The following is a 134,302-nucleotide window of genomic DNA, read 5'->3' as shown; positions in this document are numbered from 1 at the left end:
ATCGCACACTCGCGCTGGATCGTGCACTATAAAGGCTGAAAGTATATTTTTGAACCTAAAATATCCTAAGGAGCTAAATGACTCGATCATTGCCATCAGTCTCCGTTACGATCACACCAGACTGCGTAAAGTTTGTTTAGCAGATTTTTCTGTCGAAATCACCAGCCTGTTTTGGTTGGGTGAAGTGAAACTGTTTCGCAGGCTAATTCTAAACTTTCTTTCTGCAGTGGATCGATAATAACTTAATCCTTTCCTCTGCCTGCTCACTGAAGTACATGAACCCCTCGATTTACGTTTTATGAAAAACGGAACCAACCTTTACATCAGCTTTGGAGCCAAACAGCCAAAAAGATCTGCTAGTAGTCATTTTACCCATTGTGTAGGATCAAAAAAAAATTCCATTCCGGACACCATTGTAGAGACAGTGACTGTTCATTCAAAGTAAACCTTCTCTTTTGGCTCAGCCTAAAAACCATGTTCCCTGAAATTTTATTTTTTTCAATTTTGTCATTTTCAAAATATGGTGCAAAATAAAATAAAAACCTCCTTTAAAATATTTGGTTGCCTTATGCCACTCCAGGTATGTAAAAGAAAAAAATAATTATCGTATTAAGTACTAATAGGAGATACTTATGTGAATATTTCAAGGCTTAGTTATGTAGATAAAGATAATGAAAAAGTTATATAATGATTACGAAAACTTTGAAATAGTTCTTAGACAACTACTAATACCCCATTCACAACATCAACCGGGTTGAACTAAAACAGATATGTGAATCACTGACATAGGTTTCAAGTAAACACCAATCTTATTTTCATTCTACAAAATTTGAAGTTGAAAAACATCGGTATATGTAGCTGCTAAGAAGATAATTTTTGATCATTTTTAACGTAACAGCTTTAAAACATGTTTAAGCATTGATGTAAACTGGGTATAGCAAAATCATACCTTGTCCTTCTGGTATTAGGGAAACTAAAGCGGTGAGAACGAAACAGTAAAACACAAATGTTCATTATAATTCCAGCGAACAGCTACAGTAAGTTTTTCCTCCTTAAGGGAAACATTGGGCGAAATGAAAAAACAGTTGCAGTTTAATTTTTGTTAAAATATGTCACCTCCTTTGTCTGATTATGAAGTTCTCAGTGATTATACTTAATGCATGTCGACTTGAGCGTTAAATAAAGACGACCGTTTTACCAAAACACGTTGATGTTCCGAAATTTTGGGTTTTGGCTCTGACGGGGAATTTGTTTCTTATTCTCATATTTATTTCTTCATTCTTTGATTGTGAGGTGAAGCTGGTTTTTCATGCAATTAAGTGTCATTCGTACATGTTCGTACATGAATGACTTGCACCCTCCTCCCTGACATTTGCACTTATCATTTCCCCTCTGCTGAAAATAGTCTCTATAACAACTGACCCTGGTCAATACCACTTCCAGCTCTTATTCGAGGAGTGTTGTAAACAGAAAGATGAGAAGGGGGGAGGGGGGGATGGAGACACTAGCTCATCAGAACATTATGTTACAAAAAAATACGGAGCCCGAAAATGCAAGATCGACTGATTGTTTTATCACTGACTAGTCTTTTCGTATTTCAAGTGACCTCATGCGACCGGCAGTCTTTCAAAGGATTTATGTTCTCTTTGGGCGAATGTACGACTTGATATTAAAACACTGGTCTCAAATAAGTTCGATAAACGGTGAAATGAGAGCGTATCTTGCGCTGTAATAAAGGAATAACACACTTTTCCACGAAAAGTTATTTTTCTAGTTGTGAAGATACAAAGGCCTGTCAGTAGTCATTTCATCCGTAATGATTGCGTGGATCGAAAAGTTGTAAACGTGCACGGACAACATTGCTGAGAGAAAGACGTGATTATCGATTATAAAGTACACTTTCGCTTCTGATTTGTTCGCCATCTTGTCGCTTCGAAATAATGATCATAAGGTGCAGAATGAATTCAACCGATATATGAACTCCTCGTAAATATGCAAGTTATTTCATGTTATCCAAGGGAGAACTATTTGACTGAAGTAATTTATTATATCTAACAGTTGCAGGAGTAGTTTGTATGAATATTTCAAGGTTTAGTTAGATTAATATACAAGGCTACCAAAAATGAAACATAATGGTTTAGTAAACTTTCAAATAGTACTCAGACATGAGCAAGAAGATAACTGTAGGAAAGTCTCACCTCGTCCTTTTGGTATTAAGAAAGCCAAAACGGCGAGAACGAAGCAGTAAGATGCAAAGAACATATCCTCAGAAATCGCCTGTTATAATTTCAGCGAACAGCGTTTGTGAACTTTTTCGACTTAAAGGGAACATAGAGCAATTTGAGACAGCTGCAGTTTAATGTGCGTTCAAATGGGCCACCTTCTTTGTTTATTTATGAGGTTGTCAGTGGTTGTCACGACTGAATACATTTCCCTAAGATGTTGCTGGTTGGCGATTATACATAATGTGTATTAATAGCCTTCAATTTTTTATTATTAGGGGAAGATGTCCTTAATGTGTTTTTCTATTCTGGCTTTATGCATGTCTGTATGAATACAATGAAATAACGCTGTTCATATATATATATATATATATATATATATATATATATATTTTCTTAAGGGACCCACGAAAGGCTTTCGTACAATTTTATCATCATCATCATCATCATCACCATTTATTAGCCACTTAAGATATAATATTTAAACGGGTTTAACAGTATGGTAGGGCGAGGAGACTTTCCGGAAACCACCAGACTTATATGGAAGGCCACCTTGGTTATCAATACCTTTGTAATTAAGTTGTAGATGTGCGGCCTGGCCAATTCGGATTCATTTCATTAAAAAATCAACCATCTTTCTCTTTTTGATTCTGTTAACAATAATTCTTTTTTTGAGAAATGCTTCGGCAGGCACAGCGGAAAGAAACATCGATGGTAGTAGCACAGTTAGAATTAGTCCTCCATTCAAAGACAAAGTGGCCGCTAATGTGGTTCGGAAGTAGTTGCGCGATCTTAGCCATAAGATTCTCCCAACACTGCAGCCTGTTTTGGGGAGCAAGAAATTGGAGCAAGATCTTAAACCCAAAGCGTTGTTTATCGTTTCTCATGTGATCTTGTGCGTTGATGAAGGTGTCGGGTACACAAATATTCGGCAATCGGTCGACATTTCGTGGAAGCTTACGGTAGCAACCACCTCTTGAAAGAAAACCAATTTAGAGTTTTAAGAAAGTGACAGAGAAAATATGATTGTTTAGTCTTTGAAATACTGTTCATCAAGAATTTAGAGCCTAATTTAAATAAATTTTCTTACGATATAGGTTTTTATCACCCGTTGTTATTTTGGTATATATATAGACCGCAAATTACAAATATTTTTTTGACTTGATAATGACGTTTAGCCAAGGTCGAAACGTCGTCGACTTTTTAGCAATCTTAAATATTTTTAAGAAGTGTCATATCGCAATTTTTAATGGTTAAACATCTTTCTTTTAAAAGTAAAAAAGCTACTTAAACCAGTGATCGATATTGGAAGAGAATTTCAAATTTGAGGACCTTGGTAAAGTGTTGCAAATTGTTTAAGATTAGTACGACAGTTATGTGGTTGATAGAAATTGGCTATTCTTGTATCATAACTGTGTACCAGTCTATTTGCAGGGAACAAGCTGAGAAACATCGGGGGCAATAGTTGATTATGATAATAAAAGATGAATTTAGCTATTTGCAATGCGTTGACTTAGAAAAAAACTAAGATGTTTAATTTAGCACATACGGGGGCAGTGTGTTCTCGATAGTCTGAGTTGGTAATAGCTCGCACAACACGTTTTTGGCAATAAAAAATTATATTTAAGTTGGTCATATATGTGGACGACCAGGTTGAATAACAGTAAGTGCAAACTAGTTTCAAACAAATTTTCTTTTGGGTGCCTCTTCAAGTTTCCGCTCCTTAATAAATTCAACCAACCAAAAGAGAAAAACGGTAGTGGTCACATCGTTTAAGTAAACGTGGGGAATTTTCATGTGGGGAATCTTCATGATTGCACACTCGTGCTGGATCGTGCACTATAAAGGCTGAAATGACTCGATCATTACCATCAGTCTCGGTTATGACACACGAGACTGCGTAAAGTTTGTTTAGCAGATTTTTCTACCGATTTTTCTTTTGGTTGGGTGAAGTGAAATTGTTTCGCAGGTTAATTTTAAACTTTCTTTCTGCGGGGGATCGGTAATAACTTATTCCTTTCTTCTGCCCGCTCACTGAAGTACATGAACCCCTCGATTTACGTTTTATGAAAAATGGAACCAGCCTTTATATGAACTTTGAAGCCAAACAGCCAAACAAGTCTGTCAGTGGTCATTTTATCCATCGTGTAGGAGCAAAAAGTCCAAAATTAAACACGGTTCACGGACATCATTGTATAAACAGTGACTGTTTATTCGAAGTAAACCTTCCCTTTTGGCTCAGCCCTAAAACAATGTTCCCTGAAATTTATTTTTTTCAATTTTGTCATTTTTCAAAATATGGTGCAAAATAAAATGAAAACTTCCTTTAAAATATTTGGTTGTCTTATGCCACTCCGGGTATTAGATGAAAATAATAATTGTTGTTTTGAGTACCAGTACGAGATGCTTATGTGAATATTTCAAGGCTTAGTTATGTAGATAAAGATAATGAAAAAGTTAAATGATTATTAAGAAAACTTTGAAATAGTTCTTAGACAACATCTACAAATAATACCCCATTCACAACATCAACCGGGTTGAATTAAAACAGAGATGTGAATAACTGAATTTTCTACAGGTTTCAAGTAATCACTTATTCTTATTTTCATTTTGCTAAATTTGAAGTTAAAAAACATCGGTTTAAGCAGATGCTAAGAAAACAATTTATACCCATGTTTAACCAAACAGCCTTTAAGCATTGGTGTGAATTGGGTATAGGAAAAAATTGGGTGTAGGAAAAAATTGGGTGTTGGAAAATCTTACCTTGTCCTTCTGTTATTAGGGAAGCTAAAACGGTGAGAACAAAACAGTAGAATACAGACAGCATTTCCACAGAAAAAACGCCCGTTACAATTCCAGCGAACAGCTACAGTAAGTTTTTCCTACTTAAGGGAAACACTGGGCGAAATGAGACAGCTGCAGTTTAATATTTGTTAAAATACATCACCTGTCACAATTGAATTAGTTTCCCCTGGAACTAGTTGGTTGGTGAAACTCAATGTCAATGTCAATGTCAACGTCAATGGCCGATGGTTTGAATAACTAGAGAAGATTTCTTACATGTGTTTTTTTTTAATTCTTGCTTAATTATGTTCGTATGAGTGCGAATTATGAGGCTGCCAATACACTGTCTACACGCGTTCCTCGTTTGCCCACACTTAAGCACAAAATAAAGACGACCGTTTTACCAAAACACGTTGATATTCCGAAATTTTGGGGTTGGCTCTGATGGAAAATTTGTTTCTTATTCTTATATTTATTTCTCATTCTTTGATTGTGAGGTGAAACCAGTTTTTCATGTAATCAAGTGTCATTCGTACATGTTCGTACATGCATGACTTACGCCCTTTGACCTCAACTCAACAAGGTGGTTGACAGAAATTAAACAAAGAGACTACAGCACGAGCAAGACTTGATGGAACATGTATGGGAAAAAAACGTAGCATTTGAACTTTGACGAACAATTCGCTCACGAATTATTTATGAAAGCCTCTTACCACTGCTCCGAAAATATTTATCGTAAATCATTCCAAACTGTATTAACAGCCAGTTTTTAATCCTGTTCTCTGTAGTAAAAACCAAACATGATTAAGCAGTGCTTAAGTTCGATAAAGTAGACACTTGTTCCCCGAGAAAGCGAAAGGGGAAACGTAAATATTTTCCGCTTGCACAGTATCAGTCACCAGATCAGCGTATCATACTGCTTATCATTCGAAGTGAAAAATCGTGTCCGAACAGAAGTAATTTTCGTCGAAACACGGATCATATAGTGATGGCCAGTTTTATCATTTCATTTTGAAGTGGAGCTTAGTGGACCAAACCTTGACCAGGCTGGTCAATACAACTTCCGGCTCTTATTCGAGGAGTGCTGTAAACAGGAAGTTGAGAAGGAAGCGGGGGGGGGGGAGGGGGGGGGGAGGGGGGAAGGTGTGGAGACGCTAGCTCATCAGAACATTATGCTACAAAGAAATACGGAGCCCGAAAATGCAAGATCGACTAGTTATTTTATCACTGACTGGTCTTTTCGTCTTTCAAGTGACCTCATGCGACCGGCAGTCTTTTAAAGGATTTATATTCTCTTTGGGCGAATATACGACTTGATATTGAAACACTGGTCTCAAATGAGGCTCGATAGACGGTGAATTGAAAGAGTATCTTGAGCGGTGAGAAAGGTGTCTTCGAGAGATAACTGAATAAGGTGAAATTGCTGGGTCAAGTCTAAATATAGTTTTCGGTGTGAAATAGAGTCAGAATGGTGAAGAGGGACGAACACTTCAGCGGAAAATTTTGTGGAGTGTTCCCCCCGTATTGAGTCTAGTGGAATGACAATACAACTTCATCAGTTCATCGACTGATTATTATTTTGAACAGAATGTGTTCAGGCAGCGCTTAACTTCCTGAGAAACTCACGCCACTCAAAAGTGGCACGCTTCCAATTTACATAATCAGTGATGACAAAGCAATTGATATTTAAAGACGCGTCGATCAGTAGTTTTATCAGTTCATCAGGTGAGCAGCGAAGGAGAGAACGTTTTCTTTCGAGGAACTTCCGCATTGATCAGTAAAGGTTTTGGAATCCGCTCTTATTCACAGCGATAGAAATCGTATAACAAGTATGGAAGGTAAGTCCTCAGGATGTTAGATTTTCAGTACGATTCATTGTTTCAGTTCATCACTTCGCATTGAATTTTAAAGATGTCAACTTGATGTACATTCTCCAATGTATTTCGCAACTGTCTTTCCTGGAAATGGAGCGATCTTGTGTTCTAAGAATTTGACATGATTTCGGGAATGTTTGTGATGTATTTGAACACAAATCTAAAGTTATGTAACATTGGGCCGGAAAAAAAATTAAACAGATTTTAAGTGTTTTTTTTAGAGTATTTCACTATAAAAAATTGCGATAAAACATTTCTTAAAATCATTTCAAGATTAAAAAAAATTGCTAAAAAGCGACGACGTTTCGACGTTAGCTGAACGTCATTATCAAGTCAAAATAAGTTAGTGATTTTTGCTCTATTGTAAACAACGAATTACGGTTAGATCGCACCATGGTTAGATCGCTCCCAGTTAGATCGCTCCAATCAAAGGTTAGATCGCTCCACTCGAAAGTTAGATCGCTCCATCAGTATAAGTTACTTCGCTCCTAACATGAGTCACTTCGCTCCATGTAGAAAACTAAGGTAAAGGTAGCAAAACTAAGCTATCTAAATTTACAATTCATCAAATGACGTGTATATCTTACTTAACAATCGATTAATATCGCTCGCGCGCCCTTGAAATAAATCTGAGTTACGCAGAGAGAACAAATGAAGCCTCATGTAACGGACTCACGAAGTGTAACCACGATCATTTATTCCATCATCGCTATACTTCTAGTCACCTCTATATATATATAAATATATAGGTGGTTAATCTGATAGACAGAGTGAATACGATGTACTCGAATCGTCACAAGACACATCATCACCTATGAACTTTAAAGATCATTGCTAAGCAATACTTCACATTACAACATGAAACGAAGTACCTTGTTGGTAGCGAAGTAACTTATTTGATGGAGCGATCTAACTTTCGAGTGGAGCGATCTAACTTTTGGTTGGAGCGATCTAACTTTTGGTTGGAGCGATCTAACTGGGAGCGATCTAACCATGGTGCGATCTAACCGGATACCGTAAACAACACACTGCTTATTAACAATTGACGGCTTGATTTCTATATTTAGTCACCTTGAATATCCAATGAGTGTTATTGATTCTGCTATCAAAAAGTTTCTTTTTCTAAATTCCTCAGCGAACAAAGCAGAAAGAAACAATGATGATAGTAGCACAGTAAGAATTAGTCTTCCTTTTAAAGATCAAGTGGCCGCTAATGCGGTTCGTAAGCGGTTACGCGATCTTAGCCATAAGATTGGCCCTACTTTGCAACCAGTTTTCGTGAGCAAGAAATTGGGGCAAGACCTCAGACCCAAAGAAATCAAGCCGTCAATTGTTAATAAGCAGTGTGTTGTTTACAATTTTTCATGTGATCTGTGCGATGCAGATTATGTCGGGTATACAGCCCGACACCTTCATCAACGCATTGCTGAGCACAAAAATTCGGCAATCGGTAGACATTTCTTAGAAGCTCATGGTAACAACAACCTTTTGAGAGAAAGCCAATTCACGGTTTTAAGAAAGTGCCAGAGCAAATTTGATTGCTTAGTATTTGAAATGCTCTTCATTAAGAAACTTAAGCCCAATTTAAATATTCAGACGGACTCCATACGTGCGAAACTCTTTGTTTGATATTTTCTCACGTTACAATTTTTCTTAATCAGCTATTGTTGTTTTTTTTTTTTTAGTATTTATAGAGCAAAAATCACAAACTTATTTTGACTTGATAATGACGTTCAGCTAACGTCGAAACGTCGTCGCTTTTTAGCAATTTTTTTTAATCTTGAAATGATTTTAAGAAATGTTTTATCGCAATTTTTTTATAGTAAAATGCTTTTCAAAATCACTTCTTGTTTTTTAGAGGAGAGCAATAAATTTTCTTGGGCTTGACGCATCCCAGTGTCTTGATAAGAATCTTGGATTATCCGAGCGTATTCGCAAATGTTTAGCCATGCTTAGGTGGAGGCAAATAATTTTTTTTTGGTATAAAAAACAGGAGAATACAAGGTGACTTTAGTGGTGTACAGTGGTGTTCCTGATCCTGTTTGGTCGGTTCGCCCTCTTCATGGAAAATTTAAGGAAATGAAACATCTTCTCGACGACGCAAGGACCAAAGGTGTCGCCTACCGTCACCAGAATCTCCCTGCTATTCTTGGATACAAAGGTTTTCTGGTATATGAACCAGGAGCTGAGCATGCAGAATTGATGTTAGGCAGGGAGACAACCGCCCTTCAAAAGCTTCTGCTTAGCACCATGCCAGAAGGATTGATAAATAATGACTTGCACCACAGGATTCAGCAGGCCATCGATTCAGGAGCTATCTCTCCTAACTTGAACGTGCCTTCTTCGCACGCTCCCAGCACTGGAGACGTTAAAAAAGACGTCGATGTGATAGAGCATTATGCACCTAAATATAACCCAGAAAGGTGGAACAAATCCGATCTAATCCGTACGTATAACAACTGCTACAACTACGCAAACCAAAAAATCACCAACAGCTTTGCCCAGCCTGGTTATGCAAGCGGCCATGCCATTACAGATATTACTCCAGCCGAGGCCACCAAGGCCTGTGAAAGCGATGGTTTGGTGAAGATGGATGTGGATCCTAGTGCGCCTGTGCCTGAAGCACCACCACAGCCCAACTGCCTAATTGCATTGATGGTCCAAGAAGGTAGGGAACAAACCCTGATTTGTTGAGTTCCCAAAAACATTGATATTTTGGGTAAATCACCCAACCAGTCATACTAAAACACAACAGCATGGGGATCGTATAATCTCCCCAAGATAAACTAAGAAACGGACATTTAATACAGGTAACCACCTCTAGCAAAATCAAGCCCATTTTGGCACATTAAGTGGACGCGGAAATTTCATTGCAAATTTTACATGCTTCATAAACATTAAAAAGTACATTAGTATTGATGACGCTCAGACCTCTATCTTCTTTTCGCCATTTTTTCTATATTTTTCAGGCGTAGATTTTCATTGTTACCGCTTGGATCAGGGTGGATTATGGTCCCAGAAGCCTGGACAAACTGCTGTGACTAACAAGGATGGAAAGGGAAACACGATCACTGATCCAAGGAAAGCGGTCCCCCTGCCTTACGGTCCACAGTACAAATTTGTCACTTTTATGAAGATCTTTACCAACATTATTGATGGTCCAATTACACCACCTTAGTCAGATTAATTTTTCAACTACACATTTGCCGCACCTAAACTTCTGCATTACAAGAAGTTATTTTCTTTCTTGCTATTTAGTCAATTAGTGAATCATATTTTGGTGAATTACTCTCAAATTTAGCAAGTTTTTTTTAACTTTACGTGATTTTAGAGACAAAAATAGTGTGTGTGTTGAATTATTTTTCATAGATTGGGCTGCCCTAGCATATGTTTGCCATGCACAGCGAATGGTGACGTCAATTTTTTTATAGTTTTATTTCTCGGGTTTTATCCATTTTCTTGCAAGTTTTAAAAAGAAAAGTAACACGTTGACTTTTCTTGATTCATTTCAGATGAACTTAACAATCATTTTCGATTCCAGTATAAGTTAAGTTGATTCCAGTCCATGGGTTCATTATCATTGTGGGACTAATGAACTCAAAAGGAGAAGTATCGAGCTAAAAGGTTCTTAGATAAAGGCTCTTAGCCTCCAAGGAAAGAGAGATATTGTGTAATGATTTAGTCAAATAAACTGTTCCTGACTGTCACAATTTTTTTTCTTCTTCTTTGTTTGTCCTAAAAGATAATAGACATCGTCACTCGAGGGCACAAAGGGGGGGGGGGATTGGTTGCGCTTTAAAATATTCTTTCGTTATGAATCGTTATGAGGAATTCATTTCTATTTGCCTTCTTAGATTAGATATTTATAATTCGATTTATAATGTTTGAAAATTAAGCTTTGCGAACCTATAATCACAAAACGAAGGCGAGAAACGAGAGTAAATTTCATACAGCAATAGAGAGGAGTTTGACCTCTCAAGAAAATCTAATGACCAGGCTTAGTTTTGTAATTAGTTGAATCAACAGATTATAAACTTGCTAGTTTATAATCCTTTGCTTCTGTACGTGTTAGGACTCTAATTAATGTTCATATGTAACAAGTTGAATCTTGAAAGTTCTCAAGTTTGTCGATTGAAGAACCAACAAAGTGACAGTCAGCTTTATTGTCACGTTCTTTATAACATCTAAATATCGCTCTTTGCGTGATCACAAGGTTCATGCTCTTTTGATACTCAGTTAGTCTACTCGTTATTACCAATCTTACCGTTTTTTGTTCGGATTCATTCATTGTTTATTTTTCGCTAAACAACTTGATTCACAAAGCTAATGAGCTACTTGTAGATCTTTAGAGTAACGCAACAAAGAGTCATGAGGAATATGAAGTGTACACTTCAAGTGATTTGTGCAAGCTTGTCGAGCACTTGTTTTTAATCATCTTCAGGCCGGAGCTAGCCAGCGAATCACTGGAACTCAATGTCAGCAGAAACTCAACTGATGTGGCCTGATGAAGAAAATATTTTTAATCCTGATCATTTATTGCTGATTTTATCATTTTACCAAAAAGGGGAATATCATACGCTCGGCCTTATCCTGATATTGCAATGTTACGCAATCGATTATAATGGCGCATTTTGTCTTAACATTGTTCAAAACATTTCAAGAAATATATCTTAGATGGGTTAGATCAACTCACCGATAAAAGCAAGATAATTTGTAGGTCTTCTCTTTATACTCATATACCTATTTGGTGTTTTCTTTGACTTGATTTGCGGTACCAAAGCCTTACGGGGGTCGTTATTCCCTCTACTAATATAAACGTGTAATTTTGTCACAGGGATGTCGCGCGAGAAATTAATTCGAGTATTAGGCACGCTACGGATTGCCAAATCTAATTTGGCAAGAGGAGATTGTAGATGTGGTGCTTTATTAGGAGTGATATCTCTAATAGAAAATCAGACTGCATTGGAAATGTTTATCCCATGAAAGACCGGTTTTGCCAATCTTACGACAAAAAAAACAATGCTGTATTGACGCATTTGTAATCGAGTGTTTTCTGTCGCCTCTGAGATAAAACCAACATTGATTAGTGCTAAATTCGGAAGTACTCACCACAGATAAATGATCAAATTTTGCCTTTGGAATTTTTCTTTGGGATAAAACGAAAACAAAGAATATTAAGTATTTCGCAGAATGACGAAAATATTCAGCTTGCCATGAATTTTATGAGATGAATGTGAAGGGTAAGTTTAATTATGCATGTTCCGTTTCATTTGTTCGTTGCCGAACTTACGCACCTTGAGTTTCAAAAATATAGTTCCACCAGCCCATATTAATCGGATTTAAAATATTGAGTATTCTTTTTCTGTAGGAAATAAATTCATACGAAAGAATGTACAATGCAAACTTCTGCGATTTTATTTGATAGAACATCATGGCTAATTTTAGCAGGTTTTGTTATGTACAGTATGTACACTTTTTTCGCCACAAAAAAATATTTTCCCCTCTTCAAGGGTACAAAACATTAGCAAAAAAGATGGTAAGTCAAAATTATATACATAGAAAGTCACTCTGTATTTGGATTAACATTGTTATAAAGCTAATTAGTCCAGCATCGTCTCTATCATAATAATTTACGTCTCTGAAATAAATAAATTATTCAGCATGATTGGTTCCTCTAGATTTTCTTTTTCTTGTCAACACCTTGTAAATCAGTCTCTTTCTCAGCAGCAAACTTTTTCCTCAACTTGCTCGAAAAGTCAGTTCACTGCATTTTAATTAAGTCGTTCAAAGGTCTTTCTCACAAGATGTCTTGAAACGGTTCTTCTCGATTTCCGCGTCTCACTTCATCCCACAAAACATAAATTTTCTCATACAATGAATGTAGGAGAAGGTAAAATGATAAAAAACCGGCGTTATTCACCTCAGTGCTCCTGGGCTGTTGTGTTTTCTCTTCAACGGAACGGTATCTCTGCGAATATTTTACACCAGTACGAGTAACGTGTGTACGTGTTGACTTCTTGTCAATTCTTATTTCAATTGACAAAACCATTTTTGACGAGAAGAATAAAAATCATTTCTATTTGTCAAAGTGTTCGACAAAAACTAGAAACTCATTTAATAATTTTTCAAGCGTTAGTAACTGGAATTTTATATTATCATTGAAACTCTGTTGTCACGTTTCTTTCTAAGAATCTCGTACCCGGAAGAACCTCCTACTGGTGTAGAAACTAATTATAAACACAAGCAGTGAAACATCTGTCTCGTACTGAAATGAATCGTGTATTGGTATGAGAAAGGACATGTTGACACCTCCTAAATTTGCCAGCTGAAAAACGTGAATAACCGTCTCCGTTTCCTCACTCCTTCGAGCTCGTACTTCTTGATTCAAATTGTCTCCAATGTTAGCAAGCAATCTTCCTACTTCTCTCGTTGGTGTTTGTTCAACTTGCATATCACTTCCAGAGGGTTCGTCCCCAGAGTTGTCTTTGTGTCCTTCTGTGTGCATTTTAGATGTGTTGTAGAATCTGCTTATACCAAGTACTTTTCTGTCGCTTCAGTCCTTTGATAAAAGAAGTGATGAAAAAAGTTATAGTTGTTCGTCTTTGAGCAAGTTAGTTATGAAGTCGTGTCCGAAAGTGAAGCGCAGATGTAATGAAAGGCTTAACAAATTGCGTAGTAAGTTGTGCGTCAATGATAAAATCCATGAAATTTTCATTACAACAGGAAGTTCACGGATTAAAATTCTCTAAATGACCATGACACAGGGTTTCGTTATTTTCAAGATAATATTGCTTTACTGACTTACAACTACTACGCGCTTATTTCAGTCTTGGAAAAAAATCAACCTGTTTGTGTATTCTGTTATTTTTGTATGTTATGTTGTAGGGGTGCTCCTGTTGATGGAAAAATATGTCGTGAACTCTGCCTGTGTGTACGTGAAATAACTTCATTAAAGTTTACTTCGTCGCAGAAACAGGTTGTAATACAATGATCATAAAATAAAACACGTAGGGAGAGAACACGCCCTTTTGGGCCAAGGTCGTACACGTTCTCTCTTTTAACTTCGCAGTCACGAAGTTTTGTCGCGCAACTTTAATATTTCAAAACAAAGATATATTCTTTTAGATGTTATCTACATTTTTGGAATAGAAATTCGATTTTCAAAAGCAAGAAAAAACAGTAAAGTTAGTTTGGAAAACTGAAACCATTGAGATTCTAATCTTCCAGGAAAGTAAAACTTCGTAATTGTAAAGCTCTTCATCCAATTTGCGAGTTTTTACATAGGAAACAAATTGAAGAAGCTAACAATCAAATTTTGGGCTGTCATGTCTAAATTTTTTACTGTCTTAGTGTAGTTACCGTACATAGGTAAAAAACAGTATTTTTGAAAAGATTCGATATAAATATTTTCTTCGACACACCTGTTGAAATTCTCTGCGTGTTACTGCTACCTGCCTCCAGGCTAGTTTGAAGCAATTTGTTTTCTGAGCAAGCTCGTAGTGACACTTGTTACAATATCAGTGACCTTCACGTGAGAGTCAAGCTTTTCAGCTTTTTGTATTGTAAACCAATGTTACCGGACTATTGTTTCTCGGCGAAAGCTTGGCGCCAAAACCGCTGGGAGAAAACCGAAGCAGTCAACTTTGCATACAATTCTATTGTGACAAAATAAATGCTGAGCGCCACAAAGTCGCAAACATTTTGTAAACACTCCATGTCACCCTCTTCAGGAATAAAAACACTCACGTAAATTCGTAATCCCTCTAGATTTGTCATGGCTTGTCTTATTAATTTACATGTTATTTAACATTTTCGCGGGTAAATAAATAGTTTCTTAACCTCAGTTCCACACTTTTCCAAAAACACCTCGCTTTAAAAAAATTGCTTGCATTTGATTACGAAAATTGTTTTGATTCGTAACTGACCTTAATTAGTATGCTTTCAGTTTCGGGTGTAAAACTATCGTAGTCCTGTGGCTACATTCCTCCGGCGACATGATTTCATTTTGTCCCGTGCAATGTAGTTTATCCATACAACAGCTTTACAAATTGTTGAGTCACATCACGTGCCAACTCGTGCTTCTCACTACTAATGTGAAATGTTTTTCGAGACGATCAATCAGCTGTGTATATCAACATAGAAAGCTTTGGTGTTGTTTCTTTTTTCCGGTTCTACCTGGCACAATCACAATTTTACAGGCTTTACCGCTGATGAGGCATCTGCTTTCTGTCTGCTATTGTTTCGAAAATATGATGACCAAGCACACTATAACCATAATTAAAGTTCAAGATTTCTTTTTGTTTTATTTTAAATCTATTTCCTCCTCTCTGTTCAAAATTCAAATAACTAAACAACTCACAAGATTAGCTTTATTTATTGACAATTAAATTAATTTCCTGGAGCCTTTCAGTTTGGACACGAAATTGATTCATTTATTATCAAGGACGAACTTCCAATTGATTAGAGTTTTAGAAGTAAGTTTAGTAAAGTAGACAGTCCTGATAGAGAATTCCTTTTCCAAATTTTTTTTATAGAGGATAATTTTTTACGACATTTTAATCGCAAGTTAAATCATGGCTCGCCTAAAATACATGTTTCCACTAATCTGCCAGTTGTTAAATTATTTATGCAAAAAAAAAAAATCGTGACTCATCATTAGTAGGTTTACCTCTAGTTTCGACTGGAACGCCGGAAAGGGTACGTCATGTGTATTTATATCGATGGCGACAAAATGTCGTGTCATTTCGAATAGGAAATGTGCCGATCGTCGAGAAAATACTTCACAATAAGAAAAATGATTAAAATACACCGAGTTCGAATGTAAATAAACCCGAACTGAATAATGTGACTCCTTACTAGTCATTTTTGCAGTTGGATCTCCAGTACGTGCCTTTCAGGAATGAGATCATCTCTTTTGCCTCAGGAAATAAGTAACATGCACCTTGAAAACAAAATAAATCACTGTTTGAGAGCCAACAATTTTCGTCAGTTGGCCTACATTTAATAATCGACACAGTACAGCTCACCAATTGTGCGAAATCGTGAATAAGGATATTTGACTGTAAGCCTTGTTGTGATGAAGCTGCGTTTCCATCTTGACTAAACGAGTTACCTTCTCTCAAATATTTAAAGCTAGGCGATTGTTTGCCTGTATCTTCTTAAAATTCATATAATGAAGTTCAAATACATGTTAGGCTCTCGGAGAGAATTTTCCGCAATGAAGCTATATAGGGTTGCCAACCTCGAAATAATCATTACATCGGAAGTAATTGCGTGAAAGTGATCATCAAAATTTAATTAAAGCGGGACCGAATTATACTTTGTATCAGCGAAAAAAAAATCACATCGAAGGTGGTTTCCTTTCGGCTATTTTTCTTTGTCGTCCGGTAGTTGGATCCAGTACACAGCCCCTGTAAACATCTGACTGCATGTTTTAATACAGTTCTGCTTTTGTAGGGAATCAGATCAGTCTTAAATGGACCTTACCACAGTTGAATGCGAACCTTCATTTTCAGCTACGCAATGTCGAAAAATATATTCCCTCCAAATAAATGAATTGTAAAACGAATGATGGTAAATTATAAAACCAAAAACATACAAGGAAGTCACTCGCGGGTCTTTCTTGTTGGGGTCCAGTGTTCTTCCTTTGAGTGCGAGTTGTCACATGAGTCATCACGTGATGTAGCGTCTTGCATAAATTTGTCATCTTTTCCTATCTCACGCACGAGGTAGCACTTTGGCGATTGTTCAGTCTTTTCTCTCAAAATGACTCGTGTTTTCATCGGGAGATTGGCAATGAATGCCCGAGAAAGCGATGTGGAAAAATTTCTTCGAGGATACGGTAAATTAAAAGACATAAGCTTGAAAAGAGGATACGGATTTGTGGTAAGAGAGAGGGCGAATTTGTTTATTCTTGTAGGAGAAAGCTAAGTACGAGCATGTGAATACTCTGCACTTCTAGACTTTATGATTTTTCAATGTAGGAATTTGATGATCATCGAGATGCTGATGATGCGATTGCAGATTTGAATGGCAAGGAACTGCTGGGAGAATAGTGAGTGAAGTAACGAAAGTTTTTCAGCTAAATATAAATTCAGAAATTAGGCTAAATAATTCATAAGCAACGAAATCAACCTTGTCAGATATTACATAGTACCTCGTAGATGTAACGACTTTATTACTGCAGTTCTCTTTTGTTTTACGGTAGAGAACATATAATCCTGTCTAATTTAAAGATGGGTTACAGTCTTAAAGTACACCACGAAAGTCATTTTCTTTGATTTGGCTTTTATCCAGCCACCTGCAAATAGGCATATATCACGAAGCTGAATTTTCGCCAAAATACGTAGGCTCCCATGGCCTATTCTTGAAAGAAACCGATCAATAATGAAACGAAACACAACGATACCGATGAACTCTTTGTGTTGCTTCAAGACTTGTGTGTTATTAGGTATCACTTTGCCCACACACCACTTTCACTTTGGCAGGGGCCATATTTCTGCTTCTTATGATCCAATTAAGATTACCTCTTAGAATCTAAAGCTGAAGTAACTTTTATGTGTTTTTATTTTTTTTCAGTGTTGCATTAGAGTTGGCCAGAGGAAAGAGGAGTGGTGGTGGTGGTGGGCGTGGTGGAGGAAGAGGTGGAGGGGGCTATGGTGGTCGCAGACCTGTTTGGCTGGACAAGTATTGCGAATATTTTTAAGACACTTTTTTATCCCAAATATAATTACTGTATTTATTTTCTTAGTTTTGTTTAAAACTGGTGAGACTTTGAATTTATACAAATTTCTTTTATTTTGTCCCTACTGGGGGTCAAGGTATGGGCCTCCAGTAAGAACACAGTACCGTGTTATCGTGGAAAACATGTCAAGTCGCACAAGTTGGCAGGTACTTGTTATTACCTAGGTGCATTGTATGTTTTATGAGTATAGAGTTGCATTGAAATCAAATCTGAGTAAATGGGAAATTGGAATTAACATCTGGAGATTCTTGTCACAATGTTGGGAAAGGATCCTCTCCAATTATTCCTCCATGGTGAAAATTTTGCTTTCCCTTTTCAATCACTATAATATATTTTACTTGACTTTAATTGTTTATGTAATTGTGTAATTTGCTATGCTATTGTTGTATTTTCATTGTATAATAATATACCTTATGAATTTTAAGAATGTACAAATGAAGGGTTTGATATAAAATGCCAGGTATTTGTTTAAAGGACCTGTTGATTTGATATAGATGGTTTGTTTTTCCTACAAAAGTTTTGTCAGGGATTGACAGCAGGCAATTAGTTTATGGAGAAGAGATTCCCAATTTAGTATTTTTTCATTTGTTTGTTGACAGGGCGTTAAGGATTAAGCGCTTGATATTCACTAAGCAAAGGTTACAAATGATGTTGGATCTTTTCCTAAACTGAGGGAGGTTCCCTTTGCGTGTCACTGCCTTGCGATGGTTGTGAAAGCTTGCAAATTAACGATGTGAAGTGACTTAATGTGATATGGGTACAGTGATTGATGAGAAGTCTGCTTGTCATCTCTGAAGATACTAAACTAAATCTGTGATATGTGAGAATTTGAAGAGAGATGTATTGTATTGTACACTCAGGTAAGATGGAGGGAAGGCCACTGTCTTCCCTTTCTGGGTTTCAATCCAAAAGAGTTAGCCAATCATTCTCGGCTGTTTAAGACTGAAAGGTGATTGGTAACTTTGATCGCTGTAAAAGAGTCAGGATGAGTGACAGTTTTTTGTTATTAAATTATGACAAATTAATATTTGTTTCTGATTTCTTGAGAACGTCATCAGAATTCTTGCAAACAATTAAACAGTGTGTTCACCAGTATAAGGAAATTATTGGTTACCCTTTGAGCAGAGTCTTCCTTCACCTCCTCCAAAGAAATGGAAGGTTCTTTTTGGAGGAGGTAGAAGACAACTCTGCTAGCAAGATGGTTATATGTGTAACCTTATTTAATTGTTCAAGGAAAAGAGTAGTTTAACACAATACTTTTATTTGTTAGTCATGGTTGCCACAAATCATAAAATGGCTGGTGAGAAATTCTTCATTGAGGAATAATCTTGAATATTACATGTTGGATCTTTGGAAACTTTTCTCATTGGGGAGATCACAAAGTCTTTGAATATTAGAGAAAATGATTTGTGTGGCAAACATGTTAGACCTTGTATTTGTTTCTTTCGAGCTAGACTGTCATTGAATCACTAACATTCTCGTCTGATTATCTGTTAGGATCTGAAAGACCACCTTCGCCAGGTCAGCAATGCAAGACTAACTTATGCTGATGCACATAAAAAGAGAGTTGGAGAAGGGTGAGGATTTTTAAAATAAATTTTATAGTATTTTTTTGGTTATAGGGTGTAGCACTTTTTCAAAGAAATTTTGCCTGATCACCCTTGAACTGTCTCAGATTTGGGTGCATCTTATAGCTAAGTATTTTCATGCAATGAAATTTGAGAATGTCCTATTTTCTAATTTAAAAAACAAAAGATAAATAAGTAAAAGGCTAGGAATATTGGTTATTAACTTTACTTGACTTGGTGGTTCTGAAAAGAATCATTTATTCATACTTAAAGAAACAAATTCAAAAAATCAAGGTGTGTCTTATAACTGTGAGTGTATAACCAGAAAAAAAATACGGTATTCAACAAAATATTTGAGGATTAATAGCAACGTAGCAAAGTTTGCATAAAATTTACCAAAGTTGTTTATTCATTAAAACATTAGTGAACGTGTGTACTGAAACTTTTGAATGTTTTCATAGATGTGTAGAATTTGAGAGTCGTGAGGACATGCTGGATTGCCTTAGGAAAGCTGATGATACAGAACTTGGAGGCAAAAGGATTCGCCTTGTTGAAGTGAGTGTGCGAGTCTTTTCAAGAGGATGTTCATTATATTCCTTCATCATTTTTGATTAGAATTCGTTGGCATTAAATACACAAGGTGAACACTTTATGCATGCATTGTATGAGTTTGTCACCTGGCCAGCATCCCTTGTGGCCTGAACTAACAATTTTTTTTAATCTTGAGAAATTTTTGCTCACTATAATGTCAATAACATGTATAGTGTTAATAACATGTATAATTCTTACTTGATCAATTTCAGTGCATGCTCTTTTCAAATTAGTTGATGAACTACTTCTAGATTTGTGCAACCATTATATGTTTGAAATGAAAATAGAAGGTAAAACATTGTTTCTCTTTCACAGGATAAAGGCCATCATAGCTCCCCTCCGAGACGCAGTAGTTACAGAAAGAGCTCTCACTCAAGGTCTCGCTCAAGGTCCCGTTCACGATCTCGATCTCGTTCTCGCTCTCGATCACCGAAGAAGCGTTCAAGGTAACTTGTGTTGTATTGTCTAACACAAGTTGAATGTACATGTAGGAAGAGTGGGTCAAGAAAAGGGGTGACTTGTGCTCATTACAATCTTTGTGTTTTATGTAGCTGAACAATTGTAGTTAGTGTTATATGAAAAATAATGTTATCAGAAATGCACTGTTTTTTTATTGTTCATTTAACTGTTTGATCCATAGGTCTTACTCTCGCTCCAGAAGTCGCTCTGCATCAAGGTCCCCAGCCCGTGCAACAAAGCATTCACGAACACCTTCAAGGTCTCCTGAGCCAGCAAGGGCTGCATCACCTGACGAAAGACGCGACGAAAGACGCGATGAAAGACGTGAAGAAAGTGACGATTGATTGTCATCATTGGTTTAAGTTTACATAGGCTACATTTCAACCAGTGTTCGTTCCAAATACATCTCATAGAAAACTGTCCATTGAACAATTTTTTGAAGTTTTTAGTGATTGCAAATGTACCACATTTGTTAGAGATTTTTTCTTGTGTGTGGACTTGAATGTCTGAACCAAACACAGAATTGAAGTTCATAGTGGAAGAGTTTATGTAAAGTTCTCTCTACTCTAATCAATGTCAGTATCTAATAGAGATTTTCAGTCGAATACAGTTTTGATGATCAAAATTGTGTTATATTTAGAAATTTTGTACTGTTTGCATTTGATTTAATTGTGTTGTCGAGTATATTAAAGGAAACACTCTTCATGTAAAACGAGTTGTTAGAGGTCATTTGAGTGACCACTCTGATTAATTAATTCTGTTGTTTTAAAATAAAATCTTAACCAGATTTGATCCTATCTTGAAGGATTATGGCTTAATGTCATACATGTACCTTGCATGTCTGTTTGTCCCAGTTTTACTTGGCATCACTTCTCAGAATGCCACCTCCTAAGTACATCTACATGAATATGACAAGTGCACAGCAATATCATTCCACAATTGGCATCCTGCTAAGTCTACAAGCTATCATCCTTTTCACCATTCCCAGGGAGGTAGAAATCTTGTAAAAATAATATTTACTACACTACATTCTTCTGCTTTAAAACCCAAAGCATTGGCAGGCACTTTTTAATGAAGTACTGGAGTATTCATTTGCAAACAATACTGCAGGCCCAGTTTAATAAATCATGGACTTTCAAATTTACTATTTGGGTAAATAGTTGCTGAATATAACAGAGAAGAACAAAACACTTAATACTGTCAAAGAGTTTTATTCAAAGTCTGCATTCTCTGGCTTGATGCTTAACTTAGATTTACTCTCAGTAAGAGCAGCAAAAATTACATGTAATGATCTAGAGAATCTCATTTAAAGTGGTATTAAATACTAACAGTGACTCATCACCTGATAAGCACACTTCTCTGTAAAGTATTTAGGAAAAAGTTGTTGATGTTTCCAACATTATCAAAGTCCCATCATTAACTTATATCTTAGATGTTTTGACAACTCAACTCTACATTTTCATGTTTTGTGTTTTATTAACCTCAGATTTCAAACTTAATTTATTTTAAAAATAGTAGAGTATCAATGCATCTGGTTGTGCCTTCACAAATTCTAATTATCGGCCTCAGTTGTGAATTCCAACATAAAACTCCCTGTCTAACTACTCAAAATCCAATTTTAAATTCTCCTTTTCGATTGCTATACATTCCTTAGTTTCAGTTGCCAGAATTGGGTTTACATCAATTAAGACCTTGTGCTTGTTCACTGGAAATGTCTTTCAAGGGTCCATCAAACATTTTAGCTCACAGTAAGTACAATTGGCTAAAGTGTGCCAGGTGTCTAAACATGCCCCTACTAAAACTGGGAAATGTCTATTAATATTTGTCAATATTCAACAATTAATAAGGCAAAAAAGTCCTCTGCAAATAGTTGACTGAGCACATTTCATTTAAGGTGGTTTGAAAAGTATTTGAAGGATAATAAGCACAATGGCTTTCTCTGGGCTTGACATGTTGCATGTATATTTGCCCTTGGACATTTGCACCTTGAAGCTCACAGTTTCCTCAAGCTCTGCTTTCATAAAATTGTTCACTTCTTGGAACAGACAATGTCCATGACCAAATATCACAAAAAATGTTCACACCAAATGGAGGTTAATATTTAGATATTTTAAAGAGATGATAGATTGCTTATTGAACACATCTGAAACTCAACCTCTCAGCTTAAGAAGAGGATTGACACAAATCTAAATACTGGGAGCACAAGGTAAAGTGAGAGTCAATGATTCCTTGCAAATCACTTCGGTTGTGTTAATTGGTTTTATTAACTGAGGGCTGTGTATGGGTAAATTGATTAATTAATCATCTTGTCATGACGTGGCAACTTGTTTCAGTGGTTGCTCGAGGTATTCAGCTAATGCTTCTGCCTGTTCAAACACAAAATAAACTTTACTGTAAAAAACTTAAGTTAAATTTAAACCTGTACTAACTGGTCTATTTCTTTTGTTCACAATTAAATGTAGTGGGCATTTAACAGAAGTAATATTGACAATACCTTTGCTTTGAGCATTCCTAGTCCTACAGATTGTTGTGCATAAAGACAAAGGATTAGATTAGCCACCCTTGTGATGACAACTTTTCCCTCCTTAACAAAAAAGAAAACATCAATTATTACAAACTCAATTAATGAGCATAACCATTCAATTCTAGTCTTGAAGTAAGACATTCAGTATTAAAGGAATCTCCTAAACCTGTCATAGTTCTACCATAGAACTACTGAATCAACAGATGTGCAACATTTATCTTAACATGATGGCACGTATACAGAAAAACAGGAGTTGATGTGTGAAGTTCTTTGGTAGAATTGCCTTATTTTATTAAATCATGGACTTGCAAATTTATTATTTGGTAGATAGCGCCTGGAGAAAATAACAGAAAAGAACAAAACTCTCAATACTATCTCAGAGTTTTATTCAAAGTCTGCAGACTCTGACTTGACACTTACTTTGCATTGCTTTCAGTAAGAACAGCAAAAATTACACTTGCAATGATCTGGAGATTCTCACTTTGAGTACTGATATGACTCACATCACCTGAGAGGCACATCTCTATGTAAAGTATTGATTCTCTAAGAAAAAGTTGTTGATGTTTCCCTTAGATTTGGTGTAGTTAACATGAGGTGCAATCAGGAAAATGCAAAGTATTCTTTCAAATCCAGTGGCCCATATCACTAGAAAAGTGTTCTCTTGAAACTTTTTAGTAGCCAGGCATAAAAAAACAACACCAGATAAAATGCATTTCAGATCAAAACAGGTAATTTATTGTTATGTAAACTAGCAGGTGCCTCAGAAACCAAAGGCTGGTGCATCTCCCATGAGCTAAATGTTAGCTGATAAAAAAAATTGTGAATGTCTATATTGACATGTGTATACTTGCAACCACTACTAAGCACTTTTAAACATATTTGCACCTGACTCTAAGTAAGAGGCCAAACAGCCAAAAGTTAGAAAGTATTCATGAACAGACTAGTTGGTATAAGATAAAGTGAACAGATACAAACCTCGCAATCCATGAAGATCATTTTAAGCTCATCACTATGGAAGGCCATTTTTCCATTCTTTTCATATGCTGCCCATATACTAGATGCAATGGCTGCTGTCACTTTAGCATCCTTATCACCTGATCCAGCATATGATAACAGTGAGCCCTCTTGGTTGATAAGTCTAAGGGGGATATTTTTACAATAAAGTAAGCAACATACACAATTGTCTACTTGTGAATAGTTAGGTAAATAAATAAACAAACAAATAAATTGGATAAATCGTATTTGGTAAAATTTTCCATTTAAAAATTTGTTGTAAACCAGTAGGGTGTAGTATGGTTTATACATTTTCGTTTGACTTGTTTAAAGTAATTTAGTTAAAAGATACATCCAGGCACTGACACCAGAGTATAGATAAGCACAAGTAACAGTCATCTCATGTTGCCAAGCATTATTGGGATGTACACTGTTTTGACCCAAAAGATTTGCCCATCACGTGAATAATTAATTAGAAAATGAAATCAGTCCTAATGTTCAATGAGACTGATTTAGAGTAAAACTAACAGTGCCATATACATTGTAGCAACTATCTCTGACAGTTTTTCGTATCATTGTAAACTAAACTGAAAAAAAAAGGATAATGGTGCTGCCAAATTTTTATTTTTGGTTCAGTTTTAATTACTAATGTAACATTTGGTCCTTTGGAAATTCTGTTGAAGGTTGTCTGTGGAAGAACTAGCAAAGATTAATTAATAGAAACTGTTTATTTAGTAACACTCAGGATAAACATATATGTGGTAACTGCTAAGTTCGAAGCAAACTCGCTTTATTTTACTTTCATACCTCGTGTGATCATCAAATCGTTACCTTCCATGACACGTGATTTCTGAACCATTCTCTGAGTTTAATGGTCATGAATAGGTCGCTTTTTCATTACACTGATGTGCATGCAAGCCTTCGCATGTGATTTATAGCATGTAACGTTTAACGATGAGTAAGTGTTATAGCAATCGAGTTTAATAACCAGCATTATATTCGTCCATCATCCTTAGAGTGTTCTTTACCATTCATGAAGAATCTTCATTACCTTTAGCGGTTGAACTCAGTGTTTAGGGGTCAATCTTTAGGTGAGAAAAGCTTTATCTGGAAGACTTACAGTGAGCTGATGACTCCTCCACTGATTGCCTGGCCCAAGATTTCAGTGAGAACTTTCGGCTTTAGCATCCTTACGGTTTGAGATTACGGTAACTCTACTCCACGTTTATCACTGAGCACATAAACATGTGACATTTACCGGCTCAAATATTCATTTAACTATCTGTAACCCACTGATCTGCGAAGGAAATCTCTACACATCACGTGCCTTTCCGACTTTTCCGAGCATTGCTTCACGTATCCGTCAGTTAGTGTGGCATTCAATTAGAACCAGTGTCCAGGCCTTCACTGATATCCACACGAAGTACAACAACTGGGACTGCTGAAAACTGATTTGGAAATATTAGAAAAGTTTGATTTACCAACAGTTAACATTCAATCGCAAAGCTTTCTAAACGATTTAATACTAAAGTGACTTAAAGATAAATCGACCTAATGGAGAAGAAAGCCCACGCAAAACAATAAAATGCTCGCAACAGCATTAAAATGACTTAATTGAGGAAGACCTTAGCATGCTGTACAATTTAGTATCGAGAAAAACTAACCATCGATGACATCCTATTTTTAACAGTACATATGTATTTTCAAACTCTGTATAGAGAAGATTCATTACACTAAACTTAATGGAAATCTGCATTCATTTCAGAGACAGGGTACACAAGTCAGGTCATTTTGAGTCAGCTAAAATTTCAAGCAGGATTTTGTAAGTGTCCAGAAGAGAATCGATTGCATGATGAAAGTTATCGTTGCCGTGATGGTTTCTCGGGAACTGATCTGTTGTGGCAGAGGCATTTTCTCTACCAATGATTCAGTAAATAGTTTAAAGCCGGAAATGTTTTTCGGGCGGAGTGACCGTTCGCGGTCTTCGCGTTCAAATAGTCCTGAGGGACAGTTCTCTTAATTACCCTTAGCTGAGGCTCCATATCCGCCTTTATCTCGTATCTTGTTCTCGAAACTTCCTTCGGCCATGGAGTGCAGACTTATTTCCTGCACAGCGGCTGCCTACCTTTTGAACAGACCGATAATACCTCTTTCATGTTGAAGGGTAGCCTGCGCTGCTGGCGGTCTGCGATTTTGGGGGCGGAGAGAACAAAAAATTCATTTTTCTCTCCGCCTCCCAAATCGCAGACCGCCAGCAACGCAGGCTAGGTGGAGGGCATTAATGTTATTCTTTTTATGTGCACGTAAATCACTCTCTTGGCTTCGCTTTAGAGTAGAATTGCAATATTTATTACACATGCATGTCGTCGAGGTCAGGAAGGCTAATTTGCATGAATTTGAAAGCATAACAATTTAGCCTTCCATTTATGAAAGAGGTTCATCCATCCCAAGATTTAGCTTTTCTTATACATTTCATTCAATTGGTATTACTTTTCTTTAAGAAAAGTTAGTCTCTCCAGCCCGAGAGATCGGGTATCAACTCCCACTGTATTTAATGGTAAATAAATGGAGATAAATAAAGTTAGAATTGTAACTAATGCTACGCTCAGAGAAAATAATGACACAGGAAATCAAAGGCACCATAAGATATTTTAAGTTTATTTAAAAATGCAATATCTTAATATGTCACTTTTGGGAGAATTACATGTCACCAATAAAAATTTCTTCTAGTTCAAACGTAACAAAGTAGTTCTTGGTTAAAACATAGGATGAGTAGCGAGCCTATTCCAAATATACAAACGTTACTTCCTTGATTTATAAAATTTGACTTGTATTAATATTTATCTTATCACAAACTAGCTGTACTCTATTATTTAACCAAGATGATTTGTTGATTGATTTAATAAAAATCATCACCAAATCACTATACTCAAAAGTATAGAGCATATATCTCTCATAGAACATGAAACAGTCACTCCTGCTCGAAACAATCTCGAGAAAAGCATATGTGTAAAGATGAGCGTTTTTTTCAACGTTACAAAAATTTCAAATTGAGAAAATTGAATCGGAAGTGAGGACTGCTAACAGTGTCAGTTTGTTAGGGTACGCTAACACAACAGTTGTCACATCTGACCAATCACAATTATGGCAACCTGCTTACCAGTTGGCCATTTCAACTTCAAGCGAGGCCCACTGTGCCTAAGCGGAAGAAAACAAGATCATTCCGAGCAAAAGGCAATCTTGATTTTTTTTCTCCTGGGAACAGCGACCTTGTCTTCCTTAGTCGCGAGAGGATGCATGACGTTTCATTTTTAAAATATGTTTAAAAGTTCAATAAACACGATTTCATAGCTCAAAAAGCGAACTAAATCAGCGATAATAACCTCTAATTTGGCACATCATTTGATTAACCCTCGTCTCGTAAATTATATCAATTCACTAAAAACTTCTTAGACTATATACCATGACATCGTCTAGAAAGTTGCACCAACCTAGAGCCTTGTAATACAAATAAAAATATCAACTTCCTGAAAGAAATGCCAACGTAAATAAAACCAACTCAACGGACGAATAATCTGCCTGTATCTTGCGTTATGAACAACCGAGCCTAACTCAGATGAAAATTCTTGAAACTTGACTCATCCTGCTCATGTTGTCCACTTGCGAGAGCCTCCCCCCCTCCCCTCCCCCACACACAGACTGCCCTCTCGTCTTCGCAGGATGGAGGTGGACGGCTATCTCTATGTCTTTATGAATCATTTTCGAAACGGCCACTAATCTTAATAATGGTAATAATCAAATAATAGCCAATTTAACTGTACAGAAGCCTACTATTAGCTTTTTCAGTCATTGGCATTATTGCTTAAATGTTATTTCCTTAGATGGCCACGTTTACTTGCTTTCTCTCTTAAGTGGTTTGGACGGAGGTGGTGGAGGGGCGTTCGTTGGTCTTGGTGGTCCAACTGAAGTTGCGATGGGCTTGGGACCGGCTAGAGGAGGAGCAGAAGTGCTAGGGCCTGGACTCGAAGAGCCCATGAATTTGACCAAGGCTGGAGGGGTGCCTTTTTTCTTAGGTGGAGGGGTGTTAGTTTGTTCCACATCAATAACCGCTGGCTTGGCTGTTTCTGATTCTTGGGAACTGAAATAAGTATCACACAAGGGAAAGACCACACTAAGTTGTCACTGAAATCAGGTAATGAATTAAAAAAAAAAACCATTTATGATACAGATGGAAACGTTATGCCTGCCAGCTGTACGAGTTAACCAGGCTCAGCCAGCGATAAGTCGGGCAGTATTCTGACAAAAGAACTAGAGAAAGCCAGATCAGAAAAAAAAAGCAGTTAAATGCCTCCACCTGTATTTCAACCAGTTAATCGTGAGGATAAAGTTGCAATCTTGCATCCACCCAGCTGTTTCGCTGCCAGCTTGGACGCCCGCCACTGAATCAGATGGTGCCTCAGATGGTCCGTTCATTTACACGAAATACTTTCCTAGTTTTAATATCTTGTCATACTCTCTTTATGCAATGATAAAAAACAACAAAACCAAAAGGAACTTACTTTTGGGCGTGAGTGCCAGAGTCATCGACGCATTTCATATTCACAAGACTCACCACCTCTTCTAAGAAGTCGCCTGTAACACTCTTATAATCTCCTGGGCCTTTCTTGCACTTCTCAGGAAAACCCTGGTTCACGCCATTTGTCGCTGAGGCGGTTTTACGAGAGAAGTCGATTTCTGCAGGGAAAGAACCATTCAACCTTCCTTTAAATAAGAACCATTCAACCTTCCGTGAATAAGTGAGAAGTACAAGATAATTAAGCCGTAACTATGTACTGTGCTAAAGTCATTGCTTCAATGGTAACAGGGACCGCGCAGCAAGTTTTCGAGTGGGGGGGCCAAAGAAGAATGCGTGAAGGAAAATTTTTTTTGTTAAATTATTTTTTTGTTTAATTTATTTTTATTCTTGCAAAAAAGTGGGGGGGGGGGCTAAAGCCCCCCAGCCCCTCCCTCTGCGCGGTCCCTGGGTAAGCAATCTCTTCGCCGACATGAAAACTCCCTGACTTGACCAAAGATGTCGGCGAGTTGGTTGATGGCGAGTTAACCTATCGGCGACGTGACCGGGTACCGCTTTCCGTTTCAGTTCTGAACAATCGATACAAAACTCAACAAAATCAGTTTGGAATTTCGTGGCTTGAATGAAACATAGCATGTCGACTGATGAGGGAAAATTAACTAGACACCGACAAATATGCAGAAACAGGTTTATCTTAACGTAAGATAAACTTTACTTACCCCCCGGAAAGAACCAGCTGTAATGTTGAATTAACGCCTCTACAATGGATGACTGGACACCAGTGTGTTGGACGTTTACACCACTAAAATTAAACGGAACAAACTTAATTTTAAACAGTCATGGACACTGCACGAAAAAGTTGTGTTTTCCACGAGTATCTAGTTTAACTGTTACAGTAAATGTTCTTCGTATGGGTGTTGCTGAGTGGCTGACAGGACATCAACAGGGGAAAAAGAATCTGGACTAACAGATCAAGCGAAAGTACTTTGAGGCATGCGCGTATTGAAAATTAAGGCACCATTTCTTCACTATTGCAAAGATAAGGAGATCAAATACATAAAAATAACATTTTAAACAGACAACTTTACTTTGGAAACAGTTCGACGGCGTACATTTACAAAATTCGAATTAAATGATAATTAAACAATCAGTTGCCGGTAAGTTTCTTGAATTAGTTCGGTTGACTCGTTAATTCTTACCCATCGTCCTCTGGAGACCAGATGAGGTTGGGGGCTATGACAATAGCAATATTACTAGCACTCATTTTATTTACATCACTGTTTTCGGACAGCTTCCCAAGGAAAGTTATCAGGTACCTGTGAACACATCAAACACAAACCTCTCAGTTATTAAAGAACACTGACAGACAAAGTTTACACTAATTGATTTACTGCTTTATAAATAATTAATAAAAGAGTATTCCTCACAAGTGAACTGAATATTTATGAAGTTTACATTTTGCTGGAGACATCCTGGTCCACCATTTAAGCAGAAATTTAACACATGTACCTATACATTCGTTTCTTCCATGGTGAAACGTGCATCTCCCGAATTATACAGAGGCACGACCATAATGTATCACTGTAAGTCAAATTAAATTAGCTGCCTCCACAGTGAGGTTTCACCTGTCAATTTTCCAAAAAAACAGGTATACATCACTGTTTAGCACCCGCAAATATTCTCACCTTAAGTTGGCTTTATACAGAGATGGCATTTTTTCTACAATAGTCCAATATGCTTGTAACCTTGTACCATTATCTTGAATCCTGTAATCAAAAAAAAGTATACAGTCACCTCATAGGAGGTAAATCACTGCCAAGCAAAGTACTGAGGAACTGTCTAAAAATGTGTCTGCCTTACGTAAAAGAAATGGCTGAAGAAGCTGAACAACAGGTTCTAGCCCCAACCACCTGTTTAAAAGTTATTGGTTGGAAAGAATTGAGTTTTTGTACAACACAAAGTGTTATTCTGAAAAGGTGTGTTCAGAGAAAGAGATCTAAACGAGGCAAGACTTTTTCCACCTGTCACGCCCTTTAGTGTACACAAATGTGGGTCACACTTGTGCTATCTCTAAGGCTTAGCAAGTCACAACAACCATAACCTTGCACAACATGCATTTTCAATAGTTTACATTAAGGAACCATGGTATTTCCTTACGTTGAAGCCTGTATCCATTCACTGTATAGCTTAGAAGTCATTAAGGGCTCAGGAAGCTCTCTAAGATACTGCTTAAGCGCTCCTGTAAAGAAAGAAGTAGATTAGTGTTAAAAACTAAAAGGACATTATTCTTTTTTACTAGGACAAAAGATGTATGTGGTGTAGTTTGATTGCAATTGTTCATTTCAGTTTTGGTGCTGTTTAGCAAGTATCACTGATGTTACAGTGATTATAATTAATGATATGATACCTGTGACAACATGAACATCGCCTTCAAACTCTGATAAGTCTACCAAGCCAGCATCAAATTCAGCCTGAAATTTTGTAACAAACACAATGATGCACAAGGTAATATTTAAATTGATGCCACATTTATTTACTATTACTGATAAAATAAAAGTAAAAACAATCAAGGAATAAATGAATGAACAAGTAAACCAATGAGTGAACAGGTAAACTGGAATCATGTTACAAATCATAAAATTTATTTCAAACACTAGCTCTTTCGCTTTTCTCAAATAACTGAGAGCCATGAAAAAAACTTACTGTAAGTTTTCTGATTTTGGCAGTACTACCTGCAAGTCTGAATAGTCCCTGAAAAGAAGAAAAGAAAATCAATAAAAACAATTATTAATTACTCCCTACAACAATATTAGCCACCAAGTCAACATGGGTGAAAATCAGATTTAAAGCTGTGTTTATACCAGTGACATAGTAGGATAAATTGCAGGAAGGGCACAGCCTTACTTGTTCATCAAGGGCTTCTCTGTACAGGAATGTGGCACATTCTTCAATCACAAAGGCTATTTCTCTTTCCTGTATTCTAAGATGGTCCTCCAGTGGACAGCCATACACTGGTTGAAGTTCTGATTCATCTAAATGCATCAGAAAATGACGTAAAAAAATACAGTTAGGAACATATGCCCAATCCCCCTAACTCACCTATTTATTTTACTTCTCTGAGGTCAAATCAGAGAAATATGTATCACTATGTCATACCTTGTTGCAAAAACCAAAACCAATATTAGAAAGAGCCAAGTTTACCTAGGAGAGACTTGAGACCAGGCAAGATTTTATCAAGTACTGACGTGGCTCTTTGATGATAATCCAGCTGGGCTTCAATGTACTGAAACATGAAAGAAGCATGTAAAATAGTTCACCTTGAAATAAGTGTCTGGCTCTACGATGAAATTAACTTTATTACAAAGAAACTAGCATTTAGCTCTTAGATAGTTATAAACAACACCTTTATTATCCAGTTGGCATATTCTCCTTCCCTTGAAACAAATTTTAAAAGTTCTGTGGTGAGAGTGTCCTGGAAAAAGATAATTCAAGGTACTTGTTATATGAACAAAAACTATAACCACATATTAAATTTCATAATTTTAACTACCCTGTAATTATTTCAATAAGCTATTGTGGGTTTAAAAGAAGCCCAATTCAGAACAAACTAGGTAATACTATTTAGTTAGGATGCAAAAGTTTGGCTGACATCCTGCCAACAATCTGCTGACAGTTGGTTGGGGGAGCTCTCCTTCAAAATCATAAAGTCTGATAAAAAAAAAGAGTTGTACAGAAGATCAGGACTGTTCTTGGTTCTTGTTGTTCTGACATGTCAATTCAAGTGAATGCAAGAAACAACCAATGCACAGATTTCTTTTAAGTTATGTAACTATCAAACAAGGTCACATGTTTATTGATAGTTTCATCTGTAACATATAACTAATTCAAAGCAGGAACACTCACTTGACAGGCTTCAAATTTGGCAGTTTCTTCCTCATACTCATCCTTCAGTGCATCTGCCTTTGATGCGGCAGCTAACATGTCCTTATTTGCTCCATGGGAGACTTTGACAGCAGCTGTCCATCTTAAAGTGTAACATTCCAAATTTCAGGAAACAAAAGGAAGGTTATAATACCAAGATCAAATTGCACTGAATATAGGCCTACAGCTACTATGGGAGTTATCAAATTTAGTCCAGACCTGATCTGGTGGATTCCCACACAAGGGTTAGTCACTGCATGCCACCCTTACTGAGAAAAAGTATTACAAATGTAAACTTTTTTAATGATATTAATCATGATAACAACATAAAGAGCAATAATTGCTGGTTTCAGAATTAAACCTTGACACTCATTAACAGTAGTTTCCCAAACAGCTCTAGGGACCTCATTCAACTGTGCATGTAGCTTGATCTCACATGAAGTATAAGTGTTCATACTATAGATCAATATCTTGATTATTGCATCACAGAATCTTACAAAGGTGAGCAATACTTTTGACTGCTTTAATCATTTGTATGAAAATAAGATGTCTTACCTTGATTTAACGGTATCCATATCCAGCCTGGTCTTTGTCAATTTCTTCTTTATTTGTGTGATATTTGGGATATCATTCTGTTAAAATTAAAAACATATACAGTTTTGCAAAATAGGATTATGTGCATGTTATGTACAATGTAGATCTCCAAAGGGTTAGAGTGCATGCAGAGGAAAGGATAAAAACAATAACACCACAAAAATAAATTTCTTTTTTTTCTAAGAATTTTTCAAAGAGATTTTGTTCCTTCACTTCACTAGGGCACATAGTATATTTACTATAGATGACCATACAATGTGTGCACATAGAACACCACATATGATTCAGAAGTTATATATTGTTGAAACACTTGTTCACCTCAAGAAGTGATGTCATGGGTGCTAAGACATCCCGTTCTACTTGCATTTCATACTCTGCAAGTTCTCTTGCCAGTGAAGTCTGTACATCCCCTGATTTCTGCATCACTTTACTGAAAGAAACAGTTTATGCTGTTATCTGTTGGTACATAACCAGTTACACCTTTCACTTCCTTAAATAATCAAATAGGAGTTTATTGAAATGATCACTAGATTTTTGAGCAAAAGGTGATAAGAAGAATGGTAACAAAACAGGAGGGTAATGTTGGATCTAACACCAAATTCTCTGCAGTAAGAAAAAGGGAGAATACCTGGCATGACCAGGTGCAGATTGTTTACCCTGTCCTAATAACATTTAGTATTCATGAGTAGATATTAATTATAATTTATTCAAACTTGGTAATTGCAAATCAATAAGAGAACACTCAAGTGCAAAGATGATGAATAAGAACCATTCACATAACAAGAAATAAGAGATCTAGCTCTCACCCTAAAAGAGAATCTTCACCTAACTGCTGTCCTGATTCTAACATGGTTTGTGCCAAAGCTGTTTGGTGAAGTTTTCTCTGAAAAAAAGAGAAGAGAGACAAAAATTAATAAAAGAAAACAAATCCCAACCAGGAGAAGGCAAAACACAAGGCAGCTGCTTACAAATACTTTAGACAACATACACCAGCATAGAGCTAAAAGAGTAACTAAAAAAGACAAAAGAAATAAGTTTTTCAACTGTTGCTTTGGATTGGTTGATGGCTTCAGCCTCAAGTTTTTACCATGATTATTTTTTTCTTGTTGACAATGTGCATCATAATAACTGCATTATCATCATGCATTAGGCTAGGTGTTATTTTTATGATAAAATAAAAAACATTTGACCTCATTGCTATGCTGTGAGCAACAGATGGATGATGACAAATACTTGTAAGACATTAACGTGTTAGAGCCATTTTGCATTTTCCTATGGTTGGACTGTGAATTCATGCAAGATTAATCCTTAGAAAAATACTGATTTTTTTTTTCTGTCAAATTGTTACCTGAAATGAAAGAAATGTAATTCAAGATTTACAGTTGTAAACCATGACTTTGATGACCATGTAGTTAAACTCGAATTCAAAGACATGAAGCACGGCATAAAAGTTAGTTAGTAAGTCCTTTTCATGCATCTTTGCACGTAAGGCCTCTGCCAGAGAATGCCTTTGATTTCTGTTGGTTTTACTGAAGGTCAAATTACATGAAACAATTATGTAAGGGGGTAATGTATGCATTTAATGTGATGGATATGGTAGATGATTACCATAAGTTCAGATCTCATTTGAGGCCACAGCATAGCAAGATCATCCGAACCACGTAATGACTTGAGGAATAGTACTGCCTACAACAGATAGTAATACCCTCTGAGTGATAGCTTCTAGTGACATTAAAGTGCTTAAAAGATGTCTTTTTCTGCTTTAAGGCAAGCACAAGAGGCAAATCACTCCAGGGAAGGTCTTTCTTTTGAGCTCCTCCCCTCACATGTGACTGGCCATTAGCAGTGTACTTGTGCTTGCCTCTTCAGCTACCTGTAGGCTTGGTGTCCAATTCTTTGGTTCATGAGACATCACATATTTATAAACCTATTTATAAGAAAATGTATTAACTTGATGACTGAATTAATCTGGGGATTTTCTGTTCTTACCAATCTTTTCTCTAAATCCATTCCAGTGCCTTGCATTGAGGCAGCTAGCCTCTTATTTGTTGTTTGACATGCATGTTTGATTTTGTCAACAGTCTTCTCAACCTTTTAAAAAAATTCATAGTAAATCAAATTAACAAAGTGATTTCATGAGTTCTTCTTGCAGTTACTGAATAATGTACATTAAACACAACCAAAGACTTTTAGGAATAATGAAGTATTTATCACGACTGTGGTGCAAAGAAGATGTCAGAGTTCCACATGAGGATTGTAACCTCAGACCTATATCAATTTAACCTTATGATACGTAATCAAGTGTACTTCAGGAAACTCAGTGACAACATGGGTTATGTATTAGGATTAAATTTGACAGGGATCCAATGTATTGTATACAGTCTGTGCTCCATTTTTTAGTCAAACAGCTCTAATATGGCTCCTTATGATTGACTGATCAGTGAAAATCAGGTGCAGTTGAATAGAAATGCTTTTGAAGAATGTCTACATAAGGAGGCCTAAGGCTGTAAATGTTATGACATGCTTAGATTGTTGATACTGTATGTATCCCTAGCGTGAAATTTCTGAATACAATTTAGAATGAGGAAATTTCATTCCATGCACTGCAATTAACTGTATCATCTTCCTTCGCTCAATTATGGACACAATAATTTGCAAATAATTTGGTATTGTATAATAAGTAATTGATACTAAAGAGCCAGTAGTAGAAAACTTATTATTTTTTTTTGTAAATAAGTATGTTGGATAAGGAAGCTACGTTGATTTTGCTTCAAGCTTGCTATATCTAAAACCTCTGAGTTGCTGCTTTCATATAAAATGCATCAAAGATGTTGGAAACCAAAACATTTGATATTATTCTATTTCGATTTGTCTGCATATTTGTTAGATAAGATAAAATCATGCAATCAGTGTTTACTCACATGCTGTAGATCCTCTGTTAAAATTTCAGTCTTCTCCGCTCTAAGAACATATTTATATACACATGAAAAATAAAGAACCAATCAAATCATGCTTTACGTGTCATATCAATGAGTGCTAAGTTAGAAGATGTCAAAGAAACGAGTTCTGAAGGAGTCAACTGAGGTTGACTTCCGTCCACTATGTTAACTAATTCATAAAGAGCAGCCATTACCTTCCGACCCTTTGGTCAGCCAGTTGTTTCACACGATAAAACTGTTTCTTCATCATTAAATAATCATCTGTACTCCGCTTTTAACGAAAAAGAGAGAGGAAAACAGAGTATCGGCCAACATTTAAACGTATCACAGAGTTTCCGCCATGTTGGTATTTGCCAAAGTGGGTGTGCGCTAGCTTGGGTCAGCGGAAAACCAGTGTAGAAAAATAAAAGAAACGCACGATACTCAAGTCTTGAAAGGATTGCCTTAATAAAGTTCACATCACAAATGCAGATGAAGGAAAAGTAATGTCATAAATTCTCAAGTGTTATTTTCAAATTTCAATCTCGTCCCTAGATTTCTCATTGAGGAAATTAGGAGGGATGTTAGGTGAAAAACAACCCCGGAAATACGTCACATTTTTGACATACGAGTCTCCCAAGGCCCAACCTGAGAAAGTTTTCCCTGTTTCCGGTATAAGGATGTAGCTGTGTATTGTTAAGTTATTATCTTGTATGTGCTTTACGACTTATCCCGCGCGAGTGCTTTTAAATGATGGCAATTCTTTTTAGCACAAAGCTGTGGAAAGGATAGAAATCGGGAAGAAACGCGAGGCTCATTTCTGGTAATTATTTACTTGGAGGGCGCTGAAATTTAACCCATACCTCCCCGAAGGGTAACATTTTCATCCTATCTGATCGCCATGAACTCTACAATTTGTTCTTTCTGTTACAGATTTCCCCGATTTCTTCGCTGTCCATCAGTATGGGAAAATAATTTCTGAAGCGATTTTTTTTTATTTTAAAAGGCTTACGGTGAATGGAAAAGGGAAGTTCTGCTTGGGAACAATTGTATCTTCTCTAGCTCAAGGAAGCTGTGGTTTTCTCAAGACTTCGAAAATATTATCGCAGTAAATTATCATGGCGACTCTGTTTCTTCTTGTGGCTATATTTCAGCTGTTAATTCTACGGAAGGCTTTAATTGTCGAAGGTAAGTACTTGGGTACGTGCATTTAGAGCGAAAACAGATCGCAAAGCTTATCAGGTGTTTGCGAGAAAAACAACTTGATTGTAGTCAGAGGGGCCGGTAAAGATTCGGTGGTTGTTTGATATTATTCGGTGACACACTCAACACATTTAGATAGCGTTGGGAAATTTATAGAGTAGAGCTTCTTGTATCATCTGTAACTAGAAAATGACTTCGCTCTCGCAACACTACAAATCCCATTCAGGTACTGTGCCCAATAGAAAGCCTGCCAAACTCGATCTAAAAGCTCGCATTCATTTGTGAACTCAGTCCATTTTTTCCGGTTTGATTGGGTCTTGAGGATTTCCTTTCTCCTGAGGATTGGAAGACACTATTATATATTAGCCCTCAACTAGGAAAATGGGAAGATTTCCGCTATATGAGAAGATTCGTACTTCGAGATAGAAATTACATATTCATTTGAAAAGAACGTTTGTTTACATGAGTTACTGATGTCGTTCAGGACATACGTGTTGCCATTGACGATCTGTTTTTCATCTTGATTTGATATGTATTTGTATGGCAGTTATCGACGCAATTATAGATCAAAACTTCTTCAGATAAAGGGCGGGCTAAGGTTTGACTATTCAAGAAATGAAGTGAAAAACTTTGAGGGTCCCTGGAGTAAATTACTGATTGGCAACATTCCTCTTTGAGCATTGTCTTATCGCAATATTTTTTTTTCAGTCTCCGGGAACCCAAGAAACGAAGAAATCGAATTTTTTATATTGATTTTTAATTTAATGATGCGCGTAATTCTTTCAAATTTTTCTCAGCCGTTCTTATTTTTTTAATGATTCGCTTAGCCAAGCAAAACACTCGTTATATTTAGATATATTGAATGAGTTGTCCACGACTTAACGAAGACATAATATGAGAACCGAAAAGTTGGGAATGTAATTTCTTGATTTAGAGTATGTGTATGAGGTTGAACGTAAAAACATTATTACTATTGTGTGCACATGGGTTTGTTGAAGTTTTGTGAAAATGTAGAACTGAGTGATCTGAGGTTCGATGCTACTTTTGCAAATAATTACATAGTAATGATTAGATTAACAGTTACCCGTTTGTCTGTTTATCCCTAAGTTTATTGGAAGTATTAACTATGTTATTTAGACCACTTGAGCTGTGTGCAGACTGTACTTTACAGTCAGCACTTTGCATTGAAATGAAGGAAATGTTTGTCAGTCTGATTGTCATGACATCTCATTATGGTTCCACTTCAGTGTTAAAATGATACTAACTCATAGCTAAACAATGTTATTATCATTTTGAAACAATTTTGTTGCAGGCAACAATTCATCAGTGTGGTTTAGCAATGCAACAAGTCCTACTTCAAGTAATGGAGTAGATAATAAGCCAATGTCACCAAATACAACCAGCAACTCCACCAGTACAGTTGTGTCAAAATCTACCTCAAAACCAACTACTCATACCTCAATGACCTTAACATCAGGGCCTGGAGTTATTAAAGGAAGTATGAAGTCTGGATTGAGTTCTGCATCATCCACAGAGAATGATGCTGTTCAGATGCCAGAGAAAACTATAAGTACTAAACCAGTTGTTCGTGACCCATCAGCCACCAAAGAAAGTGATGATGAAGGTGATAAATATAGAAATAGAAAATAAAAGATGTATAAATGGCATTTAGAAAAAGGTTAAGTCTATAGTGACAACTTTAAAAGCCTATTCAAGTGAAGTGAGATGCTGATGTGAATTGTCTTAACTTGTCTGTTGTGGCTTCCATTTCAGTAAAGCCCAAATTAAAAGTTACACATCTGGTTAACAGTTATTATGCTTATAACAAAGGTTATCTGTCTGTTGTGGGTACAAACACAATTATCTCATTACATGTAAATTAGTCTTTCAATCATCGTCTTCAATATGCATTAATTTTGGATTTGGACCTCTAATGACTAAGTAAACCTGATGTTGGTGGTCAAGTTATTACATCAAAACATATTTTAAATTAGTTTAATTGTTTAGTTGGTATTTTATAATCTTAATGGGACTCCATGATTTTGTAACAAAATATTGGTATGTTCTATGTGCTCCACCCAGTAATTACATCCTTATACCACCCATGCAATGCTGTTATCTACTTCCTCCATTATCTTTGTTTTTCCTCTTTGGCTGGTCATGTTAGGGTATTGTTACAGCAAATGACCGTGATACTTTTTAAAAGTTCTTAATGTGTTATTCAATTAAATCCTATTCAATTTAAATATCTTGTTACAGGTGGAGTTCCATATTGGGTCTACATTCTCATAGCTTTTGGAGTGATCTTTATCATCACTATTGTAGTGTGTGTCATTTATGCACGGCTGGAAAGGTGGTGAGTGTGGTTGTTACATCCGTATGGCTTTTATTAAAATTAATAATAGTAAGTTGCCTGACTCCATGTCTATTTTGCAGCATTAGGTTAGCTCCTCTTAATGCTTGTTCTATTTTTGTAGGAAAACCCAGGGTTCATACATGGTTTGGGATGACAATGAGCTAGAGTTGAGCCCTGCTTTCACAAGGTAAATATAAACAGTTAGAACAGGAAGTGAGAAAGATGATTCCATTCAAATAATATTATCTTTAGGACACTCGACTTTGGTGAGTGATTGATCAAAAGGAGGGTTTTGCATAGGAAAAGAGCTCAGTTTGATAATGAAAATTGACCATGAGAGGGACAGTTGTGAAAAGTTTGAGCCAATCCTGTCATGCATGAGAATGCCAAGTTGTTCTCATAAGTTAGTTTGAAAAAAGGAATATTTCTAAACAGGAAGGTCCTTCTTAGTGCTAAGTCCTCAAGTTAGTTAGTAGTTGATATCTTGTCAGTATGTGTAAGTTAGATGATATTTTGGTCCAATCAGTGTGTTTTTCAGGAAGGTGAGAATGTAGATGTCATATGTTGTTTGAAGGGCCATATAGACTCAGAATATCTTTTGTTACCTGTTGGATATAGCTGTCAATAAGGATGCATTTCATTATTGTTTGTTGTTCAAATATTGTTTTTATTCATTATGGGTCTAAACTAGTAAATCAACAGTTAACAGGAAAATGCAATTTTGACAATAAAAATATAATACCATGGTATCACTATAACTGATGTGATCATTTGTTACCTCTTTTTATCACAGAGAGTCAGAATTCCTCCTTGATAGTTTGGCAAGTAAGTTTGACAAATTCGTAAAAATTGTACAAAGTTCTCAAGCTGTAAATTTTTTTCTAAGTGCAACCTGTCACTGATAGTACAATGTGTCATTTCTTGTAAGGTCAGCTTGTATAATCTGTCTCATTTAATATGCTTGGCAGTGTATACCAATCCTGATCACTTCAGTGATTTTCAACGATGAAGTTAAATAAGTTTGAATTAGTTTCATTCATTATCTTCTTACTTTTCAACTCTTTTTTTTGTTTAATCTTTTGCAGCTAATCAAGAACCAGGGACTCCTGAACTTCAGATATATGAGATTCCTTTGGACTCACTTGGCCACCAACGAGTATACATAGGAACAAAACGAATTGCGCCCAAAAGTGAAGAACACAGGGAAGCTGTGAAGTTTACTAAAAACAAGAAGTCAAGAAAGAAGGATGCACAGTTTCAAGGAAACACTCTGCCAAGGGCAGGGAAAAGGGATCATATTTACAGCTCAGTGAATGATGAAGTCAGCAGTGCCCTAAGTGACGGTAAAAGAGAATACTTTGCAAGTTATTGAGTTGTAAAATTTGATAGAAACATCATAAAAATGCATCTAAAATATTGACATGTGTTGTGATAGCTTTGTACGTGGTTTCAAAGGAATCCTTAATTGACTTAATGATACTGTATCCATTAATATGTGTATTGTAATGGCATCTCAAACAATTAGACAAAAATGAGGCTCTGTATTATGCCTTGACCATTTAGGGACCTAAAAGGTTGTGTGATTTATCCTCGTTTATCTGCTGAATATGTTAAAACTCCTAAAACTAAAAGTTATCCATTGATTCAGACATCAAACATTAATATAGAATAATATCCCAAAATTCATATTTACATAAGAAGACATTCTCTCGTTGAATTTTTTAAATATAGTTCAGTGTAGCTGACGTTACTGTTTTCACAATTTTTGTTTATTCTTTCAATGAAATTAGGCCTTTAAAAAGCTCGGCAATTTTGAGGGAAATTTTTTAATCATCGTTCTTTTATTTTTATTTAAATGGTGAACATTTCAATATTTCAATAATTTCATTGCAGGAGACCTTTTCGAGGGCAGGAATGTTAATGGGTGCACCACGCCTCCTGTTATATTATCCTGCCAAACCTTGGGTAAAAGCAGCTCACTGAAACCCATGTTCAATGGCCGATCACCCTCTCCAGAGGAGTTAGATCTGAAGATAAGATCGTTCACACTTGGTTCACGAACAAAGAGTGTATCAAACATATTTCAGAATAGGCCATTACCACCTGCTCCTAGTAAACGTTTTTCAAAGAGCCTTGATCGATTGCGGTTTTTTGAAATCTCGCAAAACAGGGGAAAAAGTGGAACGTACCCATCTCATCAGAAGTCACCGCCCATGCGGGCCCATCCAATGTTGGTGAAATCGTCCAGTTTTGGAGGCACATACAACAAAATAATCTGTGGATCACCGTCATTGCCACCTGTGCCACCACCACCAAGAAAGGGCTCGATGGGTTGCATCGACAAATTGGCAGCATATGATATTAGTGATGCCAGGAAAACTAACCTATGCCGCAGGCACTCCAAGTCTTTAGACACTCTTCTACTTTTGAGAGAAATCAACTGGACCGCCTTTGACGTGGACATTTACCACCCTTATGAAAGTGTACCGGGTAACCAGGTGGGTGAGAACAACAATATTGTGGAACCTTCCTATGCAAGTGTTAGCAGTGATGAGAAAGCGTCCCGCAGTGAAAGCAGTGGAAGAGCAAGTTCTCAAAGCAAGGCGAGCACTCGGTCTGCAAGTCCGATAGAGAGTGACACGCCAGAAGATAATGCTGAAGAAGATCACCCATACGCAAGTGTCACCGAGGATAACGAAAGGCGAAAGACCGAAAGCCTAAATGGGTGGGACCAGCGGTATTCAAATCGTGATAGCGATGGAAGAGATAGTGGAGTCTCTTCCGCCATGCTTGAGCCTGACAGTGATCCTGCTTCCCCATATGCTTCGGTGAGAATTAGCCAGATTCCAGGATTGGTCGCGTCACAGTGTCGCTCCTCAACGGGTGAAGAAAGCAACTATGGGGAGGTCTTTGAAAAGGAGGATTCTGGGTCGAGTATAGGTACTTGCAAGGATCTTAAAGAATGTGTTGACTCTAAGCGATCTAGCACTCATACTTACTTGGAGCTCATTCCGGACAGCTGCAGAAACAGTGTGGTATCGGAAACTAGCTCAGGCTATGCACGACCAATAGATATTATTTCAAGTAAACCAGACGCGTCCGATAGTACGGAATTAGATAACAAGAATCGTCAGAGTTTAACTGATCTTCAGATCCCCATTGAGAGATCTGGCACACTGGAAAGTACTTGCAGTGGCCCTGATACTCTTCCCTGTGCTTTCAACAACAAGGGGATTACATTGATAGTGGAGGATAATTTGCAGAATCATGAACGCCGGGACCAAACGGATGAATCGCGTGTTGGTCCATGTGAGAAAGAATCGACAGTGTCAGAATTGTCGTCCCAGGAACCTCAGGCAAGTGACGTGGTTGAAAATGTCGATGGTACTAAAGGAGACCCTGAACAACAGGGTGCATCCTTAAGTCCAAGTGAACACGTTTATGAGGAAGCAGACTACGTTCAAAGTCTAAGGAATCTAGAGAGATGCAAGCGGTCAGACTCAACGAGCAGCGACACTATTGTGAACACTCAAGGAGTTAACTTACGAGGAACTTGTCATACTGATGAGTTTGTGGTGTAAGATCCATTCTGTCCATGACAGTTTCAAGTATTTAACGTTTCATGATGTACGTTGTTGAAGTCAATAGCTCAAAAAGTCGGTGTACAATAGAAATTAATAACAGTTTTTAGACTGTGACACGCAGAAACTCAAAGGCTACAGTTTTTAGGTACTTGTTGAGACGTGGAAACAGTTGGTATCTCAAACGCGAATCATTCTCGCAATGTGTAGGCTGAGTATCTGTACAGTAATTGCAAGGAAAAGGCAAGGAGGTGCTCCACTAAATTAACCTGGGTGAAAAAAGTTTAAACTTGTTTTTGTATAGAAAGTAATATGCGGCTGGTTCGTATATAGGTAAGCTATACATCACTGAGCTGGCCTCATTGCTGAATGTGTATGATGTGGAGTGTTTCCTGGCCTGTATTTGTAATAGCGATTGGGATTGAAGAGGGACTTTTTTTATGCGTAAGTAACGGGTGAGGGGGGAGGGGGCAGGCCCTCTCCTCCAGTCTTCACTCTAAATAACAAGCGTGTTAGATTTTGAGTACGCATCAGATAGTCGGAGAATATAACTGAGTTGGAATTATTTTAACTCGATATGCAGACACGTACAGATGTCAGTCTTGATATTATCACTTGTTCTGAGTCTTTTGCATACATTCCGTATCATATAACCAGAATCGATGGTAAGTCTGTTTTGGCTTTACGGGATATGAATTACATTTGTTACACAAAATTGATGTCAGAGTGCAAATATTATGTGTTATTTAGTTAGCCTCCAAGAGGTGATAGAATCGGTGGACGTTAGTAGCTTTATCAAAAACGCACTCAGATGGTAAAAACTGGTCTTAGCCCTTGAAATGGAGAGACCTTGAGTTTCAAGGTTAGGTAAGGGGAACACATCAAACTAAAAATAATGAATAAAGCTACTTCAGTATGAAGAGAGAACATCGAATTGCTTCGTTGCTTTTCCATCAACCATGTAGTAAAGGCCTGAAGTAAATTGGTTGACGACTAATTTATTCTTGTTTTTTCGTCGCCATATTCCCACCAATCGCGTAACTCCATTTAAACCCACACACACAACCCGCAATTCCTCCAATCGCCCTGACGAAGGGCTAACGCTCGAAACATCAGCCTTTAAACTCTTTACGGTGGCCAATTTACTTTTTCAACTCAGTTGATAACACTAAATTACCCTGTTATACTCTCCCACCGACGCAGCACCACAGTTGCATCAGAAACTTACCTCCTTCGGTAAAACTACAGATGTCTTTCGTTCAAACTGTGGGGAAGTAGACTCGTATTGGAAAGTTAAGGTTTTTCTCCGTCGGTTTATATTTCTGAAAATTTGTCGTTTGGAAAAAGCAAAGATCTTTTGGCAGAGCGAAGTTGTAATCAGCTGCACCTTTGTATACTGCAAGGTTATACCGGCAAAGCCAATCGTCAACAGGTTTCAGGTGATTTTCTTGCCTTCCTCCTCTGGAAAACCGAAGCGGAGTTTGAGGTGTAACAAAGCGCGCCACTCTGAGCTAATGAAATTCGAGTATTTTAGTGCGCATTTCAATTGCGACACGGATGGCAATCCTCCTTAAGCAAAAACAGACTTAATTGAATGAGGCAATTGTATTGTAAGTCAGGTTACTTTTCTAACAGCTAGTTTCGTGACCAGTTTACAGTATTGTTGGTAGTGAAATTTATATATTTTCAAGCTCAAAGAAAGCAGTCGACAACTGGGGGTTATTGGATACCGAAGGAGTTGAAAACTTGCGTTAATTTCAGGTAAGGTTGCACGAAACAAAATTCATTTTCTTTTGTAGTTTTGAAAACTGAACTGTCTTTTCACCCCTAGTAGATATGAGAACCTTTCACCTTCCTCGAAAACCAAAAATAACTAAAACCAACATGTTCACTATCCAAGTTTACCGTGCAGCGAGTGGTCTTAAAGGCTTCGTGAGTTAAGAGTAGTACAAGAAAGATTATTAACTCGGTTCACAGCGCGCTTTCAACTGTTTGAACATTTGGCCCTGTTTAGGTAAGGACACTTTTCTCCACAGTTTTTTTTTCTTGTTCGTAGAATTAACCCCAAAATGCACGTAAGAGATTTCACTGAAAAACCATTTATAGGGTGAAAATTTCCATCCCCGGACAACTTGAAAGGGAAAGAAACTGAAATAAGATTAATGGAAATAAAAAATTAAGAAAAGTAAAATACATTCGCATTTCACATTTATTCTCCAATTTTATGGTTACATCTCCTTTTGATCCATAATTAAAGTACTTCACTTCCATAAGTTACACTGAACTTGTATGAAATAATTTAATTGAATACCTATTTGGTTACCTCGATATGAAAATAAAAATCAACATCAATGCTTTTTTTACTTCTCCCTCATAGTTTCTTGGGTTACTTGATCATCTTTTCATATTTTTTTTTGTTACTCCTACATATTCGATTTTTCATATTATTTAGTTAAACATTTCTGAACTGAGCACTTCATCCTCTAACATGTCCTAACAACATTAAGCGCTACCTACACCTTTTTATCTCTTTCATTCACCTTACTTACTTTAAAAAAAGCTGGAGACTTGAACCATTCAAAGAAAATTAATTTGCCACATGAACTGAAGTGCACTTCAGATTCATTATGTTATGAGATGCAGAAAACATTAGAAAAAAAAAATTACAAGATTTTTTAAATGTGCTGGAGAAGAAAAACCCAACTTTAAGTGGTCAATTTTTTTTGGTGGTCATAATTAACATAGTAAAGTTAAATAATAAATCCATTTCTTCATGTTATCAATGGCTACTTACACATGACACCATACCCCATCTTGCAACTAGTTTTTATGGAAAAGCAACCTCTGAATGGTTATTTAATAAACATTTTTTATGACTGTATCTTTTAATCCAATTTTAATCAATACATGTATATGGCTTTTGGCAAGTCTCAAAACAGTTAAAATAATAGGTAAGAATCTATAATACAACCTAACTAATTTTTCCATAAAAGCCAAATAACCCTCACTGAATTTGTGTATTTAAATTGAAGTAAGAATGATATCAAATGAATATATTAATTAATATGTTCTGAAGTCAGTTACATCACTGCCTGTTTCACAGGAAAGAGCAATCTTAGTTGCTCTAGGAAGATCCAAGTAATAATTGTGTGAGGTGCCAAACGTACCCAAGCTGGGATAAAACCCTATAAATGGAGGGAAAAAAAGCATTAAGGGTTACTAAAACAGAGCACTTTCAACTGGTGAATGATATATCAAAATTTATCATGCAACATTTACGCCATTTTACCATATTAAAAGACTGGAATGAGCAAAATATACCACAGGATTACACTGTAGACAGGGTAAATATACTGGCAGAAAGCAGCAAATTGGCCACACTGAACAATCCAACCTTGAATGATCCAACCTTTGCTTGTAATTTCCTTGCTCAGAAAAATACTACTCACCTCACAAAAATATCCACTTGTATTATATTAATCAAATCATCAAATAGGGTGTATGTATGGTACTGAGAAGTAGCTCAGAAGCCACATCAGAATTTTTCATGGCATTATTACAAGAGCTTCTTCTCTCCTAACAATAGTTACCTTATAAAATCCCATAGGTCCAAGTTTTGCCGTAAAAAGTATACAGTGGGCCACACTCTGTAAGAAAAGGGGAAAATTACACACCATCTATACCAAAGCATCTTTAGAAATGTAAATTAAAGTAACTGAGAGGTTTACTTGTAATAAGAATATTTCTTCTCAAATAGAGTTTACCTTGTACTGCCCAGGTTTTGCTTCCATAAGTCTTGTCTTCATAACATCAACAGGTTGTGTTATGCTTGTAGCAATTGTACCCTACACAGACATTTCAAAAGTTCATAATTCAAAAAGAATTGAAATGGTATCACAGGATTTAGACTACAACAACTAATCTCCCAACAATTAAGTACCTTGACTGTAAATAAATTATAATAAGTTTCAAATTGACACAGCAAGGGATCAACATTGTCATGCAATGACATATATTGCACACTGTCTCCAAACATATACTATTAAATCAATGGATTGTGATAAATGTAAGTCTCTTTGTGGCAAAAATGTTTATTGTTTTTGAATGGAAATGTCTATGGCTTCCTAAAAAAGGTTAATACATCTGTACCTTATGGTCTAAAAAAGTTCTTTGTTTAAATGAGTTATTCCTTTCCTATCTAGTTTCTCTTACCGCTATAAAACTTGCAGTGAAATGTGCAACAATGTTGTCTTTAAAATATCTACAAAAGAAGCAATATATGATCTTTGTTGTACCAGAATTGGTTTGTACACATGTATTAGCAAGGGAAAAACCCCAATATAACTTTGTCACAGATTCTAAAAATGCTGAGAGTAACTCTTAGTATTTCGTAAACATTAATCATTTTGTAACACTTACCCTGATGCAAGTAACAGCTGTTTTGCTTGATCATAACATGCAACCTACAGAAGACATGGCAATGGAGAGCAGGTGATAAAGAATATCACTTTGTGCTTCTATATCAATTTGGTCTACAAGGCTGGTACTTACTTTTTAGTAACTACATGCAGCTGTAATTTTAACACCATTTAACCTAAATAAATGTACAATTGATTTGCAATTGATCAAATAATGACCATTCTCAGTAAAAGTCGTTAGCTGAAGTCTTGTGCTTATTTGGTCCAAAGAAAATTGTATGACTTATTTGAATATGTACCTGAGCCACAGTCATCAGGAGAGCTCTAGATGAGGTCATTGTAACACCTTTCATCCAAGTTGACACACCCTCTACCAATAATCAATTCAGACACAAAAGTATTACTAAAAAAATTAAACATGTTCAGAAAATTTTTTTCAAAGGAAAGGGTTTCGAACTTTAACCTTTGACCCCCTAGGAGTGACTAGCATCTAACTTCTCCTTACAACATCACCCCTGAATCATACACTGAAGTCACAAGAATAATAAATATGATCACCAACTAAAGAGACTCTTGATTGTTAAACAAATTCTCCTTGTTAGTAGCTTTGGAGTTACATAGATAACAGTATGGACAATATGCATACTAATGCAAGGGTGTGAAGGGTTAAGAGAGATCAAGACCAGCACAGCTCACTGCACTTAAGTGAATTCTTAAAAGAACACAAATAGTTTCAATTATTTCAGCTAGATTACATACCTTCAGTTGCTGTTCTATAGAGGCCATCAAACACATGCTTATAACTACAAAAAAAAAAGAGTAACACCAACTTTTTACTGGCTGAATTAAATATGTAAAACTATTGAACATGTATGTGTACTGAATGGGGAAACTTAAATCTCAAAAAATCAAGTATTATCACATAAATCCACTTGGAAACCTTACTTTCTTCGAAGTGCTTTATCAAGTGTTTTGACATCATTTTGCATTCTGTAAAATGAAAGAAACAAGAAATAATGCATACAGTTGGACAACACAACAGTTATTATCATAGGACAACTAGGAATCACAGATGCATCCTTCCTGTGTAATCAAAAATAATGTGTCATAAACTTACATCCACTAGGGAAAAAAAAGAGAGGCTTATGAACCAGAAAATCCATACTGCCAGAGCTTATCTAAGTTTTATTAGCATGAAGGGAATTCCTACCTCTCCCACTTTGCCCAGATCCCAGTCCATCAAGGGCTTAGCCTACAGTATTTTGTAAGACTTCCCTGAAAGTTTACCAGTATCTATTTACAAATACTCCTCTCCTGAGAGGGAGGGAATGTAAGATGTTCATGCCCAAAAACACAACACAGTGACAAGGTCAGAACTCTACCTCTCATTTTATGCAGAGTCCAGTGTACTAACCACTAGGATACCATTAACTGATTGAATAACACTCAAAATTGAGTTAAATGGCAGATGTTACCCTTATCTGACTTTGGTACATACCTAACATTGACCATATCTGCAGGGTTGCCAACAATTCCGCCCAAGAAACCTAACAGAGATATTTCATATAATTTCAGTTCCAAAGCTCTTTTTCGCTTTCACACTAACAACACAAAAAAAATTGTAACAGCTGATCAGCAATAAAACTATCCACTTTAATTTATAACTACACAACTTACCTGATACTGATCCTATTACAACTTTCTGGTAAAAAGGTAGTGGCTCTAGAAAGAAAAGAAATAGAGCCTCTAGTATTTTAAATTTGTTTGGCCATAAAGGCTAGTAAAAAGGTAATAATAAAAACATGCCAGGGTTTTCCACAAGTTATAAACAACAACTAACAGAAAGTGGACTCTGACAATACTTTGTCTCCCCCCTTCCCCAACTCTATTCATTTTTTAAGGTAATCATTATAATAAGCATTCATCCAAAGTACCTCACTACCGGGAAAAACCTTGTAATACCTGACAATATTACAAGTCTCCAAACTCTTCCAACAAACCCCAGGTGGTGTGCTACACTACATGTAAAGTCATTGATGTAGTTTCAGCTTATACAGCTTATAACAAACTTTGGCAAAATATTTCGACTTATTTAATCAAACACTGTTTATTTCACAATTCTTTCTCAACGAGACACACATAACCTGTTTTGTTTCTTCACTGAAAGTTAAAGATTTTTTCCCAATACCCTTTACCTAAACTAGACAAAAAAATAATTACCATTTCCTTTTCTTAACTCTGCAGAGACCACTTCATACAATCCATAACGTGTTGTGGAATAAGTAAGCTACCAAAAACAAATATAATTATGAGTGTATTCATTAAGTGGCTTATTTAGAACTAACCAATTCAGAATGATTATCATGAAATTACTCCAAATGTATTAAATATTTTCCTGAAAGTGAACTGACCATGAGTTAACTGCTAATTACTAATAACAAGCTCATTCCATTTGTTCCTTTGCTGTGTCTAAGAATTAAGCATTGTGGAGATCAATTAGTTGAGACATTTAAAACTAAGCTTCCATAATACCTCAGTCTAGACAAATTTATTACTTCTTGATGATGCCCTAGTTCTCTCAGACTTTTGAAGAAACATTCAAAAACACCCCATTCTTACATGATGAGCTATGCTGTAAGACATACTCATAGAAATATTTTTTACATCTTTCCGGTGGCGTAACACACATCTTATGCAACTATGTTTTAAGCATAGGTAATAACATAGTTTTAACTGCAATTTGGTGTTAATAAGCTCAAGTAAATTTTTCAAAGACAACTAAATTGCAAGAGCCTGTAGAGCCAGTGCAATTTGTAATAAATTTGTAGTTTATTTGTGTTACAACTTTGCACTCATGTTACATGAGAATGTGCTCATTTTCAGCTAATCAGAAGTGTGTACTTTTTTCCCATACATTATTTCATGAAATAATTTCAATAGTGATATCAACAGTAAAGCTTTCTCCAAAATCGTATTTAAATAGCCATTTTCATGGCCACATCTCACTTCCATACCTGTCTCATGACAGAGGCTGACAGTCCATTGTAAAGTGCAAATACACCCTGTGTTCGAACAACATGAACTGCCATGGACAAAAGTCTTTGTTTAACCTGTTGCTGTGTCTGTAAATGAACCTGACAGACAAGTGAGGAGGCATAAATAAATTTGTTTTAAGAAATAGAATTAAAAATAACATAATCATAATAAGTTGGAGAACAGTAGGATGGCTGCAGAGGAAAGAGCTGAAAAAAAATAGGATTTCTCGTTCTTTCATTTCATTAGGCTGTAAAAAAAAAAACATTTAAATATGATTTATTATAACAAAATAAAAAATTAAATAAAAAATTTGACCTTATTGAACGAATAAAAAAATGAACTCCTGTAAAAAGCGAAATTTTATTTCATAATCATTACAAGGATTGCTGTAAAACTTGGTCTGTATTTACTTCATTTGAGATGTCAGCACTGAACCAAGTTGAAAGAAAACAACTTTATTTTAAATTAATGCAAGCAGTTCGCGCATGAAATCTTCGCCATTTTTCTCGGGATAAAATAAAGCCAGTATTCTCTATCCACTTTGAGACAGAGAAGGGAATACTTTTAACGATTTTTTAAGGACATCGAAGTGTCACGCCAATTTCACTTTTAAAGGACAAATCTCCATTTGGAACAAAAGATAGTTCGTATCAAACATAAATGAGAAAATGCACAACACAAAACGTTTCAATTTATAAAAATACTTGGGCCTTTCGTCAGCAAGAACTGAGGCAGAATAAAGAATACACCACAGTACTACCCAAAAATAATCCTTAAAATAACCGTCCACGCCTTAAGATTGATCACTGTTTTGATGGTGTAAATTACCTTGAGCAAATCCAACGGATGTGTGACACAGGCTGCCATGGCAGAAGCGATTCCTCCAAGATACCATTTGTGTTTTTTAGCCGTTACTTTTACAGCCCCGGATGGCTTGACACCTTCTTTCACTTGAGCTGACATTCTTTCGTCGAAGAACCGAGTGAACTACAAAATTAACAACGTCACTTCGCCTTCGATCACATATCATGTTTTCGCAACGCTGTCTCGTGGTCAAACCCCCCATGCGTGTTCATTCGAAACGACAAAGCCTGGTTACCAATCACTGGGAAAACTCTTGACGTCATGTTTTCCGTTCTGCGTTCACGAAGACTCTGTTTCGAAGTGTATTGTGTCGTTTTTCGTCAATTGTGATCTCCTATTTTTAAAAAAGCGGGTCACATGCATTGATTTTGTATAATTTAAAATGATCACCGTCAAATAGATGTGAAGCAGAGAACTAACAAGTTGTCCGAACGTGTTTACAGTTTCTGTATGGCTGCCAACAGTGACTATAAGTTATGAAAGTGATATTGTTGTTTGTTAATTTTTTTCTACCATCAAATGATCCGCAGTAACGAGACAAATTTGCCGAATGTGTCTCGTGTGTTGTACCTAGGATATATTTGTGTTTTCGGGGAGTGAAGACGGTGTTTCCAGCGAGATTGAAGTTCAAAGCACAAGTTATCGTGATACGGCACGTTCAGCAGGGCATGACGAGATAACCTTCAACGACACGTTAACGACACAAATTAATTCGTCTCCTCGGTTATGTTTTTTTAGGGGGAAGGAAGGGGGGGAGGGGGGTGAAGAATGTGTTTCCAGCAAGATTGAAGTTCAAGATAAGTCATCGTGATACTGCACGTTCAGCAGAGCATGACGTGATAACCTAAGCGCGTGGTTAGAACGTGGGGGATGCTTTTTTTAATACACGTGTCGTTGCGCACTTGGAAATTCCATGAAAAACTGCGAGTTCTTCAACAGGGATCGATTAAAAAGCGCCTTTTTTGTCGTTTTTACCGTCTTTAAAAGCTAGAAATCACATCATGATTCGCTTTATACTGTCAGAAATCATCGATAATTTCTGCAATGGTTAATCCAGGCCGACTATGTTTTCAGGCCATAACCACAGCAAAAATGCTGGATTTGAGTGTCAACGATTGGGAGAGAACGATAGATCGTTTATAAATTAAGCCAAGAAAACTCTTGTATCTACCACAGCTGGCAGGTTTATGTCTTACACAATTGCCCATTGTTCTTGCTGTGAAAGCGAGACAAACAGATCTATTCATAGAAGAAGAATAGATAATGCAGTTCTCAGAGGTTCTAGGTCGAACTCATGCAGGTGACCATACCACTAAACTTTAAGATTCCGGTTGGTAGAAGGCATCGGAATCTTGATACCAAAAGTCAGATACTAAGCAATTCTTGCCTAGTCGCTAGTCCAACTTACGGTCTCTTTTAAATAGCCGTTCAGCTTGACATATTCTATTCTTTCGTAATGTTTCACGCCTATGGCTAAAATTTTATCGTCTCTTTTCATTCCAATTTATCTGTCATGGGTTGTAAATCAAACACTCGAAAACTTATATTGATTTTTAACCCTAATAGCTAAACGGGCGGTTTTTGAAGTTTTTTTTACTTATCTATGCCTGAAAGTTTCTTCTGCGGTAGACTCCATCCATCCAGAGGAATGCTCGATGACTACTACTTATGTTCATTATCGTGTAATACTCTGCCAAAAAAAAAAAAAAAAAGCATAAGGGGATTAGTCAGAGAGACACCCTACATTGTACCCAACTGATTGAAAAAAAAACTATATGCAATTGAATACAAACAGTATTCATTTTTTCGTGGCTCAAACTGAAATTGAAAACCCAGCACTATTTTACTGAGCTGGTTGCCTTTTGCAAGATGTCCGATGCATCTGGTTTGAACATGACGCTTCATCAATTCAGGTTAGTGTAACGAATTTTACCCCAAGACTGGTTTAAAAATTGCTTAGTTTTACACTGGGATGGACGGGATAGTTAATCTTAAGCCTCAGTACACACTAGTGCATTCATCTTTCAAAATTCATCTTTCGAAAACCATGGTTCTGCTCAAGCCTGCTATCCTACTGATCATTAGCAGATGTTGACGATGCCGTTTGATGTTCATATCATACTGTTAGCAATAGAATACCTCTGAAGGTTTTTTTTCAAAGTTACACTGCTCTTTCATTAGATGATATGGCTTTTTTTTTTCTCTGAGTGCACTAATAACTACACGTAAGATGTGCAAAGGTGTGTAAGCCTATTTTGTAAATGCTGGGAAGGCTGGCCTGATCGTGTGTTTTAAATGATAACCAGATCAGTGCGGGGGATATATTAAACTGTCAAGATCTTGCCTCTACAGGTGTCAAACACTTTCCACCCCTGGCTTATGCTATCTCATAGGACTTACGTAGTATATTTTGTCTTAATCATCTTGAAGGTTAATCGGCGTCAAGGTGTGAAAACTTTAACCTTGAAGTTATATAAAAAAAATTACTATGTTTATCAGTAATCCGAAACAGTTGTAATACTAGTGGAACATATAAAAGAATTTTATATACAACAAGATATAGTTTAGGGTTTTACATGGGTGTGATCTATTGATAGTTGAGTTACTCTAGCTGACTCTTTTCATACAATTAGCTGCACCTTCTCCGGAAAAACACGATGTTATCTAGTTTAAAATTTAACGGATGAAGAAAACAAAGAGTAGCTCATTTTCCCCAGATTGAGTCAGGTAAACTGACGAGACTAATTACTTAACAAGTTGAAATATCTCTTCTTATGTCCTTGCTCGTGTCTGCGAGTGAAAGGAAGTATCACCGTCGATCTCTTCACAGCCCTACCGCCGTAGTATAAGTACGATCACGCCCCTAGACGACCCTTCCTCGGTTAAAAAGTAAAGAACAAGTCTCGTGAGTATTAAATCGATATTCGTAGCAATGAACATAACTAAATTCAGGCCTGTGCGGTATTTGAATCTATGACCTCTGCGATACCGGTGCAGTTCTCTACCAACTGAGCTAACAAGCCAGCTGGGAGCTGGTCATTATGTTGGTTCATAATAAGCTCAGTTCACATATATGACTTCCATATAAACACAGTCATTGATTCATCACTTCACGGGTTTATTAAGAACCGGTTAATTTAATTCATTTTTCTTTTTTACTGAGGTATGATGAGTAAAAAATTAAAAAACCCCAAGCTTTCAAGAGATCAAGCTAAGGTGAGATGATCAGTGCGTTTTTTGTTCTTGCAATTGGGTGGGATGAATTAAGGACTGTTTTAATTCCACAGACGTTGACAGTTTGTCCTTTGCTAATAGTGCCATGCATCAACCTCTCTGGTTTTACTTTGAATTCATATTTCGAGCCTGTTCAATTTCCCATGTTATTTGACTCGGAAAAGAAATCTGGTATAAATGCGATTCTAGTTAGATCATGTTTTTGGGAATTTTGCCATCAAATGAAACGTAAGTGACAAGATCAGAGTAGATAATATTAAACAAACTGTTTGTTGAATTTTTATTTAAAATCCGGATTAAGACCAGCTTAAAGGAACTTTTTATGAAGTTCTATTAATAAATCGATTTGAGTCAGATTTTGTTTGCCTCATGTGAAGTTTAACGACTAGATTAAACATGGGCAATTGACTGTTTTTCAAAGACGATCTAATCTCTACATTTGTGTTTCAAGTACGTGTCAGAAAACCTTGTTAACTGTTTAGGGCCTTGAAATTTTTTAGACACTTGAAATTGAAATAGAACTAGCTAATTAGCAGCTCTTTTATGTTCATACTCCAACATCGACAAGCTTTTTTGACTTCGTTCCTCCTGCTTTTAAATTCAGATCTTTTCATCATACTTCGTCGCTTCTCTGGTTATATCTGACACTACTCAAAACTATTAGTTTCAACAGATGTACAGGTAACCTGGAAACAATCTGAAACGAGTTGAGGAGTTCTCTTGTTGAGTAAAGGGACAAAGTGAGGAGATTAAGGACAGAAACACCTTCTGTCACCATTTCAGTTTCAAACTGGGCACAGCAGAATGTTTATGAACCGGACTTTCCGCCAAGTGAGACTGCTTTTATTTCGTAGGTTACGCTTACAAAAAACGATCTGATACATGAACATAAAATCGCACATTGTTGTCTGGAAAAAAAAAAAAAAAAAAAAAAAAGGAAAGAAAGAAATGAAAGTTGGATTTTTTTTCTGTTCCATCCAGGGAGGCGTCTTGATAAATAAGTGGTGACCACCAGGGCGAAAAAAACAACAACTGCCGATGGACAAACCCAAATTTTTCTAAGAGAAAAAAATCCCCCTATCTTTGCTGGCACGTTATCTTGATCGGTCGGAACATTTAAGTCTACAAGGCGATAAGAACTGAGATAGAAATAGCGATAGTCGTATTTAATATATCTTCAGCAGAGAAGAATAATCAACTTAATGAACTAACCTGTAGAAAACCATTGGATTTTTGGCATTTTTACAGAGATAATGCCCCCTAGCCATTCTCCATTTCTAATGAGAATCGGAGGATTATCTCTCTACAGTAAGGTAAGAACTGCTGTCACGCACCGAAGGAGACAAACTCCCATCACAGCGCTTGTTTAGATTGGATTAACAACCTTACAGACAACCTTTAGAGCTGCCCTTATCAGATGGAGATTTAAACACCTTGTTGAAGTAGTCTTAGTTCGCACGAAGGATTCGCAGCACCATTTTCGAGAGAGTTCAACAAGCTGGTTCAAACAGCCACAAGAGCGATGAACGTCCTTTGAGAAATGAAAATACCCTCCGGTTTAAACAAAAGCAACCGGATCAATTACCAAGATTCCGATAACTTTCACATGGAGGAATGTCTAATACGTATTAAAAATAATCCATCCTCCATCCAGGCGAGCTGGGGCGTCTGTGGCATACCATTTTCTCAAATTGTGCCAAAGAAGATCAGTCAGCTCTAGGAAGTGCCTTGTGGGTACATAACCTTCTGAGAAGCCGTAGATTACCCAACACTTCAATCTCGTTCTCAGTGCAGTGCTTCAAGCTTTGTTTAGAAGAAGACGAGACGGAAAAACCACACAGGTAAGCCATAAAACACGTATGTGCACATTAATATCAGTTAATATTTGTGATCTTTTCTACAACAAATGACAGCGTCAGTCCAATTGTGGTAGATTAGGGAAATTGCATTTAATAGAACAAAATGAAAGAAAGGCACTTAAGATGGTAACTATGTTTCAAAACACTTAAAGAAAGTTGTTTGTATCGGAAGACTTTGCTTCTGCGACCAAATTCCTCAAGCTTTGTTCTCTGTATTCGATTTCATCAGGATCATACATGAACTGGTTGTCCCATTTGATATAGGGTGATTTAAAATGCAGTGGTAGGAGATTTTAACAAATGTTGAGCTCTTGACTCTTCTGTAAATAGTAAGTAAATAGTCGAGGTTAAAGTCACTGATAACGCGTAATGAAAATTTCTTAATTTATTTAACAAGAGTTATCGGTTCTGACTGAGTTCTCCAACGTTCTTTACGAACAGCGAATTCATGAAATAGATTTTGTGTTATATTGCTGCTTAAAGAAAACTATATTTTTACCCGTGACACGGGTACATGAGTTTCCAGTATTCTATATACATGTAGAAATGTGAATATATATTTTTTCACAAATCTTGATAATGGAATGAGCATATCAACGTATTAGCAATTGAACAAAATATTCCAAATCCACCTGACGGGTTTGCAGCGCTCTCCATCCATCGGCCTGAGAGTTATCTTCATCTTGGGGTGTTGTTTTATTTCGCGCCAATCACGAAATAATTGAAACCCATACAAATTACTTAGTTATAAGTTGCTTAAAGGGAGTTAGCCTACCTAGCCACATCGGTTTTATTCGATACTCTCTTTTTGCACAACAAATATTCATAGCGAACTTTTCATGATTGCTTACCTCAAAGTAAAAGAAAACATGTGCTGTCCCTAGAGCGTTGTTGCGATAGCCTCTCGCATTGCCGGAATCGTGCTAACTTCGAATTCATATCACACAGAGAAGCTTGTTTTCCCCTACCATGATTGGAAAAAAAGTCACGGTCCGTCTTTCGTGCCAAACCACGCACGCACGTGTATGAACGTCATGTATTTGTCACTGTCTGAGACCTTGCCCACCAGAGAAAATTGTGAGAACTTCACCTCTCCAAATTTCTCATTTTACCCCCAAAATAACCCCAATAGGATAAAAAATGGCGGATAATTAAATATCTTATAGAACCATTATGATGAATGAATATGGTACTAATGATAGTAAAACCAATAATAAAAAGAATAATGATAACAACAGCGACAACAACAACAACAATAATAATAGTAGCCATGATGATCAAATATTTACGCTGCAAAACCCAAACTGATTTGCCAGCTGTTCAGCTGTAGTGGGGTCTCATAGTAAGAGAAATGTTATCATTTTACCTCACCGTTCAACAGATGCAAGCGACCTCTTTTGACAGATGTCGGTACAATTACTTATTCTAAAAGTGCAGTGACGCCTTTGTAGATCATGTAGAACCTGAACCTGCTTCAAAACAGTCTGAATTATGACTCCTATTTTTAGTTAGGGCAGCTCAAAGCGGTTTTAAAAGTCAAATTCGAAGAAAGGTCGATTTGTTCACCGCGAAAACATTTTTCCTTTTGATTCAGGGGCAAATGAACTCGGCAAAGAAAGAACGTTTTGACCTTAACATCACGGGTTTGGTTCAATTTTCTATACAGTTCTGAAAAGCGTTTCTTTGTGATTTTCCTTCATTTATTACAGTTACACAAATTGGTCAGTTAAATGCACAATTGCCAGCCGTTTCTGTTAACTTCTACACACTCACGGGAACTCTTGTGAGATCAAGGGCAACACTGTAGTTAAAAATAGCTTATCAGGTCTTAATTTTGTCGTTTGTAATCCGCTCAGTCGTTTCTTGACTTACGTTCGTGTTTCGTGTTTCGCGACCTCTTTCACTGTCGGTCCACTGACCATATTATTGATGAGATGTGTTAGCGATTTATCTTAGGTCATACACTACATGTCTCAATATCATAGTAATCGCCATCAGAGTGTTAACCTGCAAAATTAACTAATAATAATTAATAAGACAAAGCCTGGATCGGGGTTAGGAAAATGAAAAACATTATCAAATCAAAACAAATTAACAACCAGACTTGTTAGACAACGAACCACGAAGAGAATTGTTGAAGAATTCAAGAACAAAATCCATTTTGAATGTGGTAGATATACCTATCATTCGTTTAGCGAGACCTTTGCTGTACACGTCCCATTTCTTCAAGTCATGATTTATTTAATGATGTTGAAAAAAATCACTCATCATTTGATGCCGCTTTCTGTTGAATCAGGCTTTACGCGTACATGTTACACGGATTACCGTAAACCCTCCTGATTTCTTGAAGTTTACAGTAAGTCTGAGATTTTCGTCCAAGAACTTTTTGAAACTAAGTCGGTGGCGCACAAGTAGGGAACGAATTCAAATTTCATGGACAATTTCATTTGAAGATTCTATTAGAAATGGCGGCTATCCTTTATTAACAGTGGCGAACGACAAGGCCCTAGTGCATTAAGTTTGTTATTCCCAGTCCCTTTCTAGTCTCCTTAGAGAAGTGTCTTCGGTTTAAAGAATGCTTTGCAAGCATTTAGAGGTCAGTTGCTTCCATCCGTTCTCCATCAGATTTTAATAAGTAACAACTCGGGATTTTGTTGTATGTGTTGTAACATTGAAAATGATATCGGTGAAACTTTAAACGCCCTTGGGTGCAGCCTTCTGCGCTTAACTCCAGGATTTTTTTGATCCGTTATTTAAGAATAAAAGAGGATTACAACTCGATATCTGTTGGGAGCATCAGGTTCCCTCAAGTAAACGAGTTTTTCATCTTTTTTAAATTAGAGGGGATTTATCATCGGTATTAATTATGTGGTAGCATCGCAATTATTTTTCTTTTGCTGGAAAGTAAATTAAGGCTAATTAAAAGCAATCGACTGCATGCGTCGATCTTATACCAGTTGACAAAGCCACTTTTATTTTTCGCTCGTAAACAGTAATTAAAACTTGGTGCCATTCATTCAAACATGCTTGGTTTAATTGTGATAACAGAGCCAACCTTAACGACAGCGAGAGAGCGAAGTCTCTTCGGAATGTCAACCGTTTTCCGGAATCAGAGGTGAAATGTTTAGGAGGCCAACATCACTGTTGCTACACTGCTAATGTAAGTGACTTGAGCTTAAACGTCATCCCACGTCAACGCAAAGCTTTAAAAACGCCTCCTGCTGTTAAATCCCCATGAACCAGTAAAAAACCGAGTTGAAATTTGTAAAAGCTTTCTCTCCTTGACAAAGATAACTGAACCAATCGCCTTGCTACAACGAGTAAAAACCTATTGACAACTTGGGAAAACTCTAAAATACAACGTGAGCAACTACGATTGAAGGTGAGTTTAATCCGTTGGATTTCACGCGTAGTAGCCAGCTGTTCCAATTTAGCCAGACACTTTTCTCGAACACTTGTCAAGCTTTTCCTACCGCGGAAAGTCAGCGAATCCAAATTATACGTGCTGCTGCTTAAAATCAATAAAAGCTGTTACCACATGTGTCTATCTCAAACCCTGAGCTTTCCTGGAATCCTCTCCTAAAGGTTTATAGTATTAAAATAAGCTTTAAGAGTTTGCCCTTTTCGAGGATGATACTTTGAGTCAGCTTCTGAACGCTATATAAGCAGCGGCTAAAACGATTTAAAAATCTAATGATGACAGAGACTGTTATGGAGTCGTCAGTGACCACTGATAGCAAACTCTGTATAATTTATTGAAATCTGAATGAATTCGATGAGAACGTAAGATAAAATGGGTGCGGAAAGGAAATACTGTAAAAATAATCAAGTTCGTTGTAGAGATTTTTAACCGACGTCTTGTGAGAAGGAGGTCAAAAACAGAATTTGTCATCTGTGACTAATTAGCCAAAACTTTTAAATCAAATACTTCCTACTAAGAGCTGCTTACGAAAGTGTCGTGCGCTCAATCTACACCAAAGCTCCGCAGAGAAGGCAAAGCAAACACGCTTTAGTAAAAGACATGCAGAGATTTAGTAAGGTAAGCTGTTTTGAGCTTCTCTCTTCGAACTTTTCCCAAAATCTTTAAAGAATTTCGTTCAGAGTTTCTGATAAATTAATTGCGTAAAGAAATCTTGGACTCTACAATACAACATTAAGAATGGAGGTTATCATACCAAAGGTCGTATAATGACAGACGATTTTAAAAAGAGGCGACTTGGGCTTTATTAAACTTATTTGATGAAGTCTATTACTAAACACAACACTATACATTTTCTGCCTTTAGAAAGTTAGAAGGTCTGGCGAGGAAACTAGTTTTTTTATTTACTATTTCACGCCCTTTTCCCTTTGGAGCGTACAGCCAGAAGCTATACCTGTATTTCCCTTAATTGATTAGTTCCAGCTGAGTTTCTCTTCAAGTGACCCTTTGGCTCGATAAAGTTTGGTCAGTTTAGGTTGAGAAGTTTATCCTAGGACTTACGTGTTACGCTCACATACTGCACCCTTTTGCGTTGCCTTTCAACAATATTTTGAAAAACTCTCCGATAGCACTAGTCGGCTGGCTAATCCATCTATGCGCCCGTTAAAGATCTTTCACAGGAATGATATTTTTCCTCTTCGGTTGACTTCTTCATTCTGTCATAATACAAATTAATGGTGTCCTTACTGCAATCTTAGAAGCCTAACAGTTTCTTTTGTAGCAAATGAATGACGTGGACATAGAGTTATCAAGGGTGTATTTTGTCTCCGATCATAAGCTCTTAAGATCCGGAAGAATTAGACATCAGTAAGTCAACTAAGCCATTTATCACTGTGGCAAGCCGCTGTCTTTTTATTTGAATCATGTCACGGAACAGGGCTTGGTCCTAAGCGGGCTCAGGCTTCTTATCGGGGTAAATTAATTCCTGTACCATGCATTTATTCTCATCGGATTTACATTTGGTTTCCTCTGAAAGAAATTCTAGCAAAATTGGACATAGATATTTGTTCTTCATCGGTGTTAGGGGAGTCTCAACCCAGGACTGTAACTGAACAATTAATCCAATTTACTCACTCAGACGAAGTGAATATGGATATATAATTCCTTCAAATTTTCTATTACGCGTGCTTCAAAGTTTCGTGACGATTTTTTAATCAACGTCCTACGCTAAAGCTGTCATGATGGTGTAGCTACCTAAAGATTTTTCACATCATACAGATAGAAGAGCTGAAAATTAGCCCACAAATTCGCGGATCAGCACTGCTTTTAACAATAATTCAACATGATCATCCTGTCTAGCGAACATATGTTGTCCATTCAAATCGAAAACGAAAGTTCAATTTCTTGAGGGCTGACACAACTTTTGCACATCTGTCTATTTGAAATAATTTTATTGTGTCAACAACGCGTGAAGTGTTTTCGTGACACAACTGTTTAAGCCATGAAAAAAAAAGGCCTTGCGGTTTGTATGAAGAAGACAGATTCTGGCAGAATTCCACGCATAGACAGATTAAAATCATCACACAAAAGTGAACCATTGCTGTTAATTGGCGGTTGGGGGCGTGCTCTTTAAGCAGTTTGATTTTCGTCAAGACAGCTTACAGCTGAAAAGGTCAGAGAATAGAAAAGTCATCCGTCTTGAAAGAGTAAATCTAGATAGCACATGCACTAAATGAGAGAGTTAAAATTTTCTGAATTTGTTAATTTGAGGAATAACTATCTTTCTTACTCCATTCCATCATTTCCATTGTTGCCACGAGGCGACTTATTCTGTTGGTATTGGGTTCTGTACAAACAGGATTGAATTTCTGCCGTGACACTTGGGCCCAACTTTGCCGACTTTTCCACTGCCCTATGAAAAATAATTTCGGCACGTTTACCAATCAGGGTTGAAAGAGGTAAATAAAAATATGTATAGAATTCTAAGCGCTACATAAAATTTTATGATCAAAGTAAGTTACTACCGACAGATGACGAAAGTTCAAAATGGCTCATTAAATAAGTTTTACTCAGTTTTAAGTAACATTTGCAACGGCCTGAGCTTGACAGGACCAAGTGAGCGCGAGATTTTTTCTTCTGGCCTTATTAAGGAAATATACAGTCCAGAAATACCAAGATACAAAATATGTCAGTGCCTTTAGTGATACTCTACAGAACAATAACATGTCTACAAAGTAAAGACGAATCAGAATATTTCAGGACAGGTAAATTTGCCAAACTGAAATAGTAGTAAAATGCGATCCTGTTGTTGGAAGAATTTTGGCGTCAGACAAGTAGTAAGAAAAATAGGAACCCTACAGGAGGAATGGGAGGAGGTCTGGCCCTACGGACCTTCCTCCGACTCTTTGAAAGAGAACGGCATACTTTCATACCTCACTTGACACCCAGGTCTCCGAGTTGGGAAAGAAGGTTTCACCAAGAAAGTTCGGATGACGCACGGTAGGTTTTCTGCAACATTTTGTCGTTAGCGAACCTTTATATTACAAGCAAATGGTACAGAATTGAAAGTTCATGACTCCTCTAAATTGCATGATAGTATCAGAGCCGGACTTTCGTGTCCACGAGAATGGTCACACTGCGATTGGAAAGAGGCCAGTATCAGACCTAAAAATGACAATGACTGATTTATACCAAGTTGCAGCTAATAATAGCTACTCGAACACGAGCTGCGTCTTTTCAAGATGAACCATCCATAGGTATAACAAATACTATTCGACCGTTTTATTTTGATTCAATTTGTAACTTTTAGTTGCTATCTTGTCTCCACTCATCGACAAACATTTATCCAAGAGGTTGTTTTCTTTTTTAAATATTTAACATTGTTACCTTGTGCAATATTAAGATAAACGGATTGTGTGGTATTACTTATGAAGGTAGTTGGCTAAATATTTTGTTCCTACTGTTCCGTATTAGGCCTCAATCGTACATCTTCACAGACGCAAAAGGAACACATGCTTCCTTAAGCAAAGAGAGCCGAAAGCTATTTTAAGGTTATGAAAGAGGCCTACAGATCGATTAAGTTTTTATTCTTCTCCCCATTAATAAGACGAAAATTAACATCTTAAAAATTCTGCTATATATGAGAGGAATTTCGACTTTCGTGCAAGCGTATATAATCTTGGCAAACGAAATTTGAGACTGCCACGGTGGGTTCACCAAAAGGGTAAGGTTAGGAAAAGACAATTCTACTTAAGGGAAACGAAAGGATGATCAAAAAGCTTTGCCTTTCTGCTCGCTTTCCCTGAGAAAAGAAAAAACGTGGAGGCTGAGCAAACAATCGCTCACTTCAAGCAACATTCTTTGCGCTTTGCATTAGGACTGTTTGCTTTGAACAGTTCAAAAAGTAGCCGGGAAATGAACGTACAGCCTTTTTCTGGCGGGGAGGGGATTAAGGGAACAGGGTAAGGAAGGAGGTTGTAATAAGGTTAAGAGAAATGCAAAAGGGTGAAGAGGACTTGTATGCTAATTGGATCGGAGGCCCTCTGTGAACATACGTCTATGAAATGTCATTATTGGTTTAGAGTTGAAACGGCGCAGCGTAATTAAAGGAACAATCAAATCTTGAATGTTATCCTCGGAACGCATCGACGATGGACAAATATTTTCAGAAAGTCACCATGCACATCTCGCTACTTAACTCTAATTCTAAGGTGATGTGTCTCAGCTTAAAAATAGTAAGGGTGACACCAATCTAAGATGTGGCAGACTTTCACGATGATCGCCAAACGTAAGTTCAGAATCATAGATCAAAATGTTGATATGGGTACGAAATAATTATGTTTTTTTAACTTAAACCGAGCACTTGTGCACCGACCTGATTACTTCGGAAAACATTAATTTGTGTCATTCCATTGCAAAATTATAAATCATTATAAATCAATGCATCATTCACTCTTTTTATAACCGATTACTTAAGATGATGGCTATTCGTCTGTTAGCCATATGTTCAGAACAGTTCAGTTCCCTCTAAGAGGTTGTTTATATTAATCAAGTTGGGTGTATTATTGAAAAACCTTGAAGCTAAGTGAGGTACTAATGATTATCTAGAATCATAGCCAAACGTTAAGGCCCCTTAACAGTTTGAGCCAATGTGACCATTTAAATTGTTCTTTCGATAAAGAAGTTTTCTCAGACGGTCTGCTATCAGAAATATTATATAAAATCACCCAGACACGGTGTAAGATTTGTAATACAGTACCAAGTAAACAGTATTTTCTTTGACATGGATAGTCAAGTAAATAAATCGCATTTAACTAGCGTGTCGTTTTCCTAAACGCTTGCTATATAAGCGCGAGCAGCTTGTCTGTGGTTTGACTCAAAGCCTTCTCTAAAACGGACCTTTTCCCGTGGAACATAAAATATCCTTGGTCACTAAGAGACATCAGGTAAAGGAAATAGCGTTTGTATTCTACCTTGTTAGCCACGAGCAATAAGTTACTTTCGGCCAACAATATATCAAGGACCCTCACGGGTGTTCACTTGACGTCGAAAAGCCCTTTGCTGCATGTTCCATATGTTCACATTCATTGCTAAAATTGTTATTCTATTGTTTGGAAGATTATTGGTTGTGGAGAACCAGACAGTGAGTAGATTTTGTGGACAAGAATTTTAAGTTAATAACAAACTTTGTAAAATTTTCCACTTTACTGGGTTGACACAAGTCAATGATATTTTCTAGATCTACGGAAGCATCGGAAATAAGTATTTCAATTGTATCTCTTCAAGCTTTGTTGTTAGCAACGATCCAAGTAGAGGAAGTATGCAACAGATCAGTCAAATGAAAAAGAAATATATACTTGCTTTCGTGATTTGTGGATCATTCAAAATATTTCTTATCGTTACAAGAACGGGGGATTTTCAAAATTGTTTCCACAGCAATTTGATTATTTTCCTTTCTTTCTTTCCATTTAAAAATTTGGTTTTAAAGTTTAGTAATTGTAGCTCATGAGCGTGACTATATTCATGAATCCAAGAGGTAAACAACATTTTCTTTTCAAGTCCATGTCTTAATTAAGGCGATTTATTTTTAATCTTTTTCATAGACATCTTGTGACCAATACTCCGCGTATGATAGCATAAATGTACCTTTCTGCAGTTAGTTAGTTTCTCTCTGGTTTACGGGTTAGTTTTTTCGCCTTTCAACATTAATCGTGCCACTGAGGCATGTATATTTATCATCGTGAGATAAAATCAGAAGGTTAAAAATAATAAGAAAATGCTGTTTTGTCAGCGAAATAGCCATTGTACACTCGCACTTGATCACACAAGTAAATTAGCCAATCAAAATTTTGCATTGTTCACAGTTAGCAGATTCATTTTTATGAAATCAGTACCATGAGAATGACAAGACTACGAAGTTGGGCTTCGGCTGGCTTTTGAAATTGTACAATACATTTTTACATATTGTAATTCTAATGATTAGTATTTTGGTCAGTACTCTCGCTCAATGATCCAGTCTTAAAAGCAATAGACAATTTCCATATTGCATGCTCTCTTCTTCTACTATGAATATTGTATCAGGGAAAGAAATTGCTTTAAACAAAGAGAAAAATCTAGACTAAAAATCTACTCTCACTCCTTTCGCTGGACCAGCCACCCAGCTTAACATTGACCTCCAGATGAATGTCTCCAACTTAATTGGAAAAATGTAACGGGCTTCTAGCTTTTTTAAGTCTGATCCCGTAAGTAACTGCATGTATTTACATATCGTCTTAATTGCTGTAGTCGAAGACTTATTTAAGGTCATTACGTCCTCACCTACTTTAGGTTATCACAAATCAAAACGACCGCGTAGGCAAGCAAAACTTTCAGGTTGAAAAATTTCCTGATGTCTGCTAGCCATCTGCTAGAAATTCCGCCAATCGATTGAACTTTTAACTGACAAACCGACACCTGTACAAACTGAAGACCTTCATCACGACCTCGCTCAGATTCCAACACAAACACGAATAAGCTTAGATTTCCGTTCAGTAGTAGCGTTTACATCAATGTTTTTATGTACTTTGTAGTAAAAGAAATACACCTCAATGGGAAACGAGAAAGGCACTCGAAACGCGGTATGATACAAAAACAAGTTGCCAGCATATCATGCGTAACCTTTGTAATAAAGAACCAAATAAACATTGCCTTGATGAGGATGACCAGATCAATAAATCACATTTAGCACGTCCGGAGCGGGCCGAAAGAGAATTTACGGTATACAAACGTTTGACCCTATGCTATCGCTGAACTTGAATCTATACTTGATAACTCCAACTGTTCATCACGAAACCTACCGTTGTACTTCCATCAAACCGCAAGTAAATAACCAAGTACAAGATTTGTACTGCAGATTAATTTGAAAAAGTTTCAAGAATGTGGACTTAAGTGTGATGAGCGCGTCCATTTGCCCATCACAAAACCGGAAATTCTTCAGTTTTTTTAAAACAAAGTTTTGGGTGATCATTAAGCGAGGAAAAGTCGATATTCATTTAATGTTTAGTCAAAAAACAGCATTTAGCTTTCAACTCACTGATAGTGAACAGTTTAAAAGCACATTTTACTATGGTATTGGTAACGCTAATGGGGCGTGAAGATGAATACTATGTGTCGATGAGTCGGCGAAATAACCAAAAGATTAAATTCTCAGTATTTAGAGACACTTTCCCTATTTTAATACTTAAGTGCCTCATATCGTCTTACGAGAGACCATATGGTCCTCATCTGTCGGGTTATGCAACATGGTCCCGAGTTTGCAAGTTCATACCTCTAGTGTTCTTCACGAAAGTCCTCATTCAAGTTTAAGATAAGACAGAAAACGCTTTCAAAATGCGCAACTACAGCTACATGTTTTTACCAAAGAGGATTAGTGCTCTCCGCGTCTTAACTTTATCCCTGTGGGGTAAAGAATCACATTTCTACTAAATCTTTTTAACGTTTAGGTGTTTTTTATTGTAGTAATTATATTACGAAAACATTTAATTCTATTTAAAATGGCTACTCTATCTCTGATTAAACTGAATTTTGGCGACGGAAGAAGAGGTCTGATTCCGTAGCTCTCGAAGCTCATCTTCATTTGTTATTTTTCGCAGTTAGAGGATAGGTCGGAACTTAGATCTCTTTATATTATATTTCATAATTGATTAAACAATATTTTTAAATTAACTCCCCCACTTTTTGGAGTAATTGTCGGCGGACTGCGTTGAACCGGAAAATCCTAATAAGATGTAAATCATGTGATAATTTATTTTAAATCGGCTTGAACGAAGAGCAATGATTAGTGCGGATGTGACAAAGCTGAACTGTCAATGTCTCAATTCTCGCAGTGTTGCCTCTGTTACACAACTTTTCAAGGAAGAACACAGGTTTGTAGTCAGTTTCTACCTAAGTGTGTTAAACTTCTGCTGAAGTGGTTTACAGCTGGCGCTCTGCCATGCACTGAGTTCCATCCCCACTTTGTTCACTCCCTTGTGATGATGAAACGCTATTTTGTAGAGTCTGTAAACTAGAATAAGAAATTTATGAAAAACAACCAACAAATTACGCCTTGGGAAGCACAATGATTTACACTTAAAATGACATACAAACTGGGTATGGCACTTCACTTTTATTTTTGAGAAAAGCTCATTTGATGTAGTTCCTTGCCGGCGAGTTAACCCCAAGATCTAAAAACTCACAATAAATGAACAAATATTTCTGTTGACTGGACCCGAGATTTTGGTGTTATATCCAGATAGCAACCCCTCGTTGATGCTTTTTGTTGTATTTCATCATCTCTTTAATTGACAGCGAAAAAGCTATCAGGAAGACGTTAGGTAAACTGATCACGTCGAGACGCCAAAGGGTTAACCTCGTTTGAAAAAATAAATGTAGTCATTACTAGTAATGTACATCGCTGCTTCCTCGACTAATTCCAGCGCTTTGGTCAGTGATCTGGTGAGCAGCTTTAAACCTATTTACTCAAAATTGATGTCGGTATTAGATCTTTGAAATATTCTATCTTGATCCTTGACCATGGGAGCATATTTCATAGACTTTAAGCACCTCGACGCTATCCCAGAAAGAGCTGGGCATGCTATTTACAAAAGATAAGTCTTTTACTCTTCAGCAACTAAAATGAAATTGAAATTTTTGTTGGATTTGACCTTGAGACAAAGTGATTTTGTCTGTAAAGCTAGAAAACTTACTTAGGTGTGGTTGATTCCACGCATGTTTTACGATAAGTAATACTCCTTTAAAGCTGAGTCGTAAGTCGGTTTTTACTAATCTTTCCTTTGAATGGATCTCTATGTGGCCCGACCATGGCACGTTTAATGTAAAAATATGACTAGTTTCTTGGGCGTTAGTTACTGATTGACAACCAACCAAATGCCTTATATTAACCTCTGGTTGATCTTCGGTTAGAGGAAGGTGATGGTGATTGGGGTTCAGAAGAAGTCAGATTTTCTGTAAATGTACGATGAAAATATGTAATTCAGTTTTAGCAACAACTTGCGGTCTTTGATTAACCACGCCTATTGACCTGGTTAAACTGCATTGCGTTGCGTATTTTTGGAAAGATAATTGTGTCATCCTTACTTAGAATAAACTTGGAAGCATGTCATGACAAGAATTTCGTAATCTTCAGTAAGTTGAATTCATTGATGACTAGTCCTTTCCGTCCATATGTTGTCGAGCAAAAGATACCGAAATCTTGTCCGTCGGTTGGCACGTAAGCTTGTTAGCTTTGCCGGTCTCAACGGATTAGACGGTGACATATCTCTCGCCCAAAGTTCTTAATTAATGTTCATGGAAGAAAAGGTCCCTGAATCACGTCTTTCGATGTTATCTTTTTGTGACACGTATCTCAGCGTCTTAGCAAGGAGAGAACAAATGAAATGCATGAAGAGGCTGGTAGATTATACGAGTCCCAGGAGTTTAGATCAGCTTTCAGCTGAAATGGTTCTGACTTAAGGCAGCCAATGAAAACGAACCGATCTCACTTAATAGCAACATTGCCTGTTCAGTGCTTATGGAGGAAATTGCATAAACCGAAGGAAAATTTGAACATTTCTTAAATTCGTTGATTCTATTTTCTATTGATTCATAGTAAGTAATGCAATTGCTTCGTGTAGGAGCTCAAAAAAAATGTCACAGTCACTGAGAAAACTGAATACACGGATAACAGTACGACTTTTCTTCGTTCGCGGTGAAATTTAATGAATCAGAAGTGATGTGGTTTCACCCTTCTAAACGATTACCACAATAAGCCCTAAGAACTACAGGCAGCTTAATATCTGAAGGAAAGGTACTTTTTCGTTCGGTAAGTCATAGACGCTCCTAGGCGTGATTTCCTCGCTGAAGTACCCATCGAAGCTAACTACTCCCGTTAGCGGAGCGAGGAGATTTCTTATTTTGGACTTAACCCTTGCCATTCTATTGCCCTATTACCATCGCTTTCTAGTATGGAGGATGGACCTTCGATGGACTAAAAAAGGATGAAGTTTGTAAGACTTTATATTTCCTCACACTTCTCAAACATCCAACACAAACCACGTTTTCAACATCTCTTCGGCGGGAAGCTTTCAAAAGCCAACGAAAATTTTCAGTAGCTTAGAATGAAAATAAACACATCTTAATTGGAGTTAAGCGATGCCTGAAGAGCGGTTTAACGTCATAATTGATTTGGGGTGTGTCCACAGAGTGCCACCCACAACGAGGTTAATATGCACACTTTGATTACAACTACAAAGTTCAATAATTGAAACGGAAGGAAAGAACATGGCAGGCGATTTTACTCACGGCATAGAAAGGAGATAATTAAACTGTGACGCACGTAACTGATGGCCTACCGGTGGGGCAGCGAATATTCTCGCGTCACACGTACCGAACACGAAACATAGCTCGGTCCATTTGTATCTCCGTGTTACAACGCTTTACAAGTGGTAATAAGAGGGATTAACTTGATAAGGTCTGTTTTTATTTATCGCAAAAGAAATCCCAAACTGTATCTAGAGAAGAACATATTTGGAACATGCTAATTCATTACAAACTAAAACCTGATCTCTGCTTTGAGCGAGAAATACAATACGTTGATCGCATAACTGCTTCAGAATTTGGGCTGGTTTTTTCTGAACTTCGTGCCATGAAGATTTAGTGTGTTCTCCAATTTCACACGAAATGTCCTTGAAATCTAAATCCTCACCTTGCAAATAGCGCTAATAATGTATAAAATTCATCCAAGGCTTTATGAAAATCAGTCTGTTTGTGTAAAATTAGCATTTTATCGACGAGGCGGATCGCAGTAAAAGGACGTTGACAGCTTATGTCGCTCACTGATGGATAACAGAACGACCTTTAACGATCATGATTTGCTCGGAAAACAGTCAGCCCATCAAATCATTGATATCAGTGGTTGCAAGTTTACCATTAAGCTGTAGGAGGCGCTTCAAACTCATTATCCTCAAGATTAATGGTATAAATTTCATCAAACAATCCGGAATGCAACAACATTTATTCGTGAAGAAAATCACTGCCACTTACAATTTACATCCTGTCCCTGATCGCGGAAGCACACCGAGAACATCTTCTTTAATAAATGTCACAAGTAGCGATAAAAAAGGATTAGAGGTATTAGCGCTTAAATGGATTTTCGAGGAACAATGATCAAGAATATGTGAACGATAAGAGTAGCCATGCATATAAAACAGTTCGTTCGACTGATATGGACCTGTTGGAAGCTGTTTTTCAGATCTCCGCCCACTGTTGTGATCTGATAAACGAAGACCTTGTGTCTTACTGAGCTTGAATATGTTACAAAACTCGAAAAAGCCAGATGCAGCCAGGCCAGAGAGAAATGTTGGTTTGAGCATGTAGCCGGTGCCCCGCAAACACACAGAACAGTGCCGGCCTCGCCAATCATGTTCAGTTGATTATCGAAACATCATTGAATGACTAAACTCAAATTAAACCTCGCCGACATCGGGGCGCTCGCTATTCTAGGTGAACTAAGCCTACTTTAAACAGTGACAAGTATGTTGATCGTATGTATATGCTACAAAACATAATAAAGCGTGGATAATTTTGATTATTTCAAAAACCACGCAATCCGTGGGAAATTTCCGATAGTAGCGCGATTTTTCCTCGAATGGTTGATTGAACTGACGGTGCATTGAAAAAGGTAACGTAAAGAGGAAAGCAGCTGAGTTCAATGCTATCATACTTGTCTAGACATCTCGACTCCTTAAGATAAATAATTGCTTGATAGTAGTCGGATGTGATTTTTAAATGTAGCACTGTGATACTATTTATTTATTTTTTGCCCCTCGATTGTCTTAATCGTAGAGATAACTGGCTTGACATGAATCAACGAAGCATTTGAGGTTGAACCACGTAAGAGTCTAGATCACGATAAGGCAACCCTACGCAAACGAAGAAACGACTTGGACGACGTCTACTCCTTACAGCACCCTTAAGCTGTTTACTGAGATGCATCAATCCAAATTCAAGAGTATATTCGCACTTTTCGTGGTTTGCTGTCTCAGCACTGTTTGGCAGACTTCATCAGAGGCGCTGCCTCCCTGGAAGCATCTCAAGGGTGGTGTGGATCAGCGACCCACAAGAGACAAGCTGAAACTAAAATTTCCACTTGAACCAGCCCGGTATCCTAGCGATCCGATAGAAAGCGACTTTGACTTCGAGTCGCTGAAAAGATTACTTGGCGAGGACTACGTTCCTGAATATATTGCACTAACCAGAGAAGAGGTTTTAGAAAAGAAGGCCAATGACACACTTTCACACGAGGAGGATTTCATGCGTAAAATGTTGGTCAAAAGTATGCCAGAGGAAATTAAAAATCTTGACTTTAAAATGCCAGGTATGAAAAGATATCTTGGACCTAAGGCAAGTAAAAAACTACAGCTTTGGCTATGGCAAGTGTCGCACTGCTCAGTTTCACAGAAGTGGAAAGATTTGGGAGTGCGCTATTGGCCTCATTTCATTAACGTCGGGAGGTGCTCCAAGAAGGCAACGTGCTCCTTCCCTTCAGGAATGAAATGCCGGGTCTCAAGTACAAGGAAAGTCGGAGTTCTTCGCTGGCATTGCTTGGAAAGATTCGCCCAACGAAACGAGACTAACTGCACGTGGTTGAAGTTTGAATACCCTGTGATCACCGAATGCAAATGCGCCTGTCTCTAATGAGACCGATGGGAGTCAGGAGTAGTCCATTTAGGGTTTCACTACCTGACGTAAAGGGTCACACATGCGATCCTAAAATTAGAGATTCGAAGTCTTTTAACTTTTATGGAAGGAAATTAGTCATAAGAAGGCAGAACTAGAACTTGTGCATTTTGGAAAAAAATGTTGTCCAAGCTTTTGTTTGACAGGTAAGTTCCATTATGCGCGGCCTTTTCTTGGATGAACAAAAAGCTTGTCTCGTGCGGGCTTGTTGAATTAGCTGAATACCAAGGTCAGAATAAACAAATTCGCACCTCATTTATAGGCTTAGAATTACAGCATGTCAAGGAACTAATTATATAATCTGGAAAATCATCCTAGATGTAATAAGAACTTTTTAAGAGGTATTACACCCACATTTAGGAACAGCACAGTGGTGCTCTAATACAGATACCTATGATGTTACAATCGTCAGTTTTCTGTTATCCATTAGAGAACACCTGAGTTTACTTTACGCTCTATACCATCAACGCCTTAGAAAACACTTCCTAATGTCTCCGACACGCGTAGATCGGTAGCAAGATAGAGAAAGCCGTTTCCGGCCATTTTTAAGCCACTAAATCTAAAATCAACAATTTAAAAAACCACTATTGTTCTGAACCTGGTTCAGATGCATTGACGACGGTAAAAAATTTTTGGGCGATTGGTCACGAATCAGTAAGAAAGCTGATCTTTCTAAGAGACTGAAATGCCCCAAAGAGAACAATGTACTTATTATGTTGGAAGTACGACGCAAACTGTTGAATCCATTTTTGAAAGCTCATATCGTTACGTTATAGTTTAAAGTATACCTATCGCACTATCGGCATCAGCTGAAATGTTAAAAACCATTATATAGGTGAAGTTCATTAGCACGGTTCTAGAGTGCCCTTGGTCCCGTTTTGTTTACCTCAAAGTTATAAATATAAGTGAATCAATCCAGCTAAACTCGTTTTAAGTTTCAGAGATTGCAGCGATTTTTCTCTTCTTGCAATCCTCTAAGTTAGCCCAATGCTTTCCCCGCGCCGTTTTTGTATGTTTTCCTGAAGCGCTTCTAAAAATAATCCAAAGAAATCTTAATGAACACGAAAACGGAAAACGATAATAAAAGACTTAATAAGGTTTTGCTAAAAACTGATCTTACGGTTTACCTCCCTTTGTTCCAGAATTTTCAGTTGACCGAGTTTTAATTTGAACACTAATAACAACTAGCGGAATAGAACTCATACTCGCCATTGTTCTTTTGTTGGCCATTGTCAACCGTCGGAAGAACTGAGCCAAAAATAAATGACCTGTATACATGCAGCACAACTTCAAAACACACAATCACAGATGCTTCTGTTATGACGCGTTTCTGTCCAATATTCTGATTGTGGGGGTGGAAGATAAATATTTCTGTTTCAGGCCAAGGTTTCATTAACGGAAATCGATGAAATTTGTTCTGTTCTTATACGCAAAGAAGCATTTTATGGCCGAGTGGTAACAACTTACACGACCTTAGTCAACTTCCTGCGGTCTATCAATAACACACTGTACAAATACCATCGCTTAGTATGGTAAGCAAGACAAAAGGCGCAAACACAACATGTAGTTCACTGCATTGAAGAAACAGTTGATAAAGGTTGCTATGCCTTTTGTGCTGCCACTCTGAGAACGGAAACTGGGGGCGGCTCTCGTTTCCGTTTTTCACAGAGTACTGTACTTTTAAGCGCCGCTAACAAGCCGCCTGTTTTTCCGATCAAAAAAGGGTCGTGCGCCGACAATCAATCACTATTGATTGAGCACCGACATTTATGCTTTTTAAAAGGGCTGCAATCCGTCAAATTTATGAAAAACAAAGGTTCCTCGATGACCGTGTTAGCATGTTGTGGGTCAAGATCACGGGCGCACAAGCGCTGAGTTCCTCCTTAGGAGGAAACTGGGAAGGAGTTGAAGAAAGTGTCGTGCTTCCTGATGCCAAGAAGCGTACGGCAAAATGCTTAGAATCTACTGATGCAATGACTTCACTCTTCCAAAACTCTCTTGATCCCTGTAACCGCACAAAATAGAACGACATTTACAGTATTTTAAGTTTGGTGATGTTTTAAATCGCAAATCGTGGCGTCGGTAAGAGAGTACAGTCCAAGGGTTGTGATCGATGACAAGCTGCTGTTGGGGAAGTGAAATCATCCTCCTTTCTCGGAGGTAACATTGCTGACTTTCTCAGATTACCTCTGTCACTTGAAAGGTTTCTACCCATCCTTAAGACAATCCCAAGCCGAAACTTTTATACTCACAAATTTAGCACCCTCGTTTTAATAAGAACTGATCACGTAATGGTTTCGATTAAAAACCAGTGTCCATTGCTTTGAATTATGAAACAGAGTTGAGTCCGTCACAACTCGCGCTGCACCGTAATCACGCGGTTACAATATTTGTCAGAGAACATGAAAGAATAACTGACCTCTATCTCTTTGATCTGTTTTATATCGATTTTTTATAATGTCATAATTAACAATATGATATATGTTTTACATTATGTTACTTAAGTAACATCCCTTGCAAAGTTAAGGAGCTCTTTTGAATGATTCCTTCACTTCTTATTTGTTGTACTTATTACATTACGTCAATATACATTATTCAGCTTATGCATAATGCCTGTTTTGACTATCTCTCATTTAATTTGTATTATTTTATTAACTGTATTTTTAAAAAATTGCCCAGGAGAAATTTGATTATACAATCTCACAATGGTTCAAACTGACGTAAACGTAAAAGCTATTTTAGAAGTCCACCACAAACCAGATATGATTTCAAGAGAGCACTAATACAAAAGACCTCTAGCCTTTCATCATAATTTTTTTTTCTTGCACCAGCAAATTAAATAAGCTAAAGGAAAAGTGATTGACTCCTTTCCTTCACTGTTAGGAAAATGCTTACCTATAATATAATCAAACCAAGTCTTAAACTGACATTTGACTTCATCTGTGCCTCTCTGTATGATTCCTTTTGATACAAAGTACTTGTAACAGCCATCATAACTAAGATGCCAAGAAGTCTTTATACCTGACTCCTTCTCGATCGTGAAGAGCTTCCCAACTTCTTCAAAGACTTTGTCCATGGTTTCTTTTGAAATAGTATACTTGAAGTCTTCTTCCAATGGATGAAAAAATGTCATCATCTCTTTTAGCCAAGGTACTGATTCATCTGGTAATGCCCAGATCATTCCCAAAGTTCCCTGTGGAGTTAACACACGGTATATCTCTTTCACAGCTTCTTCATTTGCAAACCAGTGGAAACAATGGGCTGCCAGGACCACATCTACACTTGAGTCTGGAAAAGCTTTGTGAATGAACAAAAAAAAAGCAAAAATAAATAAAATTGTTATAAAGTAGGAGAGCAAACTTCCAAGTTTCTATATTTCCATACTTTCCAACCTCTAAATCTTACACTTCTATGCATAAAACCTCCAAAAGTTTACACATTTACACTTCCAGACTTCCAACACTTTTTTCCTTCCACAAGTCCATTCCTAAGATACTTCCACAATTTAAGTATTTACAGTTGTACATAACTCCCAGCTCATTTCCATATTTTCTTCAGTTCTACAGCTCAATGTTTCCTTACATCCACCCTTTCAAATGTCCACAATATCAGGGCAATGAGGAATAAAAATGAAAAAATTCAAAACCAAACAATTTACATTAATTTTACATATAACTGTAAGGTTTGATCCATTATTAATAAAGAGAATTCAAAGGAAATTGTTAATGGCAGTTGTACAAGCAAATAGACGTCCACTGGGTCTGTTTTTTATACACCAACACAGCTGAATTTGAATTCATCTTTTGTTTGAACCATTATCATAGAAAAAAAAATTGCCTTATACTTGTGTCAGAAGTTGAAATGGCACTTGATTGAGCTGGCTTCAATTGACGTTGATAAGTACATTCTATGCTCTAACTTTCTCCTTTTCTTTTAAATTCTGATCTTTAATTTTCCAGAAGAAATGTTACAGATTTTAGAGAATAATGGTCGAGTTTCTTCTAGTTTGCTAAGGCTTTATACGCCCTCGCGGCCGAAGTTGTATGACCATCCTCCATAGTGTCCCAGTACTCGATAAAACGCTTATAAGGTAATGTAAAACACAATGAAGTATCCTCAATCCTACGGACAGCAGAGAGATTTGTGCACCAAGAAAATGTAATTATAAAGAAAACCAAACTTACCAATGTTCTCTGCGCTGCTCTGTTCCACTTCGAAGTTTGGGAAAATTTTTCGAAACTCTTTCAGCATATTTTCCAGGGGATCAGTCGCTATCACTCGGGTATCTGTGTCTTTTAAAACCTCCATCAGAATCCTAGTGAATTTCCCTGTACCGCAACCTAATTCAAGAATAGTACGTGGCTGGCTTTTCATTTCCTTTTCTTCTAAGATCCCGACCTTTTCCAAAAGAAATCTTACAGATTCAACAGAATATGTTGGTCGCGCTTCCTCGTAGTTTGCTGAGGCTTTAAACGCCTTCGCGGCCAAATCTAACTGATCGTCCGCCATATTTTCTAAGATTTGGAAGAATTGGTTTGGACTTTGTTTAAACCTCAATGAAGTCTCCTCAGAATCAAACACGAAATTCCGATGTTCAAATACCTTTACTTTCTCTTGCTAGCCTACACGTGGAGGTGTTTACCCTTTGGCGACACATAATCACGACGCTTTAACTAAACGATTTTCTTTTTTCCTTTATTTACCAAACGAAAGCCAACCGTGTACATCTATACACCACTCACCCAACCCTTAGCACAGTAACGTACTGCTTCAGGTTATAATTGGCATTCTTTCGCCTATTCTGTAATACTTAGCTCTAAAGGAAATTGATATAAAGCCTTTAAATCCTTTGTCAAACATAAGAGATTGAACTGTTCTTAGTCTGATTAATCTCCCGAGATGGAGCTTTGAGCGAAAAAAGACTGGGACGAGACAGGGTGTTCCGCTTGAGAAGATAAACATGCAGCCTCTTTCCCGCTCTAACTGCAATTTTAAAAGAATTTTCTTTGCGTCCATGCTCAGGAGAATGTTAAAGAAAAATAGACCACAGGTAGTTTAGCTGCAATTTCCCAAAGAAATTTAATTAATGCGAACAAATAAAAAAGACGCCGGACATCTCTTTCACGACGTACTTGATCGTAAAGCAACAACAGTATAAACTTGGGGTCAAATAATGCCAATTCTAAGCTTATCCCAGTTTATTTGCTTAGCCTACCTGTGAACTTGGCACATAGAATAATACAAGCTGAGCTTATTACCGCCAGGGAATGGCAAACTAATCTGGAAAGGATATATCTACATGATATGTAAAAAAATCACAAAGGAGGCTCTACACATGACTATGACTAGTCATCAATGCTTGTTTCCCTCGTCAATATAATGACAATATATATAATATAATAATATAATGATTATATTATTATAAACAATATCAAACAAGTCCTAACAGGCTTCAATTTGACTACTGGACCCTACTGGAGATATAAGTAAACATCGGCGAACCAATCCTTACGGTAAAGAAGGAAAAAAAGACTAAAGACAACATGCAGTAAACGAAGTGAATTGCGATTCTGAACGCTCGATATGTCGGTTTGCAAAACAAACCTTTTGAGGTTAAAAATAAAACATAAAATGATTACGAATGCAACGTTATTGCTACACAACGAAAGTCCCCTCCCATCCAAAATCGATCGGGTTTCCGTTTTTTTGTTTGTTTTAATTAATATTCTTCATCATCGTCTTTGACATGATTAAGAACTTGACGGTTTTAAACGATCTAAGTTAACGAAGTATCGTATTCGTTGGAACTTTTGTGCACACTTTGTTTGGCCTGCTTTTAAACTTTGATTCAACGGAGCCACGAAAAACTATCCTTAATCAGCTCGAGCAGAATCGCACTTACAATAACAATCATTAATTACAGAACGCTTAAATTTTAACCACCGACACGTTACGTCTGCAGCAGGAGTCCCAGTCTTCTTTCCTTTCCTTCTGTTTCGGTTCGTACGGCAGTTCCATCGCAATAGGTACACGTCGATTGGATCAGACGCCACACACGACATTCCCTGAGGCCATGAACACTGCTTGGCTATGCAGCGACCCATCTGCCAAAGACAATAGCACGATTCTTAAATTTACACTAAAAGCTCTGATATTCCTCCCGTCTAGAACCTCACGTCACGCAAAACTATATTCTGATTGATAAGTCGGAATGAGGATTCAATGGAAAAATTTTTACAAATAATCGTAACTTGAAGACGTCATGAAACAGAATTTCAAAAGGCGTTTTAACGCAGCCCCATGATGGATTTTGCTACACGGTGTGGCATTTTGTGTCTCAAAATTTTTTTGGCGTTTCAGAGGTTTTTTTTATAAATGATCTTCACTTGTTGGCGTCATTGTCTGATAAGATACACAATGTGGCATTTTTTGTTTCAAAGTGGAAAAGTTTTCAGGGGGTCGCGCACCACCCACAATTGTCTTAAACGAACAACGCAGAAGTTAATGGAACTTTCTAACAAGTAATTTTTAAATGTTGACAGTTTTTCTGAAGCAAAAAACAGGGGTCAGCATGGCTAGAATACACCAATGCTGTGACAATAGACAGAAAAGCGGCGAATGGAGAAGACATGAAGAGATGAGGAGGTTTCTCTTTTGCCTCCGTTGCTGGGCTACTCATTCCACCGCTCGCTGCGTGTTGACAGTTCGGGGAATATTCCGAGGATAACTAAAAATAAAACTGACAGAGCTGATCTGCGTTTCTTGTATAGTTCAAGAGGTAGTTTTGACATCCCTAATGCATGTATATTGTTTTATACATGTGTAATAATAATAATAATAAGCACTGCCGATTAAGTTCTCCTCCTGTCCAACACCTTTCCACTTGTTTCTCTCAATTGTGCAAAGTTCCTCACTTATGCAAGAGCATCCTCCGGAACAGATGAGGAAGTCGTGGTATAAGAGACTGAAAAAAAGCACACAAGCACACGCGCCGGCAGAGTACATGTAAACATGTATGGCTTTCCGATGTGTTTGCCCCGGAGGCTAAAACTTTCTGGTTAACAGAATGATCGTGAAATTAGACCGGACACATGTGAACGTGCGAGGCTGCCTTGAGCACATTTCAGTTTTTGTAATCAAATATGCAGAACCTTAAAAATAACAATGGTTAAACTTTCAATAGAAAAGATCTGATATTAACTCTCTTCTCACTTTGACCTTTTCTTCCTACGTCGCTGTTTGCGGTTAGTGGGTTTTCATCTTATTCTCCTGAGGTGAAGGTATTTCATAGTCTAGCCATTTCTCTATTGAAGAACCGCTTTTAAGACATTTTTATTTATGACATCAACTGTTGAACCTTAATAATGAAAATGTACTGCTTTCAAGAAGTGTCCGGCCCTAATCGAGCTTTTTAGTCTTTGCGTTGGAGGCCCAGTTTGCGATTGAGCCATAAAAAGAATAATATTTCAACTGTACTCTCTGATCTCTTCTCATTCTGGAAATATGTTTACTTGACCTGACAATTGTAACCTTATAAGCCAATAAATGACTGATACATGTCGGCTTTCACGCCCAAACACTTTATAAATCGTTGGGTCGCGAAAAAGCAAGTGGACGTAAAAACGCTTCAACACTCACTCTAAATCAACTAAGCGGTTGGTGGTTAATTATTCCGACCCAATCAATTCAGCCAAGACAGACCGAAAGATGAAAGCACTTAATTAAAAGAATTATGACGTTCTGTTTCCTTTTTGTGGCTTCAGGTCAATAATGATTCATTGAAAAAAATTCCTGTTAAATCCATGGCAAAGAATATTTTGCTTTCTTTTTCTACGGAGGCAAGTTCCACTGTGGTATTTTCCTTTACTGATGGAAGAAACAGAACATGGCTTGTGATAATTGGTGTTGTTGTCCACTAACCAGAAAATTTTTTCCTTATTTTGACTGGATTTCACGTGAATCTGGGTTCGTGCAGAATATGAATGACCCTGTGTTCCTCACTAAATTTAAAGCTGATCAGTGTGCCGCAGTGAAAACTTCAGTTTGTCGTGTGATCATCTAAATTAATCCCCCACGACACGCGTATAGCAGCAGGATTCTATCCACGCTAAGATGGTTTTCTTTGGCGCTACGCCTCATACACGCTTGATCTTCCGTTCGTTTTTCCTTCCATATAACACGAGATATTCCTGAAGTTTTTTCTGTAAAATTAGCAATTGAAATAAGAGATGCCTCTAATACAATGAGAAACCAAGTGCGCTCTCCTGCCCTGCACTCGAAATATCCATGTTACAAAATCAAGGTCACAGCAAAGCTTCTAATTTCTATTACTCAGCCTGAATACTTAAGCATTTGCTCTTCTTTGACAGGTGGAAAACTTAAGTAAACTTCGTGACATTGCTACAACATATACAAAGATTATTACTTTAATCAATAGTCACTTAAAAAAAGTCAATGAAAGAATGGACTTTTCTGACATAAGACAGGAGCCAGCTCAGATACCACATTTAGAACCTGGTAGCAAAGTGTTATTACAAAGTACGTGCAAAATTTCACCTGAGGTAAGAGCTACTACCTACCGAGATCCATCTTGGCCAATAACAGATACCCTGGTCTGTCCACGTATGTTCCACTGGACAGTCAGATTTGTGAATTAGCCATTTCATAAGAAACCTTTCCATAAAGATGGACACCTTGCCTCCCATTGAAGGAACAGTCTCGTTTCTGATGACCTGCCTGAGAAAGTCTTTTTCTGAGGTCGTGATGCCTCGCAATGAAACTCGTTCCACTTGCGGACTATCTGACATATGGGCGGGCTTGGAAACTGACAAAAAACGCTCATCGATCGAGCCCCCGAGTTTCTTGCTCAGCCTCCTCTCACTCAAATCACGCCCTGTTGGCTTCACGGGTTCTTCATCACAGTCATCGATATGTTTCGGTTGTATCTTTGATTCGGGGCTCAGAGGACGCCTGGCAATTCCATCAAATATAAAATCTCTTGGCTGTGTCTTCTCCAGTAGTTCCAAAGGCAGACCATGACTGCGCTTTAACTTATGGGAATGTGAACACAAGGTGAAAATAGGTGCGCTGAGTAACAACGTAACTAAAATGATCGATATCGAGCACGAAGTCTTCATGTCGCGACTCAATGAAGGAAATGTCTTAAGTTTAAGCTTGTTCTGCTTTTATAGCCAAGTGTTGTTTACTACGTGCTCTCTGTAAACGAACCGCCAAGACACTGGACACTAATAATGTTTGGCGCGACACACGACTAGAAATGAATATCCGCACTTTCTCTCGTTACACGTCCGTCGGCCAAAACTGTGACCTTCGTAAAGTTTCGCTTCAGATAAAAATTGCGTTGATCCTGCGAAACGACTGAATGGCCGATTTTAAGCTAAATATTTGTATTGTGAAGATTAGCGTTAAAAAAGCTGAGAACCGCGGCATATTTCAGACACCTGGCTAAACCCCGCCATAGTTACGTCCCACCTGTATGCTTTATAAATATTCCTATTCATTTGCAGACGTCGAGTAAACTAAACAAAAATGCGATTATTGTGAGCCCCATGCTACTAAATACCTCCCATCCCCTACAAGAAACATTTGTACGAATCATAGTCCATTATCTAACTACTCTGTGTACAAAGCGATAAGTACTGTTAAATGGAATGTATTCGTGATTCTAAAATGCAACAGTTTCACACTATCATATTAGTGTCGATGCTTCATATTTCGCTCTGCGATGTAACAGTGCTATAACATGTGTTTAATCCTCATGGGTCTGAATGATGAAAGCTGGCATTGTGTCTACCAGGCAGATAAGAATAATCCGTCACTTCTCAAAAAGACAACACAAAAAATGATTCACCCACGCGAAGATAATAATGCGGTCGCCACGTATTCTGACGACTCACATCCACTTAGCGTTGAGGGTGAACAGGAAAGCTGTTAGTTTCGCCAAAAAAATTGGAGATGGTGATCAAGGCCTAGAATCTTAGTGTGTTTATTCTGTCTTAATATTTCAGCACTTTTCGCGATGTCATTAATAGCAAAAACAATAACAAAAATTGAACAGAAAAAAGGAAAACCTTTAAGTACACATTTTGGAATTCCATTGGTAACGACTGACAAAGATATTACAGGTTTGATATCTAATTAAGGGATCAGTGCCACGCATCTCTTCTAGTACTCACTTATTTTCTTATTTTAAGCAGTAGAAATAGCATCGTTTTTATTTCAATTAGCAGAAACAAACGGATTGTTGGAATTGATGATTCTTTTGGTCGAAGAACGACGACGGGGAGTTAAATCCGCTTGGTTTCCCGTCAAATCTAAGCTTTCGGACGGCATACGGTCTAAAAGTTTCCCGCCAAATCGTGAACGAGCGAGGAACCGACACTGTTAGCAAAATACTTTAAAGTGGCTAAAAAAGATTGCTTTTAACCTGACATAATTTCAAAATCGTCTTACCAGCCAGACAGTTAGACAGACGATCATCTTACAAGATATCCGATCATTGCACCGACTAATCAAGCAGTACAAACTATCAAAACCAAACAGCTATTGATAAAGAATGACTTTAAACATCGCAGCGTCAGCTGGAGTTAGATGAACAATCTAGGTCACTCACCGAAAACAAATGATTTGTGTAGTGGTTTTATATGGAGGACTTTCTTGAGTGGACTAACGGTTAGAATAAAAACGATGGAAACAGTGTTTATTCTGGTGTAAATCTTTGTTTGGACTGAAGGCGACTGAGGACTTTTTATTAAAAAAAAACAAAGATTCCCACCAAACAAAAATTATTAAAATTCACAATTTTACTCATTGAAAAACTCTCTTTGCGATTAGTTACTTGATTCAGGAAAAGAGAAAAAAAAGTTCATATAAGAGAGTGAATTGTATACAGCGGAAAACGCCCATAGGTGTCTTTTACTACACCAGACTTTGAGAATTTCTTAAACAGAATTAAATCAAGTTATTTATTATTCTCTTTTATTATCCAGCTCGACTGGCGATACGTTTTTGCGGAGCGATGAAAATCTGGTTACCTGCCCGATTAGAAAGGGCCTGAGAAATGACAGTTAACCATTCTTAAGATATCAACCTCGTTTTACAGCTGAATGTTCCACAAACGGGGACAGGAGGTTCTACCTGTGCTGGCTGTGAGTTAATACTAATCGCGTGAAACAATTTAGTGTAAAACAGCATCTCCCCAAAGATAATCATGATGTCTACATAGACACTTGGGAGAGGTCAAGCAAAGTCCATTAAAGAGTTCAGTTTTTTTTGTGACTGGCCGGAATTCGAACCAGACTAAAGATTTCCGCATCGTAATGAATCACAGATGATTTGTCATACTATTTTGTCTGCATCAGAAAAATTGTTCAGCATATTCAATTAGCTCGTTTGTCTCTTGGTGCCACAAGACACCGAACTTCAGACAAACACTTCAGGAACGTCAAAAGACCTGTCTAAAACGCTCTCCAAAGAAATAAGACTCGTGCACTAGGAATGTCTCCTCACGACATTTCTGAAGAACACCTTAGAGTAGAAGCTAATTCACCCGTCGTGTTTACCCCTAGAGGCCGACTTACGGGGGAAAGGATCGTCAGATGTTTAATTTCTTTTGTTTATTTCTCAATTTAGTCTTTATCAATTTGCGATTAACTTAGAAGGCCTGCAATGTAGTCAACGGTTTCTTAGAAGACAGCTTTAGCAATTCTTTCTCGGAGAGCGAGCGTGTAAGAGGTCCATTGATGTATCGGTTGTTCCTTAGCTTATACTGACCCTAATGATGGGAAAAGTTTTAATCATTTAACTTCACCAATACACAACCTGATTAGAGGGGAAGCGGCGGGAAAAAAAATACAATATCCAATTAAAAAGATACTTCGGCAGTCACGGAATATCGTAAGATGTTTGACACTCGCTAACATCATGGTTCTACCCTTTAGGATATATGATAAATAACAACCGAAAAACAGCAGATCATTCGCAATGATGATCAGCTAAAAAGAATCTTCTTTACCACAAATGAAACATCAATAGCGTAAGGACGGCGAAGAGTCCTAGACGTTCAACCTTTCTCGGTAATACTGGTTAATTACTTCGATAACTGTTTTAGTTAATTACTTGGAGATGCCGAGTAACAGATGTCGTACTCAGACACGAGAGCAACCAGGATGATGGAAGACGATAACAATACGATTGATACGGGTTAAACGAGAAACGGGAAAATTGCGTCAAAACAGAACATTCTCACATTCTAAATTCCAATTCGACGTGGAAACAGTGGACAAGAAAAGCCACCCCGTGGAGTGTCTACTGCTGACTCCCAGTTTTAATACAAAGTTAAAAAGATCAAACTGCCAGTCCTATTTCAGTTACTCGTTATGAGAGTTCCGTCGAGAATTCTTCACTATTAGGCACTTGGTCTGAATTTTTCGAGATCGTTATTAGCAATTCATGTTAGTCATCTCGACCTTTTCCTTTTTTTGTTCCCTCTTGGTTTATAATTACCTTGTTTGTGTTTGTCTATCTTAACGAAAAAAATACATATTTTTCTGATTCAAGTTTAACACAAAATTATTGTTTTTGGTTAACTTCATTACAACAGGTGCAAGCCCTGGCACCACGAACAGTCATAAAACTGGAATTCGCCTCATAAATCAAACTATGTCTGAATGGAAAAGCCGCGATGGCTATAATTGAAGACTTCACAACTACACAAATAAAATTACTCCATAATTTAATTTTTAATTATGTTTAAAAACATAAACGTTTTCTATCATATTTTTTTCTGGAAGAGAATTCCGGTTTTTTCCCCACAAAATATCGATCGCCTTTGTTCCCTAAGAGGCCTAAGCCTTCAACACTTCAGTCCTGATGCTACTCAAGGGAAAGAGACTAACTCCATCATTGCAATCCTAAAATAATTCTCAATGTTAGAAGTATAAAGAAACATCTTGATTTGGATTTAAACTCGCCCCGCCTGCAGCAACGAGTACAGTCCCACAAATTCCTCCGTGAATTTACCGTCGAGTGTCTTGGTGGCTCGCCAGTACAGCTGACCTACATTGTCTGGCTTTCCACCAGGGTGTAGGAGTTCCAGGCGAATATAATCCACCCACAAATCTGAGGAAAATAAGAAACACACGTATGAATTATTGTAACAAGACCAGGTCGAGTCCAATCAAGCCTGTAACGAGTGATTCACAAAATTTCAAGACCGCGAAGCGGTAGTCCGACTTTGTTAATCAAGAGTAATATTACAGACAGATTTGGTCGGCAAAAAGTCTTAATAACAATTAATCACAAACATGACAAATTTGAGACACAAAATACCCATCAGTGAAGCGTAGTCATAAATAAAAACATAACCGTTAACCTCTCTCCACGAAAAAACGAACCTATCAGTCTAAATAAACATGTGGAGAGATAACAAACATAGTCCAGAAGCACTCCGACTCTTAAAATGTCCTATTACAAGTATGACGCCTTCACTGTCCAAGTGCCCACATCAGCCAACTGATAGCCAATCACGTTCGAGAATTCTGATGTATGCGTTGGGCCTCGGCAAGAGGTTCCAGTCCCAGCCAGTTCCGAAAAAGGAACTATGTGGTCACACTTTCAGTCGTTTAATGCGGAAAAAATATTTTGTAATAAAAAAAAAATACACAACAATATGAGCCCAATCTCGAATTAACCATCTTATACTTGCTTCCTGAGTTTCGGTTCATTTTCGAAACTATTATGAGTAGATAATTTTTTGATGGAAAATGAACCAACTGCCTCTGTGCCCACTCGAAGCAAAGTCCTTAAGTCTCTGTTTCCCAAACAGCTTGTCAGCTCCCACTTGACAAAAGATATAAATTTTTTAGCATGCAACGTCATGAATAGCTCCTTTAAGTAATTTTGCGCAATTTCTTTTAGTTGACGTCTGAATCTTTCTCAATCTTGCATAAAAGAAAAACCGGAGTAAGCAACTTGGATTAAATTACCAACCAACGTAAATTTTACGAACACCAACATGATTTCAATCAGTGGATTAAACTTATTATTTTCTCCTATTAAAAAGGACCAAGTCATGCTAAAACAATTTAAGTGTTCAAAGTTAATCTGCTTTGCTGAAAAGGAAATCTATCAGGTTAGTTTGCTCTAAGACTTCTTATCTGATGTTGCTGTGTTCTGTTCACGGTCTTCACATGGAAACTTTTTCGACTTTGCATTGAATATTACATACTGGCTAACTTCCATCCCGATGAGATTTTTTAAAGTCATTTATCTTTATCCACAATGTTTGTTTTTAATTCATTGGTATAGAACTCTAGGAAACCCCACTAGGAGGGAGGTTGATTTAAACGAGTATTTTCATTACTGTTCTTAATTTTAATCCATCACACAGACGGCTAAAAGTCGGAACTGCTGAAATTTTAATTAAATAAAACAGGCTAAGAAAATGCGGATGCAATAAATTGACAACGTAAAAAAGAAACTGACGCCATTGTAACGCTAAATTTAATCAATCTTTAATCAATGAAACGATGTTTGGAGGTTGACACGACGAGGCGCTTTAAAAGATCAGCAGACTTAAAACACTGAGACAATCGGATTTAAACTGAGGATAAAAAGCCGTGGAAAGAGTCAAATACCGCAACGAAAAAAGTTCGAGCACTTGAAACAGTCGTTTGCAGTCTGTTATGGAAATGTATGTCGTATGTTAATAGCTTGCAAAGCCGGGTACCATGGTCTATCCACTACTTTCCGAGTTCACAATTTACATCACAAACCTTATGGAAACCGTTCAATGAAAATAAGATTAAATAATAATAACAATGAACAAAATAAACCAGTCACAACATCCGTAGCAAGGAGACTGAGCTATATACTTATAAGACACGATAAGTAGTATTCGATCTCCCTCTTATGAAGCATTGTGAACTTTAGACTAGGAGACGATGAAACAGTCACAATGCTCTACTTTCTACCAAAACTCTACATTTCACAGCATAAAAACGTGATAAAACCTAGAGATCATAAGATACAGTACCACTGCGTGTAATGAATGCGTGTAATGAGACAAAAGACTGCATTCTGAATTACTCTTAAGATTACTTGGTGGGTTCCTTGCGAATTGATAGTGTGTTTGTTAAGATGAAAAGATTAACTTGCACCGCTTCAGCTCTCAAAACTGCCTTGAAACGTTTCTGCTTTGAATTCGTCTGTAATTTTTCCGCCGCATGAGCGAAACTCTGCTGGGTTCTTGGTGAATTCAAGTTTCAAATAGTTTTTTAACTGCCAAGAGCCAGCTCCAAACGTGAAATGAGTAGTTTGCATCTAATCTATTCAGTGACTTGGAAACAGATTACTATGGATACAACTCTAGTTTCCCTCACATGACAATTGCGAATGAAACTTAACTGAAATCACTTCCCTTTTGACCACTACGGATAATTTTTTTATCACAAAAATGAATGTAATTTTTAGAATTACCGTGGAGGGCCGCGACTGCGTTTCACTCCAATAACTGAATTAAAAAGAGCTTTGAAATTAATGAATAAAAAACAAATAATCCTATTTATGGACTTTAAAATTTAGGGAACATTTTGATCGAATTGTATTTTTAAACGTTCTAAGGTTTTTTCAACATCTACATTTTATTAAAAAGCTGGATGACTGAATGAGAGAACGCTGACCTCGTTTCTACTCTACAAAGATTCTGAAACGTCATATTTTCTTTCACTGAAGCATTTCTGTGGATTAGACATATTGGCGCGTTGCATGCATGCATGCAGAGTAATAATAATTTTATTGACTTCTAAGGCGCAAATTCTATATATATACATTCAAATGCGAAACAGAGACTAGACAGGAAGCCAAGTATGCAACATGCCGGCCGACACATGCACAATATAATTAGACCATATAAATTCCATTCCAAGCTTAAAACGACTAGGTCTAGAATGCCGAATTGCACAAAAAATATATCACGTAGGAGGCTTTGCTGCGTTGATAACCATTAACTTAACAGAGTCAGGAGGGAGATTAACAAAACAGAAAAATTACATCTCTTTCTCTTAGCTAGCATCTCCAGGCACTTGCTACAAACAGCCCCTCTCTACACTGACGAGAAGAAGCAGAGAAAAGCCGAAGCCCTACGCTCGCCTTTAAACAGAAAATGCAAGCTGTGAGCGCCTCACAACTAAACCACAACTACGAACAAAAGAGACAAGTGTCTAGACACCTGAAGGCCGGCGCAAAAGCATAACAAGGGAGTGACGAAAATGTTCGTCAGCAGAGGAAATTTATAGCAGACACAGGCAAATCGATGCTAACTCAAAATAATTAAATCGATAAAAATGTTCGTCGGCAAAGGAAGTCGAAAAACCTTTCGAGAAAATACGACACTAAGTATAACAATATGTTCTTCTCGTCAAGAGAACATCACGTTTTCCTACAGCACACACAAATGAAACTCCAACCTCCCTACCAAAGTCTAACTCTGCTGAGAAAGTATCAGTTACTGCGCATGTTCAATGTATCGCTGTCCTTTTGCTAAGATCTGCCGTACTTACCAGGATAAGAAGAACCAAACTGATCTACGGCTGCTTCATACAAATCACGAATACGCTTCGCACTCGGCTCAACCTGAGCAACCAAGTAAAGTAAGCTTAGTAGACTGCACGACGTTCCGACATGCGCACGAACAAAACATACTCCAGCACCTTGGCAATACATGTTATTTCCTATTAGTATCATATCAACGTTTAACTAACAAAGGTTTATTTAATGAAAATCCTGCCATACGACCGTCCCGTCGACACGGCCAGTTTTACATGCCTTGATCGATAAATGAAAGTGTAGATTCAGTTGTTCATTATTTCAAGACGTTATCAATCAGTCCGATGGTCGTCTTAGCTAGGCAAGGTTCCATTTTTACTTAAACTACGCTTTGCTAAACGTTTGGCTGAACTTCAAACGATTAGAAGGCGGATTTTTCAAACGACGATTAATCTTCGGCCCTTAATGTCAAAACGATTACAAGATGTATAAAAAAATGATGCAGGTTCAAGCTTGAAGAAGCCGGGCGCTTTCGCACAAGTATTCGGTCACATATTTTTTGTGCTTTCACTATTTCAGCATCTTTTGCGTTAGAACTAGTCGAGTATAAAACGTCATCCTCTCCCCAGGATTTTGTCAGGATCACGAAATTGAGGATCATTCAAAACGACGGACCATTCAACAGATGCCATTTTTGTCTGTAACGATTTAACATCGCTTACCTGTGTTAACTCGAGGTCGATACACTTTCGAAAGAAAGAAATTGTATAAGGTCGCTCTTGAATCAGTCTGAAGGGGAAAGGCGAAAAGGCCGGTTACACTTGATTATTAATAATTGTATGACGGTATACAGCTGTTGCCCAGAAGTACTGGTACATATCCATGCTTTGTTATAAGGAGGAACTTAAACAAAATGAGCTTATAGTGAACAAGAAAATTAATTTAGCGAAGTAGCACAGAATTGTTTGTCATCATTGGACACAGTTAATAAGTGTAATTATTTCACCTTTTGTAGAGTTTCCTCGCTTTCTTGATCCCTTTTGTGCTCGAGGTCCACTCGACATATTTGTATTTCGTTTCGATCTGTACGTCAGCACAGGATTGCAATGACAGCTGTAATAAGACATAATAACAAGAGAGGAAACACAAAAAAACCTTAAGTTTCCTTGAAATATATTGATGCAGTTTTAAAACCGAAAAGTTGGCAGAATCCCACCATTTCAGCGTGTTTAGTAATTTTAGTTAACATTATTGTGCAACTATTGAAAGATGAGGGTAACTCACTTCAAAGACAGATTCCACCTCATCCGGATTATTTTCAATACACCACTCAATCAAGAGATTCCAAAGAAATAACGAATCCTGCATCAGGAGAAAACCGTGAAAAAACACTGTGTGAGAATATTCAAGGACACTGCACCATCGATGATCTCGGGAAAAAAAAGACAGTTCAAGCGATACACTGGGATATGCACTTGTGTTGATTCACTATTGCACCTTTGACCAAATGCTTCGCTTAAATGCATTTTGTTCTGAAATAAGCCAACCGGATTTGGATTTGTGGACTCCGTAGTAACACACGTAGTGATGCAGATATCGAGGAATTTCCTAGTTCACTTCAGTTTTCTTACCTTGGAATCTACGCACTGCAGAGCTGTAGAAAATTCATTTTGAATGTCCTTTATTTTGCCTGTGAATAAAAAGTAAAACACCAATTGTGATCATTAACCCTTCCCTTACGTAATGCTGTGGGACAATTAAAAGAAAGTACAGACTTTCTATGAACAGAAGCCAACACCTGCAATATGCTGGTAACACAAAGGAAACTGAATAAACATGTCCACGAGCCAAATACATGAACCTTGTACATCGATAGCCTGCAAGCAAGCTTTCTAAGGGTCCTAGGAGTGGGAGTGATGTATAGGAACGGAATCTCTCCCTGCTCCTCTTCTCCTTCTTTCCAACAAACCACAAGAGAGTTTTCTGGCAGAGCTTGCTTACTTTTGAGTGCTTCACAATGCACTGCATGATTACCTTCCATGGCATTTAAATGTTCATTGTGTAGAAGGAAAACTTACAATTGTATTAAGCAATCGATTCACATAACCTTACCCTTGTTCAGCAGTTTAAGTCTCAAGTACTTGCTCCACAAACTCGCTGATGTTTTAAAATGTTTAGTTGCCTTTTTACAAACCAATAAGGCTTTCTTTGACTGATCTCTTTGAAGCAGGAGGTCAACCTGTATTGTATGCAAGGTACATGTACTGCTTTCAATTTTACAGTTATTTCACCTGGGATCTTGATTAGTATGCAAGGAACTTGTCACCCTTCATTAGCAGGCAAGTAGAATACTAAATACTTAAGTGTTCCTTTAATTGGCTACCATGGCAATTTTGAAAGGCTGACAAGTACAGGTATGTACTAATGTACCATGGGAAAAAATGTCCAGTTCTCGTGGAAAAAAAAAAAGATAAATGAAATGTGAACTGTTCAAATTCCCATAGTAGGGAATTATGTACATGTAGGTATGCCTTTTCAGCTACATGCATAAGTCAACAAAATATACCAACAACAGTGAGTTCTTTTAAAATGATGCTCCTCTAACTTGGGCTAAAGTGAGATTTTTTTTCTTCCAAAAACAATGTACATGTACATTCACAATGGCAGCAAAAAAGAGCACAAAGGTTCTCTTTACATCATTGTAATTAATGTCCACATCTAATTGGACAGTTGGGGGACTCACCCATGTTTTGTAGAGATCCTCACTGACACAATTAGCTTTTTCAGCCTCAGAAAATAAGCACAAAACATTTTGCTCTTGTTGCTACAGAACAAAAAGCAGAACAAAAAATATTTAGAAAGACTATTGGTGTTAGTGCATATACGGTAGGACTGAATAACTTGCCATTTTAACCTACAATTAAATGGAAAGAATCTTATAGTTATGTACTTACCTCTTTAGCTTGCTCGAGAGAAGAATCAGTAAGTAGCTCCGTACAGGTAGTAATATATAACTCCCACATTTTATCTAGTTGAAAAAAAAAAACAACAACAACAACTGCAAAATCAAATAGTTGACAAAAAGTTGATGTGTAAATCAACTAAAACATGGCCATAATATAACTGTAAATCTTAATTCACATCATATTACAAACGCAAAACAAAAACAAAGTGATGAAGAAACAAATAAAAGTGGAAAAGTTAAGGACTGAAGGAACACGCACCTTATGAACAAATAATGGTCAATTACTGCTTTTAAGGAGAAAAATAGTTTACCATAAAACATACAAACTATTGATCATTTATGGATGCTTAGCTCACCAGTTTGAACTTGTCCTACTGCCTGGTGAAACAACTTGTTCATTTCCACCAGAAGCTCTGACCACTGGCTATCTGTAAATGAAGTTCACATACTTATGTACATAGTTTTTTCTTAAATCTACCCTGCCGTAAATGATGATTAAACACAAGAACAAATTTATCCTTGTCATTAAATATGACTATGAAACAGTCCATCAAATTATCCACCAGAATTCCCACCTAGAGTACATTTACAGTACAATTTTAGTTGATTCGTGAAATTACTTAATTAACTTATATTTTCAAACTTGATCAAAACACTGAGTGATAGTCTTAATATCAACACCTGTAATAACAGCTGTTCCTTTCTTTACTTTAGCTTTTGCTTCATCAATGGGTCGACGTGCTACCAAATTCCACACCTCCTCAGATTCAGGAAAATGTTTTATTAAGCTAAAATAATAAAAGGAAGCACTAAGTTAAATTTTAAACCATACTTTAAACATTTTGCTCTGTAACTTCACTGGGAAAACAAAAACATTTTAAAAATAGGAGTATTTTAATTTCCTTTAGCACTGATGCAAAAGGTTCCTTGCAGTTCAGCTCCAAGTGAAGAATTGCCAGCCAAGGAAGGCTCTATCATACAAACATGTATCTGAGACATAACTGACAAGAGTCTTCAAAACCAGTGTAAACTACATATGTTATTTCCAATAATCCATGTTATCACTATCACCTTCATAAACCATGTCAAATCAGGACAGCAAAAGTGATGAGTACATTCTTAACACTGACAATACCTTTCATATATCATATCACAGCCATGTTCCGTGTTTTCAAAGAGGCGATAAATTTCTATAAAGGATATTCGGAACTTTATATCATCTGCAATGTACAAAAAAAAAATGTGGTGTCATCAAGTTGCATATAATTTTTCAGACACAAAACACACATGGTGTACCTAAGAGTGCTGGCAAGTACACGCATTGAAATAAAAGTAACTACATGTACAGTATAAAGCACTGGTTAAGTAACAGTTGGTTATGTTCTAATGTAAAGTGTAAAGACACTGTGGCTTACATTTATTAGCACAACAAACATTACCTGGCACAGCCTCTATTGCCTTTTTGTAGACAATTTCAGGAACTTTTCCAGCAAGAAATTCTGCAGTCACTTCTTCTTCCTGGAAATTAAAAAAATAGGGAAATCAGAGCCAAGAAATATAATGAAACAGAGCATGTACGGTACATCTACAAAACCACTCAAGTTTCTTTTCAAGAATATTGACACTGTTAAGAACATACAAGTTGGTCTACAGAAACAATAGAATTCAGCAGTCTTCCCTTAACTAAGTAGAAGACAAGTTAGTCAATCATGCAAACTTCATCTGAGTCAACATACCTGGGAATCTTCTCCTCCACTCATTCCAAGAACTTTTCTTCTATTATGAATCTGACAAAAACAGAAATGTATGCATGTACTGTACCAATAAAGTGTGACAAAAATGTACTAACTTAACAAAATAAAACTGACCTACTTTAAAGCCAGCCAGGGGAATAATCGAACTTACACTGAAAACTCTTGAAAACATCTTTAAACTAAAAAAAATAATCTTAATTGACTTACTTTTTCCACATGAAGAAGTTCCATTCTGAAATACTGGAAGACAAAATTTCATAATAAGAAATATTGTACCATTGGTTTGTAACTAACTACAAGTGTTACAGTATCTCTGGCTTATCTTACCTCCAGCCATAGTTGCTGAGAAGAAGAGTTTACCCTCAGACCTCTTTGTAATAAAGATCTGCTGTTAGGGATGTTCTTGTTTTCTTCAAACTCCCACTTTGCTGCCATTATCCACAGACCTGAAAGTACATTGTATAATAAATAATGTCTTGTAGCAAAAAGATGGAAATACAGGATTGAGAAGAAAACTGCGCCACAGGTTTTACTGATTCATTACAATTATTACCCAGTAAATAATAAGGAACATGGCATCTTTTCCCATAATGGATGCTGGTCCATCACAGGCTACCCAAAACCTCCTGAGCATTTCATGAGGTCTTGCTGATAGGTCTGTGGTACCTAGCTGATTTATATTCATGGATAGAGAGAAGTGTCTTGTCTAACAATGTATTACAATGATCCAGCTTTGGCTCCTGAGTCAGCTAATGAGCTGCTGTGACTCCCTCAAATTGAGAATGGTCTTTAAACATTGACAACAACTGAACATACCGGTATCACACAATTTAAGTTCAATTTAAATCAATCTCACATAACCAAGCCTTATTATGAAACATATTCAGTAGATCTGAAAGTTTATAACAAATGAGTAGTTAACATACTTGGCTTGTCTGGATGATATTGCAAGAGTTTTGCAAATACTTTTCCAAGAATTTTTAAACTTCCCTGAAAGAAGAAATAGTATTACAAATACATGTACATGTAAATGTAGTGACTATGCAGGCAGTTAAATCCTGACATCTAAAATACTGCTACAAAGGAGACTACAATGGTATGACAAAGCAAACATTCAGTTCTCAGAAGAAGGCCACAGAGCTTAAACAGAGCTGAACATGAGTTTACTGCAGCCATGAAACCCTTTTAACTGTTTAATTCCCACAAGAGATAAGCATGTAACTTCTCCCAATAATATTCATACATCAACCTGCACACAGGTAATAAGAATACTCAAACTAATCAGGGAGAATTTGATCTTGATCCAACACCAAATTCTCATAGCTACTTTTCAAGGAGATGTGTTGCAGCTAGAGGGGAGAATTAACAATCAGATCTTGGGACTTAAAAGGGTTAAACTAAATTGTATAGCAGCCATAAAAATCAATAACAAGTTAAGTCTATTCGTACCATGTGTTTGCAAAATTCAATGTACTGGATCCAGAGCTTGATGTCTCCCTAAAGGATCAGGGCATTATTAAACACTTGATACTATTTTACAACTAAAGAAATTCATAATAATTTTTTTTTGACAGGTGTGGGATGAAAAATGAAAACCTGAGTTTAGCATGAAAACTTCAAGCAAAGACCTTCCAACTTCTGTCAACTCAGCTACAGAGAATTTATCAACAAGGTAAACTACAGGCATGAAAGGATCCTGAGAAATGTACTAACACCTAAATCATTTATATATACAGTTGTATGTAGCTGGTCTTGCTGTGATCAATATTCTAAGATAGGTTAAAAGTTAGAGTGTTAGTAAGTTAGAATCACCTTATTGCGAATATGTTACTTTTATTCACAATGTGCCTTGAAAGACCGGTTGCTCAAATTTACCCCATTACAACTTACCACAAACTTCTTTAAGGCATTCTGAAAAGCAAAACAAGATATGTGTGTTTAATTTTTGTACAAGTGAACTGAATCATGAAATCTAATTTTTAGATAAGAAAAAAACTGGTCAAACTTATTGGGAGGATTAAGACATTGGGTCAAATTCATCTTCTATCTACAGGTGTATGTGTATTATGCAGGCTGTAGTCCTTGTCGACAGAATGAAGCTATTTTTGAAAGGAGGTGCTGAGGGATTAGGAGGCTTAGGAAATAATAATTCAAAACTAATTCTGTAGGTGATTTAACTGAGCTGAACTAACCTCATTTAAAACTGAAATGCATTAATAACTCAAACGGCCTCGCATAAAAAACTAAAAAAATCCTGTTTACAAACATAGAAATTTCTAAGAATAATCATATTATACCTAATAGAGATTGTAGTAAGGATATCAACATTCTTTACCTGAAACAGATTGTGTATTTTTTTCATTGTTGCATATTCTGCTTGTAAATTCCTTTTTATGCCAAGTCTCTGCAAAACAAAAATAAATGAATTTCTACACTTGAAGATTTCAGTAAATTTAATTGAAAAATACTGCACTGCAGATAAATATCTCACCGACTTCCTCTTTTTCTTCAACATATCCAGGTTAATTTCATACTATAAGTAAAAGAAAACAAATTCATTAAATGTTCGAACCAAGAATCTGTAAGCCTTGATCATTAGAATGGGAATCTCATCAGTGGAATATAACAGCTTTTGTTATAGATGTACTACAGTAGGTGATCACGGTTCTGTATGTACCTGCATATATCTTAAGAAGTCTGACTTCTGAACGATTCTTTTTTGCAGACGGTATTCATAGTCTCGCCTCTTACGTACAATGGTCCTGTATCGTGGTAAATGACATTAAATCAGTAATAATTATGACTTTAATAGACCAAAACCATCTTTAATACATGTAAGAAAATTTAGTTGGGTTTTACTCTTGGTCATTTGTTAGACGTTGAGAACGTTTTTTCACAAAATTGCAACTATTGAATCCTGGTTCCCAACTTCTGAGATGACACGGATTATCAAGAAATTAATGTTTCTTAGCTTAGCTACATAAGAGGCATGAAGCTTAAGGACAGAACAACTGTGCATCCACAGTCGACGAATCAAGACTAAGTAACATGAGTAAATGAAAGTTAAGAACGAGTTAAAAACAGTCGATACTATTTATTTTCAATGCAATGCAAGTAAGTAGCAGGTATGAGTTCTACAGTTCAGCTGTTAAAAAAACATGTTCTCCACCAAAAGACGAGTAAACAGCTGTAAACTTTACTCACCTGATTTCATCACTTGAAAACACTCCCATTCGCTCCATTTCCTCAAGTTCTGGCAACATACCCTCGAGATTTTGCTGAACGTACTCTGCCATAGTGAAACTTTTGAGTAACGAGAGAAAAAGCTATAGATTTTCGAAGAAAAGTCTCGACAAAGCAGCACGCTTCTTTCGTCCACCATGTGCAATGTTAGATACCGCTGACAAGTTTGCGATGATCCTGACCTGTTACATGAAGACCCTGTTAGGTCTATTGAGAAATTCTTCTCATCACAGGCAACCCAAGCTTACGTCTTGTGTGACTTAGTGTTAGGTTACGAGAGGAACCGTTGAACACGTTATAAGGAATAGTATGGGGAACGAAATATGGTCGATTTACAACGATAAATATTTAAAAATATGAAAATTTTTGCACGTAAAATCAATAGAACTTACTCACATATTGTGTGTCCGCTGTGGTTTCTGGCGATTTCTGCCGTTTAAAGCTTGCTTTTCCATCACTGTTATTCCTGTTATACTTCGTCTTTTGACAGGAATAACAGTGGTGGAAAAGCAAGCTTAAAACAGCAGAAATCGCCCGAAACTACAATGGACGCACAGGATGTGAGTAATTTTTATTGATTTTACGTGTAAAACGTTCATATTTCGAAATATTTATCGTTCTAAATCGACCATACTTCGTTCCCCATACTATTCCTTATAACGTGTTCAAATTCTCAACGGTTCATCTCGTACCTCAACACTGAGTCACACAACGCGTGACGCTTTCAATTGTTTGCTTTTTCTCGAGACGTGAGCTTGGGCTGCCTGTGCTCTCCTCAAGTTATTACGACAATTACCCGTTCATATTTATGACCCTCCACAGGATTCTAGGGAATAAGGTGAACGCACGCGCACGGTACGCTCGCATGCTGAAACAAAAGAACTAGCTTTTAACACGTTCGCTGCGTGTTTGTTACTTGCCTCATTAACTTCGCAGTTACTGCCTTGCTTCGCACGGTAGAAACAAAGGAATGTGTAAAGATCTTGCTTGCAACTTTGCACAATATAACGCGGTAACACGCCTCTTAAAGTTGAAGTTGCTTTCAACATGAACATGTACGTCCTAAGATGTAAGGCTTTTTGGCTCACCGATACGCCTGGCCGATACGATACCCAATATCCAGTGCAACTTGGGTCGCTAAATCGCCAAACATAAAGGAATATCTCGACTTGTTGTCCATCATTTAAAACTTTCTTTGAGTTTTTTCCTTCATTTTCGAATTCCTCATTTTCTTAAAACAGCTTGCAAAACGCGGGGGCCAAACGAGCAAAGTCCTCTGCTCTTGAAATCGTGATCATCTTCCTCTTCTACTGTCTGGCGCTAAAACAATCTTCTGACAGGGATTCTAAATATTTTTTGCCGGTTAGAATGGATGAGAATTCATGACTTTGTGATAGCATTTTGAAACTTGATGATGAACAGCTACGAAACGTTTGGGTGTTCCTTTGCGCGTGTAAACGTTTTGTAGTGTAAATGACGTAACTATGGAGAATGTACGTACGGGATCCAGAGGAGTTTGAAACTTTAAGTTTGCTCAGTTTGCGAACTAAAATACTCGTTAATACCTTCGAAAATTTTAATTTTAATCGTCCTCGCGTTACAGTTACGTTACGCAAGGTATATACCACAGTGCTAAAGACTAAGAGCTTGTAAGATGCCAAGATCGGCGTACAGTAAATAATACGCGGCTTTGCTCGGGAAAGCTTCATTATGCGCCGGCTAACTAGCGGTTATTTATTTTATAAATTCCGATTTGCATAGGGTGACGAACAGCGACTGCGTCAATCAGGAGACATGGAGCCGGAAATCTGATGCTAAGGATTCACAAAGATTCGGTGCTGGGCTTATAAACTGCGTGAGGCGATAAGGATTTATATTTCACAAGGTAAGAATTAAGAAAAGACAAAAATTAACAAAAACAAGTTTCCTCAAATACTTTCGTTTGCGTGACTTGAGTCATGCGCAAAAAGAAAGACGAACTTCGGTGGGAGGCGATTCAATAAAGTTTGCCAGCCCTATATTACTTCACCAAAGCATTTGACGTTTTCAAATGACTTCTCTTTAATGAAACGTTTCCAAGACTGATGACCCGTTTTTCGTTGTGTACCGCCTTTATGTTCATTACAGGTAAAACTGTATTTTCCGCACAGACTTGGACTTGGCAACCGAGGTTACTAGACATTACTGAAACATCGTGAACCTTTTGCGTGTACGATCTTGCAAACGTTTTAGCTTATAGACTACTTATGACTATTTAGCCACAATTCTGCTTATCCCAAATTGTAATTGCCTTGCTGCAGTAAGTTGATTATTACTTATTAATAAGTCCTTAAGTCCAACAGGGAAAAGTGTCCTTAATTTCACGAGACACGAATATGAATCTGAATTTAAGTAAATGTTGTGTAATTTGTTCTTCTTGATTTCTGTTTTCCATGTTGGCAAATAATTTTTCCCGTGAGCTTCCATAGGAAAAACGTTTAGTCATAAGCGTCTGTGAGTAGATTCGAACAACAATATGAACTACCGTCGGCTAAACTGTTTTCTATAAACATTTCTAAAACTCTCTCAGGACACATCGACGAAGGTAATTTCGTATCGCGTGTCGCTGTCCCTGAAAACATTCCAGGAGTTTCAATTTTTAATTCCCTTTTTAGTTCCCTTAAAAAACAGATGGAAACTTTTTTCTTTGCTTTTGGCACGACTTTCATCATTTAAATTCAGCGTTCGTTTTCTTTTCAATAATCATTGGTTCAAGTGACTCAAGTCAGGATTCATTATTCATATCCCTTTAAGTAATTGGTCTGTTTTGCAGTTGTGACCGCGGTAACGCAAGCTGCTGTGTGATATTTATCACACTAGGTAATTTAAAGATCGATAATATATTCATGAAGGTGAAGGCAAATCATGAATTTTGTTGTCTTTTCGGGTATATAAGCATATCTTTTGATTGCACCGTCCAGCTGATGGTAATAAACCTTATTTACCACACGCCCAGGGAACTGACTAACTGAGTATCACTTTCAACCTCATATATTTAAATAGGTTTCTGTCGTACAGCTACTAATTGTGTATTGTTGGTACCCTGCTTTGCGGTGTCGGTGGAGGAATAGAATGTTTCTTACAACAAGACAGTCTCTAGTGGACGTCAAGGCGTAACAGTAAGTAAAATCAATGTATAGATTAAGATTATTTGTTTGAATCTCCAAAACTAGTAGTTTTGCTTCATACAGTCCAAATCTTCTCGATTGACGGTGTTTAAAAAATGATGCAAGTAAAATAATTAACTTTAACGGAATATTAATTATTTTTTTGGCATAGGCTTTGCGTTTTCACCCTTTCGTGGGTAATTTTTTTAGATTCGGACCAAAAAAGAAATTGAAAAGGCAAAAACCCCATTGATCAAATATTCTTCTTGTAATATCGGTATATAAATTGAAAAAAAAATTGTAATGGGAGAATTTTGTGACGCACCACCGATCCCGTCAGTTTACACGAACCTTATAACGGTTATAGCTTCCAAGATTACAAGCAGCTTGCACTACCAGATCACAAAAGTCGTCCAGTGACATGAACCACCGTGAACTGTAACCACAATGAGGGTTAGTTAGAATTTTGTTAACTTCACACATTGCCCCAACATATATGCGAGAGAAAGTTCATTAAAATCATTTTGTCACAACACTTTAAATATTCAATTCATTGAACTTGTCGTTGTTTGTAGGAGAACTTTTCTTTTTTGCCAGATTTTTCACTTTAAAATGCATGGAAAAAGGTTCGTGAAAAAAAGAGAAAGTTGTCACTTAAGGGAATGGAAGGGTGATATATAAATACTAAGACTGATTGCACGAAAATTATCAGCATGCTAATTAATCAAGGCCATTAGCTAACTTATTGAAATTTCGTGTTTGGGTGGCTCTTACCTCTAATTAGAATTAAAGTTTTAGTACTTCACGAAAACCGTATCGCCACGGCTAAAGGTGTCGACGAGACATATTCAGCATAATTAGAACTGAACTAAATAGAAGGGAGGCAACTTTCCAATTTTAATGTTCTTGATAAAAAGTAAAATTTGATGTAAAATTTACAGGTGATAAAAATTATTGAAAAAATTTGAACGCTAATGTTTTCGTGTTTCACGATACGAGGATCAAAATGAACTTCACTTTGTATCGTGAATTGTTTTTTGGCCGAGGCCCTTTTCCTGTCGTAATGTTTTGTTCCAAATCTTAATGATATCGATTAACTTCAGCCAACAAACTCTTTGTCATTGAAATTTGCCAATGTTTTCATTTCATGTTTTTTTGCGCACTCTTCCAAATTTGCAAACAGTTCCAAACAGAAGTCTCCGATTAATTAATCGAGAGCAGAACACTGATATGAGTATGGTAAGACTGATATTTAGAAGTTTAGGTTTATATGCAACCTGGCAAGTTCAGTACATTTAAATAAACAGCGTATGAGCGGAAAATATGATATATCTTGCCTTCTTTGATAAGGATTATCAGTAAATTTTACATTTCTATCTTACAGTTCAGTTTTGGGTGTTTTTTTTAACATCCACGATCTAAAGTAAAAAATTATTACATTCATTGACGAGACCTTGTAGATTTTTTCATTGTCACGTTATCATGTCAGGTTTTTTTTAATTTACCAGGTTTATTAGTCAAGCTCCCTTCATCGGTAATTTTCATGTCAAGATGATCAAAAACGTAATAACATGTAGATGGCAGATGGTAATGAACATATACAGAAATACAAATCTAGAGGAAAAGTTAGAATCGATGAACTTGCTACAATAGAAATTGTACTTAAATGCAACGGATTGTTTATTATCGTTTGGTGGTTTTGAATCATTTCGAAATCAGTTCCATCGGAGGAAAAAGTTCTGAAAGCATTTTATTCACCATTTGCAAAATTTATGTATTTAAGTTGGACAGGAGCGTTCCTCAGCTGACTCAACAAACTGATGAAGCTTTCTGGGGCTTGTTCAACTGGGACGTCAAAGCAAACAAAAGCGGATGCTCTTTATGAATTTGCTCAAGTATTTTCTATAAATTCTTGCCGCTTTATCTTGTGATTTTAGATTTCGTACTTTCAGTTACTTTCATATCCTTTTCTAAGTATTTATAGCGGCTTGTGTGCAAAGCCTTTTCTTCCATTTTTATGGAACGACACAGTTTGAGACTAGCTACAAAAATCGATACTGAGAAATTCGTTATCCCCTTAAAATAATGTTAACAAAATACTTTTTGACTCCTTCATCTAAAAACAGAATAGAAACATGATAAAAAGGAAAAACTTCGGAATTTTCCAAAGCACCGTAGACACACAGTTAGAAAACTTTATTTTTTATTCTTATGCAAGTAAGCGATCTCAGTGTGTAGTTACCTGACTGTTTCGCTCCTCTTTGAGATTGAGGTGAGTAATGGCAGGTGAAATTTATTCGCTGAGCTGCGCCAGTCAGAGACCTTCCCTTTACGTTAGGTAATTATAACAATATAAACACATTTAAGACTGTTTTTTTTCTCCAACAGCATGAGGTATATTGACACAACAGGCACAACACGTAAAATGTTTTATTGTAATCTTCCTCTCTCTTCCTCTCTCTTGAGGAATACAATCTGTAAAATTATGGCATCACTTGCCAGAAAAAGAAAGCTTGTTAATTCTACAATTTTTTATGAATGTCTAAAACCACCCAAGTTAAGACATCAACTGTTAACAAACTTCCTTGCCTATAATTCTTGTATATTCTCACTTTTTGCGGATGATTTATCGTCAGCGAAAAATTCAAGCCTATCGGACTTTCTCACATCGATGGTGTACTCGTAAACGTGGCGTTGATAATCGAAAAATTAATCTGCACAGTGGCATGTTGTATCGATCCGGCATCATCAGTTTTTTAGGCTTTAATAATGTAAATAGTTGCTTTTTTGCACGCACACATGCTGTTTTGATGAATCTAAGAAAATTAACTGTTTGGGATAGGGGCGCCGCCTAAAGTCAGCTTACTCCACCAACTTAGCAAACAAGTGATAAGACTGACAGTAACGCGGTGTTCATTAATATCATTTCCTTGCAAAACTGTTGTAATGCCTTTTCTCTAAGTAAACGCCAAATAGAATGTCTGTAATTTTACATTTGACCGTCCTTAATTACACGAAGCTGGGCAAATAAAAGCCGGAAAAGTCGACAAAATTAAAAAAAGCATTCATTATGTAACGTGACAACTGCTTCGTGGAGTATTTTTGAAAAATGTCATGATCCTATTTTTTCCTTTCTCGTGTCTTTTAAGACAAACCTCTACATGACTCTATATAGTAAGGCTATTTGAAAACGTTTTCTTTTCTGATGTTATCATGCAGCGAAGTAAAGACGCTGAAATATTAATGAATAGCAAAAACAACTTATTCGATGGTTTTACGCGGAGGGGTTTTGGCGCGTTCCGATGCCCTAATTTGGTAAAACGACACAATGGCGGAATAGTAAAGTGAATTATTGGTTGACACTGCAAACTCGAGGCGAGATCTGCCATTATATTGAATATTTTATCGTCATTATTCAAAATAATTAATGTCCGAAGGCAGTAAGACAAACGGAAGGCTTTTTGTTATTGAAAAGTGGTTTCTTTGAGTCGAGCTGTGTTTTTATAAAGTGTTAGAGCAAGTTTTTACTGATAAGTAAGTTGAATTATTAAGACTAACCACGAAAGGCTTTCTATGTAAACTTGTTGGAGTTTTTGGAAAAAGGTGAGAGCAATGTTACTTGTGGCTCGCGATTCTTCATTGAATTAGCCAGCTTCTGGATTGGACTCAGAACTTTTAAGGACCAATGTAAGTTTTGCTCTCTGAAATTTCATGGAGAGTGAATTAACGTTACCCGAAATTATTACAAAAACCTTTAATTAGTCCTTAAAACGAGAGCAGAAATAATTCATTTGATGAAACTAGTTACAAAGTACGATCATGCCGTGTATTATGCCAAAACTGATCTATCCATGTGTTCCGAAGTCATACGAGACACAGGTAATGACAATTAATTGATGATGCTGACAACACTAGCACATTTTTAAATGTTATTTTGAACTTGGCATTCAATCTAAATGATTCAGCTGACATTTAAGTTGAATAATACTCTGTTTTATTTTTTACATCTAGGAAAAAACTGGAAAAGTTGGATATTATCACTGCAACTGATTGATTAAGAAAGGGTACTCTTAGAATTTATTTCTGCCTTTCTGGATAAAAATTAACCATAACTTAGAATTCACCATATTCAAATCCTTTTTTCATTTTAAATCATCCAGGTATTTCATCATGCATACCTTTCTGGCTAATTACTCTTTGGACTTTTTGATTAATTTCGCGTCGCTGTGTTTACCGATAATTCTGTCATTCACCAGCAGGGTAAATAATACAAAAATTTGCAAGTTCCCTTTTGTCCGTTAATTTGCTACTAACAATGAAAATTTTGGCCGTTTTACGGCTAACGATTAACTCATTGAAATCCTCTAGATAGGGGAGCATCTTCGGGTTTTATGCAGTTTGCAGATTTTTATTTTTCACTAGCACGAATTTTTAAGGTAGAAAAGATGGACTGCATGTGGCGTTTTGAAAAAGGTGAATTAATGCACATTAATTAAGTGTATCTTAGTCTGAGTAGCTTTCTTAAAAAATCAGCTCAGAGGAAAGAGCTCTATGACAGAAAAAAACTTGAGGATGTGCCATCAACTGGTGACTGGCACTCTGTCCTTGATTTGTCTTGCGTGCGAATACGATGGCAGGTAATTTAATTTGTCAAACATCCTCATTTTGTGTATAAGGGCTTATTCACTCTTGCTATAAGACCACATCTTTGAAATAGTCGGGTCATTTTATCAGCTTTACGTTGATATATGCTTTTCAGGGTTATTGAAATACGGAGTGCGTATTATCCATTCTCCGTAACACACCTCTGAAGGTCTACATTAACCTTTACGGCAAATAATTTCAATTCTCATCATTAATTTATAATGTCATTGCGTGAGTATAAAATACATACTTTTTTAACCCTAATTCATCTCACTTATTTTACGTTTCAGAGGGTTCAAGCTCAGTGTAGTGGTTACATTCCACATAAAGAAAAGATGGTTCTTAAGTTCAAATCAGTGCAATATGTTATCATCTTTACAATTTACTTATTGGACGAATTTCGTCAGACTTCCCCTCAGAATGAGACTGAATATAAAACAATCTCGTCGTCTAAATCCACCGAGGAACCAGGAAAATCAACAGCTGTATCAGCAAAGCAGAACAGTTCCGGTCACAACAATGAATCAATATTTTTAACTTTGCTGCCTCAAAACAACTTAAGTGTGCAATCAACACATACAGTGCTTCAAGTGAATTCAACGCCGATACCAACTTTGGATCCACAGACAAATTCAATTGTACAATCGACAACATTACCTCTTCAACACAATTTAACCGTTCAACCCACAGCCACGACTAAAGCGGTACAAAATCCCTCTGAAGAACAAACAAAATCAACCGCAAATGCCACAACTCAAGTGACTTCAACGCCGATACCAACTTCGGATCCGCAGACAAATTCAATTGTACAATCGACAACATTACCTCTTCAACACAATTTAACCGTTCAACCCACAGCCACGACTAAAGCGGTACAAAATCCCTCTGAAGAACAAACAAAATCAACCGCAAACGCAACAACTCAAGTGACTTCAACGCCGATACCAACTTTGGATCCACAGACAAATTCAATTGTACAATCGACAACATTACCTCTTCAACACAATTTAACCGTCCAACCCACAGCCACGACTAAAGCGGTACAAAATCCCTCAGAAGAACAAACAAAATCAACTGCAAATACCACACTAACTCAAGTGACTTCAACGCCGATACCACCATGGGTACCACAACCGATAACTTACTCACCATCAAACACAGGTATCGACCTATGATTTATTTCATTTAACATTTGCTATTCAGTTAGGTATCCGAGTGACTTAAAACTCAATTCATGCTCACAGCTAATAATACTCTCATAATTAAACTGGTTCAAGGTCTAACTACACTGCGGATGATGAAGTCATGATTTTTAACTTGCAGATTCTATCGTACTAAGAAAGTGGTCATAAAGCTTCTACGAGCATCTTTTAATGGCTTTTTAAAACGTCTTAAGACATTTTTTGCGAAGTTGGCACTAGGGCCGTATTGAGAGAGTTATCTAGTAGACGGCGAAGGCTTCCAAAAGGGATAAATGATAACGTTTTAGCGTTTAAAAATTATGAAAAATTACGTGGGGAGAAAGTTTTACGGGTGTGATAAACTGATATCATGATAGGAAGCGGGCACGTTCGCGATTCGAATTTCAATGCGCTGACTTCAACCGTATGTCTTGAGCCATTATCGGTGAAACACGCGCATATGAAGATTGCTGATTTATCTCTGCTCCACAGCGGGTGTGCGATTTGCCTTTCGGAGGAAACAGTACAATTTTGACCTCAATCTCCTGAACAAAGACTCGGAAGTTTATATAAACTTCGAGACGGAGCTCTTTAACGAGGTAAGGCAATCCCTTAACAGTTCATCATGTAACGTGACGTAAAGTAAAAACGTATCAATACAGTTTCACGCTGGGATTCCTCGCTTCACTTTTGTTTTACTATTCCCTCACATATGTCGACCAGCAGTAAACGTAGTCGACAAATCCCAATCAACACTACAACTTATCGTTGTACTTCACCTCTATGAACAACCAAAACCGTAGTATCGATGTAAAGAGTGATTGAAGAGTCTGTTTACGAGAGGACCGGGCAGGCGTGACACATGCCATCTTACCGATTTCTTTCAAACTTTCACAGCTTATGAGGGTCACTAAGTTATTCAAGAATCCAAGCTGGTTCGGACTCCCGGCTCATCCCTGGGGTATAAGAGCCCCCCATCAAATCCCTGGGGTAAAAGGCTAAAATAAGCTCGAAAAAATGCACTTCCAACGAATCTCTCTTACACTAACAGAATGGGATGGATTTTAATCTCATTATGTCCAATGGTTGCTTGAACCTTAGGGAAACAATTCCTTAAAGTTGAGGTAATTTGATATAACTTCTGCCAATTTAGAGCAGTTGATCATTAACTGTGTCACGCAACTATTCCAAAAAAGAAAAAATTAGGATTTTTTAAATTTCAAATATCTCCAATGGGCAATATTGTATGTTGACAAATATACCATCACAGGAAAGACCTATCTTAACACGACGTTTGTGGCTAAAACAATTTTTGGCCTCTGTAAAAGATTAGTGATCACTTCACTCTGAAATACGTGACCTCTGACGTTAATTTATGCAATTTTTGGTCATAAACTGATGTTTATTCACTCAATTTCAATTTGAGAATGGGATCGCCGACGCTAGTTTTCGTGGTACTCATATCTGAAAACGACAGATGTATAGCTGCCGAGCTAAAGAGTCACTTATCATACAAATTCTGTAACGCTGAAACAATCTATTGGAAAAAATTATCTATAAATGTATGTATATATCATACATTGAACATTACAGGATTGAGTAATAGACGTCGTCAGTTCATAGCGACGTTTGACGATGTTTGGTGATAAACATTAGTTTAATAGTCAATTAGTGGTGAAAGTCCTTCGGTATAAAAAAAAGTCTGTAGCTAAAACTTTACTCAGGAGGGCTGACTGTCTATCATCTTCACTTGATTCGAAGGCTGAGGAGAGAAATATGCTTCGGAGGTCTTAAAGCTAAATGGCTATACCATAACATTTCTCCGTAACTGCCACAAACCACTTACAACTAGTAACACTCCGGATGAGAAGGAGCCAGCGACTGGTTTTGCTGTTATTCCTTACATTCAGGGTGTAAATGTTACAAAACCCGTTAAGAGAATTTTGAATAGCCACAACGTTAAAATCGCTCAAAAACCTTTTTAGATTTTAAGGCATATTTTCGCCAAACCTAATCCTGTCACGAAAGAACAACGAACCGACGCTATTTATTCTATTTCATGCAATGACTGTGATCACGAGCATATCGGACAGACCAAACGTCAGTTTGGTACACGTTTGAAAGAGCATCAAAAAGCGGTCTTCTTTTGCAAAAAAGAAAATTCAGCTTTGTCGGAGCACACATGCCCAACTAAACATAAGTTTGGGTGGGATAATCATCACCACTATTCGACGTTACCACCAGCGCGTGACATATCAACTCCGCCCACGCACCTTTAAATCGTGATGATGGTGGCTTACCACCTGACGCCTATTTACACCTTGTAAGAGAAAATGGCAACTAATCAGTGAGCATATAAAAGGACCTCTTGTTGCAGCGATTAGATCACCCCTGATGAAGGCACTAGACAGGAGTGTCGAAACGTTGGGTCTATGAATTGTAACTTCTCGGTTACATTTATTAAATCATTAAACCAGAGTAGCATCAAACCATGTCAGAAATCAGTGAGATGGCATATGTCACGCCTGCCCGGTCCTCTCGTGGACAGACTCGAATTCATTTTTTGTACTGTAGTTTTGGTATGATTGACAGCAGGATAACAACTTTTCGTTCTGCGTTGCAGTTCACTAGGCAACTCAGACAATATGATGTCAAAGATGTAACTCTATTATTTATAAGGTAGGCATCTGCTCCCTTTAACATGGCCAATCTTTTACAGATTATGTGCTCAATTGAATATAACAACATCTTCGCAATATTTTCCCTAAAAATGTTACCAAGAACGGATCTGTGGATGACTTTAAGATACTTTGTGATTATCATGGTGTTACTGTTGACGAGCACCGCACTTATGGAGACACGTATTTTTAACGTGTCGATAAAAATGTCCTTTTTAGGGTTTCTTATAGTTTTTTGTGGATATTGTCATTACCTACCTGAGTCTTACCGTAAACAACTTACTTACCATAGAACTCGGTTTATTTCATTAATTCATTGTTTTTGTCCATTTCCCAGAGTTACTAGTGTCCTTAAGAAATAAAAACACTTCAGTTTTAAAAAACCTTCCAGTGATAAAAATATTTCAAACCATTCCCTGAAAATTTGTATCTTTCAAAATGAAAAGAGTTTTTGAAAGACATCAACCGACACGTTGACAAAACGAGAATTTTTTCTTCTGATCAGTAAAAGTTTTTCCGCTTTCTTTGACAGACCGGGAAGTGTGGAAGTTACCACTGTTTTGACTGTAAACGACAGAAATAACATCACAAATGTCGAAAGAGCATTGCACAACTTTAACCAAACTGGCAGACTCGGAAGCATAAACTTGATTGGAATTTTCTGGAAGGCTGAAGGTGAGAAAAAGGAGCTTTGTTTAATTGTAGGAAAAATGAATACGAGGGTTCAAATTTATAACATCACGAATTGGAATAGAACTCAAAAACCCGGCTTTTCCTCGAAAAAGGAGGCCGGTTGAGGCCTTCGTAACAACTCACTCACCATTCTCAACTACCCTTTTGCACCGACTAATGTATAATTTAATCCTTCAGTTATCACTTCCGATGTCAAAGTAGTTTCAGGCTTGTTCTTGTTTTGGACTTGATGATTGAATCATTGAAAATTTGTTAATGCCGAATATTAAGGTATTACCGATTGGATATCATTATTGCCGCTGTTGTTGTTTTTATCATTGATACTGTAATGAGTTTTATTGTCGATGCCATTACTTTGTTGTCAATGCTTCTTATGCTAAGATGAAACCTGTCAGCCTCCTGATGTTAGTATACTGAATCTTCCAAGATGGAAAGAAAACGAGATGGTTCACATTCTTCGCTCCAAAGATTTCATCGTACAAACATTGGTGAATAAAACAAACTGTAATCGACCACAAAAGCTGCTGTTTGAGTGGCGTTTATCCAAGTATAGTGTGGACCAATCAAATGACACTATCATCGAAACGACAACCACGTTGAACTCAAAAACTACAGAATGGAACTTGCAAAAGCGACAGCTTGATTATGGCCTTTATTTTGTGGATTTTAAAGCAGCCCTTGAAAGTAACCCACCGGTAGTAAACAGTACTTTGGGATTTTTTAACATCACGAAATCTCCAATAATAGCCGATATATTAGGAGGAAACAAAGTCACTCGGGGAAAGGGAAGTGTCATCACTTTGGATGCTTCAGCATCTAGGGACCCAGACGTGGAGCCTGGTAACTACACCTCCATGCAGTTCACGTGGCTATGTAAAAGACGAGAAGAAACTTTTCCCACCGGCCCTCTGGATTCGGTTCCAGTAATTACAGCGTCCTCGGGCCCCGGAGGAGGCGGTTGTTTTGGGACGGGTGTTGGAAAACTAGCTTCTAATTTAACGGTGGTGACGTTAGAAACATCTCTAATGACTGTAGATAGGTCTTATGACGTCAAACTTGTAGTAACCAAGGATGACCGAAAGGACGAATTCGTACAAGAAATCAAGATTGTCAGCGGTAACCCGCCCAACGTAATAATCAGGTAACTAATGGTGATTAAAAGTAATCAGCCTAAAGGAAATTTACAGCACTGAACCATTGGTCTATAGATTACTTGGCTTGATCAGGCAATCCGCTGTTTGGGAAATGTGTCTACGCTCTCTTCCCAAACTCGAGAGAGACATGTGACTGAATTACAGGTCGGCAGGATGATCATGGCGACAGCAGCCACTTAAAGGGATTAGCGCACGATTGTATGTGAGCATCTCTCTCTCCCTCTGTATAGAGCAGATATTATCAGGTTAGCTGTGCCATGCTGATTAGAAGAGGCCTTAACAAGACGAAACCGATATACATGGCTGCTAACTTAATAACTTATTTGACTTATTTTTTTTGACCAAATGTTAGTGCTCTTGTCGCCTGAGCTTTAACATACCGTTCACCTTGTCATCTGTCAGTAACCTTAGTTTATTATAGATCCATTCACCTCATCACGCACAGGGTGCATAATTGAACACCTCGTCTTGTTTCAAGGTAAGGAATTTCAAACTAAGCTTCCGTATCTTTTCTTTCACTGAAGGTGCCTCATCAACTGTGATAAGATTGCAAGTGAGTCGACGCGAATCAGTTTGACCACCGAGTGTAGTGGGGATCCTTGTGAAAGAGCAAAATACCACTGGCAGTTAAACGTTGTTCACTTTAGTGGCGTTGAGGACAATGACAAGGAACTGACTGACAAAGCAGAAACTTATCTCAATTCCACTGGCATCATCATAAAGAAGAACCAACTAAGAGAGTTACCGCTTGGTCACTTTTATCGATTGAAAGTCGAAGTTTCACAACAGGGTGAACCCCCAGGATATGCCACTTACCAGTTCAGAATTAACGCCCCACCTCAACATGGTTCTTGCAGCGTGACACCAACAAAAGGAGAGGCTTTGAAAACGCAGTTTAAATTTGAATGCAGAAATTGGCAGGTGAGAATATTGGAAATAAAGCGAAATGATCAGAACGTCCGAGGAAAAGGAGTCACCTTCCAACAGAAGTAGATGACATTTGCCATCGAGGGCGTAGTTTACGTCTAATTAATTATGTATGCAAGAATTTTACCAATCCAAGTCAAGCTTTGTTTTGCCTAAATCTTAAATCTGTTCCATTTTCAAGGCGAGGAAAGTGAACTTATTATTCTTCTTTCTCCATATCTTTTTCTGTGTAGGACCGAGATGAACCAATTACTTACCAATTCTATTACAAAACCGAGAATGGTGTGTACACAGTAATTTCATATGGCTCAGAAAGTCTTGTCAAGACAGTGCTACCTCCGGGGAAGATACATATTAAAGTAATGGTGTCTGACCGTTTGTCTGCTACAAATACCGCTCCTTTTGAAATAGAGGTAAATGCTCTAATATTTTGGAGAATTTGTTTTTTGGTACGCCACAGACAACGGAGGACAGTCTAAAACAAAGTCAAGAATTGCGTAAATATATCTTAAGCTGTACCATTTTTCACCCATTGTAGAAAATGAGAAATTAGCCTCTGATTAATGTTATCATTTAACTTTTATAGTATCCTGCAAGTGTCTTGAAATTTTAATGCGTCAATGGAATTAGCGCTTTAAGTTCCTACTACTATGCGTCATAAATTTTTACAATTTGACCTTCAAAAAAATTCGAGAAGTATCCAGCGATAGTACTATACATTTTCATTCTTAATCGTCTTTAACGTCACCCAGGTTAAACCTGCACCCGCTAGTGAGAATCTCAGCCAACTAACCGTCGGCAATAGCAGTCTGTTCAACCGACTAGTCCAATTAGGAGATGTCCGTGGCGCCACACAACTGGCAAATGCCGTGCTAGAGAGCGCTGAACAGAGAAAGTCAACTACCATCCAGGAAAAGATTGCTGTAGGTGATAAATTAACACCCACACATTTGTTCAACGACAGTTCATAAATTAAGAGGAGAAGGGGATCACCTCCCTTACGGTGTAATTTAGTGTTATCAACTGAGTTGATAACGTAAATCGGCCACCGTAAAGAGTTCAAAAGCTGAAGTTTTGGCCGTTAGCCTTTCGTCAGAGCGAAGGGCTAACGCTCGAAACGTCAACTTTTAAATCCTTTATGGTGGCCAATTTACATTTTCAACTCAGTTGATAATACTAAATTACCCTGTTATACTCTCCCACCGACGCACCACCGCAGTTTCTTTAGAAACTTACCCTTTTTATTCATTTACCTTCCTTACGAACTAGCCTCATGAGTAATCAATCGCACGGCGACTGTGAAATACTGAAGGATAAAAATATCTTATTTAGAGTTCTAAGTTCTTCTTTGCCCCGAAGATTTGGCTTTCTATGGTTTATCGGAGATTTTCAGAGATTTTCATTCTCTCCGATACGTGTGATCAAGCAAACAAAAAGAGCCATTTGACTTATTCCTACAGATTAAAGATTCTGTTGTGAAGACTGTGTCAGAGATACAAGTTGGCAATTTACAATCTTTGATTCAAGTGACGTCAATTATTGCACGAGCAACACTGGAACCCAGCGAGGTGACATTCGACACTCAGGTATGAATCGTTTGCATGCAGATGACTACGTGTTCAACACGCTATATATTCTCTGGTACATGGATGGAATAACATTTCAATTTATAATTCTAAACACGCGATCCCCTCTCAATGCTATTCGTCTACTAACGATAAAACTTTCAAGGGCATAATTCGAAACTTTTGACAAAAAAATGCATTTTGTTTTCACCAGAAACTTGCACTGAAAACACTCACCTCTATGACGTCACTACTTTCAAGTAAGACGACAGAAGATTATGCTTCAGAATATGTCTTAGTTGAGGAAGGAGGAGAGAACCTGGTACTGGGCCTCGGCAATCTTCTCCATTCCACTGCCCAGAAAGCTGATGTTGTCGGTCAAACAAAAGAGCCAACGGACGTACGATCTAAGGTTAGTTTCGAACTTACCGAATCTGTATTCGTTCCATCCCAGAAAAATGTGACTGACGTCATGATAACAATAACGTTTTCTTGAGAACCTGATCAGAAGGTCAAATATATCTTTTTGGAACAAGTTAAACCATGGCACCTGCAAGCATTTTTTAAATCTAATATTACAGAGTGAAAACATCTCCAGAGACACGGAGAAACTCATTGATGACGTTGCAACAGCTCTGTTGTCAAAGATGATAGTGGATCAAGAACCTCGCCGTATTAATACTAAGTCCATCAACATGGAACTAAGCCGAATGAGCTCCAGATCAAGGGGAACCAGTGCAGACTTCACAGACGATGATAGGGCAGGATTTAAATTTTCTCTCGCTGCCATAACTGATGACAAAGTGACAACTCCTGAATATATAGATAGCGTGGTAAGCCTACATTGGTTTCCTTGAATGTAGTTAGTCCTGTATAAGACAAAAGCGCGGTGTCTCTAGAACCTTAAACTTTACTTTAATATTTTCTCTGGGTTTACACATACTCAGAATGCTTTCATAAACGCCATCTCGCACCAGAACTGCATAGTGTAAATGCTGAATAATATGTATTCACAATAGTCGTGTCTTTTTACAGTTGACGATGAGTGCTTTTAATCCTTTCACTTGGGATAACAGTTCAGCTGTTGTCAGGGATTCTCATGTCCTTAGTTTGAACCTTAAAGATGACGAAGGAGAACCTCTAATAGTCAAAGACAGCAGAGAGGATATAGAGATCAAGATTCCACGGAAAGTGAGATTTACTCCAGAGGAAAGAGTTTCGTTCTTTGTGAAGCCCAGCAGTGAGGGGAAAATGCAATACCATGAAATAAACTCACCAGGTGTAAGAGGGAACGCTCTACGGCTGCGAGTAAGTATTGTTGTCTAACCCGTTTATTCAGAATCTTTCGGACACAGGCTCCTTTGTATCCGTCAATGAGTGGTACGTGGGCCGGTTGAATGGTCGGTTACATGGTTGGTTGGCTGGCTACAGTCCTGGTCTTGCGTGAGCTTTGAACAAATTGATGCACATGACAACTGAACACGCGAATTAGAAATTAATTAAGTGGGATTGAAAGATTAAAAAAAAAAAAACAGCTGGCTCTGAAATGGGAGATGAGCCACGGTGGAAAAGTCTGATAGAACTTTGGAAAAATTTATGAAAGAAGAAATAACACTTAAAACGCAGCAGAGTCTTCTATCCACAAAAAGCACAAAACTGTTCACAAATTTTGACTGATAATGCAACACCCTAACCAGTGAGTTACGTGTAAGTGATGACTGGCATTAAGCTGATCCATCGCTTTGAAATTTCGATAAGAATAACACATAGCAAAATCATTCTGCCAGGGTAATCAGTAGTAAATCTGTTTTCAGATCACACCAGAAAGACCCACCATCTTTAAGGTGTTTGTGCGACAAGGTCAGCGGCCAACTGTCACAGAATACGACCTAACCAAGAGAATCCCCGATGAGTCGTGTTCCATATCTCCTCAGGCTTCTCAGCGTGGTTGCAGCGAAGAAGCTTACGATGTTGTCTTGTACCATGAACTAATCAGTGAGGCGGGTAAATACTACATCGGTATATTATACGAAGGAGGCAGCGTTAGACCTCAGGGACGAAAGAAACGATCATGCTTCGGAAGTGGTCGGCAGAAGAGGTCGTGTGTGGAAATTAAGGATCCTCCAAGGCCCGAGAACAAGACAATAAAGCCTGTTTACAACTCAAGAACAGACATGAATTACTCGATGAACGTTTTGGAGGAGAGCTGCGTCTTTTGGGACAGCAGAGAAGAACACTGGTTGTCGACAGGATGCAGAGTAAGAGTTTTGAAAAAAATTCATCTGCAGACATTTTTTTTTCCTCTCATACGACAATCTTTTTTCCATTTGGTTGACGTTTGGTAATCTCTTAGGAAATTTCGGTACCTAATAACATTTCGTCGAAGGAGCTAAATGAACGTCGAGAAGTTCATTGATTCGTGTTCTTAACTGATCAGATGTCTTTAAAAATACGTTACCACTTTCGTAGATTTGATTAAGTTATCTTCCTAGCTGTGAATAGTAATCTTCTCTACTTGAATAACGGACAAGAGCAGTTGACTTAAATCTTTACGGTTTATTTGTCTTTTATTTAAGGTAGGACCAAAATCTGATTTAGGATCCTTACACTGCCTGTGTAACCACTTAACGTCATTTGGAGGAGGTGTCCTGGTGATGCCTAACACGTTGGATTTTGATGTCGTGTTTACAGAACTCGGACGACTCGACCAAACTGGAAACGTTGCTGTCCTTTGTACGATAATCATTGTGCTGTTGTTGTATTTGCTTGTGGTCATATTCGCAAGGAAAGCCGATAAACGAGATCAAGCTAAGGTAGCTCCGTGTTCTCCTTGGTTTTTGTAAACTGAATTCAAAGTCTCAAATATTAATTCTCACGAAACATTTTCTGTGCTAAATTACGTTTTAAATATTTATTCGATATGCAAGGGTCAATTGATCTGTGAAATAACACCTAGCAATATTATGACGATACGCCTCCTCACCTGTATGAAATCATCTTTTCATACTTCCAACTTACATTTTGTGCTTTCATACCGAAAGGCGAATTTCTCTTTGATTCCATAAAGTCATCTTTTTTTTTATTATCATTATTTTATGTTTTTCCACAGAGAGGCCCGGCGCTCCATTTAACTTTGACCCAGGAGGCTTCTTATGAGTACGATTTGACCGTGGTAACGGGAGTCTGGAGAGAGTCTGGGACGGATGCCAATGTCGCCATCGTCATTCATGGAAGCGAGGCGGAGAGTCAACCCATAGTATTACAAAAGGACATGATCAACTCCAGGAAAATTTTGGCTCGCGGAAACGAAGATAGATTTGTTATTCATTTACCAATGTCACTAGGGATTATGCAATACATCCGCGTTTGGCATGACAACTCAGGAAAGAGTCCTTCTTGGTATTTCAGCCATGCTGTTGTGAAGGACCGCCAAACAGGGAAAAAATGGACATTTATAAACAACAGTTGGCTGGCTTTGGAAAAAGGAGACGGTAAAATTGACAGGATTTTAACACCTCTCTCTAGTCGAGAGATGAAGACTTTTAAACGCTCTCTCAACTCACGAGGCTCAAAGAGTTTTTCTGAGGGACATTTGTGGCTCTCTGTTATAACTAAGCCACCGGGGAACAAATTCACACGCGTCCAACGAGCTACATGTTGCTTGTGTCTTCTTCTGTCTGCGATGCTTGCGAATGCTCTTTTCTACAGGACTGAAAAGACAGGAGATCCTACCATGCAGATTGGTCCATTGAAGTTCAGCTGGAGGCAGATTGTGGTGGGCATTGAGAGCGCTCTGATAGTTACTCCTGTGAACTTACTCATCGCGTCATTGTTCAAAAATAGTGCGAAAAAACCTTTAAATAAAGTTGATGTGACCAAGCTGGAAGATGCACCTGAGCCTGTGCAACGCAACAGTTATTCTTCCTTAGGCTGCGAAGAGGACACAAGCGGCGTAAAAGCTGCATCGAAAAGTAATACTTCCTTCTGGACAAGAACACGAGGACGAATGTGGGGCAAGACCAAAAAGGACTTCATTTGTCCTCATTTCTGTATCTACATTGCTTGGTTTCTAAGCCTTGCTACTGTGTCTGTATCTGCGTGCTTTACTTTTTTCTTCAGCTTAATGTGGGGAAAAGACATTGCAAACCAGTGGTTGTCCTCTATGTTAGTTTCTTTCACTGAGGATCTGTTCGTTCTTCAACCAATCAAAATAGTTCTTCTCATGGTTCTAGCCGCATGTTTCCTTAGCAACCGTAATGACGCTGACTTTCGTCATGTTAAAAACCACGAGACAACTGCACAATTATCTTCTTTGGAAACAGAAGTTGCATGTGACACCCAAGGTAGAACAGCTGAAATCCCGGAGGAAGCTGTGCTTGAACAAGCCAGAGAATACAGAGTAAAGGAGGCAAAGATGTATTCCTTTGGTAGAGAACTTGTGGTGTATCTACTGTTCTTACTGCTACTAACAATCGTTTGTTACGGTAACAGAAGTTACCATGGATATCTCATGACTAAGAATCTAAAAGACACCTTCAGCAATTATTCATTGGTAAGTATTCAACAAAGCTAAAACAAAGAGGAAGAATTTAACGAACTTTGCTTAGTCCTGAGTCTCTGTGCGGGTTTTCTCCTCAGTCCCATAAAAAAAATAACCTAAATTAAGCATAATTATGCTAGGACATCAACATTTCGGTACGAAGATCACCAGAGTAATACCGGTGCTCCTATGCGCGAAGCGCGTAAGTGGAGCTTCATAATTAATGAAGTATAGTAGCCTTTTATGCCTCGGTTGATTGCCACGTGTCAACAATTGGACACTCGGTTTCGTACAAACTGGATCTCACAAATGCAACAAACTGCACCGACGGTCATTCTAATAAAGTGAAAAGAAGTAAATCATTATGTGAGCTCTTTCGGTTCTTCTTCAGGCCAAAGATCCCAGGATCTTTTGGACTTGGCTGAATCGTCAGTTTGTGAATGGCATTTATGCTGGTAAGTGGTACAATGATGAGAGAGTCAAAGAGCAAGAGTACGTTGGTGACAAGATGTCCATTCTCCTGGGAGTGCCCCGTTTAAGGCAGCTGAGAGTACAGAAAGGCAAGTCAGTTAATCTAATCAACTCCAAAACAGCTATTGTAAGGATGTATATCACAAATCGCTCTCTCAGTGAAAAGAAATAGAAATTTGCATTTGCTGGTTTTTATTTCGGTTGTATATTTTAAATTAACTAGTACTGTCCAATAAAGACAATTTTCTCGAAGAAAACGTTTTAGGAGCCATCGTTGAACCACAACCAACGTTGCTAATTTTTCCTGGTGTTGCTGTTATAGATTCTTGCTTGATCCCGGAGCAGTTACAAGAGGTAGTAAAGCACTGTAATGACTTCTACAGCGTCGACGAAGAGGACAGAACTCATTTTCATCTACCTGGATGGATGCCATTTACAGGCTCGGTTTCGTGGGCTAACTTTTCAGATCTTTGCCCGGCCCCATGGCGTTACGTGAAAAAGGAAAAGATCCAGAACTCGCCAAGCTGGGGTTTCTTTCATGTTTATGACGGAGGTGGATACATAGCAGATTTAGGTTATAGTAAACTCACTGCTGACAGAATTATTACTAACTTGAGACAATACGACTGGGTCGACCGCCAGACCCGCGCAGTGTTACTTGAATTCTCCATTTACAATCCAAACACAGGATACATCAGCATATCGACATATCATTACGAAGTACTCCCCACTGGGTACGGTAATCCTTTCGCAAAGATCGACACGCTTCTAGTGACGAGCACGGAAACTGGTTTCCACCGGTTCTACCTGATTTGTCAGTTACTTTTCATCCTCATGGTAATCTTCTTTGTGCTAAAAGAGGTTTATAATATCTTTAAGCAGAAATGTTCTTATTTCCGATATGCATGGAATTGGGTGCAGATTTTGCAAATCATTTTTTCTTTTCTGGTGGTAGTTTTCTATGTTTTAAAATCACAAATGGTTCTGGAAAGTGTCGTAAAAGTAAAGAAAAACCCTTTTGCTTCTGTAAGTTTTGGGGAGGCCGTTGACTGGAACCACGCAGAGAATTCCGTTTTTGCTCTGACGGTTTTCACAACAACTGTGAAACTTCTGCGCATGATCCGTTTTAATCCACACGTCAGCATAATGATGTCATCACTTCGTTTATCAAGAGGATTACTCATGTCATACTCTGTGATATTTGCCATCATTATCTTCTCATATGCTCAGTTTGGTAGACTAGCTTTTGGTGAGTACATGCTGCGTTATTCATCGTTTCAAAGAACGGTGTTTTCCGAATTTGTCATGTGCCTCGGCGGAAAAATGGACTTGGAAGAACTGCGACGAGCGAATCGAGTTCTAGGTCCCCTGTTTGGATTTTCTTTCCTTACTCTTATGTCGTTCATTTTCGTCAACTTTTTTGTTGCCATTCTAAATGATTCTTATGAGGACATCAGAGAAAATACGGACAAACAGTCGAAAGACTTTGAAATGTACGACTTTATATTGGAAAGACTACGTGAACTTTTAGGATTTAATAAAGAAACTGAACGAGAAAATGACAATGATAATAACACTGACCTGCTTGAACATCCAGTACCTCAGGAAAATGTCCCACATGGAAAACTAACATTTACATCTGTAGTCGTCTACTCTCAGAGACTTCGTCATATGGCGAGACGCAAACAACTGCGAATTTCCAAATTAAAAGAGGAGAACGACACTGAAAGAGCGAACGTGGTTCGATTTGAGTGCGAGAGACCGGCAACAATGGCTAATGTAGAGACACGAAAAAGAACAATTCAAAAACTAAAATGTGTTACATCAAGCTTGTTTATCATGAAGTCCTTAGCGCAAGAGAGGATGTTGGAGAGAATGTCTGATTTAATCGAGAAACTTGCAATGGACGAAGTGCAACGAGATGAAGAGCTTCTTTTTATAATCCGGTTTTTACTTCTAATGAATATGAACTACGACGACTGTTCTAGTATACGTGGTCCAGATGACACTTCTTCACTCGATGACATTGCCATTTCTTCATTGACAACACCGTTATCTTCGCCAATATCCGGGATCGACAAGACAAGAGGTGAACCGGTAGATACCTCTGACGATGAAACGTTAGACCTTCTTCGAAGAAGAGAACTTTCGCGTCCGTTGCCGTATCACTTGAGGGGTATGGAGCTTCGTGAACAACTCCGATCAACTTTGGCAACTAAAAGAAGCAAAAGGTTCAGGCTGAGGCCGTCGAACTCTTTGATCTATAAATACTACTCGTTCCTTTGAATGCGGGTTTTCAGAAGACAACGACACTTTCCGAAAATCCGAATTTATCTCTGTTAAGGGCCGGTATCAAACAGAATAAGATCATGTTCCTTAAAGGTTCACTTTCCAGTTATCAAAATTATCCACAAGATCCTGATGATAATCTACAATTTAGTTATCTCTTTAATAAAATAGTATCGTGATAATAGTATCGCGTAATTTAATTATTAAATCTGCCGCACAAAATTAAAATATTAATAAAATTTTAGCTGGTGCAGAATGCGAAGGGAGGGGAGGGAGTGACACGATAGGAACACACCCCCTCTTCCCCCTTTTTCCTCTTTCCCCCTCCTCTGTTTGTCTCTCTCATAAACGTTTTTTGGTGACGTGGTCACGCACGTAAAGAAATAAGAAAACTATGTTTCAAGACAAGACTTAACATTAGCTGCGAAAGAGACTACCTTCTTACGTTAACCATGCAGGCTGAATTTATACACTTAGTCCAACTTTACGAGTGAAGCGGGGTGCGGTCAATTATAGGGTTAAATTCGCAACGACGTGGCTAACCAGTTTCTGGCTAATCAACAAAAGGCAAGATTCGCAGTTAAGCCACCGTGGCACCTTCCTTTGGATGTAATTCACACTTAGCACAGATATCCCACGTTCGTTCTGTTGACAAGAATTCAAGCAAAAAAAAATAATACATTTAAGATAGAGACTGCATCAAGACCAGTTGAAGAATAAAGTAAGTTCTTACACTAAAAAAGATATAAAAAAAAAATAAAGCAAAGTCAAATTATATTACCTTTTCGCGCTTTAAGTTTCTGTTTCTTCAGGATGATGCTTTTTTCATCTCCCGCAGCTTTGCCACCTCTTTGCTTCTTTCCTCCTCTTCTCTCACTTGGTGGAGCGTTCGTTTGACTGAGGTATTTTATCTGAAGTAATGGTACAATTATGAGATAAATGTGTGCGCTCAGTGAGTATCATTTTCTGACTCCATGAAACTGCATGTGAAGTACAATGACCGGATTTTACATTTTTTTTTGAGACTGAAGCACCTTCGACTTCAAGCCTAAGATCGCTCCTATGGAAAACGTCCGCTTGAACCAGGTTCTCACCTGATATATGGTTCAGTGACACCGCCAATAGGGAATCACTGAGTAATCTGGTTCGCCAATGTCTTAATGTCTTCAATGTCTTCTGAATGTAGTGTTAACAAGCATCACTATAACTTTTGTCAATACCAAGCCCATCTAGTCGATGGAGTGTGACTTTTAATAAACTAAAGAAGTTTTATTCGAGATGGATCAAAACAACGGGATATAACGTTTCTTTACAGCAAGCGGAAGATGCTTGTAATGTTAGCTTCTTGAAAAACCAACACAGTGGCGACATTCAATCGATCAGCCATCAATTCATACTATAAAATTTCGCCAAAGGGTATTGGGTTTCTTCAACCTGCATTTCGTCTTTCTTTCCAACTGATTTCAAAACTGCTCGATTAACTAAAAATAGAGTCAAATTTCCGCAGTAACATTGTGAGGTTCGAAAATTGTTGGCAAATAAAAGTACATTTAAAAACCTGTACCCTCTCTTTTAACGTCTGACAAACTTCCTTCATGACCTCAATTGACTTGGCTGTTCCCAGAATGTCGCGCATGCCATGATTTCTATCCAGGCCATTAAAAAAACAACATTTTCACAGCCGTATTGCAAAACACTCCTCCTAAATTTGTCATCAATAATTAATAAACTTTATGTCATGATTAAAATTCATAATTACAGATTTCCTTGACACACTCTTTTTCTCAACAACTTGATTCGAGAATACAGATACCACTCTGTGGCCACAGGGGGTTTAATTTAACAATTAAGAAAAATTTCCCTCTCAGTATCAGGCGTGCAAACATAACGTGACATCCTCGTAAATTTTGGAAATCAGGAAATTAGGAAATCACAAAGAGAGTACCACGTGGAACGTTTACACTTTTCAGGAAGACGTTGATCAAAAGAAAATAATTCCTTTCAAACTTAGTACTTTTTCACACCCACAATAATTGAAAAAAAAAAACCTCCTAAGCTATTATCATGAGATTCAAGTTTACACCGCATTCTTAGTAACAATGAAGGTTCTTGAATAATTACCAAGAGCTATGAATGACCTTACTTAAAAAGCCACGAAAAAACTTCAGATAAAAATAAAATACAATACAATACGATAAAATACAATGTTAAGATACAATAAAAATGAAGAAATGAACTAAAAGGCAAAAAGCCGCGCAAAAATTGTACATCAAAATAAGCAGTGACCAAATGTGACCCACGGGATTTCGGAGAATTAGGTGAACGCACGCACAGGCACGCTCACACGCTAAAACAAAAGCACTGGCCTTTTAACACGTCAGTTGCGTGTTAGTTACTTGCGTCATTAACTTCGCAGCCATTGTCTCCCTTCGCACGGTAGAAATAAAGGAACGTATTATTTCACATTTGGTATTTTTTTTATTAAAAAAAAAATGTTGGCCCTCCCTTGCGTTTTAATAAAAAAAAAGTCCTGACCCCCCACCTTTCGGTGACTGACAAAAGTGCGACCCTCCCCTCACTACTACATGTTATGTTCCATGCCAGATAATTTGTAACGAAACAAATTTTAAGGATGAGAGTGATTTTCGCAGTCATGGACATACCACTGAAGCAGTAGTGAAAACAAAGAAAGAAAAAAGCTAAGGCTTGTTCAGGAGTTGAACCCATGACCTCTGCGATACCGGTGCAGTGCTCTGCCAACTGAGCCAACAAGCCAACTGAGAGCTGGTCATTTTCTGGATCGTAACAAAACCTGGGAAGTGACGAATAAACGATATGACATTCATAAAATGCATTCACAGTCATTGAAATAAATTTTGATATAACAGACAACTTACAAGAGGGAAAAGTGTCCTTAATTTCACGAGACACGAATATGAATCTAAATTAAAGGTACATGTTATGTAATTTCTTTTTCTTAATTTCTGTTTTCCATGTTGACAAATAATTTTTCCTTTGAGCTTCCATAGGAAAAACGTTTTAGTCATAAGCGTCTGTGGGTAGATTTTAACAACAATATGAAGCACCGTCGGCTTAACTTTTTTCTTTAAAAATTTTTAAGATTCCCTCAGTACACATCGATCCAAGGTAATTTCTTATTTCTATGTCGCTATGGAAGCATTTCGGGGGTTTCCATTTTTAATTCCCTATTTTGTTCTCTTCAAAAACAGGTGGAAATTTTGCTTTTGGCACGACTTTCATCATTTAAATTCTCTACAATAATTATTGTTTCAAGTGACTCAAGTCAGAATTCATTATTCGTATCCTATTAAGTAATTGATCTGTTATGTAGTTGTGACCGCGGTGACACAAGCTGCTGTGTGATATTTATCACACTTGGTAATTTAAAGATCGATAAAATTATTCATCAAGGTAAGGCAAATCCATGATTTTATTATCTTTTCGAGTACATAAGCATTGACCGTCCAGCCTCATATATTTAGATGGGATTCCCTCGTACAGCTACTAACTGTATATCGTTGATACCCTGCTTTGCGGTGTCGGTGGAAGAAGAATGTTTCTTACAACAAGACAGTCTCTAGTGAAAGTCAAGGCGTAAAAGTAAGTAAAATAAACGCATAGTTTACCATTATTTGTTTGAATCTCCAAAACTGGCAGTTTTGCTTTATACAGTCCAAATCTTTTTCTTGATGGCGGTGTTTCAAAAATGATGCAAGTAAAATGATTAACTTCAAATCCTTTCTTTTTTACGGAATACTAATTCTTTTTTTGGGATAGGCTTTGCGTTTTTACCCTTTCGTGGGTAACTTTTTTAGATTCGGACCAAAACCCCATCGATCAAATATTCTTCTTTTAATATCGATACATAAATTGAAAAAAAATTTTAATGCGAGAATTTTGTGACGCACCACCGATCCCGTCAGTTTACAAGAACCTTATAACGGTTATGGCTTCCAAGATTACAAGCAGCTTGCACTGCCAGATCACAAAAGTCGTCCAGTGACATGAACCACCGTGAACTGTAATCACAGTAAGGGTCAGTTATAGAATTTTGCTAACTTCACACATTACCCCAGCGAGAGAAAGTTCATTAGAATCACTTTGTCACAACACTTCGAATATTCGATCCATTGAACTTGTCATTGTTTGTAGAAGCACTTTTCTTTTTTTGCCAGAATTTTGACTGTGAAATGGAAAGGAAAAAGGTTCGTGAACGGAGCAAAAAAGAGAAAGTTGTCATTTAAGGGAATGAAATGATGATATATAAATACTAAGATTGATTGCACGAAAATTATCAGCATGCCAATTAATCAAGGCCATTAGCTAACTTATTGAAATTTAATATCTTAAAGTTCACACGGCAACCAGGTGGACAATCAGACATAGTTTGATGCTACACTGGTTTGCAGATTTAATGAATGTAACCGAAGAAGTTACAATTCATAGACCCAACGTTTCGACACTCCTGTCTAGTGCCTTCATCAGGGGTGATCTAAACGCTGCAACAAGAGGTCCTTTTATATGATCACTAAATAGTGGCCTTTTTTCTGACGAGGTGTAAATAGGCGTCAGGAAGCAAACCGCCATCGTCACGATTTAAAGGAGCGTGGGCGGAGTTAATATGCCAAGCCTCCAAACAAAGGCGCTGGTGCTAACGCCGATTAGTGGTGATAATTTTAGAATTATCCCACCCAATTGTATGGTTGGTTAGGCAAGTATGCTCCGATAAAGCTGAATTTTCCTTTTTGCAAAGAAAAACCGCTTTTTGGTGCTCTTTTAACCGTGTACCAAACTGGCGTTTGGTCTGTCCGATGTATTCGTTGTCACAGTCGTTGCAAGAAATAGAATAAATGGCGCCGGTTCGTTGTTCTTTCGTGACAGGATCCTTAGGTTTGGCGAAAATATGCCCCAAAGTCTGAAAAGGTTCTTTTTCAGACTTTGGGGCATATTTTCGCCAAACCTAAGGATCCTGTCATGAAAGAACAACGAACCGACGCCATTTATTCTATTCCTTTCATCACCATTACGTTTTCATTACTTTACGAAAACCTTCTCACCACGGCGAAAGGTGTCGACGAGACATATTCAGCGTAATCAGAACTAAACTAAATATAGGAAAGAGAACTTTACAAATCAACAGTACCAGTTTTAATGTTCTTGATATTTTTAGGATTAAAAGTAAAATTTGATGTAAATTTATAGACGTCTGGTAAATATTATTGAAAAAAAGTTAATCGACTGTTATTATAAATAAAAATATGTTTAAATTTTAACGCTAATGATTACACTTTGTATCGTGAATTGTTTTTTTGCCAAAACACTTCTCCTGTCGTAACGTTTTGTTCCAAATCTTAATGATATCGATTAACAAACTCTTTGTTATTAAAATTTTCCGACGCTTTCATTTTATAATTTTTGTTGTGTACTCTTCAAAATTTGCAAACAGTTCCAAAATAGAAGTCTCTGATTAATTACTCGAGAGCAGAACACTGATATAAGCATAGTAAGACTGCTATTTAGAAGTTTAGGTTTATATGCAACCTGGCAAGTTCAGTACATTGAAATAAACAGCGTATGAGCGGAAAATATGATACATCTTGCCTTCTTTGATAAGGCTTATCAGTAAATTTTACATTTCTATCTTACAGTTCAATTATGGGTGTTTATTAATATCTTCGATCTAAAATAAAAAATTACTACATTTATTGACAAGACCTTGTAGATTTTTTCATACGCGCTTGTCACGTTATTTAGATTTTTGTTATTAATCAGATTTATTAGTTAAGCTCTCTTCATCGGTAATTTTCATGCCAAGATGATCAAAAACGCAATAACATGTAAATGGTAGATGGCAATAAAGATATACACAAACACAAATCTAGAGAAAAAGTTAGAATCCATGTACTTGTTACAATAGAAATTATACGTATCGTTTTGTGGTTTTGAGTCATTTCGAAATCAGTTTTATCGGAGGAAAAAGTTCTGAAAGCTTTTCATTCACCATTCGCAAAATTCATGTATTATATTTGGACGGGAGCGTTCCTCAGCTGACTAAACAAACCGACGAAGCTTTCTGGGGCTTGTTTAATTGGAATATCAAAGCAAGCAAAAGCGGATGCTCTCTGCGAATAAGCTAAAGTATTTTCTATAAATTCTTGCCGCTTTATCTCAGTTGTGATCTAAGGTTTCCCAGTTTCAAGTTACTTCCTTATCCTTTTTTAAGTCTTTATGGCGGTTTGTGTGCAAAGCATTTTGTTCACATTTTTAAGGAACGATACAGTTTGAAACTAACGACAAAAATTGATACTGAGAAATTCGTTATAGCCTCACAATGATGTTAACAAAATACTTTTGGCTTCTTCATCTAAAAACAGAATGGAAACATGATAGAAAGAAATTCAGAGTGTTGTAAAGCACCGCAGACACACGGCTAGAAATCTTCTCTTTTTTAATTCTTATGCAAGTAAGCGATCTCAGTGTGTCTCGTTACCTGACTGTTTCACTCCTCTTTGAAATTGAGGTGAGTAATGGCAGGTGAAATTTATTCGCTGAGATGCGCCAGTCAGCGAACTTTCCATTACCTTAGGTAATTATAACAATACAAACGCATTTCAGACTGTTTTTCCTCCAGCAGCATGAGATGTAGTAACACAACAGGCACAATACGTAACATTTTTTATTGTAATCTACTTCTGTCTCAAGGAATACAATCTTTATAGTCAGTAAAATTATGGCATTATTTGCCAGAAAAAGAAAGCTTGTTGATTCTACAATTTTTCTAAATGTCTTAAACCGCCCAAGTTAAGACATCATCCGTTAGCAAACTTCGTTGCCAATAATTCTAATATGTTCTCACTTTACGCGGATGATTTATCGTCAGCGAAAAATTCAAGTCTATCGGACTTTCTGACATCGACTCCGTTGGTAATCGAAAAATTAAGTTGCACAGTGGTATGTTTTATCAATCCGGCAACATCAGGTTTTTAGGCTTCAATAAAATCGATAATTGCTTTTTTGCGCACACGCATGCTGTTTTGATGAATCAACGAAAATTGACTCTCTTGGAAAAGGGGCGCTGCCTAAAGTCAGTTTACTCCACCAACTTAGCAAACAAGTGATAAGACTGACAGTAAGGCGGTGTTCATTAACATTACTTCCCTTGCAAAACTGTTGTGATGCCTTTCCTCTGAGTAAACGCCAAATAGAATGTCTGTAATTTTCAATTTGACCGTCCTTAATTACACGAAGCTGGGAAAATAAAAGCCGGTAAAACAACAGAATTAGAAAAGTATTCATCATGTAACGTGACAACTGCTTCGTATAGTATTTTGAAAAATGTCATGATCCTATTTCTTCCTTTCTCGTGTCTTTTAAGACAAATCTCTACATGACCCTATATAGTAAGACTGTTTGAAAACGTTTTCTTTTCTGATGTTGTCAAGCAGCGAAGTAAAGACGCTGAAATGTTAATGAATAGCAAATACAACTTATTCGATAGTCTAAGCGGAAGAGTTTTGGCGCGTTGCGATGCCCTAATTTGGTGAAAAGACGTAATAGCGGGTGAGTTATTGGTTGACACTGCAAACTCGGGGCGAGATCTGCCATTAAGTTAGAGATTTTATCGTCATTATTCAAAACAATTAATTGTAGAGGGAAATAAGATAAACGGAAGGCTTTCTGTCTTTGAAAAGTGGTTTCTTTGAACGAGGCGTTCTGTGTTTTTAAAACGTGTCAGAGCAGTTTTTTACAGATAAGTGAGTTAAATTATTAAGCCCATAACTTAGAATTCACATTGTGTTTACCAATAATTCTCTCATTCACCAGCAGGGTAAATAATACAAAAATTTGCAAGTTCCCTTTTGTCCACTAATTTGCTATTAACGATAAAGTATTTGGCCGTTTCACGGTTAACGTGCTTTTCAGGGTTCTATCAAAAGCGGAGTGCGTATTATCCATTCTCCGTAACACACATTTGAAGGTCCACAATAACCTTTAGTGCAAATGCCTTCTATTCTCATTATTTATTTATGATGTCATTGCGTGGGTAATAAAAACTTTCTTTTTAACTCTAATTTACGTATTTTGCGTTTCAGAGAGTTCAAGCTCAGTGTACTGGTCACCTTCAGCATAAAGAAATAATGGTTCCTAAAATCAAATCAGTCGAATATGTTATCATCTTTGTAATTTTCTTATCGAAGGAATTTCATCAGACTTCCCCTCAGAATGAGACTGAATCTAAATCAGTTTCGTCGTCTAAATCCAACCAGGAGCCAATGCTCCAAGTGAATTCAACGCAAATGCCAACTTTGGATCCACAGTCAAATTCATTCGTACAACCAACGACATTACGTCTTCAACACAATTTAACCGTTCAACCCACAGCTTCAACTGAAGTGGTACAAAGTCCCTCAGAAGAGCAAACAAAACTCACTGCAAGTGCAACACCTCAAGTGACTTCATCGTCGATACCAACTTTGGATCCACTAGCAAATTCATTCGTACAACCGACAACATTACGTCTTCAACACAATTTAACCGTTGAACCCACAGCTACAACTCAAGGGGTACAAAAACCCTCAGAAGAACAAACAAAATTAACTGCAAGCGCAACACCTCAAGTGACTTCATCTCCGATACCAACTTTAGATCCACAGGCAAATTCATCCGAACAAGTGACAACACAACGTCTTCAACACAATGTAACCGTTCAACCCACAGCTACAAGTGAAGTGGTTCAAAAACCCTCAGAAGAACAAACAAAACTAACTGCAAACACAACAACTCAAGTGACTTCATGGCCGATACCAACTTTGGACCCACAAGCAAATTTATCTGTACAACCGACGACATTACGTCTTGAACACTATTTAACCGTTGAACCCACAGCTACAAGTGAAGTGGTTCAAGAACCCTCAGAAGAACAAACAAAACTAACTGCAAGCGCAACACCTCAAGTGACTTCATCGCCGATATCAAGTTTGGATCCACAGGCAAATTCATCCGTACAAGTGATAACACAACGTCTTCAACACAATGTAACCTTTATACCCACAGCTACAACTCAAGTGATACAAAAACCCTCAGAAGAACAAACAAAACTAACTGCAAGAGCAACAACTAGAGTGAATTTATCGCCAGTACCAAGTTTGAATCCACAGGCAAATTCATCTGTACAACCGATGACATTACGTCTTGAACACAATTTAACCGTTCAACCCACAGCTACAACTCAAGTGGTTCAAAACCTCTTAGAAGAACAAACAAAACTAAGTGCAAACACAACAACTCAAGTGACTTCATGGCCGATACCAAGTTTGGACCCACAAGCAAATTTATCTGTACAACCGACGACATTACGTCTTCAACACAATTTAACCGTTGAACCCACAGCTACAACTCAAGTGGTACAAAGTCCCTCAGAAGAACAAACAAAACTAACTGCAAGTGCAACACCTCAAGTGACTTCATCTCCGATACCAACTTTAGATCCACAGGCAAATTCATCCGAACAAGTGACAACACAACGTCTTCAACACAATGTAACCGTTCAACCCACAGCTACAAGTGAAGTGGTTCAAAAACCCTCAGAAGAACAAACAAAACTAACTGCAAACACAACAACTCAAGTGACTTCATGGCCGATACCAACTTTGGACCCACAAGCAAATTTATCTGTACAACCGACGACATTACGTCTTCAACACAATTTAACCGTTGAACCCACAGCTACAAGTACGTCTTGAACACTCCGTTCAACCCACAGCTACAAGTGAAGTGGTTCAAAAACCCTCAAAAGAACAAACAAAACTAACTGCAAATGCAACAACTCAAGTGACTTCATCGCCGATACCAAGTTTGGATCCACAGGCAAATTCATCCGTACAAGTGATAACACAACGTCTTCAACACAATGTAACCTTTATACCCACAGCTACACCTCAAGTGATACAAAAACCCTCAGAAGAACAAACAAAACTAACTGCAAGAGCAACAACTAGAGTGAATTTATCGCCAGTACCAAGTTTGAATCCACAGGCAAATTCATCTGTACAACCGATGACATTACGTCTTGAACACAATTTAACCGTTGAACCCACAGCTACAACTCAAGTGGTTCAAAACCTCTTAGAAGAACAAACAAAACTAAGTGAAAACACAACAACTCAAGTGACTTCATGGCCGATACCAAGTTTGGACCCACAAGCAAATTTATCTGTACAACCGACGACATTACGTCTTCAACACAATTTAACCGTTGAACCCACAGCTACAACTCAAGTGGTACAAAAACCCTCAGAAGAACAAACAAATTCAACTGCAAGCGCAACACCTCAAGTGACTTCATCTCCGATACCAACTTTAGATCCACAGGCAAATTCATCCGAACAAGTGACAACACAACGTCTTCAACACAATGTAACCGTTCAACCCACAGCTACAAGTGAAGTGGTTCAAAAACCCTCAGAAGAACAAACAAAACTAAGTGCAAACACAACAACTCAAGTGACTTCATGGCCGATACCAACTTTGGACCCACAAGCAAATTTATCTGTACAACCGACGACATTACGTCTTCAACACAATTTAACCGTTGAACCCACAGCTACAACTCAAGTGGTACAAAGTCCCTCAGAAGAACAAACAAAACTAACTGCAAGTGCAACACCTCAAGTGACTTCATCTCCGATACCAACTTTAGATCCACAGGCAAATTCATCCGAACAAGTGACAACACAACGTCTTCAACACAATGTAACCGTTCAACCCACAGCTACAAGTGAAGTGGTTCAAAAACCCTCAGAAGAACAAACAAAACTAACTGCAAACACAACAACTCAAGTGACTTCATGGCCGATACCAACTTTGGACCCACAAGCAAATTTATCTGTACAACCGACGACATTACGTCTTGAACACAATTTAACCGTTGAACCCACAGCTACAAGTGAAGTGGTTCAAAAACCCTCAAAAGAACAAACAAAACTAACTGCAAATGCAACACCTCAAGTGACTTCATCGCCGATATCAAGTTTGGATCCACAGGCAAATTCATCCGTACAAGTGATAACACAACGTCTTCAACACAATGTAACCTTTATACCCACAGCTACAACTCAAGTGATACAAAAACCCTCAGAAGAACAAACAAAACTAACTGCAAGAGCAACAACTAGAGTGAATTTATCGCCAGTACCAAGTTTGAATCCACAGGCAAATTCATCTGTACAACCGATGACATTACGTCTTGAACACAATTTAACCGTTCAACCCACAGCTACAACTCAAGTGGTTCAAAACCTCTTAGAAGAACAAACAAAACTAAGTGCAAACACAACAACTCAAGTGACTTCATGGCCGATACCAACTTTGGACCCACAAGCAAATTTATCTGTACAACCGACGACATTACGTCTTCAACACAATTTAACCGTTGAACCCACAGCTACAACTCAAGTGGTACAAAAACCCTCAGAAGAACAAACAAAATTAACTGCAAGCGCAACACCTCAAGTGACTTCATCTCCGATACCAACTTTAGATCCACAGGCAAATTCATCCGAACAAGTGACAACACAACGTCTTCAACACAATGTAACCGTTCAACCCACAGCTACAAGTGAAGTGGTTCAAACACCCTCAGAAGAACAAACAAAACTAAGTGCAAACACAACAACTCAAGTGACTTCATGGCCGATACCAACTTTGGACCCACAAGCAAATTTATCTGTACAACCGACGACATTACGTCTTCAACACAATTTAACCGTTGAACCCACAGCTACAACTCAAGTGGTACAAAGTCCCTCAGAAGAACAAACAAAACTAACTGCAAGTGCAACACCTCAAGTGACTTCATCTCCGATACCAACTTTAGATCCACAGGCAAATTCATCCGAACAAGTGACAACACAACGTCTTCAACACAATGTAACCGTTCAACCCACAGCTACAAGTGAAGTGGTTCAAAAACCCTCAGAAGAACAAACAAAACTTACTGCAAGAGCAACAACTAGAGTGAATTTATCGCCGATACCAACTTTGGACCCACAAGCAAATTTATCTGTACAACCGACGACATTACGTCTTGAACACAATTTAACCGTTGAACCCACAGCTACAAGTGAAGTGGTTCAAAAACCCTCAAAAGAACAAACAAAACTAACTACAAATGCAACAACTCAAGTGACTTCATCGCCGATACCAACTTTGAATCCACAGGGTAATTCATCTGTGCAACCGACGACATTACGTCTTCAACAAAATTTAACCGTTCAACCCACAGCTATAACTCAAGTGGTACAAAAACCCTCAGAAGAACAAACAAAACTAATTGCAAGTGCAACACCTCAAGTGACCTCAACGCCGATACCAACTTTGGCACCACAACCGATGACTAACTCTTCTCCATCAGACACAGGTATCGACCTATGATTTGTTTCATATTTATTTGCTATTCAGCTAGGTATCCGAGTGACTTAAAAATCAATTCATTCTCGCAGCCGATAATACTCTCATAATTAAACTGATTCAAGGTCTTACTACACAGCCGATGATGAAGTCATGCTTTTTTACTTGCAGATTCTATCGTGCTGAGACAGTGGTCATTAAGATTTTAGGAGCACCATTAAATAGCTTTGTAAAACGGCTTATGACCTTTTTTGCGAAGTTGGCAACTACTAGGACCGTATTGAGAGAGGTGTCTCCTTCAGAAAGTTATCAGTACTTACGTTTCTGTCCGGTTTTACAGAAAGAAAGATCCAGGGCAAGGGAAACACTTTTCCTAACAAAATGTCGCGCGGAAGTCCCCCTATGGTAACGTTTCTATTTATAAAGTAGACTAGCGAAGGCTTCCAAAAGGGACAAATGATAACATCATAGCATTTAAAACTTAGGAGAAAGTTTCACGGGTGTGATAAACTGATATCATGATAAGAAGCGGGCACGTTCGCGTTTCGAATTTCAATGCACTGATTTCAACCGTATCTCATGAGCCATTATCGGTGAAACACGCGCATATGAAAATTGCTGGTTTATCTCCGCTCCACAGCAGGCGTGCGATTTGCCTTTCGGAGGGAACAGTACAATTTCGACCTCAATCTCCTGAACAAAGACTCGGAAGTGTATAAAAACTTCGAGATGGAGCTTATTACCGAGGTAAGGCAACCCCTCAATGGTTCATCATGTAACGTGATGTAAAGTAAAAACATATCAATAGGGTTTCACGCTGGGATTCCTCGCTTCACTTTTGTTTTATTATTTCCCTCACAGATGTCAAATTGAGTAATGGACGTCGTCAGTTGACAGCGACGTTTGCCAAATGTTTATGACACAAATGAAACGCTTTATGTGCCTTTCATAATTTTACTTAATGCAGCATAATTTTTTTTCTGTGAGAAACTTTGAAAAGGAATCCATCGAATTTTGGGTACATTACAGGACAGTTGTTCCTGTTACATTTAACCGTGAAGGGTAGAGTAGAGAAGTCTATCGTAACTTTCCTCCAAGGAGGCTATTCTAAGTTAGTTAAATCAGTTTGCGAGGGACTTTGGCTGTAATGCGTTGAGGAGTTTGCAATTTTTGGAAGGAAGTGTTGCAAGTACCCCCGATTTCGGGATCAAGGCCAGAACACAACGGCCTTTTACCCCCGGGATTTGATGCAGGGGCTCTTATAACCCAGGGATGGGCCGGGAGCCCGAACCACTCTGAATTCTCGAAAAACTTAGTGACCATCATAAACTGTGAAAGTTTGAAAGAAATCAGTGAGATGGCACGTGTCATGCCTTCCCGGTTCACTTGTGGACAGACTTGAATACATTTATTGTAATGTTTTTGGTATGATTGACAGCAGGATAACCAGCTTTTCTTTCTTCTTTGCAGTTCACTGCGAAACTCGGACAATATAGTGTCACAGATGTAACTCTATTATTTATAAGGTAAGCATCTACTCCCTTTCACATGGCCTATATGCGCTCAA

General features: G+C 37.5%; 13 protein-coding genes and 2 long non-coding RNA genes across 33 annotated transcripts in view; 6 read left to right on the top strand and 9 right to left on the bottom strand.

Moving 5' to 3' along the window:
- The window catches only part of LOC131787943 (ALK tyrosine kinase receptor-like), an 11,337-nt gene extending 9,029 nt beyond the window's left edge, over positions 1-2,308 (bottom strand). Inside the window, exon 1 of the mRNA XM_066170770.1 lies at positions 2,199-2,308. The gene's annotated coding sequence lies outside the window, so the exon portion shown is untranslated. The remainder of the gene's footprint in view (positions 1-2,198) is intronic.
- Positions 2,309-6,677: 4,369 nt separating this feature from the next.
- On the top strand, positions 6,678-10,590 carry LOC131787958 (uncharacterized). The gene is made up of 3 exons (XM_059105038.2): positions 6,678-6,844; positions 8,874-9,548; positions 9,850-10,590. Exons 1-3 carry the CDS (start codon positions 6,838-6,840, stop codon positions 10,056-10,058), a joined length of 891 nt encoding a protein of 296 aa, XP_058961021.1. The 5' UTR covers positions 6,678-6,837; the 3' UTR covers positions 10,059-10,590.
- A 2,553-nt stretch (positions 10,591-13,143) lies between these two features.
- LOC136282771 (uncharacterized) lies at positions 13,144-15,726 on the bottom strand. Its single transcript, XR_010718430.1, has 2 exons — positions 14,806-15,726; positions 13,144-13,439 (listed from the first exon to the last, which is right to left on the bottom strand). It is a non-coding gene; the product is annotated as an uncharacterized lncRNA (long non-coding RNA).
- An 847-nt stretch (positions 15,727-16,573) lies between these two features.
- LOC131787914 (serine/arginine-rich splicing factor 6) lies at positions 16,574-21,027 on the top strand. 2 transcript variants are annotated; one of them, XM_059104989.2, is made up of 8 exons: positions 16,574-16,765; positions 16,864-16,934; positions 17,459-17,566; positions 17,701-17,770; positions 19,122-19,201; positions 19,654-19,747; positions 20,099-20,229; positions 20,424-21,027. In XM_059104989.2, the coding sequence occupies exons 1-8, from the start codon at positions 16,646-16,648 to the stop codon at positions 20,584-20,586; spliced, it is 837 nt and encodes a 278-aa protein (XP_058960972.2). In that variant the 5' UTR covers positions 16,574-16,645; the 3' UTR covers positions 20,587-21,027. The 2 variants fall into 2 exon arrangements, with proteins under 2 accessions (XP_058960972.2, XP_058960971.2); XM_059104988.2 differs by having other exon boundaries at positions 17,459-17,567; positions 17,693-17,770; positions 20,424-21,026.
- A 667-nt stretch (positions 21,028-21,694) lies between these two features.
- LOC131787915 (ragulator complex protein LAMTOR2) lies at positions 21,695-25,101 on the bottom strand. The gene is made up of 4 exons (XM_059104990.2): positions 24,880-25,101; positions 23,742-23,904; positions 22,737-22,826; positions 21,695-22,608 (listed from the first exon to the last, which is right to left on the bottom strand). The coding sequence occupies exons 1-4, from the start codon at positions 24,945-24,947 to the stop codon at positions 22,552-22,554; spliced, it is 378 nt and encodes a 125-aa protein (XP_058960973.1). The 5' UTR covers positions 24,948-25,101; the 3' UTR covers positions 21,695-22,551.
- A 1,295-nt stretch (positions 25,102-26,396) lies between these two features.
- Positions 26,397-36,226, bottom strand: LOC131787931 (rho GTPase-activating protein 44). 2 transcript variants are annotated; one of them, XM_059105006.2, is made up of 19 exons: positions 35,981-36,226; positions 35,769-35,808; positions 34,837-34,938; positions 34,456-34,533; positions 33,654-33,730; positions 33,166-33,277; positions 32,809-32,885; positions 32,236-32,356; positions 31,736-31,804; positions 31,534-31,615; positions 31,237-31,364; positions 31,036-31,083; positions 30,740-30,803; positions 30,490-30,571; positions 30,018-30,098; positions 29,532-29,648; positions 29,052-29,134; positions 28,319-28,493; positions 26,397-27,897 (listed from the first exon to the last, which is right to left on the bottom strand). In XM_059105006.2, the coding sequence occupies exons 1-19, from the start codon at positions 36,034-36,036 to the stop codon at positions 27,651-27,653; spliced, it is 1,839 nt and encodes a 612-aa protein (XP_058960989.2). In that variant the 5' UTR covers positions 36,037-36,226; the 3' UTR covers positions 26,397-27,650. The 2 variants fall into 2 exon arrangements, with proteins under 2 accessions (XP_058960989.2, XP_058960990.2); XM_059105007.2 differs by lacking the exon at positions 34,456-34,533 and having other exon boundaries at positions 35,981-36,220.
- A 223-nt stretch (positions 36,227-36,449) lies between these two features.
- On the top strand, positions 36,450-43,830 carry LOC131787988 (uncharacterized). The gene is made up of 8 exons (XM_059105069.2): positions 36,450-36,588; positions 36,772-36,953; positions 38,281-38,592; positions 39,228-39,324; positions 39,446-39,511; positions 40,118-40,149; positions 40,410-40,667; positions 41,218-43,830. The coding sequence occupies exons 2-8, from the start codon at positions 36,884-36,886 to the stop codon at positions 42,903-42,905; spliced, it is 2,523 nt and encodes an 840-aa protein (XP_058961052.2). The 5' UTR covers positions 36,450-36,588; positions 36,772-36,883; the 3' UTR covers positions 42,906-43,830.
- Positions 43,831-45,096: 1,266 nt separating this feature from the next.
- Positions 45,097-51,586, bottom strand: LOC131787927 (mitochondrial dicarboxylate carrier). The gene is made up of 13 exons (XM_059105002.2): positions 51,188-51,586; positions 50,338-50,457; positions 49,544-49,610; positions 49,001-49,045; positions 48,822-48,870; positions 48,269-48,313; positions 48,083-48,126; positions 47,623-47,693; positions 47,325-47,368; positions 47,118-47,166; positions 46,670-46,750; positions 46,496-46,552; positions 45,097-46,090 (listed from the first exon to the last, which is right to left on the bottom strand). Exons 1-13 carry the CDS (start codon positions 51,320-51,322, stop codon positions 45,986-45,988), a joined length of 912 nt encoding a protein of 303 aa, XP_058960985.2. The 5' UTR covers positions 51,323-51,586; the 3' UTR covers positions 45,097-45,985.
- Positions 51,587-56,131: 4,545 nt separating this feature from the next.
- Positions 56,132-72,895, top strand: LOC131787952 (noggin). 12 transcript variants are annotated; one of them, XM_059105029.2, is made up of 3 exons: positions 56,132-56,298; positions 59,365-59,476; positions 71,597-72,895. In XM_059105029.2, the coding sequence occupies exon 3, from the start codon at positions 71,741-71,743 to the stop codon at positions 72,446-72,448; it is 708 nt and encodes a 235-aa protein (XP_058961012.2). In that variant the 5' UTR covers positions 56,132-56,298; positions 59,365-59,476; positions 71,597-71,740; the 3' UTR covers positions 72,449-72,895. The 12 variants fall into 12 exon arrangements, with proteins under 12 accessions (XP_058961012.2, XP_058961009.2, XP_058961017.2 ...); XM_059105026.2 differs by lacking the exon at positions 59,365-59,476; XM_059105034.2 differs by lacking the exons at positions 56,132-56,298; positions 59,365-59,476 and adding an exon at positions 59,627-59,698.
- Positions 61,467-62,831, bottom strand: LOC131787990 (uncharacterized). Its single transcript, XR_009340504.2, has 3 exons — positions 62,668-62,831; positions 62,025-62,147; positions 61,467-61,899 (listed from the first exon to the last, which is right to left on the bottom strand). It is a non-coding gene; the product is annotated as an uncharacterized lncRNA (long non-coding RNA).
- A 2,029-nt stretch (positions 72,896-74,924) lies between the features above and the next one.
- On the bottom strand, positions 74,925-77,049 carry LOC131787973 (uncharacterized). The gene is made up of 2 exons (XM_059105055.2): positions 76,675-77,049; positions 74,925-75,787 (listed from the first exon to the last, which is right to left on the bottom strand). Exons 1-2 carry the CDS (start codon positions 76,997-76,999, stop codon positions 75,297-75,299), a joined length of 816 nt encoding a protein of 271 aa, XP_058961038.2. The 5' UTR covers positions 77,000-77,049; the 3' UTR covers positions 74,925-75,296.
- A 120-nt stretch (positions 77,050-77,169) lies between these two features.
- LOC131787966 (noggin-2) lies at positions 77,170-81,706 on the bottom strand. Its single transcript, XM_059105046.2, has 2 exons — positions 81,070-81,706; positions 77,170-78,594 (listed from the first exon to the last, which is right to left on the bottom strand). The coding sequence occupies exons 1-2, from the start codon at positions 81,625-81,627 to the stop codon at positions 78,364-78,366; spliced, it is 789 nt and encodes a 262-aa protein (XP_058961029.2). The 5' UTR covers positions 81,628-81,706; the 3' UTR covers positions 77,170-78,363.
- Positions 81,707-83,288: 1,582 nt separating this feature from the next.
- LOC131787985 (U3 small nucleolar RNA-associated protein 6 homolog) lies at positions 83,289-97,151 on the bottom strand. 2 transcript variants are annotated; one of them, XM_059105065.2, is made up of 23 exons: positions 96,980-97,151; positions 96,453-96,537; positions 96,267-96,308; positions 96,111-96,179; positions 95,666-95,686; positions 95,225-95,272; positions 94,702-94,765; positions 94,103-94,221; positions 93,983-94,015; positions 93,758-93,808; positions 93,461-93,539; positions 93,157-93,241; positions 92,703-92,809; positions 92,378-92,449; positions 92,011-92,084; positions 91,800-91,880; positions 91,169-91,295; positions 90,688-90,746; positions 90,341-90,418; positions 90,063-90,169; positions 89,779-89,845; positions 89,071-89,143; positions 83,289-85,630 (listed from the first exon to the last, which is right to left on the bottom strand). In XM_059105065.2, exons 1-23 carry the CDS (start codon positions 97,069-97,071, stop codon positions 85,473-85,475), a joined length of 1,791 nt encoding a protein of 596 aa, XP_058961048.2. In that variant the 5' UTR covers positions 97,072-97,151; the 3' UTR covers positions 83,289-85,472. The 2 variants fall into 2 exon arrangements, with proteins under 2 accessions (XP_058961048.2, XP_058961049.2); XM_059105066.2 differs by lacking the exon at positions 89,071-89,143.
- A 2,927-nt stretch (positions 97,152-100,078) lies between these two features.
- LOC131787972 (polycystin-1-like protein 2) lies at positions 100,079-120,966 on the top strand. Of its 5 annotated transcripts, none has more exons than XM_066170980.1 (19): positions 100,102-100,176; positions 104,176-104,228; positions 105,099-105,969; positions 106,482-106,588; positions 108,613-108,668; positions 109,200-109,342; positions 109,742-110,501; positions 111,039-111,435; positions 111,675-111,854; positions 112,194-112,364; positions 112,902-113,027; positions 113,221-113,418; positions 113,588-113,839; positions 114,042-114,314; positions 114,821-115,264; positions 115,583-115,819; positions 116,116-117,558; positions 117,938-118,106; positions 118,340-120,966. In XM_066170980.1, the coding sequence occupies exons 3-19, from the start codon at positions 105,144-105,146 to the stop codon at positions 120,301-120,303; spliced, it is 7,746 nt and encodes a 2,581-aa protein (XP_066027077.1). In that variant the 5' UTR covers positions 100,102-100,176; positions 104,176-104,228; positions 105,099-105,143; the 3' UTR covers positions 120,304-120,966. The 5 variants fall into 5 exon arrangements, with proteins under 5 accessions (XP_058961036.2, XP_066027077.1, XP_066027076.1 ...); XM_066170979.1 differs by lacking the exon at positions 100,102-100,176 and adding an exon at positions 103,656-103,767; XM_059105053.2 differs by lacking the exon at positions 104,176-104,228 and having other exon boundaries at positions 100,079-100,176.
- A 7,499-nt stretch (positions 120,967-128,465) lies between these two features.
- Positions 128,466-134,302, top strand: part of LOC136282830 (location of vulva defective 1-like) — an 18,944-nt gene continuing 13,107 nt past the window's right edge. Inside the window, exons 1-4 of the mRNA XM_066170769.1 lie at positions 128,466-129,953; positions 130,054-132,745; positions 133,376-133,482; positions 134,206-134,261. Coding sequence (XP_066026866.1) covers positions 128,466-129,953; positions 130,054-132,745; positions 133,376-133,482; positions 134,206-134,261 — 4,343 coding nt within the window. The remainder of the gene's footprint in view (positions 129,954-130,053; positions 132,746-133,375; positions 133,483-134,205; positions 134,262-134,302) is intronic.

This window comes from Pocillopora verrucosa, chromosome 8, assembly GCF_036669915.1.
Source record: "Pocillopora verrucosa isolate sample1 chromosome 8, ASM3666991v2, whole genome shotgun sequence".
Taxonomy (NCBI): domain Eukaryota; kingdom Metazoa; phylum Cnidaria; class Anthozoa; order Scleractinia; family Pocilloporidae; genus Pocillopora; species Pocillopora verrucosa.
The sequence above is the reverse complement of the archived record's forward strand: the minus strand, read 5'-3'. Positions and strand labels throughout refer to the sequence as shown.

What these genes read in the sequence shown, in the direction of transcription:
- LOC131787985 (XM_059105065.2), bottom strand. Translation starts at nt 97,071, where the DNA reads ATGGCAGAGTACGTTCAGCAAAATCTCGAGGGTATGTTGCCAGAACTT. An exon ending in AGGTGGAATCTGTCTTTGAA is followed by an intron (nt 90,170 to 90,340) that starts GTGAGTTACCCT and finishes GTCTTATTACAG; the next exon opens with CTGTCATTGCAATCCTGTGC. An exon ending in TCGACCTCGAGTTAACACAG is followed by an intron (nt 89,144 to 89,778) that starts GTAAGCGATGTT and finishes TTGGTTGCTCAG; the next exon opens with GTTGAGCCGAGTGCGAAGCG.
- LOC131787966 (XM_059105046.2), bottom strand. Translation starts at nt 81,627, where the DNA reads ATGAAGACTTCGTGCTCGATATCGATCATTTTAGTTACGTTGTTACTC. An exon ending in ATTGGCCAAGATGGATCTCG is followed by an intron (nt 78,595 to 81,069) that starts GTAGGTAGTAGC and finishes TGTCTTTGGCAG; the next exon opens with ATGGGTCGCTGCATAGCCAA.
- LOC131787915 (XM_059104990.2), bottom strand. Translation starts at nt 24,947, where the DNA reads ATGCTAAAGCCGAAAGTTCTCACTGAAATCTTGGGCCAGGCAATCAGT. An exon ending in GGAGGAGTCATCAGCTCACT is followed by an intron (nt 23,905 to 24,879) that starts GTAAGTCTTCCA and finishes TATCCCCCTTAG; the next exon opens with ACTTATCAACCAAGAGGGCT. An exon ending in TAGGAATGCTCAAAGCAAAG is followed by an intron (nt 22,609 to 22,736) that starts GTATTGTCAATA and finishes GTGTTTGAACAG; the next exon opens with GCAGAAGCATTAGCTGAATA.
- LOC131787988 (XM_059105069.2), top strand. Translation starts at nt 36,884, where the DNA reads ATGGCGACTCTGTTTCTTCTTGTGGCTATATTTCAGCTGTTAATTCTA. An exon ending in GAAGGCTTTAATTGTCGAAG is followed by an intron (nt 36,954 to 38,280) that starts GTAAGTACTTGG and finishes ATTTTGTTGCAG; the next exon opens with GCAACAATTCATCAGTGTGG. An exon ending in TATGCACGGCTGGAAAGGTG is followed by an intron (nt 39,325 to 39,445) that starts GTGAGTGTGGTT and finishes CTATTTTTGTAG; the next exon opens with GAAAACCCAGGGTTCATACA.
- LOC131787927 (XM_059105002.2), bottom strand. Translation starts at nt 51,322, where the DNA reads ATGTCAGCTCAAGTGAAAGAAGGTGTCAAGCCATCCGGGGCTGTAAAA. An exon ending in ATCCGTTGGATTTGCTCAAG is followed by an intron (nt 50,458 to 51,187) that starts GTAATTTACACC and finishes CTTGTCTGTCAG; the next exon opens with GTTCATTTACAGACACAGCA. An exon ending in GATAAAGCACTTCGAAGAAA is followed by an intron (nt 48,127 to 48,268) that starts GTAAGGTTTCCA and finishes TTTTTTTTGTAG; the next exon opens with TTATAAGCATGTGTTTGATG.
- LOC131787958 (XM_059105038.2), top strand. An exon ending in TGCATTGATGGTCCAAGAAG is followed by an intron (nt 9,549 to 9,849) that starts GTAGGGAACAAA and finishes TATATTTTTCAG; the next exon opens with GCGTAGATTTTCATTGTTAC.
- LOC131787914 (XM_059104988.2), top strand. Translation starts at nt 16,646, where the DNA reads ATGACTCGTGTTTTCATCGGGAGATTGGCAATGAATGCCCGAGAAAGC. An exon ending in AAAGAGGATACGGATTTGTG is followed by an intron (nt 16,766 to 16,863) that starts GTAAGAGAGAGG and finishes TTTTCAATGTAG; the next exon opens with GAATTTGATGATCATCGAGA. An exon ending in GACCTGTTTGGCTGGACAAG is followed by an intron (nt 17,568 to 17,692) that starts TATTGCGAATAT and finishes TGTCCCTACTGG; the next exon opens with GGGTCAAGGTATGGGCCTCC.
- LOC131787931 (XM_059105006.2), bottom strand. Translation starts at nt 36,036, where the DNA reads ATGATGAAGAAACAGTTTTATCGTGTGAAACAACTGGCTGACCAAAGG. An exon ending in GAGAAGCCCTTGATGAACAA is followed by an intron (nt 31,084 to 31,236) that starts GTAAGGCTGTGC and finishes TCTTCTTTTCAG; the next exon opens with GGACTATTCAGACTTGCAGG. An exon ending in CTGTATAAAGCCAACTTAAG is followed by an intron (nt 29,649 to 30,017) that starts GTGAGAATATTT and finishes ATGTGTTCACAG; the next exon opens with GTACCTGATAACTTTCCTTG.
- LOC131787952 (XM_059105026.2), top strand. Translation starts at nt 71,741, where the DNA reads ATGCATCAATCCAAATTCAAGAGTATATTCGCACTTTTCGTGGTTTGC.
- LOC131787973 (XM_059105055.2), bottom strand. Translation starts at nt 76,999, where the DNA reads ATGGCGGACGATCAGTTAGATTTGGCCGCGAAGGCGTTTAAAGCCTCA. An exon ending in GAGCAGCGCAGAGAACATTG is followed by an intron (nt 75,788 to 76,674) that starts GTAAGTTTGGTT and finishes TCATTCACAAAG; the next exon opens with CTTTTCCAGACTCAAGTGTA.
- LOC131787972 (XM_059105053.2), top strand. Translation starts at nt 105,144, where the DNA reads ATGGTTCTTAAGTTCAAATCAGTGCAATATGTTATCATCTTTACAATT. An exon ending in CTGAATATATAGATAGCGTG is followed by an intron (nt 113,840 to 114,041) that starts GTAAGCCTACAT and finishes GTCTTTTTACAG; the next exon opens with TTGACGATGAGTGCTTTTAA. An exon ending in CCTTCAGCAATTATTCATTG is followed by an intron (nt 117,559 to 117,937) that starts GTAAGTATTCAA and finishes GTTCTTCTTCAG; the next exon opens with GCCAAAGATCCCAGGATCTT.